This window comes from Leptosomus discolor, chromosome Z, assembly GCF_034619465.1.
Source record: "Leptosomus discolor isolate bLepDis1 chromosome Z, bLepDis1.hap2, whole genome shotgun sequence".
NCBI classification, from domain to species: domain Eukaryota; kingdom Metazoa; phylum Chordata; class Aves; order Leptosomiformes; family Leptosomidae; genus Leptosomus; species Leptosomus discolor.
Genome location: NC_141419.1, coordinates 34,863,408 through 35,007,586, shown reverse-complemented (window position 1 = coordinate 35,007,586; position 144,179 = coordinate 34,863,408). Strand labels below are relative to the sequence as shown.

Here is a 144,179-nt window from a genome sequence, read left to right as displayed (position 1 = left end):
CCTTTGTTTCAAAGCCAAGACTTAGACAGCCTCAATTGATTTTACATAATTGCTATGTGTGCTTTATAAGCCTCTGTGTAGTGATTGTGTTCTTCAGTTATGAAAGCCTCACATGTGAAAAGAACTTTCTACTTTTAAAGTCTTAAAAAGCATCTAAAAAAAGTTATTATACGGCTAAAAAAAAAAAAGTCACAGGTATATTTAATCTACCTCTTTTTTGATATTTAAAAATAATTTCCTAACTTAATATTCCTTAATTTCCTTATATAACTTTTTAATATTCCTAATGTTAGTATTTTATATTAATAAGCAGCATGATTATAACTACAGTATTTTTGAAAGATTTAATTTTGTATCTTTTTGTATAGGATATATTGGGCCCTGAGATCTCTACAATGAAAATAAGAAAAACCTTCTTACTTAAGAGCCGGAGTACCTTTTCCATACATCATGGTAGTAAGCTGCTAGGACATGATTTGAAACTTGTCGTTAGTAGAAGAAATCAAAAAGATATCTACTGAAGTTACAATTAAACTGATGTAAAACTAATATGAAGTCAATAGGAGTTCATTTGTGTCATCCCCTTCCCCCCCTGCTTCGACTTGCTTTTACCATGATTATTCCCAGAAAGATCTGACAGAGTTGGCTAGAAACCACCCATACAGGTAAGCAATTGTTGGGTCAAAACTCACCTGTATAGCTTTGGAAGTGGAATGAGAAATCCTAAGCAAGAACCAGATTTGCAGTAGGAATATGAGTTATCAGAAATAAAAAATAAGCTGGCACAGCAATTCATCATACAGCATTTCCAAATTGAGTGTGACACTCAGGTATTTTCCCCGCATTGTAATGCCAGTGGAGGATTTTGATGGATTTCCAACTCCTTTATTTCCCAACTGTTTAGTTTAACCTAAACAAACAAACAACTAACACAAAGCAAGATCTCTCTTTGTTTGCAAATTTCAGAGAGGCTTCTGTGGATGTTGTCAGAGGTTGGTGTTTGTAATGAAAAGTGGAGTTTAACCACATTGTAGATTTATCCATACATGTGCTCTGGGGGACTAGGACTCAGAATCCAAATTCCAACATAGAATAAAAAGTTTGCAGCTAATTATGAAGAGTCCCTGTTTTCCTGTTGGTAGAATCTGCTCTCCTTTTAAGGTAATTAGTAAGATTGACATTATCCCCTGTCCTGCAGCTTATATCCCAATTTCAAGTTTAGCTGTCGCGAGCTGATCACCTTAGCTTGCCATTTGTCTCTACTTTGTCATGTTTATAATCCAATTCTCATGTGTTTGTTGATAGAAGTATTGTACTAGTGTACATATGCCACTCTTTAGCATCACTGTGATGCTAAAGTGAGAATTAACAGCTAAAATATTTAACTACGATTTTTAAAAAGATGATGTGATTAGCCTAGCTTCCACTGAATGCTGTCAAGATTGTCTTGCAAAGGAGTAACTTTAAGTCTTGTGTACCATTTAATTAAATAATTGCATTTAAAAAGGAATATGTATTGTGACAAATCTGAGGTAGTTTCTGTAAGATCTTTCGAATTTAGGACGGAAAAAGGATGATAACATCCTAGTACACGAAATTGGATAAATAACAAACACTCTGGGAACTAATTTCCTGCTTTGGTACAGAAACGTGTTAACCAGAGGATATACAAATGCAAACTCAGTTACAGTAAATATCGGAAGAAACCAAGCTTACAGTGAAAACCACATCCCTGCATGTGGTGTGTGACATTATTTACTTTTCATCTAAAATTAGAAGTATGTTTTGTGGCTGTATTACACGTGTGTGCTTTTTTGTATATGTGTAGATTGTTGCAGCTACTGACAGAACTAGATCCACCTTTTGGGACTGATTCATTAAACACGTTTCACGTCTCTTCTAAGAAGACAACTAGGCAAAGAAAAAAAAAATCCTTTCTCTAAGGAGTGAGAATATTTGACCTGGGAACAGTGTAGTCCAATAAAATGTACCAGTACTTAACTAATTTATTGTAATTCTGAGAAAAAAAAATGGCCACAAATATTTTCAGGTTGTTACACAATTTCTAAGAAAACAGGAGGAACAAAACCATTTCTCTCCCTAATTTTTTTTTTTTTTTTTTTGTCAGAGAGGTGTGTGGTCTGTTCTGCTTTTCTTTCCATAAACTCATTAAACAGTGAAAAGCACCTTTCAGTCTCACAGCATTTCATCTTTCTTGATTTCCTGTAACTTTAGGCTAATGCTCCAAAGCTTGCTCTGATCATCGGTGGATCCAGGCCACCGGTAATCTATATAATTAAGAATGTAGATAAAATCCTTATTTACACCATTTATATGTAACATCACCTGGTTGCTGCTGCCAAACTGTCCCAAGAAAAGAAAGACATTCTGACCTTTAAAGAAAATCTCTGAGTTTAATACCTTTTTAAAGTTCAAAAATAAAATGGTCTATTTTTGTTTGTTCCATTTACTAGATAGCAGAGTAATTAAAAAAACTTGGTTCTGTCACTTTGTGTAAGGAAGAACATGAGAACTGAGAGTATCAAGGTTTCTTATTCCTAAGAAAAATTAGTACATGTTTTAACATTTTAGTGCATTTTTTAACATCTTGCTGAGGTTTGTCAAATACATACACTCTGACATATTACTTTGGTAGAGAGAATGTTAAGTTTTATGCACAATTTTGCTTATACTAAACACTCAAAAAATTCTACAAACTATACATTGCCTGGACGATAACCCAATGTTGCATTCTGGGGTGGTGATAGTAATAGTAATAACCTAAAATTCACCTGGATGATAAGTGGATTCTGGAGAAAGCAGAGGGGTAAAACTGAGTTGAAGGCAGAAGACAGTGGTTGCAGGTAGAGTTAATCCTTACAATTTTTCCATGAAAAATAAGTTGCATATAGCTAAAGCTATAAATTTGGCTTGAAAAATTAAAATACTGCTACTCCTTCTTGTTTAGTTAACTTGCCAAACTCCACTGACACAGAAGTTTTGCAGGCCATGGGAGACAGTATTTAGTCTTTCACAACCAACATAAATTCACAATTGTTTTGCTCAGGATAATGTTTGCGTAAAACTACTCCTTTTCTATCATTGCCAAGAAAGATTTAAAATTTCAGCTCAAAACTGAGTAAAATTCTCACGTCTCAGAATTTCACCTTGAATTTTCTATAGCATAGGCAAGTATGAAAACTTTTACCAGACCAGAAGGTAAAAAAAGGAGAAAGAATGAAGGGAGAAGCAGCAGAGACAGGAGAGACTATCAAACTACATACAAGCTAAAACTCAGAACACTAATGAAGATAAAGGAAGGTTTGATGAGATGGAGACTTAGCTACTGTGGGCTAAGACATGCATTAGAATCAAAACAAATTGTATATATCAAACTATTTAAACAAGCTGAGAAAATATAAGCAAAATTCTTAGAAAAGGCTTCAATAGGAAATTTTATTTTCTTGGTTTGCACTCTGAGTATTTTCGCATTATAGGTTAATGATGGTCAAAAGCTCTTACCACTTCTACGAGAACACAGGCAGGTAATTCACATTTTCTTTCAGTGCATAAGCATCCATACTTCTGTGATGTGCCTTTTGAAGAGAAATATTCCCAAAGCCACTGTAAAATTTGTCAGTTTCTGGGAGCTGGGGCTCGAACTGCTAACCTGATTTCCTTGTATGACAAAGTGACCCACTTAGTGAATGAGAGAAAGGCTGTGGATGTTGTTTACCTGGACTTTAGAAAGCCTTTGAGACCTTTTCCCACAGCATTCTCCTGGAGAAACTGGCTGCTTATGGCTTGGACGATTTAATCTTCACTGGGTAAAAAACTTGCTGGATGGCCGGGCCCAAAGTGTTGTGGTGAATGGAGTCAAATCCAGTTGGCAGCCTGTCACAAACGGTGTCCCCCAGGGCTCAGTACTGGGGCCAGTTCTGTTTGATATCTCTATCAACTGTCTAGACGAGGGGCCCGAGTGCTCCCTCAGTAAGTTTGCAGATGACACTAAATTGAGTGTGAGTGATGGTCTGCCCGAGGGCAGGAAGGCTCTGCAGAGGGATCTGGACAGGCTGGATCGATGGGCTGAGGCCAATGCTATGAGGTTCAACAAGGCCAAGTGCCGGGTCCTGCACTTGGGTCACAACAACCCCACGCAGCGCTACAGGCTTGGGGGTGAGTGGCTGGAAAGCTGCCCGGCAGAAAAGGCCCTGGGGTTGCTGGTCGACAGCTGGGTGAACATGAGCCAGCAGCATGCCCAGGTGGCCAAGAAGGCCAACAGCATCCTGGCCTGTATCAGAAATGGTGTGGCCAGCAGGAGTAGGGGAGTGATCTGGTGCCCCTGTACTGGGCACTGGTGAGGCTGCACCTCGAATCCTGTGTGTAGTGTTGAGCCCCTCACTACAAGAAAGACACTGAGGTGATGCAGCATGTCCAGAAAAGAGCAACGAAGCTTGTGGAGGGCCTGAAGAGTAGTTCCTGTGAGGAGCAACTGAGGGAATCGGGATTGTTTAGACTGCAGAAAAGGAGTCTGAGGGGAGACCTTATCGCTCTCTCCAACTGCCTGAAAAGATGTTGTAGCCAGGTAGGCCTCAGTATCTTCTCCCAGGTAACAAACGATAAGAGAGAGGAAATGACCTCAAGTTGCTCCAGGAGAGGTTTAGGTTGTATATTAGAAAAAATGTCATCACTGAAAGGTTTGTCAAGTATCGGAACAGGCTGCCCAGGGAAGTGATTGACTGACCATCCCTGGAGATATTTAAGACATGGCACATAGACGTGGCACTTAGGGACACAGTTTAGTGGTGGGTTTGTCAGTGCTACGCTTACCTTTGGGCTTGATGAACTTAAAGGTCTTTTTCATCTAAACAATTCTATGAAATGCATTTTTAAAACCAGTTTTCTTCCATTTTACTCTAATCAGTTAATCACTGTAGTTGGGGCCATAAAAGGGCTCTTGATCTTCTTTCTAACACTGAAACTTCTCACTTTCTCTTTCATGGCCCTTTAATAAATCTGCTTTTCTTCTGTCTTGTTTTAAATCACTCCACTGCACTGCAAGTGTAAGTGGTAAAGCTGGCAGCTAGAATATACTGTACACTACATTTTGTTCTTCTCTCACAAGTAATCCTATGCACCAATGCAACTGTAGTATCAGGATGAGTCTACCCTTTGTGATTCCTTACATGTTGTGGTCTGTTTTTTACAAGACTTACTTCCCTTTTTCAGTCTTTCATCAATACCAGCTCTTTCAGCCTTCAGTTTGTCAGCAAAATCCATGAAGCTGATTTCTTGTCAGAAATCAAATGAAAAAAAATAATAAAGAAGATACTTGTAATAATTGTGTAATATATGTGCAATACCTGTCTAATATCTTCCCAGCCTTGTAAATTCTCAGAAACAGAAACTTACACATTCATTCATTTGTAAAGTATCCTGCATTGCCAAGGAGATTTAATTAATAGTGGGAGAGAATACTTGTATTTCTGCAAAAAGTGGAGAAAAATGTGTTTCTACTCAGAGTCATTCTTAGAAAAACTACAGAATATCTGTTTTCTGAGGAGAAATTGAGAATCAAGTGCTGTAATTTGCAATGAAGAGGAAGAACAATCGTAAAACCAGATCAGGTTCATCTATCTGGAAAAGTCATGCAAGTTCGTATTAATTCAAAGGGGACTGTTAAAATGTCAGTAGGTAAACAAATTTATTGATACATTTAATACTCACAGTTCAGAAATGTTCAGTGTTTGGAGACTTGCATTTTCAGTTCACCTAATACAATCTAAAATATTTTATCACAGATATTTGTTTTTGGATGGAAGGAATGTAAGTAGCTCTGAAAGATGAAGTACACAAGTTGTTTTGGCAATATTAGTCTCACAATTTATTTTCCCGTGTCTTCTTTTTGTGACAGCATGTAAAACAAAATAATATGAACATTTTATTAGATCAGACTATAGTGTATTTTCTGGTTTTAGTGTGGCTACGGCTGTACAAATAATGCATTAAAATGCAAACCAACAACAAATTACTCATTTTTGGGGGGGGGTTATGAAGATAGAGGAATAGCTATCTGGCCATGCTACCTCTGTGGAAACTGCAAGAGTGAACTTAAAAGTAATGAAGTTTTGATAAGGCATTTAAAATCCATTCCCTTTGTGTGTTATCCAATCCCTAATTTTGTTATGACCTGAAGTGTAGAGTTCGCTAAATAATATATACTGACAACATACGCTTAAGGCTATGTATTTTTGTACAACATTTCATTGTTCAGTTTATACAAAGACCACAAAGAATATTTCTTAAAATAAGTCATGGCAATTTGTTTTGGAAAAAGTTTTAAAATTCCAAACACATGAGAGTGTCATAACTTCACAAATATGTCCAAATAAAAGTTCTCTGAGTTCTTTTTCATTTTCCCCGAGACCTGACCACAGAATAAGAAAACCTGTTTGCTTTGATCTAAAAAGATAGCACCTCTTAGGGCTTTAAACTTTAGAGTTTGGAAACAAGACAATCAAATTAATTTACTCAAATTCAGGCTTAAGCAATATGCTAACAATCAAGAAAATATGTTGACAGTCAAAAAAAAGGTACTAACCTGAGTATTATGTAAAGACATTTATTCAAATAGGTTTCTGCTTGTAGCTGGACAACCAATACGGAAAATTCAGCATCAATGTTTATGGTAGAAAGTGCTTTGCCTGATGGTGAACGTTTGAAGAAGTAGAGGCTATGTAATGCCATGTAGTGGATTAAAAAGGGAGTGTTTATGAAAAGGGATGGTCAGGGTTCAAAAAAGGAAAGGATATTTTGGGTGGGTGACTCCATTACAGTAAGAATCTGTCTGATTTTTGTCCTAATAATTTCAGATATCTCTGTCCATGATTAAAATATAAAAGCACTCAAATATCTCTGGATAAAAATGAAAATATTTTCTTTATAGATTTTTTGCTGCTGTAGGAAGATGAAAAAAGAAAATACTGTCACCTGAGACACAGATACTATCCAAAATCTTAATGAGAATTTTTACCTAGATACCTCAGTCAAATGATAGAAGAAGAAAAAAAAAACAAAACAAAACCCAGCCACTCCCTCCACCCCAACAGCAAGCAAACTTAATTTCAGTTAGAACAATCACATTGCATTGCATCAGGTTTAAAACTAGAGATATGTCATCCACATTATTCCTTGAAATTAAGGTTTTCTTTCAGAAGGCAGGACCATGCCCTGTGTCAGTGAGAGTAAATTATTCACAGAGGCAGGGTCTGTGCATGTTGTTGATGAGTGTAGCTTCCTCACCTAAAGGTGTGCATGGTTCCCATTTCTGCTGGGACCTTGCTGTCCTTTCTCAAGGTTTTCCATTTCATTTGTGAAGTTAGGGAAGGACATGCATATTCCCAACTCTGCTATTCTTACCCAGATACCAAAAATAATCTGTTCAAATCTAAATTCCAGGAAGACTTTTCCTGATTTAAAAGTGTGGAGTTAAAGTTTTATGAGGAAATGTTTGATTTATAACAATATTTCATACTTTTTTAGTATGTATCAGTCCAAGAACACAAATGCACTTAAAGGTACAAATCCAATTAATCTCAGAAGTTCTTACCAAAGGCGATAGTAGGCAGGATGGATTATACTGTAGGAGCACACCCTAAAATTGTAGCATATTTCTGTATACAGAAAGCTGTCTTGACCATAAATCATTTTACAGTGTCCCTATTAACATATTAAAGCTTATTAACCACCAAAATTTTCTGCTGAAACTCTGGCTTCTGAGGAAACTAGCAATGCAATTAATATTCTGCGTATTTCTGGGATAGCATATAAAATGACTCTGTTTGATTGTAGTTAGTATTCTTCTACATCTAGCCTAAAAAAATTCTTTGAGACCATGAATTATACTGCTCCAACTTGAAAATTGTGAGCTTTATTGCCTTAATGCTTTCAGTACTTCTTTTCTGTTTTCCTGGATTTCTTTGTCTGGGTAGCAGTATTAGTTTCTATGTATTTTTATGTGCATTTTTAAATAGTTCTTAGTCTGAGTTTTAGTTCTGAAGTGAATTTTAGCATTATATCAAATCAAAAAAACCATTGTTTCAAGTGCTGAAATACAATTCTTTCATTCTATATGTATATTTATCTTTCTGAATCTCTGTCTATATGTCTCAAGAATAAGGCAAAATCAACTCAATGCAAATATAAACATGATAAACTGTCATCACACCAAAATGGTTTACAGCAGTTTTTAGTACCAAATTCATTAATTCTCTTGAAGAAGTGTTTCTTAAATTTCTCATATTTGCTTTATGCTTTTTGAAGTTAGATAGGCTTTTATGAGTTAGATAACCACATGTACGAATAGCTATGTGCCACTAACTCCCATAGGACACCAACACCCCTGCATTACCTGTGCATTTTAAAAGTTAGTTTGCTCTTGGTTCTGTAGCTGTTTATTATCCGATCCTGCATTCTGCAGCTTTGATAAAGTCTAGTACTCAGTATGGCTGAAACTGAGCTTGCTGTGGAAACTGTCCAGACTAAATTTCATAGATAGCAGCAAATTGAAAGCATTGAGGACTGTGGACTCCTCTTTGCATTACATAACAATCTTATAGAGTCATTCCACTCAGCTCATTGCAAATACTTGCCCTAGTTTATTACGTACTGAAGTGGTTCTTTTCAGACCACAGCACTGTCTTTCTCTTGCTCTTGCCATGCCAGTATATATGTTGATGGAAGACAGGGGCTTTGTGTGCATTGCACTGAAAAGTGTGCTGTTACAGGCATGGAGCATTTTCAGGGGCTTGTGCATCAGTTTTATACAGGGAAAGCAATGAGGACTGAAACTATGGTTCTAATCTGCTGCATGTGGAGGATAAATATGTTTACTCTTGTAAAATCACCAGTGCGTTTTGCTATATATATAATAGAATGGCAATCATTTTCTGCCTTTCTAAAAGTATGCACATTCTAGATATCTGTTGGAGAGATTAATTAGTTTTACTATTTTTCCCTATTGTTTTACTTTCTGACTAAAAAATGGTTTGATGTGTGAGTTCATATGTGTTTTATGGCTTCCTGAAGATGCTTCAGCATCCGTGTAGAACTGGAATTGGTATAATCTCAGACATCAAAACCGCATAAATTTATTAATGTCATCTAGCGTACAGATTTAAAATGCCCTTGATTTTTATCAAATCACATGTTTGTAACTCTCAACTTGTGATCTATAACACATAGAAAAAAAAAGATTATGTAAATTAAACAGTCTTAATTATCAATATTGAAACAGAGGTGTTACTGTAAATTCTTTTGATTCAATGGAAAAGGAAAACTATTTTTTGTTTGTGGTGTAAATCAGACAAACACCCATCACTGCATTTTTGCATAACGGTATAAATATCAAACATATGATCATTATAAGGGTCAAATTTGTCTCTTGTCACTGGATCTAATAGAGTTTGCACATATTTGTACAAATATTTAGGGAAATAAATGATCAATATATTAAGCACAAACTGTTGAAAACACTAAACTTAGTGCAACATCTGCTTATTTGGTCTCATGTTGATTCTGTTCAGCTAGAAATTCCCTCACATGCCCCCAAAAGAAACTGCCAAGGATGTCTTTTTGAGGGGATATTATCTTCTCCAGTGCTTCAACATTCTTGTATGTTCTGACAACAAAGTTTATACTTTGTGTTTCGTTACACATTCCTTTTGTGCCCCATTAGTCTGGTGTTTTCTCTGTCATTAACAGATGGATTTGTCAGAAAGGAAAGTAATTTTTCTTAACATATATAATGACATTTTGATTGCAATACTTTCAATGTCTCTCTTCCCTTTTTTCAAACAGATTTTTCATTCTGTTTCCTGGATATCAGATTTCAAAAAGACCACTGGAATTCTTTTTATTTCAAAGTGCATTTGCATTAGCATTTCTAATTACTGGATAAATTATTAACACTAATTACTGCCACACATATTCATGTGCATACAGGCACATACACACAAAATTAACAATTCAATATAACCTTTGCCATAAATTTGGCTGTTGATAGTTCATGAATCTTACACATTATTTGAAGGCTTAAACTTTGTGTATTTATGTATTTGCATATACATACATAAACATGCAAGGAGACGTAGACATATATATGTTTTATACAGGCATGTATTTTTGTATCAGTCTCCCAGTTATACCAGTCTTTCCTCAGCATGCATTTCATCCGAACACTACCATATGAAGTCAATCAAAAATGCAAGGCCTTACCTTTACAATCAGAGCTTGATTTCTTAGATCTGTTATATTTCACTTCCACAGCACACTCTGCCCTAAGGTCTGTGATCAGCACTACAGTCAGAGTACCAGGCATGACCTCTATATATACACAATTCAGTAATAGCAACAAGTGAATACTTAGATTCTTACTTCAGTTCCACATTTATCAAGTGATATTACTCAGAGAAAGAGATCCTTGAAGCAAACACTTGATCTGCATTGAATTGGGAATGATCTTGATGATACACTTGGGAAAAAAAAAAGGAGCTTATTGTACAACACAGCAGATGAAAATACCCGCAGCCATTGCACGTACCACTCATTCTGTTAACCATGTAATATACATTGTCATTTTGACGTGTAGACTATTTCTCTTCCTCTGTCACCTCCACGTCAATCCAATTCACTCATTCTTGCCAATGATGAAATGGGAAAAAAAAAAAAAAAAAAAAAAAAGAACGAAAAAGAAAAGGAAACACAGAAAGATTGTTATCCTAGATCTGCATTTGCAGAACATTTTAAAGCCAGTTAGATTAACCATTGGGAAGATGTTAGTCTAGATAAGAGAATCCCCACTGGTTTTCTGTCTCCCTTAGACAATGAAATCACATAGTTGTGTCTGTGCCTCTCTGTTTTGGATTGTTCTATTTTAACACATAACAGATTGAGGGCTGCCTACGATTCCTAATTAACTCAAGTTAAACTAATGAGAGAGAGAGGGTGGAGGGAGTGCCAAAAAGAGAAAAGACATCATGAGTTTGAAGAGATTGAATTACAACTTAAAGGGGATGGAGAGAGGAAAAGAAAAAGGAGGGAGGGGGAGGAGATGCAGATACAGTTAGGCTGAAAAGTAGGGGACAAGGGCCTGAGAACAGATTCACCCTTCATTTCCAAGAAAAGGCAAAGATGACTTGCAAAAGCACCAAAGAAATATAAGTGATCCAACATTGTAATGAAGTCAGATTCTTGCTTCTTGTTAGGAAATACTTCAGCACCCACTGGAGAACAGCTCAGATTCCAAAATCCAGCTATTGCTCTGCTATCAACAACTTTTGCTGGCATGTACCCAAAATTTATTGATGTAGTTATTTTTGCCAAGAAAATACCATGTAAACTACTCATGGAAGAAAGTGGTCTGTTCTTTCTAAGCCTCACAAAAAATGCCAGGGAAACTTCAGGTTTTGTTGTACTGTACCAAACAAGTTAAAACGTAATTTTCCTCATGCTACAAGTTAGAAATTGGCACATGTGCACAAAGGGAAGGTAGAACTGAATAATCCTGGTGTAAAAACAATGTGTTATCTTCTCAGCTATGTATAGTGTAATTTCTAGATTTTATGTTCATGCACAAGAGGTTTTTACTAATCACTTTTACTGTAAATTATTTTGTGCGTAGAAATCTTTATATAGAATATATCGCAATACATTTTTTGATAGACATTATTTAGAAGATTTCTTACATAAAACCACAAATCTGAATCTCTAGTGATCTTAAATACTTTCAGTACTATCCTGGTTCTGCTTTCACACTGCTGTTGCAACTAGGTTAGCTGTTGGGCTTGATAGCACAAGCTATAATAAAATGACAGCGACCAACTGTAATGTACAGCAAGTATGAAATAAGAATTGGGTTTCAGGTGTGCACATACTGTGCGTAATGTCATGTTTAGAGGGATACCTTTTTGCCCCAGCCCCAGGAGAAGACTCTGGGCATCAATCCCACATTTCTGCACCTGGGGTCTCCTCTGAGCATGTGCAGAGATGTGGACAGTAGCCTGCTGGAGGCAGAGGGGGACAACGGGAGTGTGTTTGCTGTGGTTGCAGCAGAGGCTGTAGGGAGTGCCAGAAGTGACACCTCGCCTCTTCAACACATGTCCCTGCTCCAGATTCAGACTGGGGAGGTGGAAAGAGGGGTGGTAAAAGCTAGAGAAGCAGTAAGAGAAGTGGAGGCAGAAGGGATGACCTGGTGATGACAGGGAAGAGGGCAGTCTGGTGGGAGTCACTGTGAGTCAGGTTGAAGGAAAGCAGTGTGGAGGAGAAAACATTGTCAGACCAAGGTGGGGGTGGGGAGTGGGAGGGTGGGAAGGAGTCAGACCTTCACATTGGGAAAATGAGAGAAATACTGGGAGAGCTATACGTGGAGAGGTGGGAGAGGCTCAAAACAGAGAAGGGTTGTGTAAGGTGAAGTTTCTGTAAGTAATGTACAACGGAGCTCCCTTGGGGAGAAAGGAGGGTGGCGGGAGAGACAAGGGCTAGGGATGTAGTCTGGCCCCTTCCACCCTTTGCCCAAAAACAGAATCTTTGGTTGAACTCCATGCCTGCATGTGCCTGCACATGCATGTGCACACACATGCATGTACACGCTTGCAGGCCTATGGTGGCCCAGATTGGGGCCAATGAAAGCGCTGCCTGGTTTAACAAAAGCCAAGGGGATGTGACAGGTAAGCGGGAAGGAAATAGACGTTTCATTTTGGCTGACTGTGGTTATTTGAGTCTAACGAGGCCAGCTTGTTGCCAGGCTCTGTGCAGATGAAATGAAGCGATGGGCTGAAGCAGGGCAAAGGAGGCGCCACATCCTGACAGGCTGAGGTGTGACCTGACGAATCTTAACCACCCCGGACATCTTTGGGAGAGCGAGGGGAGGGATGGCGGGCGCACAGGGTGCTGAGTTGCAGCCTGGCCTTGGGTCCAGGGGAGAAGGAGCTGGGGAGGGATGACAGGAAAGGGGGGGTCCTACAACACCTTGTTTCATACTGACCACAAAACCAAGTTCAATTACAAACTCAGCCAATGGAACACAGAACTTTTCAACAAGGTTTTCTTTGATTTTTTTTTTTTTCTTTTTCCGAGGAATTTTTTGACACATCCACTTCACATAGGGAAAAATAACTTTTACAGTTTTCACACCTTCATCTCATTAACCACAGAGGGGATTTTTTTTCAGGGAGGGGAGTATGTGATGTGTGAGAGGAACACAAACATTAGCTTTCAAAATGCATTCAGTGACATAGCCAAATGATAAACAGCCTGACTTCTGGGCCCTCAGAATATGAGCACCTGTATCTTTGCAATCACTAAGTGACTTTGGGCATTCAAAGATGTGAACAAACAGCATTGGCAAAGAGGAATGACTGCGATAGGTCGTAAGATGAACATAGTGTTGACAGTGCATTTCTACAGTTACAGGAATATTCTTTCTGTGGACATGTGTGCATACCTGGGACCATACAAGTCAGAGAATTTACTTACATACAAATGAACCTCGCTCGAAAACTTTTATGAGACGCTGTTGAAGTACACTTAGGGACGTTCTATTTTAACCTGTGCCTAAGTCTAGCTGTTTGACAAAGCAAGGAAAAAAGGAAAATGTGAGTTGTAATTTAAAACTTGTCAAAAAATGGAAGAAACGCTCTGGTTACCGTTAAACGTGGTAACCCATGGGAACTACAGACCAACTGCTACTAGGGTTAAGAAGCAAGCAGAGACAGATCTCGAGGAATACATATGTAGCTGTAAGGCAGCTGTGTTTTGCATCCCCTGCTACTGTCATTTCCTAGAAAAGGAAATAATAAGAGAAAATGATTACTGAAAAGAAAAAAAAAGTATATATACTACAGTTTATTGCCCTTAGTAATGCAACCAAAATATACTTTTGTTCTGGGTGCAGTAGATTTGACTTTCATCTTATAGTGATATTTCAAAAATACAAGAGTAAGTTGAAACAGTGGTTAGGTTTAGGGTGCTGCTTTTCCCTGTGCAAACCTCACACTAGGGATTAGTATTTTACAGAAGTTGTGTTATGGTGCTTGGAGTCAAAGGCAGTCAACTGGGTGCAGGGTGCCAAAAAGGCAACTGTTTTACTATTTTTATACTTTATTATCTAGAACATAATACATCTGTGCTCATGCCAACATTCTTTCTCTTCACATTGGAAAACATACAAGTTAGAAAACCGTGGTCCCAATAATTTTTAATAACACACAGAGATTTTCAAAGACAAAAAGAAGAACAGTTGGTCTCTGATTTTGCCCGTTTTAACTGGCAGACCCTTCTGTAACTGCACCTGTGTGCACTCATAAGTAAATAAGAAAGATCAAATTCACAAAATTGTAAATTAACTTATTTTTCTGAAATGGATCTTCCACAGTATTTAATCACTTTTTTTCCTTATCAAGGAGACTTTTATGCACATTCATAAATCCAGATGAATATGGCATGTCAACTGAAAAATTGTATTCATGAGAAAACAAGAAAAATAGTAAAAGTTATGACAATTTGGCTGAAGTCCCACCACAAACAGGCAAAACCCCATAGAGAACTGACATTAAACTTGTTACATACACACATTATGCTGTATATTTACACAAAGCTAATGTAGAGAGTCCTGTCTCACTAGATTAGACTAGTGTATCACTTTTCTTTTTGACTAAGTGAAGCTGTAACAAACTGCTCTGACCATGGGTCTCCTGGCACAAAGGATGCCATAAATGCAGGTTTACAACTGCTGTGAGACTTGGGAAACTAGCGTGCCATAGGATTAGGCATCAAGTGATCCTCCAGCTCTCAGAAAGGCTGTGTGTTATACTCTGGGCCAAGGTCAGAGAGGGCAGAGGATTGAGCATATAAGGAAGGGATACGGCCTGAACTAGCACCTTTTGCCAGTCTGCTTACTGGTATAGCTTGCTAAAATGGGGGTTAGATTAGTCTGTTGTTTTCCATACTGTAGTTTCTAAATAGTAGTGGGAATGATTGCAGGAAAATAAAAATCGTCTTCTTGGAGAACAATATTATTTTCCAAAATATATAGAAGCAAAACCCAAATATCAACTTACACAAAGTCATTTCATGCCAAAAAGAGAAAAAAAAAAGAAAAACATGCATATCTTCTGGTGTAATCCTGACGTAGAAAAAAAGGAAAGGCTTATATCATACAGTGTAGATAACACGAAACCCACATTCAGATTACTAGTATATGTTGGAATCAAAGGTATTACATCAGCTAAAATCTTTCTATCATGCTTGTCTGTAGCAGTCCTTCATTATAGCTTGAATTCCACTGAATAATACAGAATTATTCATTCCTCCAGTTTATATCAAAGTATTTTTTAAAAATTTGTGTAATTATCTTCAAGTTATTCAAACAAAACTTGTATTTTGAGAAATAGGGTGCAAAGTCAAGCCATTAATAATTGTTTCAGCATAATACTTGTCATAGACTTCTTGGGCAAATCACTTCAGAATTAGTCTTTGCTTTCAAAAGGCAATACATATTCTAACTGTATTAAAAGTTTCTCTGGAAATCTCTTATCAAAAAAAAAATCACAACAAAATTGCATTTTCAACATGTACCCTACTGTGAGATAAGCAAAGTCCCATAGATACTGTGATTACTCAGCAGCCCTGTCTATGCTGGATTTTACATTGTACTAAAAAAAGCATTGTTCTGAAAACTCTGCATGTGGGAACCCAGTCAGTCTCTATGAGAAGACACCTGGCTGAAACTTCACAAAGCATAAAAAAAATCACTATAAGAAGTGTGTACTAGCTGATTCAGTGTATTATAACCACTGAGGCTATGCAGATAACAAATCTAAATTTTCTTTTTAAGATGAAGATGGCATGGAAATTGGTATCTTCAATTTTTGGGTTAATTATTGGATCACAAGGGATTCCATTTTGCTGCCACAGGCCACATTTTGTTTCTTACCTCTGCATGCTAACAGGAATTTCCTAAAGCTGATGCTTTAGGAAAATTACAAGTTTTCTAGTGCTCTTTGTGTGAGAGGAAATAAACTGCCATACTCATGGGAAGGAGGCTTTTGAGTCAGTCATCCAGAGAGTTCTTTAGAAGTCAACACAGTAGGAGCAGACCCAAGAGAACAGGAGGGTATAACTTGAAAATAATCCCTCCTCAGCATCTTGAATTTTTGTCACTGAGGTTGTCAAGCACAGGCATTAGTGCCCAGACAGATGTGAACAGACCAGGGTGGTCACCCATCTTAGCAGACACTTCTAGCACTTCTGTATGTCCTGCATAAGTTATGTCAGCACTTGTCTGTAACTGTGACTACCCTACCCACTCGTATATGCATCAGTACAGGAATTATGTGTTTGGCAACCTGTTCCCAGGTTTTAGGCTGTTAATTACATGTGAGCCCTTTCTACATTTTTCTTTTTCTAGCCTTTGAGAATGGAAAGGTGTAAAATAGTTATCAGCACTCAACATAGACTTATGCCTGAAGCTAATGTCGTACCAGCTTTACATCAGCACAGCTCAATGAGCGTAGTCACGTTACCCTTAAGCTATTCCAGCAGAGGAACAAGATCAGGCCTTTGTAAGGAGAGGTGATTTCACTCTAGGTGTGGTTTATTTGCTATTTGGGTTGCATATGCTTCACAGTTCGCAAATATTTTAACACCTTTTGTGTCTCCATTAGTTCTAGTGTGGATTCCCAAGAAACATAAATGTGGTGTATTATCATGCTCACAAAAGCCAAATATCTCCTGATAGATGGTAATGCACTCTGCAGAGCTGAAGAAGCATGTTAACATATGGAGAAATTGTCATATTACCCATCACCTTTCAACTCAATTATCTGCAAATCAGTGGAGGAGGAAAGACTGTTTGGCACTTGTCCGTCAATTCTGGTCTTCATTGTGCTGTAAAATGCACTAGCATGTGCCAAGTCAAGTTAACAAGACTTCAAACAAGTCCATCCTCTAAGTGAGGTCTGGCATGACTGAATCTATAAGTGTGTCATTTATTATGGGTTTGTTTCAGGCATACCTATGTCCATGGGATCGAAACAGTGTATGTCATTTTGGAGGAGGTGCAACAATTGTTTAACAGAGTATACTATTGTTATTAAACTTTTTTTTTAGCAGAAAACAGCCTCTTGAAGTGTACTACATGTCTGTTGCACCACAGTGATAAAATACACATTTTATCAGATATATGCAGCATAAAAAGTACAGTTTGTTTAACTTGATATATATTGAAAATTAAGGTAAGCAGCAAATATCTACCACCTTAAAGGGAGTATTTAGCATGCTCGTTTAGCTGAGAAATAGTACAAATGTTTAGCATATGCTCCACATTAACTGTAAGTCAGATTTTCATTAAAAGTGATAAAAATATTTAAATGTTCAATTTTCTGTAAAACACTTGATATCTCAATCTGGGAAAGAGTTGTCTAGGAAAATTCTAGGCAGAGCATTGCTAAATTTGTTGCCAAGCAGAAAATCTTTAGCTCCAAAACTCACAGTCATGTTCCTGTAAAAAAAAACAACTAGAAAAGCGTCCACGAAAACAGAAGTAATAGATGAGTCTTTGCCAGTCATTGGAAAATCAGTACAGTAGACAATTTTATGGCAAATGCTTTAATCCTTGTGCTACTTTTTATGACATGTGCCCTTGCAGCTGAAAAAAACAGCACCACAACAGTCAGGAAAATGTCTGAGTTTTATGAAGTGTCAGATATTGAAGGAGTAGAGGATGAAACCCCTGGAGCACAACACTGTTCAGACTGCAGCAGTATGCGAGTCCACAGGTTGGCTCTGAAGCAGGTGATTCACTGGATGCCCAGAATGGGACAATCAGAACTGCTGGGGGCAGGTGGGATCTGTCTGCCCTTCTACCTGGAAGTGTTTGTATTGATTACTGTCTTGAAGTACAATCTTGGAGTTTGTTGTTTCTGACTTTTTTCTTGTTAAGAAAAAAGGAGTTAACTGTGAGGGGATCTATTTGCACCTCATCTTAGAGATCTTGGTTGAATTGGAGCTGACTGAGCTGTGTAAAGAGCTTGTCACATGAAGATTTATCTTCTATTACTTCATACAAATGAATCCTGCTTTTTTTCAAGGGCTGCCTTCTTAATTCTTGCTGGCTTTGAGGACAACAGTCTGTCTGAACAAAAAAACTCTTCTGCTGCTGTTTTCTTCTGTGTACGACTATCTGTAATAAACCTGACCAACAGCTTTTACTGGGCAAAGAGGTTTAATTTAGCTGACTATTTAGTCACTCTTTTGGGTGGGTTTTTATTACCTTTAAGAACTCTCATGTTTCATCATGTTTTAGAATTTTCCAAAGACAGCTGCTTTATCAGAAAAGTGTCACTTGAGTATAACTGCTCAAATCAGCTATTTTCTATATTAAAAGTACTTCTGCATTGAAAGTTTTGCTGCTCATGGGGGACATGTGGACTGAATTACTATTGATTAAGTCCCAAAGATTTTTTAAGACTCTGTTCTCAGCTGACTGACATTGCTCTCTGATTGACATTTTAACATGTTTTTCTTTATAATTAAACATGGTTCTCAAAATTACTATAGATATTCCACAATATTGCTTCATTAATGTTTGAGGTATCAACAGCAGATTTTGATACATAGTGTCTTAATCCTCAGTGCTTCTTGTATCATGATTACTTTCAAATGGCATTAATAAACTGCTTCAAAATTAGACTAATGATTTATTACAATGAATTATTTTGCAGCCTATCTTTAATATATATGCGTTTATTCCTGAAAACCTGATAAATTAATACAGTGTCTACTAAAACAGTACAGAACAGACTATTGCAAAATCTTTAGTGAAAGTCTTTTGCTTCTTCCCCATTCACTATTTCCATTGGTAAAAACTTGTTGAATTCAAGACCTAACTTTCATGGCTGAATTCCCTCAAATCTACCTAAGTTACTTGAAGGATTGCAGTAGTAAGTAGTCTCATATTGCCAATTCATTGCTGTTCATAGTGTACTTTGACATTTGAAATGCTATGCATGTGGTTAGGATTTGTCAGGACAGTATTTGTAAACAGTCTCTCTTGGAATAAAGGAAAACAGTAATTTAGGGCTCAGTTCTTACTTAGTTTACATACATGTTTAGCAAATCCAGACTAATGATAGAATAATTTCAATTTATAGGATGTGTAATCAGGATAAGCCCTTAGGCTTTGTGGTAATGAAAGTAGATGTGCCTGATTTTTTATGCTACATGACCAAAAGTGCTTTAGTTGGATTTCCAAGCATTAATAATCAGTTTTTTAGGGTTTTTTTAGCATTATCTGGGAAACTCCTTGCAGTTTAATTTTCTGTTAGCAGTTATTGATAGCACTTTTCAGATGGTGTCTGAAGTGACATAATCACTATTTATTCACAAATCACAAAGGGCTATGCTCAATAGTTGCAACAGTTTTTCTCCTGAGGTTACATCTATCTTTCCTACAATCCTTCTATTTTCCTACTTCAGGTATTGTCAGTTTCATTAACACACCAGATAATCTAACAATAGGTCAAGCAAAGAAAGCTCAGTGATTATTTCTGGTTATCTTTTGCTGTCTCCAACAGAAAGAAAAGGACAGTGGAATTTGTAGGAGCAAAAGGAGCGTGTAGTGTTTTTACTCCTCTCACTGTTTCTGTTCCATTTATGTGTTGTAAACTGGGTCTTAATCATCTTCAAATAACTGGTATGAGAAAAGGACCAGTATCAAAAGGCGGGAGACTTTAAGGTGTTAAGTTCTGAGCTAATTGTATTTACCAAAGAAAGGGTCAGACTTCAATTACATTTGTGCTGTTCCTGCTGTTACTGGTGCAGCAAAGACTGGTTAGCCTGTGTGTGCACTTCTGGTATTGGTAACTGACCAATGAGTTTTGAAATTGTCACCAGGCATGAAAAAAAAAGAAAATCAAAATAGGAAAAGAAGAAAATTCTATTTTTTTTTTAAATTGTTAATATGGAATAGAAATAAAAACGCATGGCAAAGTAGAAATTAACTATATTTTAGCAAATCAGTTGACATTTACACAACTTGACCAGAAACAAGTTCTTCTTTCTTACACCCAATAGCAGGGCTGAGAGGTTTGTTTTCAGTTGTGTAGAATACTATTTATAATGAAGACCTACTGCAGAAAAATTAAGAATACTTGATTACTATGGGGCTTAATACTCTACTTAAAAATGGAACTATTCCAATTTTTGTACAGTAAATATTGCTTAAGCAAGGCTTGCACATACTTTCTTTAACCAGTAAGAGATTGGGGAAGGTTTGATAAGATTTGGCCAGTGTTTAATTAGGAAAATTAATTTTATATTAAAATGTAGTAAAAACATTAAAAAAAAAAGTCTACTTTAACTGACTGTGCTTGCTTATTTTTCTGCTCAAGCTGTACAACAGAAATTTGGGCTATTTCCTAGAAAGCACACTTTTCTCCAAGTTCAGATATATCCTAAAATTATTTCTCACTTTAGTGGGGAGCGTGCACCACCAGAGTTCTGTTCTTTTCTTTTTTCCCACTGTAACACTCACATCTAATAAGCAATTCCAGAATGTAACTGTCTCATCAGAAAGACTAACTTTATTCTCATATTTTGCTGTCTCACACCTTCCTTCATCACAATTTGTTATTATACACATTTGGGACTATTTTTATATTAATAATAAAAATGTCTATTTATTAAAATTTTTACTTTATTCTGTGAAATTTGTATATTTCAATGAGATTTCAAAGTACCGCATTTTCTGTTCCACCATGGTTGTTGAAATTAGTGACTTTCGTGTATATTGAAAATTTTTTTCTCTATTAAGTTTTGTTGAGACCTGCTGTCTTAATAGGGAATTACATTTTCCTCCTTCCTTCAAAGATTTTCTACTGTTTCACACAGAAAAAGAAATTAATAGGTAGAACACTTAGAATAAAAATGTATTCACTGGACTGTTAAATCTTGAAAAAGCTCTGAACCAAGGAACTTGTTAAACGCTACTCACTCTTCACTTCCTTCTTCTATCTAAATTACTTTGAGTTCTTTACAAGAGTGAATGAAAGTAATCTGCTTGTTCTCATCATTGCTGCTTAGTTGTAGATTACCACAGACAGAATTTGACATATTATGTACTGACTAACTTGGGTCTTGTGCGTTAAGTTTTATTAGGTAGGTTTTGATTTACAGGCTCTAATGCCTTATCTCATTAGATTTCATTGTCAGCATTTCTTTTCTATTTTTTTCGCTAATGTTTTATTTTTTCAACATTGTTAAACTGATGCTTATTAATTCAAGCAAGTCAGTGTAGCAAGTGGACGTGAACTTTTCTAATATGAACAATCCAATGTCTGTTAATTCTGGTTATAAGAGGAGTGGTTTCTGAATGAGCACTGGATTAATAAAACATTTCAGATTAATTTGAAAAACACTGCAACCAGAGGCCGAGGGTCGATCATTCTCGATCAAAAAACCAAGTGGACTGCTAAAACCAAACTCTTGCATGTATTTTGAAGTATGTATTTGCATACGAAACAAAAGTTTGGGTTTCATATAACCAAGCAGCTTCTATTGATGCATCATTGCAATTAAATGGGTAGTAAATGTTGGTTATATTGAGTGGAAGACTTCAAAATGTCCAGAAACCATTTCATTGAAGAAGACATCTAAAGAATAAAGGCCGAGTACCAATGCTATATCAAAGTCAAAATCTTAAAAAAAAAAGAGAAAAAGAAAAGAAGAGAGAGAAAAAAAAATATAACAAAGAGAAAAAAAATAAAAGGGAAAAAAGAAAAAAAGAAAAAAAAAGAAAAAGAAAAAGAAAAAGGAAAAGAAAAAGAAAAAGAAAAAGAAAAAGAAAAAGAAAAAGAAAAAGAGAAAAAAAAGAAAAAGAAAAAGAAGAAAAAGAAAAAGAAAAAGAAAAAGAAAAAGAAAAAGAAAAAGAAAAAGAAAAAGAAAAAGAAAAAGAAAAAGAAAAAGAAAAAGAAAAAGAAAAAGAGAAAAAAAAGAAAAAGAAAAAGAAGAAAAAAGAAAAAGAAAAAGAAAAAGAAAAAGAAAAAGAAAAAGAAAAAGAAAAAAAGAAAAAGAAAGAAAGGATTCTGCAGACAGCCTTATTTTCAACTAAACTGTATTTAGTAAACTGCCTTTGTACTAAGGCATGTAATACATTATAAACCATGGACTTTTAATCTCATTAAAAAGTATGAGTAAAATTCATTTAGCCTTAAAGTCCAGGTTTTCTGAATACATGTAAATGGGAAGGTGGTATTGGGTTACCTGACATACAGTGATATAGAGGATAAGGACTTGCTTCCTATTTCCGATTTCTACTCACCCAGTCATTGCTGTAACCTGAAGAATAAAATTTTTTCAGTTCTTCTAACTCCATGATTCTGGTCCCAGGAGAGATACATTTGAGTGGGTGTCCCAGTCCTCCCCACCCTAAGTGTGTGGCTACTGAAACCCTTCATTCTGGGGTACTAAAACCTCTCATCTCCACTACATGCAGGTACCTCTCTTCACAACTCCCTGCCTCAAACATAGAAACACATGCTGCTTAAGGAAGACACTTCATAAAGTTGTGAAGGTTGTTTGAACTCAGGCTACCATACTTACTTTTTGTTCCGTTAATTTAAAAGATTATTGTTTAACTACCATGCCTTACTCTACTGCTTGCAGCAATGCTTGTGAATATTGTTGGCTCCTGGAATTCACTTAACACAGAGAGGGGGGAAGGGCGACTGTTACACTGTTGCCAAAAGTTCCTACACAACTTGTTCAACAGAGCAGCATAACTCTTATATTTGTGCCTATGTTTTTAATTTTGTTTAAAACTGCCATTTTTTCATCATGACAAGATCCTTACCTTCATAAGGAGTCATGGCAGAAAAGACCATGAAGGAGGCAATGAAGAGACATCACTTTCAAGGAAAGGTTCCATCTGGATTCTGAATTCATGGGCACCAGATTGAGCATGCTCTAAAACCAGCCTGACTGGAATTTTCATCAGCTTCATTTTGCTCAATCCTTTTAAGGACATTTTTGTATTTCTGGGCTGTCGGAATACTCTTTTCTAGAAATTCAGAATGGAGATTAACCAGGTGGCAGCTACTGAAAATGCTTTCCAGCCTTTCTGTAAAAGTGTCAGGTTTACTATATGTACCTTGATATTCATTGCTTATTCATAGTTGCTTACTGTGGTTGTCTTTATCATATCTGTATGAGAAATGTCTAGAACCCTATTCAAGACTACACAGACACAGCACAACTGTAGATTACTTTTGTGTGTTGATACGTAGCTTAAACACTGCCTATATTTGGGAGCGATATCTGGAAATCATGCTTTTAGCCAGATCTTTACATAAATAATACATCAGTGAAGTGATACTGATGTAGGGGTGGTGTGATGATTTTGACTGCAATTTAAGCTCAGGTGTTAATATAAATAAGAATGAACTTTGTTCTTTAACTGCTAAGAGTAAAATTGTATTGGAGTTTCATTTGAGCAAACGTCTGAGTTTCTTAATCTTCTCATAAAGCAATTTCATGTTCACAGACTGTTAATGAGTTACTTGCCTTGCTGGACTGTCTTCTGCATCTGCTTTTTGTTATATCATTAAGAGCTATAAAATTTTGCACTGATTTCAACTCACAGAGTGGTACATTTCCAGACTTAAACTCAGTATAAGGCTTGTCTGTGTGTTTTTATTTTACGTAATTAGTAATGACATTATTCAAACCTTTTAAAATTAAAAATTCATTAAAAATTGATAGCACCACTGTGTCACTCCATTTTACTAAGCATAGCAGTGTATTAATTTTAAAAGTAGTATAACATAGTGAATCAGAAACCTTAGAGGAGATCTGTGGCAGAGCAAAGTAAATAGGAAACTGAGATAATGAGATACACAGAAGTCAATAGAAACTAGTACTCCTGAAACACAGGCTTTTTGAAGACATTGCCAGAGATTTAAAATAATCTGTGCTTAAATGCTAAAGTTAAATATCTACTACTGCTTAACTTGCAGCCATGTAACCTTGGGGTCTAGTCTGTGACCATCACAAAAATTGAGTGACTTTGGAGACTTTGATGGAATGATTTCAAAGGTCAAAACCTGGCTGCTGCAATATATCTTCCCTGAGAATATGGGACTTCTCCAGGAATGATGCAAAGTAGGATATAAGAAATCTTTTGTACTTTCTTACATAGTGGCTAGGTGTGAACAGAACGTAAGGGCAAGAAGTACTTCATTTCAGTGCTCTACATTGCACTGAGACGAAGACAAATTACAGTATGACTAGACATATTTCAACTAGTTAGAGGATAACATCCTGGAAAGCATCCACTGAGATGCATTAGGGCAAACTTCAGTGAAGGCTAGGTGACCCAATATACTGTGACCCTTTTACCAACATGACTGCTAAATTAGGTAGAAATCATTTGCTTACATTTCCAGCATGCATTCCCAGTACAGTACAGTAACATATAAAGATGCAGAATAAGGAGTCAAGAAGTCACAGTTGACAAGGGGCAGTTTGAATACACAGGGAGAGTATGTCATGCCTTTAGAAGCATTTGAGTTGCGTTTCTTGTTTAGGGGGTTGAACCTAGCCTGAAGCAGAATTGCTGCTGAAGAGTTCTCCTCACAGCACCACCCTGGCCTAATAAGGATTTTTTTTGGCAAAAGGAAGAATGTCAATCAAAATGCTGTTTTACCAAGGCAAAAGAAAGAAGAAAATCCTGCCGGGAGCCCTAACTCCTGGCTTGCTGGAGTGCTCAGACTTCCATGGTCTGTAGCTCCAAAACCTTTGTAAAAGCTGAGGCAATATATGAGGGTGTTTAAAAATCTGAAAACTCGGGTCCTCGCGGCTTCAATTCAAGACTTCAGCCAGGAGGCTAAGTATTTCTGTTTAACTAATGTGGTGTGGAGAGAGTTTTGAAGATTTCCACTCCTTTCTCTATTTTCTCCACCATCTACCATTGGTATTCCACAGTTTATTCTGACTGAAGACAGAATGGAGAAATTCACACTATATTTCTGAATTATACAAACCACAAAACCCCAGACTTCCTTTTCCTCACCACTGTGCTATGTCATGACATCGTAAGTCATCTATTCCAAGGAAGCCTTGGCCCCTGGGATTGAATGATACAGGGTGGGTTTTGACCACACTGCTTAAGACTAGCGTTTGAAGTGCAGAGGGGCTTGAGCCACATTGTGGGTGGCTCTCACATGCCCTTAAGGTGCCTTTTTCTGTGTAGGTAGTTTCAGTCCAAACTTCTTGAAATAACGTGAAGCTGTTTTCCTGTTCTCCAAGAGTATCTGTGGCACAGATAGTTCCCAAGAAGGAATGAAGCCTGCTAGGATTGTGCTGAAAGTACAGTTTCTTCACAATTTTACAAAGCTTTTCCCTGAAGGATATATTCAAGGTGCCACCTGGATTTTGTGTCACAAGCAGCTCAGTAGTTTGCTTTGGAAGAGAAAATGAAAACAAACTAACGAATACAGCAGCCCGCGATCTCCCAGTAAATGAGAGAGCCCTTTGGCCATGTGGTTGTACCTGAAGGTATTGCGCCTGGACCACTGATGTTCCCAGACTGAACTTACTTTAATGTGAGTTTTCAACATGGGTTTTTCATATTACACAGAAGTACTTTTTTCCAAATATTAAACCCTTGCCTCAGAATTATTTAACCTTAAGGACTGGACTTTTTTATTAAAAGGTTAAATTTGGTTTCTCATTGCCCATAATCTTTTAAAGAACTGATTGCCATTTGCTCATTTAACTTTCAATGGGAAGCAAAAATTAGCACCTAATTGAACAGGCTGAAGAATGATCACAATGCAACTGCAAGGACTGTTAAACAGCCAAAATTACCACTTACTTCCCCAACCCTTTTCACTGCATGTGCCTGCACATGCAATGATGGGAGCCACCAGCAGCGGAAGGTGTACATGCTCTGGTAATTGCAACTCCTAGATCTATGCAGGAAAGGGTGTCACTGAAGTGGCAACCTGTGAGTGTCACGTCTCAGGTAGGTCAGTGTGCTGGATGTACTACATATCTCACTCAAGGCATTGCTTTTCATGTTCATTTTTGAGTGGAGGAACTTCAAGAAGATATCTGAAAGAAAGTAACAGAGGTTCTGGTTTGTTGTGGTGATCCAATTGTTTTGAAGCTGAGACTGGGAGTACAAGCACAAATTCATCTTCAGCTTCTGTAAACATGTTATTTTAGTATTTTGGGGTAGCAAACAAACACAGGCCTAGAGCTGTTGAGTTGGCTTTTCCCTGCAGGACAGTAGTCACTGCAATGATTACTAAAGGTTGTCACTTAGGGAGTAGATTTGCACTGATTTTAAGACAGATTATCAGGTCAGCTTGTAGTACAACAAGTGCAGGTAATATAAAGATTGATCTAGCATTACTACCTAGATATAGAATAGAAAAATAGTGTCCACAATAGAAGTCTTTGGAGTGGCACTTATCGTTGAGGGACACAGAGCAAATGTTACGTCAATAAGTTCTTGTCCCATCTTTACCAGGCAAATGACGAATTTTTTGTTATGTCCAGGATCATTACCTACTACTTAAAAATACAAACAAGAATTAACATTTCTTAGAAGTATTTTTTTGTCTTTTGAGGGTACGAAAATGAAGAATTCAAACGGCTTTTCTTAACTTTTTTTAAACTAACAAGGTGAAATTTGGAAAAAACAGAATGCTACAAATTTGTTCTCATCATGGGAAGATGAGTTAATAGAGTCTACTAACCTCAGGAAACTTAGTAATATGCAAATTGCGACAGATGCAAGAAACAAAAGGGAATATAGCTTTGTTGTGTAGAAAAGCTAGGTGAAAAGTCACAGGGCAATGTAATCATGCCTTTTCACACAGAGTAAATAGAAGAAACAATAAAGCTCAGTTGTGAGGGCAGATAGCTGAAACAATGAAAGCCAGCACACTCCAAACACATGGAGAGGTGTGAGCGGAAACTAAGTAATGTGGCCTAAACATTGATACAAAAATGTTATAGCTAAGGCACTGCTTAAGGGAGCTTTGGGGCAAAGACATTGCCATCTCAGTTAGATTAGTCTTGTTAGTGTATCTTTCGAAGGAAGAGCTAAGCAAGAGATTCAAGATAAAGTCCTGACCAAAAGAGGCAAAGGATTGTGAGCAGAATGTTTACTTAAACAGCTTTCCACCTACTGGAAAGCATGAATAAAATAAAAAATAATTACAGAAACATGAGGATCAGCTAACTGTTCAGACTGAAAGGAGGCAAATTTCCAGCGAAAAGAAATATGAAGTGAGTTTAACAATCAAGATTCTCGGCAGTCAGTACAAGGAAGCTAAAGATATAGCAACTGTGCATCAATATGTAACGTTGTCTCTCAGGAACAGCACAGAGTGCTCTGACACGATCTCAGAGTCTATAAAGTGTTTTGCATGCTTATCTTCAACTCTATCAGTGTTACCGTCAGCAGTAAATATTTTGGGACACTGTGTTTTGGCCTTGTGTTTTCCATATCCATAAAATTGTGAATGTTAGACAAAATTCAGGAAAGGAAATGTTTATTTTATTTCTACCACAGAAGATGCGTTCTAGAAATGCAGTTAAATACAAATATGACTGATTTTGCCTGGTGCGTTACAACAATGTTTTTACATATAAATGTTCTTTAAACTTGCTAAATCAGACTAGTAGTTGATTGCACTTGCATAATGTAGATGACAAACACTGCCAAGGTCGAATGAAAAGTATTTTTTATCTACCATATCAAAGAGCAATATGGATGACAAGTGATCCAAAATATGTAATGCAGATTTTTATCAATAATTTCAACAGAAGTGGCAAACAGAAATGTTCTTCACACTGAACTAATACTCCCTCTTTACAGCGCAGAATTATCTAATGAACTTTATTCTTTATTATTACTAATTCAATATAACGGGACTTCCCCACTTTATACAAGAAAAAATTTTCAGTATCACTACAGTATCATGGGGATTTTCTCATGATCCGTTTTTTTTTCCTGCATCAGCACAAGAAGCACATAGGCTGTGAGGCTAGCAAGGAAGCTAAAACACTGATGGAAAAATAATGTAGCTGTGCTATCCAAAGAACAGGTCACCGTTACCTTAGCTGAGAGCAAAAGTAAAGGAATATTGACTATGTACTGTTTTCACCTAAAGCTGGAAAGGAGATGTCAAAGAAAAACATCAAAGTTCATGGGACACAAATTGGCATTAAAACAGTGGCGAGCCAAATTTAAAAAAAAAAAAAAAATCAAAAAGGCAAAAAAAGAGATCAATTGCTCCTCCTTGTGGTGTACCAAGAAAGTAATCAATCTTTGACACGTCTTTTTTTTCCTACATTGAGACAATGAAGGTAACTCTGTTTGAATATACTCTAGAAATTAGACAAGGAAAAAAGCCCCAAATGCATCTCGTCAGAGATGTGTTTCTTGTCTTGTGTCTGGTAGAGGATGCTGAAGAAGATTACTTCAAAAATGACATTAAACAGGGTTCTATAATTTATTGGCTATTTGCATGGCAATTGGGCTACAAGAGGTGTGTTTTTTGAACTGTACAAATGCATCAAAATCTCTTTCTTTTTCCTGCTTTTAAATATCTTCTTGTAGTAGACCTTCTGCTAAAGGGTGTTTCCACTGTGCTGACAGCCACGGGCAACTGCAGAGCATTTAAGGTCACACGTGGGCTGCATATGCATCCACAGGATCTCCAAGGACCAAGTACTATTATATCCTGCTCTACTTAGAGACTATATTCACTACAGTCATGCTTCTGCTAATGTTTCACCTTCCAAGCTCTGGACAAAACCAAGATGCAACAAGATGTCTCCAGACAACTTGTTTCCTTCCAGTGGAGTGCAGAACCTGAGCAATATTTGGCAAACGAAGTATGTGTTTCCTTGAAGTTGTGTGGGAGAATCCTTTAGTTGGAAGTTGTTTTGTAAGCTAAATATGAAAGATCTGTAAATTTGTCAGAAAAAAAAAACAACCCCAAACAAAAAAGTCAACCAAGTAATCATCCAAAGCCCCCACTCAAACCATAAAAAGAATGAAGAAACCCCAGCTGCTCTAAAGAGGGTTTTAGAGGCTTTGAAGCTCAACTTTTATGTATCCTGATGTTGGGAGCAGCAGGGAAGACTACAGCAATTCTATCTGTATGTTTCTATTCTCCATTTTCTTATCGCACTCAAGACTGTACCATTTCCTTTGGTCTCAAACTTTTCTTTAATAAGATTATCTCAATTTGAGATCACGTGTGTACACAAACATAGATTTTAAAATCTGTAGTATATTTTTAGTTTGAGTAAGCTCCTTATTGTCTGGGGTTTTTGGCAGTACAGGTATAAGCCGGGTGAAATCCATACCTCTAACATAATTCATTAATATTTTCTGAAATTAATTTCCACGTTTATAGAAACTTTATTGCATGAAAGTGGGTTTTGTGGGCTAAGAAACCAATAAAGAATTCAGGAAGCAGATCAAGCAAATTGTTGTTCTTTTGTCATTGTTAAATACTGCTACTTGGAAAAGTAACTCAAAAATGCTGAACTACATTCTATATTTCAGAACGTTCTTTCTGTTTTTCTGAACCATTATCTTATTTATAAAATACTGTAAAATACATTCAGAAGGCTTTTTCTAGTAAAAGTGAATAATACATCTTCATTTTCAGAAAATGCTTGCATAGCCTCTATATTCTCTTTATTCTGGAATGCTTGCTTTGAAAGTCATCTTTTCTGTCATTTCTTATTCCCCGACCAGAAAATCTGAGGGAAAACTAATTTCCACACACAGTACCCATTGAGAGCATGGCACAGCACACATAGAATATGGACAAGGGCTCAAGCTTACGTGAATTATCAACCAGTCTATGTATGCAAAGTGGGAATGAAATGGCCTACTATTAAGAAACTTTCACATAATATTTGATGCTTGTAGCCACATCTTTGTTGTCAAACCACAGCCAGAGGTTGCCAGTTTTTGCCACTGGGGACCGTGAGATACAGGGAATTACTTGTTCTATGGAGGGGAAAACATAAATCCTTTCAAGTAAAGAGGTTCATACCCTTTTGTACCCTCTGGTTGTTATTATCCCAAAAGCTTGGCTTAGCACTGGTCACAGACTGTGACAGTGATTATTTACGTACACTGATGTAACTTTGTACATCCTTCCTGCAGCTGCCCAGAACTTCCATGCCATCAGGCTTCTCAGGGACTGTGATGAAGGCAAAGCCCCTCACATCTTGCCTAGGCATGACCTTCAACTTGTGATGACCTGACATCATTCCCAGAAGGCTCATGGTATGGTTTGGTACTCCAGTAGGCCTGGAAATGTAGCTTTTACCCTAGCAAACACAAGGGGAGCTTTCAGTAGAAACGCTGTGACGTTTAGAAGTGCCTTAATTGATAGTGGGCTCTTTATTTTGCCAGATTGCTGTCTTGCTTTGTAATGACAGAGGCAGGAATGCACTCTCTGTAGCATTTATTTCCATCTTTACTCATGTGCAGCCCTTTGTGTGATCTGGGTCGTGTGAGGAAAACTGGGGTTTGTTAGCTCCTCTGTTTACACTAGGAAAATGTTTATACATTAAAGAATCAAACACTTAAATACATTTAAAACTCTGCATTCAGAGTTCATCACACAACATTTTTGGAAGAAATTGGATGTGATTTCACATTTTGAATGTATAATCTTAAGTCCACTGATAACAAGCCAACAAGATAAAAAAAGAACTTTATGCCTTTTATGAAAATCTTCAAGATGAAAGAAAAAAAACTAGAGTCACATTTTTCATACTTTTTACAAAATACATAATTTTAAAACTAATTAATTTTACTATTTCTATTCTTCAAAAGGAGATGTGTTCCAGTGCAACAAATATAGAAAAAAATACAGAAATGAACTAAATAAAAGTAAGTTGAAATAAAAGTAAGTAAACTGAATAAAAATTATAGGAACTTGGAGTAGATTCCATATGCAAAAACCCTACAGTAAAAAGTCTTCATGGAGGAGAAGCCAATGATTTAATCTTCTAGATTAAAAATTCTTCTGGCATTGGAAGGCACCCTGTGCACTTCAGAAAGCAAAGGAATCAAGGATATCTGGGAGATACATTTAGAGAGATGTATCTGGAATTATGAACCCTAGAAAGTTATAGAGCCTTTATCACCAGGATTCCTATTTATTTTAATCTCTGAATTAAAGCAATGACTGTTTCTTTGTAACTAATAATTATTCCACTGACAAAATGTGCACCACACTAACTATAACTTGAGATTTGCTCAGTCTGCATTTCACAGGGCTCTTCAGAGGTCTCATCAATGTGTATCCTCCAGAGTCTCATTTCATATTCTTATTCAGTGCTGTCAATTCCATTGATTTTATTGTGACCATAGTTTGCAATGAACTTTCCTGACAGCCTGATAGCTATAAAAACATGGTGTCATCAGAGAATATTAAGGTATTTTAATGGTATCAACAAAGCAGAGAAAGTTTACAAAGTGAACTTTTAAAAGTGTACAAAAATAGAAGACCGAAATCTGTAGTAAAAATGGTCTGCAGTACTTTTTTTGCTGTTTAAATGATTCAGATTTTTGAGGAGGTCTGTCTCAGGGGTTTTCAATGGTTGCACATGACAATACTGGTTTAAGTTGCGTCTGGTGGAATTTCAATTGCAATCAGAGAAATGCAGAAAAACTTCAGTTTGAAAACATCTCTGAAGGCTGAGCCCACCCATTTACCCACCGAAGTGCCTGCTAAGGTAGACAGACCCTGTCTGGCTGAGCTCAGAATATCTCCAAGGATTACGACTGCACAGCATCTGTGGGGACATGGTCACTGACTGCCTCATGGTGAAATTTTGTCTTGAAATCTAGTCGGAATTTTCTGTGTTCCTATTGCTTCTCATCCTCTTCCTGTGCACTTGTAAGAAGGGTCTGGCTCCACTTTCTCTGTGACATCCCATCAGATAGCTGCAGGCAGCACGAGGATCTCTCCCTAGCCTTCTCTTAGTCTCTCCTCATGGGCTAGGTTCTCCAACCTTTATCTACCTTGCTGGCCCTGCTCTGGGATAAGTGGTAACCTGCTTCATGAAAAGCATGTACCATCATATGGTACACAAGAGGCCAGAAGTCAAAGTTCCAACCAGCCATGCCTACTGCTGCGATAGGGAATGGCTACAGGCATGAAAGACCGCGTCAGCTGAACTCACCACTCAAGAATTTCATCTCCTGGTTGCTGTTTAATTATTTATTAGTGTTTATGATTAGCTAAGACATGGCTGGATGAGGCTGCTGGCCCTTTGCTAGGCTTTCTGCCCTCTGAATGACACCTGGTGCAATATGAAGTGGGAAAGCAATGATACTGGGTTCTGACAAGTAAATTTTATTTGAAACTGTCTCTTTTTCCAAAAATGGATTTATTTGATGTGCAAACCTTGTTGGTGGTAAGCCAGAAGATAAGTGGTGTGTGCAAATCAACTACAGAATCTCACAGCAAATGACTGAGTTTTCATTTGCTTTGGAAAGAGGTTCTCTGTGTTTACCCTAGATTGAAAGAGAACGAGGACATGAGGACATTACTTATCCAGTGCTAACTCATGAGGTTGAACACTATCCCAGATTCTTTTGGATGCAGACATTCAGTGGACATAACTTGGTTTTTGAACATGGTCTGGATGTAAAAGAAAAAAGTTATAAGATCTTTTTGCAGTCTGATCAAAGTTTGCTGCTATTGATTCAGCAGTGATTGTTCCTGGAAGCTTCTTTATTTATTAACATCTGCACAAATGAAAACTAATGAGAGATTCAACCTAGAAGATCCCAGATTCCTCCTGTGGAGACGTACATTTGCTATACAGTCAGAGTAGCTCCACTCAGAGGGCTCTCTTGATGGTCAGTAGCGATCTAAATGGTTCTGAATATAAGTGATGATGGCGGTACTCCAGACCTAAGGGAATGAACCATTAGATTTGCAATGGCTTTCCTCCAACTGAACAGCCTGAACAGCATGTTTTGCCTCTGGTTTAAGGAATGTCATCCTTGGCAGATTTTTCCCCAAAGTGATGGATCAAGGTGGGATGATGTGTCATTCTTGGGTTTTGTTTTGGTTTGGTTTGGTTTGGTTTGGTTTGATTTTGATTTTGTTTTAAAGGAAAGGTTTTCGTGCTTAGTGGAATACATGTGCACAGACACTGCATGCTTGTGCCTAGTTTCAGACTCAAGAGGTTAAAACGTGAAGGTACACACTATCAGTTCTTTCGCAACGAAGTACAGAAAACCGACATGAGAGGGAGCCATAGGCTTTCTGAATATGATATTACTGCAGCTAGACTCGCACATCCAAACAGGAACCGTCCATGGTTTAACCGGGCATCAAGCACACCTTAAGATGTACCTTATAGTTTGAAAGGTAGATTTTTTGTTTGTTTGTTTGGTTTAGACTCTCAATTCTGCCATAAAGGTAAACTACAAGCACAAATTTCACTTGTGCCCAGTTTTAAAATCATCCCAATTTCAGTGTCAAGAGCTTAAAATGTCTTTTCAGGCAGAACTGCGTTCAGACCGAGGGAGGTTCAGATGCTATAGTTTAGGCCATTTTCCTGCCTCCGCTATTTCTTGGCATAGGGACTTCAGCTCACATATGCTGTGCATAGCTCTGTTGATGTAAAGAATCCCTGCATCTTTGTACCTCTTTGGCATATCCTGTTTTTGCATATGCCTTGTGCCTGTAAACTGACTTATTAAGCATTTAGACTAAGGATTCTTGAAAAATCAATATTCTTTTAAATATAGAATGGAAAAAAACTAATCAAAATAAACACAGAAATACATTAGTCTGTATTTTCATTCTTGCTATGAGGGAAGGAAAGTTTAATATGGTTCGCATGTCCAGAATAATTTTTGTAAAGTAGTATGTTGGTTAGACATTCATTCAATGGCGATGAAGGCTGAACATGGCTCTTATAGCTGAGGTGACACTTAGCTTGAATATATTTAGTAAAGGGAGAAAAAATTCCCCACCTGTGGTAGCTCAGTTGCTGTTTTCCCTCAGAAAGGTGGCGATCACATTTTCTAAAGAAAACCAGCAAGGTTTTACCCCTTTACTGCAATGTTTCTGGCATACCCAGTAAGATTTCTGTTTTCAGGCCATATATATGCGTTGCCTTTACTCTGATCTTTAACTAGGCAGAAATGATACTGCACTGATCATGCTGCACTTCCCAAGGGCTGAAGGTTCTCATCTAGGTGTCATGAAAATAACAAATCAGAAACTGAGGAAAAGGGATAGAAAAAAACTAGTGGATGCAAGCAAAACTTACTCGTTTCTTCTCAGAAAAGAATATAGAAGAAATGCAGCACACAGGACAGATGATAAACGTGCAGCTAATGTGACTGCTGTGAGGAGAACCTTCTGTTTTGGTAGCAGTTTAAATGTCCTTTAGAACTCTTTTTGCAAAACGCATTGTTATTTTGTATACAGCTGTCTGAATTATGGTTTGCATGCTCTGTAATTTATTGCTCTCTTCTATGGTTTCTCTGGCATCACCAGCTCCTCCCTTTTTCTCCTCCCCTAAAATTTAGGAGCAGATGAGTGTTTGAAAGTTTTTCAGTCTAGCCTCAAACAGCTGCAGAAGGTCTGAAGGAACTGGCTGTAAATATCAAGGTACAACCCGTTTCCATCAATGTGATAAGTCAATATACATTCTCACTCAAATCCTGAAAAAGAATTATTTCCTAACAGAGTTTACCTCCATAAAAGAAGCAGAACAGATCAGGAGTGACGCATTTTCACTTCTTAAAAATTAATAATAGTAGTTTGCAAAGAGAATACAGACTGTACTTAAAATACTGAATTACTTCAGAGATTAGACTTGGTAAGACTAAACTGTTCATGTAAAGAATTGTGTATTTATGTACTATCTGTTCAATTTTTTGTTTTTAATAACTTGTTTCTCTTTGAATAAACTGTTGATCATAGTTCTTCAATGCTATATAATTATATAATTTTACTTGTAGCACGATAGTATACTAATTAAGAAATATTTATACAGAAATCATTCATTCAGTTAGAAAAAATGAGGTTTGAGGAACTTGTGTTTTTTACATGCTTGTTACAAATTAATTCTGTAATGGCATGTTATTTTAAAAGTTTCATGTATTTTTTACTGAACTGTCATATAATTATAGCAAAAAACTGTGCATCTGGCATATGCTGCATATGTTTTTGGTAAGCAAAATAATATGATAGTAATGAATAGCAATTTCAGCAGCACTGAAACGAATAATATTTCATTTAACTTTAAAAAAAGGAGAAAAATCAAAGCACATTTAGTGCAACTTTGGGGGGGGGGCAATTGTCTATAGGAATAGACATGTTCTTCTGATGTATACTTGAGAGTCAACCACAAAAGATTCAGGCAAATTGTTCATTATTTAATGAATATTGTGTCTTGTCAGCCACATCATTAGATGTGTGGGCAGCTGAAGATACTTACAAATGTGCTACTGACCAGGAATCTCCTTCTATCTTTGTGGTGCCTGTATAATCATGCAGTTTTTCACCTAACAAAAGTGAAAGAAGCAAATAATATCTGTAATTCCAGCAATTGCTTTAAATGTGCAATGCACCTGTACTTAATGGTAGCTTCTGCTACATTTTGTCTTCTAAAGACCTAAAGTTTATATTCACGTGCAAAACTGTTCTTCCCTTATAACAGATTTCTTTTCCTGTAGTCTAAAATAACAAAAAAAAATCATAAAAGGAGCTAGATTTTTATTTAAGACTGAATGAAGGACAGAGATAGCATTTTTAGCTTCATAGCAATATATAAAGCAAAGGGGGCTCCAGGGGCTTCATGCAGTGCATCAGACACCCTCCTAAAGAAGATGACTTTTATTGAATATAAGCAGAATTATAATCAATACTGGCAATAGCTTCTCATAGAAGCATATGTCCTTCTTAGTTGGTCTGTGTGTGCCATGACACACAGAACCTGTCAGACACAGCAGGTAGCTTTGATCTTGCTAGCTTCTTCACCAGTTGTTTAGCAAACGTAATCTGTAACTGCGCTTTGGAAAAAGATACTACCAAAACGACGGGGAGTTCCTCACAGTTCTTCAAGTCAGCATAAGGTCATGCAGATCTTCAGCTGTAGCAGTACTGCAGAACTTTTCCCTGTTTTTCATCATCTTCCTGACAATCAACTGAGATGCATCTTCACTTGTCTTCAAAACAAGGAAAAGTTTCGTGAACAAAATATTCAGGAACACTGTATCTTCTATGACCAGTTGAGAAGGTTTGTTCTTAATTCTTTGAGAACCCCTTGATTTCAAATAACAAAAATACAATTTGTCACTTTTTCTTTGTCTTTCAGCTTTATCAGGGAGTTGTAGGGTTAGGGTATCAAAAAATTTACAATCTCCTATTTAAAGTGCACTTTTTATATTTCCTTCCTATACTAAATTCTGAAGAATAAACAAATAATCTGCATGATGTGCATTTGGGTTATTACTGATACTCTGAAGTATGTGAAGGCCAAAATAGTCAAAGTGGTGAAGCTATGCTGACAAATGAGCACATTGTTTCCACTGTGAATGACATATTTGGGACAGGTATGCTTATATTTCAGAAATGTACGATTTTCTTTACTACTATGTCAGTTATTGGGGCCTTCAATTTCTTCTCCTATCTTTCCTGCTCTCACTATTAGAAAGTACGAGAAAACATAGTGGGAGCACTTTAATGTTTTGATATGTTTCAGTATATTCAAATAGAGAAAAAATATCAAACAGAAAAAAAGACAAGAAGTTGTGATAATATATCCTAACCAGCACTATTCTTTTACAGCTAGCACTGATGACAATTAATTCTTTTATACACTTTTTTACCTTTAAAAATAGATCAAAACTCATTTTAAGAAAAAGGCAGACAAAACAGTAAATGGGTTGAGGGAACAGCAATCTTGGGACTATGGAGAGATTGTAAAACAGAAAAAGGTTTCGGGTCAAGAAAAGCTATTTTTCTAAGGACACGGACATTTTTGTTGTCAGTATTTAAAAGTCTGCTTAATCAGGAGCTTTCTCTTTGAAAACCTAAGTATCTTCTAATTTTATTTTTTTTTGTTGAGTCTGTGTACTTGCTGAAGGATGTCCAAAGCTTCAAGTGGAGAGCTTCTCAACATACTGAATGCATCTTTTCTCTTGTTAAGAAATCAATAATCACCTTAAGCAAATTCAGAGGGACATATAATATCAAATATGAAATTTGCCCTTCTTTGTATACTAGTTTGTGCAACATGCAGTATAATAGCCACAGTGGCAAAAATTAACATGTTTTATCTGCAGTCTGGAAGAAGAGTGTAGTTCTGAATATTTGGGTCTGATTATACAGCTTAGATTTGGACTAAATAGAGCTTTCACTTAGCAACTCTGCTGACACAAACCAAGTTGACAGTAACACAGATTCTATTCCTGGAGTCTGTAGACATTTTCCTGCAAAGTAGTGCTTACCTAATTCAAAAAAGCTCAACTTTTGTGTATGACTGTGCAAAGAGGGAAAACAAAAGGCATGCTAGGAAATAAGGTATATCTGGAACCACAGAGCTGGGTAGTCCTGAGCTAGAAGAAATAACACCACAGAACAAAAAAAATATGTTTCATAAAAAATGGATCTGGATTCTTTTTTAACTACCCTACATCAGTTTATCTCTTGTTTCTGAGCCCAGTAGGTACAAATTTTGTGAGACTGTGAGCTAAAATACAAAGCTAATTCTTTCTTGAATTTCAGACTCTATAGGGCCAGTATTCAGTCTGTACCCATTTACACAGAACATGAGCAAAAAGACATGGATGGTACACACAATGCATGAAATGCACTAACCTACTTGCAGTCCTCCTAGTGACATATATTTGTAGCTCCCACTCACAGCAATAACAATTTCAGCTGAATTTTAGAACAGAACACATGCAATCTGAAAGTTACACATAACTGGAAAGCTTTTGAAAAGCTGACAGAGCGATTGATTGAGTCCCTGCATCCCTATTACCCTGTTAGATATCAAAACTCCTGATTTTACTGTGCAACAACTGTCATATTTAATAAAAATTAAATATATTCTAGGAGACATTAATTCACTATTTGGTTGACATGGTGAAATGGAAATATTCAAGCCCCACTTAGGTGGTCTAGATCCTTCTTTCACTGATATCAAAGGCATAATTCCCATCTATACTGATGAGGGTACAACTGCTCATGTGAACGGTTGTTTCTGTGAGATTTTTTCTTACTTTGCAGATAAGAAAGTTCAGGGAGGGTAGAGAGTAGTGTGCATTTCCATTACCTTAACTATTAAAGATCTAACTCTGCACTGTTCTACATCTGATTTTAACTTACTCAATTTAAAAGAAATGGTCTCAACGTATATTGTGAATTTAAAGACTTACAATCTATTGTGTGTTTCAGCTTTTGAAAGATATTACAAAGCAGAAGGCAATTAACTTATGGAAAACCACACCAAATGCCTGGCAAAATTTGCCATGAAAATGGACTGCAGTGTTACTGTGTTTTACTGTTAGCAACTGCTCTTTTAAACATTGCATGCAGTTTGACTCTTTAATAAGTTGGTAATATTATGTGTCATGGTATTGATAGCATAGGGTGTAAAGAAATTATGAAATCAAAACAGTAAGTCCATTTTAGAGCTACTTGATGGAAAATGCAGAAGTTTATTGTAATGGCAGTATAATTCATTCTGAACATCTGTTTTAATCTTTTCTTGACTTTTCAATATATTTTTTATTACTAATTCATGAAATTACTGTGATTACAAAATGTGAAGAAGGCATTACAGTCCCTTGTAATATTATATAGAAAGATATATTTAATAAATTTAGTTCCTACAGTCCTGTCATCATATCTTTTAAAATATAAGCTGCCAGGTTTTCATAATATATCAATGTCTATTTTTAAACAAGAAGAACTCATCCAATGCAATCCTCTAAGATCATGTATGATTTTACATCACAAGGAATATTAAAAATAGGATCTTTTTTCATTTATATTAACATAAATCAAACATAATTACTATCAGTTGGTCTCTCTGTAGTATAAAATATGTTTAAAACATAAACTTCCCTCTTAACATATATCTCATTGCACTGTTTCTTTGTACTCTAGTACGTTGTTTAATATAGCCATTAAAATGACATTTTAAAGGGAAAAAATAAAATTGAAACTATTGTTTAAGAACTAATTCCATACTTTATTTCAATAGAGCTAGTTTGTGTCTTCACTGAAAGATGATATTTGATGCCATTTTAATTAATCGTCAAATTCATAAATATCTTTATACCTGGTGCAGTGTATAAAGCACATGTTTAAGAGTTCTTCTGTCTTTCTGCATCATGATGAATTTACCCAAATTATTTGCACATGAAACATGCAAACAGGATTTGCATACAAGTAATTTATTAATTTTTCTTTTGACTTTTTTGAAATGTCACCAACTGCTCGACTATTTTGGTAATCGTTAGAACTGCAAGTGTAATTTTAATGCAGATGCAATATAGGAATCCATATAAAAACCTTACTGTATGAGATAGTTCTCAGATACATAGAACAGTGTATCACCTACCAAGACTGTGCTTTCTGTCTAAAAAGCTACCTACAGGTTAAATATCAAAGTTATTTACTTTAGTTATATCAACAAATTCAAAATTGAAGTCATAAAGTTAGCACATAAAGTCGTTTAAAAAGAGAATTTTCTCCTCTTTCTCCGTATTTGCACTGCATAGCTAATATAAATGTCTAAAAAATTTTAAATATTTTTATTTTTCTATGTTTATAAAGGTGTTGGTCCTTGTTTACATTCATGAAACTGATTTCTGCCTTATTAGGCCAAAGGCAGGCACTATGGCAAGTAAATCTTCTTTACAGAATAATTGTAATGATACATCTATGGTAAAATGTAATGTTTAATTTCACAGTTTTGATACAGCTACAACTGGATTGCTGTGATGTTGAATCTAATTTTCTTTCCCCAAACCCAGAAAACTATATAGTAGGAAATTGGTAAACGGTCTGTAAAGTTGTCTATACAAAAATATTTTACACATAGATGAGAGACGATCTCTTTAATTTGAGAACTTCATTGGATCTAAGATTTAAATATGCAGCAAAACAATGCTTCTGAAGCATACACACATTTTTTTTCTTATAGTCAGTGGAGAAATATTGGCAATTTAAAAGACTCCGGAGGGAGAGACAGTCCAGCTAAGTGAGCTTCTGTGTCTGTGTGGAACCCACCTACAGTTACAAAACTCTAATTCCCTCTTTTTGTGTTTATTCTGTAGCTAGTTACAAAGATAACAGTCAACATGAATAAAAGAGTTAGACTACGGTCGAGTATTCCAGCTGGACCAGAACAACAAATCCAATCCATTCCCACACCCATTTGCAATTTCCTTCTCTTCTGGCAACAGACAAATTGGAATTGTAAAGTAGAACATTTATTTAGTCTTATTTGCAGATAATTTCAATGAAATTATACGTTTTAAAATTGGACACTTGGTGGTAAAGATAGAAACGATCCCAGTACAGACTATGTATGCAAAGAAACATTCAGATTTTTGTGGTGCTTTACCATTTTTCATATTCTCTGAATTTTAGACAGGAAAAGATCACATTTCTTGAGGCAGCTTCTGTGCTACAGTTCTGCAGTAGTTGTGCCAGCTGTTTTCTAGCTTCAGTGCATATGTTTTATGAACATATTTCTGTCTCAGTAGCATTAAACTTTTGCACATCCAGATGAAAACATTGGATAGAGGGAGCTATCCAGATTTGAAGACAGATCTTCAACGTCTTACACAGACTCTTTCATTTATGAAGTACTTGGGCATTTATCATATGTGACTTTTGTCGTTCTTCATCCTAAGTGGTGAGCCAAGGTTTTTCAAATCTTACTATAAACAAAATGGGAATTCTGGAAGATATAGTACATTCAGATTTCATAATGGCATGTTTTTAGACACTGAAGACTTAGGTTGTCCTACTTCTGGTTATGAGATAAATTTCAGTAGTGTAAGAATCTGCCTGATTACTTACTCTTTCTTGCACCTGCATCTGCATATTTCCTATAGTTGCAACCATGCTTTTTAAAGTAGGTTTTGAAGTTACTATTCTGTGATTCTGCTATTACTTAAGGAGGCATAATAATAATAGTCTGTATTCCAAACAAGCTTAAGGAAAAGAAAACAATTCTTAACTTTAAATTTGTCTTTTTGTAAGCAAATTACTCTGTGCAATTTGACATACCAGTTACTTTAGAATTCTGAAAATGCTCAAGCATGAAGAGGAAGAGAAGAAACAAAAGAATGAGTTTTATTGAAATTTTTTAAAATTTATTTTGCAATTAACATCTATAATTTAAGAAACGGAAAGGAATTTAATTAAATTTCCATTGGAAATTTCATTTGCCAATCACAACATTTTGCCTACCAAGGACATGTATGACTGGCAGATCACCTCAATCTGAATGCCTCATTCTGTTGTTCTGTTTTTTCCTCAGTACTACTGAAGACACTATAATAGATGGATATTTTATTTCCAGGGATACCTGTGTTTTCTTCATTCAGTCACCCATGGATGTAAGTTAGAATTCACTGGACATTGTATTTAGTCATTATAGGCTTTTGGGTATTACCAGTATTGAATATTCAGAATCTCTGCTTTTCCATTGTAGTGGTACTGTTCATCTTCTTAATCATAGAATCATGGAACAGTTTCAGTTGGAAGATACCTTCAGGATCATCGACCTCAACCTTTGTCCTATCTCTATCAACACCACTAAACCATGCCTCTAAATACAGCATCTACCTGTTGTCTCTAAGTACAGCATCTCTTAAACACCTCCAGGGATGGTGACTCCACCACCTCCCTGGGAAGCCTGTTCCAATTTCCAAATTACACAAGTAATGAAATTCTTCCTAATATCCAGTCTGAATCTCAAAGTCAAGAAATAATAGCTCTAATACCGTAGGCATATATTCTATGAATATAATTTGCAATTAATCTAAAACAAAATCATAGTGATGTACCCTTAAAAATTATAAGACTGGCAAATTATGTCTAGTTGGCACTTCTCAAAATCTCAGTTTCAGATATGCCACAGTTATTCTTGCTTACTTGCCTATGCTGGGGTATATTGAAGTTTTCCTATGTTAAAAGAAGGGAACTAGCAAAATTCCACTTTCTGCTGCTTAGAAAAAAATTTTCATTAGATAAATTCAAGTGCCTCATCACATAGATTCACCCATCCTTCCCAGCTGCTATTTTAGTTATTAAGCCTGGATTTTTTTTAGAAGCCATGCTGAAAAAAGAAATTATTCAGGGGTTAATTTTATGCCTCACTGTGGTATACATATGTTCTAAAAGTGTGAGTACTTTCTAGAGAATAAAACGGGTTTTTTTCCTGAACTAGCAGATGATATTAGATCCTATCAAAGGATTAGAAAATTAGACAGGCAAACCCCCAGACTTATTATGTTTATTTTTAGAACACTGTGGATGAACCCAGGCCTTTTAAACCCTGGAAGATTTGTCTGTGACCACTGCTCAGTAAAGAAGGATCTAACTGAAAAAGTAATGGTCTTTGAACACGGCAACAAAAGAAGATGCTTGGGATACAGCTTTGTCCATGATGAAATGTTTATCTTAACGATGTTGCTACACTGAATGAATATCAACAGTTCACAAGGCCAGAATTAAGGTCTCTCCCCAAGTTTTGGACTAGCAATGAAACCTATGCAGTTTAAAATTTCAGTTTCAGCGAGAACATAAATTTCAGTACATTTTGGCCCATTTTTTTACACAGACGTATATATCTTTGCAAATCTCTGACTCTGTGAGAAATGAGAGGCTTTTAACCTTTGTATAAAATGACCTTTTTTTCCTAAGCAAAACTGTTTTAGTTGCATTTCTAGTTTGGATTTATAATTTAAGGACAATTTGATAAATGTAGCATCAAAGAGAATGCTGTGTTTTGTCCTGACATTTTTCCAGTTTATTTTTACACAGTGCATGGGAGCTCACTTTCTGCAGCATAAATTGTAGTCCATAACCAGAAAAGTAAAAATAATCTGATTTCTAAATGTAGTTTTTAAATGATTACACAAAAGATTGTCAAGTGTTCTTTTTAGAACTTGCCTGTGGCCCGTCCATAGCCTTTGGCAAAATAAGATCATGTAAACAGAAGAAAAATGAGGAATGAAATGCATATCCTGCATATGACACTGTAAATGTGGTCAAATGGTTATGCATTACGACATTAGTAGGTAAATACCAAAGGATACAGCAAAAAAAGAGCTTCATTTGATGAAGCTTTGTATCTAGGAGAGGCAATCAAAGGTACTTAAAAGGACAGAGAGATAATAAAAAATGCAATTGTCACAGCAAGAGGCCTCTAATTTCTCTGGCATTACCAGCGTATTATAGAACCAAGGTATGCTATCTCTTGAAACACAAAGAATGCTCTGTTTGTCATGTGGGGGACTTGTTTTCCTTGCAGAGCATGGCATTAATGTCCTCACATGCTTATGGGACCAGAGAACAAGTTTAATTATTTGCCAGTTACCTCTAGCCAACTTCAATTTACCGAGTTAAGTTTTGTGTGTTTCAATGAGTTAAAGACCTTTCATAGTGCCAAAGCTGCAGATGTGGCTTTTACCAAAGGGATACTGAAATGGAGGAACACAGGAATAAAATGGCTGGTGGATATGAAATGCAGTCATTAGTATGAACCTGATAAATAAGGAGAAGGGAAACAGTTGAGACACTGAAATAATGAGATTGAGACAGAGGAGGTAATGGTGGGATCAGAGGGCTCCAACGTGCTCAGTTTGCACTCATTGCACAGGTGAAGGCTGGGAGGATGTATCTCTGGTATTGCCCTTGAATACAAGAAAAAAATTACTGCAAGCGCAAGCATATACTAATCTCTTGGGATGCAATAATCCTGCCTGCACTGAAGCCACAGAGCTCTCTGAGACTGCCCTGTGGTCTAGACACTGTGTTTGCTTTGGGATTGAGGTCATACTCCAGTCTCATCCTATGGCCATACTGTTTACTCCTCTGTAACACTCTGCTGCTAGCGGAGAGGGAGCTGGCGCATGCAAACTTGAGCTCTGCCCCAAATGCAGTGCGGGTGCAACCAGCTGCTCTGTTTGTTAAATCTGAGCCTGACACCAGGGACACTGTAGAAATAGATGGAGTCTATAGAAATAGATGGAGTCTATAGAAATAGATGGAGTCCGCATCATCAGGAGCATCACTGCTTGTGGACACGAAGTGAGACAAAAATTCTCACTCACTTCAGGATTGTATTTGTAATAAAGAAAATATAATGCATGCAGGATTTGGACAAAATAATCTGTCTGATAATAAATTTCAGTTACTCTCCTGCATCTACAGCTACCATTATGAGAGTAGATAAAGAAACAGTAGTGCATGTATGTAGCATTATACAACACTATGGAGAAACGTAGCTTGTGAAATGATTCTTTTTGCTATGACTTCGATTTGATGGGAAGCAATTGATTGAGCTCTTGAAATGAAATACAGGAGCTATGGTTTCTCATTTAATAGCAATTTAGTGTTTCAATATTTATTTTGTATCGTAACTGAGTACCAATTTCATAATTTATCTATTTTTCTACCCTAAAAATACATATTTACTAACATATTCAGCTTAGAAAATCCCACAAGGAGCACGAAAGGTCTAACATAGAAAAGAAATGTTTTCATGTGAGCAGAAGTAAAGAAGACTAGGACTAGGCTACGTAGAGGATATCTTAGTAAGAACAACTAGCACTGTTATTCTTTCTTATGATGTGGAATTTGTGTCGTATGATTGAATGAAAGAAAATACAATTAAATAATTTTGAAATATTTGTCTTAACCTGCTCATTTAATTTGTAAAAAAAAAAAAAGGTACCAAATTAACAAGTTCACCAAAAGAAAAAAAAACAAAACACCCCAACATTGAAACTTTAATTACCAGAATAATATTGTTCATTACTGATAGAAGTATATACAATATATTAAGGCACATATTTCAGAAAATTAGCTAATGAAGTAAAAATCATAATTACCAGATATAGATGAAAAAAATTTCTATTTATGTCATTTAAAAAAAAAAGTGAAGAAATGAAAAACAGAGGAAAAAAAATCTACGTAAAATGACAAAAAAAAAAAAAAAAAGAGAAAAAAAGGAGGTACTGTAAAGAGGAGAAATATTTTCTGCAAGGCTCTGAATGTAAAGTTCCCTCAGGGATGACAGTTTTAGCAGCAGCTGAAACTGCTTTACTTTAACTCAGATTTACTTAAGTGCAGGGAAGATTAATGTTTTTGAATTTCCCCTTAAGAGTTAAATTTTAGAATGAATACTCTGAGGGCTTTCTCTGTCATTGGTATTTCCATCCAGAGATAATCTATGCCATTTCCAAGAGTCACACACACCACACAGTACTGTGCTGTGCAAACAGGGGAGCCAGTGTCACTTTTCTGTTCACAACTTCATTTCTTCTGATTATTCACAGGTAAAAAGAGCAGTCCTGCCAGTTCTCACTCGTTGCAGAGGTAGGGAGTGGCGGTAGATGGATTGTGCTCCAACACAATGTAGGTATGTAATGCTAGGTCCCCTCAGAGATTCAGCCTAAAGCAGATTTCAAACCTATTTATTCCTGTTTACAGTAAAGTGTTTTCCAGTCTTTCAGAGAAAAGAAATTTTAAAACCTCACTTTTATTTTAACAGGATGAAAAAAATCATATTTATTAAAAGTAAACAACTCCATTAAGTCAATCTTAACTTTTGACAATGAACAATAAATCAGCGTATTCATTTTTGATGACCCAGCAAACAACATGTGGGATGCATGTAAAGCCTTAGCTGAAAAACTCCAAAGCAAGGAAAACTTTCTCCTAAATTACCAGGAAATTGACCAGAAAAAAACTTGGGCCCAGACAATTTATTAAAAATGTGCACTGTCTAAATTTATGGTCATTAAAATCTTTAAGTAGGTAAATCAGAAAACCAGGTTCATAACTGGACAGATTAGACTGCGTGGTAATTTTCTATGTTCTTTAAAAAGTCTTTAACCAGCAACAACAAGAAAAACATCTATCTGCAATCGGCTTTATCTGATTTCTGTTCACTAAAGCGGAACCAAAAAAATTAACGGATGGGGAGCAGCTATGAACAAAGTCCATGCTACCAAAAGTTATTGCTTCATAGCTAGTTGACTGTATTTGCTACGAAAAGTTCATTGTTTCCATCAGTCTTGAATTCTACTGGGAATGTAAGAGAAAATGTGCTCCAGAGTCCATCCTCAGCCAGGGACCAGCACTTCTGAGTGCACATTCATTTGACAGGGACTGGGAAGTGGAGAGGTCTTCCTGTGCACCCAGACACACCTTTGGCTTTACTCTAGACTGCCACCATCAATAGAATCACAGAACAGCCCAGGTTGGGAGGGACCTCAGAAGATCACCTGGTCCAACCTTTCATGGGAAAGGGAGCCTAGATGAGATCAGCTAGCATCCTGTCCCACCATGTTTTGAAAACCTCCAGTGATGAAGCCTCAATCATACCACTGGGGAGCTTGTTCCAGTGATTGATTGTTCTCATAAAAAAATTCTTTCCTATGTTGAGAAGAAATCTTTTCTGGTCGAACTTGTACTTTTTGCTCCTTATCTTCTCCATGTGGCTCCTTTTGAAGACAGAACCTCTGACCTCTTAGTAGCTGCCCTTTAAGTAGTGGAATACTGTGCTAAGCCCCCCCTGAGCTTCCTCTTCTCCAATGAGAACAGATTTAATCCCTCCAGGCTTTCCTCATAGGGCAGGTTCTCCAGCCCCTTGATCATCTCCGTGGCCGTCCTTTGACCCTCTCCAGTCTTTCTTGAATTGCAGGGACCAGAACTGGATACAGTACTGCAGGTGCAGCCTGACAAGTGCCGAGTAGAGTGGGATGATCACTGCTCTGTCTCTGCTAGTACTGCCCCTAAGGATGCAGCTCAGGATACAATTTGCCTTGGTTGCTGCAGTCGTGCACTGCTGACTTGTCTTCAGCTTGTTGTCCACCAGTGCCTCCAGGTCTTTCTCATCAAGGCCGCTCCCCAGCCACAGAGATCTGAGCCTGTACTGGACTCTTTGGTTATATCATCCCAAGTGCAGGACTTCCACTTTGCTAAACTTCACTCAGCTCTTGCTAGCCCACTCTCGCAGCTTGTCCAGGTCTCTCTGAAAGATCGCTTTCTGTTCTGATGTGTCCACCTTGCCACCCTGTTCAGTGACATCAGCAAACTTGGTGAGGGTGCTTTCAGTCCTGTCATCCAGATTATTTATAAAGATGTTCTAGCAAGTCAAAAGCTGAAGGAGAAGATGAGGGGAAGCCAGGACTGAAAAGGACATCTCATTTCTTTTCTTGCACAAGGGTCAGGCCAAGTAGGGCCAGATCTGACAGAAACCTGTTTGACTAAAAAACATCCAAGTGAAGACACGTGTTTCTACTAATGCTGAGCATTTCAGTTAAGGTGATTTTTAGTTTAGATACAGTGACATCCGTTTCTCTGGGAGATGAACAGTTCTGCCACCAGACAAAGGCATATATTCTGTGGAACACAAGAAGGGACAAAAACTCTGTCAGAAATTTGCTTTTAATGTTTTAAAAAATCATAAATTAAAGCCTTCACTGTCTGCAAAACCCGTGTCTGATTTTTAGCAGGAAAAATCATAGACTTTTTCAGATAGACTCAGTTTGTCAACACTGATAGTATTAGTTACATCATAGATAATCCTTTTTTCCCCCCTCTCCTTTTGCAGAAAGGTGTAAGCACAATGATAAGGAGACTTTATGTAGCACAAGATTAAAAAACTGAACCCTCTCTAAATTAAAACCCATCTCCCTCGTGTATTCTCTCAGTCCAGCTGACTTTGCATCTTGCTGCCACTATCTTGCATTCCTACTTTGAAGCCTCTCTTTTTTTTTTTTATTATGGTATCTTTTCCATCACACTATATATGGACTAACATTAAAGCACATAAGAAGAGATGAAACTCCGAAACTACACAGCTGAAACAAGCAATAGTCAGAGAACTGTGAAACTAGGACTGGACCATAAGTAGACCCTTAATGGTTCCTTTAAAGCAAAATATTCTTTTATGTTAATTTCATAATACTTTTTACATCTATTCTAATGTGAATAGTAGAAACAAATTTGTCTGATGAGATTCAGATTTCCATGTTAGATAAAAATTAATTCAGTGGCAGATTTCACATGAGGGAGAAAGCACCTGAGACTGAGATGGGTTAATATGAGAGCTGCAGATACCTTTAAAAACATGAAAGAACTGAGAACTGCTTTTATCTTATATATAACCTGTCTTATGCTGAAGACAGTCATATCCGCAAAGCATCTCTGTGTTGTAATGATACAGAGTATGTCAAATTTCTACTGGAACAGTGATATAAAAAAAGATATATAAAGTAACACCAGAGTTTTGTTACTGTCTAAGATAATGAGAAAGCCACTACTAAGTTGGTAAGGACAAGCTAACCATCCTAGGAATTAGTGTGTTGCAGGTCAGGTGTCCTGAAGAGCTACGGAGCAGCCGCTGAACACACCCCAGATCAGAAAAGCTGTGCCTCTCAGGCTAGAACAGGGCAGAAAGATGCTGGTAAGATCCAAACTTAATGTTTCATTTCTTTCAGCTTTTTTTTCCTAGTAACGAGCTAAATCACAAATGCTATGCTGTGGTAATGAAGAACATGGGTTCTCTGTACACAAATAGTTAATAAACCACGTAACCAAAAAGTGAATTTGAATATTACCTGTCTAGTTAGTTACAGACTTTAAATTTTATGACTAAGCTGACGTAAAATGCAAATATATTTGGGAACTGACGCTTTTCTGGTTCAGTACATTTTTCTCTGTACAACCACTGTCATAATCCAAAATATAAATAATAAAAATGTTTTGCAAATTTTTTCTAGCAATCATCCTTTCTGGAAAGACAGAGGAATTTGTTTTGGTTTCTTTTGTCAAATGTTATGTAATGGAGGCTTTGTTCTTGTAACTGTCAGAGCTGTTCCTTCTGCCTTTCATACTGGTTTTAGATAGGATCCAGATATCTGAAGACTAGTAAAAACAGTATTTGTAAAAATGGAAGATGACTCATGCTATTTGCCTCAGGAAACCAAACATTTCGAGGAGAACACAGGGAACACCTTGAATATCTACTCACTTTGGGCTATTGTCTGTGGAAATACTGTTCCAGGGTAATAAAACTCGATTTTGATACTTACTTATTTTTCTGCCTACCCCTTGCAGAATCAGTAAGGAGCAATGCAGTTTTGTTCTCAGATCTCCTACCTACATCTTGTCTTTTATTTACACCTCTTCTTGCTCCCACACTGGCAAACAAGAGATGCACACATTGGAAATGCACAGGTTTTGCCTTCATGATTTTCAAACTATGAAGTTTAAAAGGCATGAAAAAACCAGTCAGGTCCATTTTATTCTATGAAAATTCAACAGCTAATATAAACTCATAACATCCTTTTGTGTTTCTGCAAAGCTGCCCTGAATTAGAAAGGTAGGGTTCCTTCCTGAACAAGGAAAGAACATTTTTCTCAGGAAATCTACTATAGTAAACCGGGTAAATTGTGTGCAGCTGCTTCTCATTTTAACAAGTAGTTTGTAGATTTTTATCACAAAATCTGCATGAAACAACATATTAAACAAATGTTCAGGAAGATTAAATTGCCTATGCCTTTACATTTCAGCTGTGATGAAACGGCAGAACCATTTTGGTTTTATTAGTGGAAAGTATTGAAGAAAATGACAGAGAGATGCTTAGTTCCAATTTGTAACTTAACACCGTAAATATCTGTTGCTACTCAGCAGTCAATGTCTTTGCTGTCTAGTTATGTATGAAATATGAATGAGGTCAATCCGTAGACCAGTGATCTCAGAGTTTTTCTGAAGGGTATCGTGATTGTTTTTGCAGAAATGTACCAAGATTGATCCTCTTCTTATATAATTTACCATGAGTCTTTAAGAAAATATTAATTACACTTGCAAGAATAATTTTAGCAGGAATGTCTAAGGTACTCACAGCTGTAGAACCCATATATCTCAGATTAAAGTGAAGCTTGTTACTTATGATACTTACGATGCCATGCAAAAGATTTTTGGATGAAAATTTATTCAATTTTTTCGTTCATTTTGCAATAATTTCAGAGACATTTCTAACCCTCTAAGTATAAGCAATACAGAAAAGAACTGATAGAAAAGCTGAGGATTTATCAAATTATAATATGATAAGTACCAGTAAAGAAATCTTTTTTGCTGCTGGGCATTAATAACAGAATTCTAAGTATTTAATTGGTATTCTTGGGAAGTTTCAGATTATTGTAGAATAGGGGGTTGAAAATTGTCACAGGCCTGCTTCTTTGCCAGTGTTTTGTAATTTTAACTCACTGTCTTCCCTTGTAGATATTAGACAACTGACATACTTACATTCTGAGACTTTTATCCTACAGTTTACTGCTGATTTTTTTAGTTCGAGTTTGTTTTTTTTTTTTCTCCTCCAGGACTAATTTTTTTTTATTACAGTGGCTGTAGTGAATCTTTACAGGGCATTCAAACACAATTCAATAAGAAATTGATATGATCATATCTTACTCAAAAAGAATTCACTATTTTATAAACTAGATTAAATATTTCTATTTGATTGTTTGCAGATCAAAAGATTAGACACGTTAAATATATATATATATATGTAAAAAGTTTTCCTAAACAGTACTTGACTTCTACAGCAAAAATTCATCCCTGGTGAGAGAAAAGCATTTTAAAATGAAATTTCTGTATACTGTAATATTTCTAAACAATTATTATTTATTCTTTCAGTATACTGGTCTTTAACTTGATTGCATTCTTTTTCAATTCTTTTTGTTTGTTCTTTTGTTTCCATGTATCAGAGAACAGTAAAATAAAATTACCAGGGATTTATAATGCTGCTCTGTTGTATTATGAGCATCGTTTTGAAGGCAAACCAGAATAAAATTTGCACATGATAGAAAGAGTCAGAATTTTTTGGAAATAAAATGGACTTTTTTTTCTTTTTTATCATCTGAGGATGATATAAATACCCTTTTTTCAGCTTTGGTATTTAAGTCCTGATTTGATCTTGCTTAAAATAAATTTTTTGTGTGTGTGTGTGTAAAAATGCACTAAAATTCATTAGCCTCTTCCAAACCAGGAAGCAGTTTGGGAGCTGATAGGGGAAAAAGACTGGTCTTTGTAGTTTAAAAATAAAAATAAAGCAGGAAAGTATAAGCACTACTGAAAAATAACCCAAACAACTAGTCACCTGTTCTCTAAGGCATTAGGGACTAAAATTTGCTGTGCTTAATAGAATTTTAATTTTTCAGTTCTTGCTGTAGGATCTAGATATCTCATTTGTCTCAGTGAGAGACATGTTTTTGTATTTTTAGCTTTAGGAGTACAATTAAAAATCTGGCCCAAGGGGATGAGAAACAAATTGTCGGTTCACTAATGCCAGTACATCCTTTACTTGAATTAAGCAGGAACGGAAGAAGGCAATGACCACTTGGGAAGATTACAAGAATGCTGTCAGAGTATGCAGGGGTGAAACAAGGAAAGTCAAGGCCTCCTTGGAGTTAGAAATGACAAGGGACATCAAGATCAACAGGAATGGTTTCTTCAAGTATATTGGAGGCAAAAGGAAAACTAGAGAAAATGTGGGCCTGCTATTGAACGAGGCAGTGTCACGGTGATGGAGGATTCAGAGAAGTTGGAGTTACTAAATGCCGTCTTTGCTTAAGTCTTTACTACTCAGGCCAGGCCTCAGGAGTGCCAGACTTCGGAGGTAATGGAGAAAGTCTGGAGGAAGGAAGACTTTCCCTTGGTCGAGGAAGATCAAGTTAGAGATCAATTAAATAAATTGGGTATTTACAAGTCCATGGGTCCTGATGGGATGCACCCATGAGTGTTGAGGCAGCTGGCAGAAGTCATTGCTAAACCATTATCCTTCGTCTTTGAAAGGTCCTGGAAGAGAGGCAAGGTGCCTGAGGACTGGAGGAAAGCCAATGTCACTTCAGTCTTCAAAAAGGGCAAGAAGCATGACCCAGGAAACTATAGGCTAGTTAATTTCACCTCCATCCCTGGAAAGATGTTGGAGCAGATTGTTCTGGGGGTCATCTCAAAACATGTGGAGAAAAAGAAGGTTATCAGAAGTAGTCAACATAGTTTCACCAAGGTGAAGTCATGGCTTACTAATCTAATAGCCTTCTACGAGGGCATGACTTGATGGGTAAAAGAAGGGAGAGCAATGGATGTTATCTGCCTTGATTTCAGCAAGGCTTGTGAGACCTCCTCCTTCAGCATCCTCATAGGCAAGCTTAGGAAGTGTGGGTTAGATGAATGGTCAGTGGGGTGGATTGGAAATTGGCTGAAAGAGCTCAGGGGGTTGTGGACAGTGGCACAGATTCTAGCTGGAGGTCTGTAACAAGTGGTGTTCCCCAGGCGTCAATACTAGGTCCAGTCCTGTTCAATATATTCATCAATGACCTGGATGAAGGGACAGAGTGCACCCTCAGCAAGTTTGTTGATGACATAGAACTGGGAGGAGTGGCTGACACACCAGAAGACTGTGCTGCCATCCAGCGAGACCTGGACAGGCTGGAGAGCTGGGCAGAGAGGAACCTTATAAAGTTCAGCAAGGGCAAGTGTAGGGTCCTGCACCTGGGGAGGAATAACCCCATGCACCAGTACAGGTTGGGGGCTGACCTGCTGGAGAGCAGCTCTGTGGAGAAGGACCTGGGAGTTCTGGTGGACAACAGGTTACCCATGAGCCAGCAATGTGCCCTTGTGGCCAAGAAGGCCAATGGCACCCTGGGGTGTATTAAGAAGACTGTGGTCAGCAGGTCAAGGGAAGTTCTCCTCCCACTCTACTCTGCCCTGCTGAGGCTGCATCTGGAGTGCTGGGTCTAGTTCTGGGTTCCCCAGTTCAAGAACAACAGGGAACTACTGAAGAGAATCCAGCAAAAGGCTACAAAGGTAATTAGGGGGCTAGAGCACGTCTCTTATGAAGAGAGGCTGGGGAACTTGGGGCTTTTTAGCCTAAGAAGACTGAGGGGAGATCTTATCAATGTCTAAAAATAATTATTGGGTGGGTGTCAGGAGGATGGGGACAATCGTTTTTCAGTGGTGCCCCGTGACAGCACATGTGGTAATGGACACAAACTTGAACATAGGAGGTTCCATCTAAACATGAGAAGGAACTTCTTTCCTTTGAGGGTGACAGAGCACTGGAACAGGCTGCCCAGAGAGGCTGTGGAGTCTCCTTCCCTGGAGACATTCAAAACCTGCCTGGATGAGTTCCTCTGTGACCTACTGTAGATGAACCTGCTTTAGCAGGGGGGTTGGACTAAACAACCTCCAGAGATCCCTTCAACCCCTACCATTCTTTGATTCTCTGATTCTTATCCAAATCAAAATGACATTATTTTCTTATTTTCATTTGTGGTTTTTATGGTATATTGGTTAATTTAATAAAGTTTAATGTATTTAAGAGCAGCTATTTTAAGTGCTGTTTTGTGAATAATTTTAATTAAATTTAATTCCCAGTCAGTAAGTAAAAATCAATTGCCTAGCAAAGAAATTAATCTTTTTCTGTCAATTGCAGAATTAAAAACATATAAAAGCTAGCAACTTGAACAAATGTATACGAAACCATGAAATTGCTTCAGCAAACTTACATAGACATAAGATTAAGTGATGGAAGGAGCTAAATTATAAGTTTCAGAGTCGGACATTCAGAAAGGTCAGAAAAATAATATAAATCATGTCAAACCTTCACAGACACAATCTTTTCACGTGATGATTTTGTTTAAATAGTTAACAAAGCTAACCAATAAATTTAACAAAGTGCATATTTCTTTTTGGACAGTTTATTTTATTTTACACTACTATATGGAAAGTATTTAATTGTTTTACACTGGACAGATTGATAGCTGCAACACAGTTCAAAAGTCTCCTTTGACATAATAGAACTCTGGCTTGTTCCATGACTTCCATTCTTTAAAGCCAACTTAAAACTGTGCTTAAGTGTCTCATCACCAAATACTTCAAAATTCTAACTACAGCAGAAAAGCAATTGGTGTCTATATGCATATCCTGCACACAGTTTGTATATAGTTTTTACAAATATCTAGGTTTTTTTTCTCTTCCTGTAGTGGTCTGACACTGGTCGAGTCCTGTCTAATGGTTGGACTTATCGTCAATGGTTCTGCATCCCAGAGTGGAGTGTTCATCACTAAACACTCACAATCACCCTCTTCTTTACCCACTCTAGCCCTTTTTTCTCTTGAGCATCATCACCATAATGCATCTACGTTTCAGCGACATCTATGTTCTCATTTCTTTTCTCTTACATTCCCTTCCAATGGTCTCACTGCAGAAAAGTGGACTAACAGCTCAATTGAAACAGGCCATAAATACATTAATGGCACTCGGAAACAGACATTGTGTTCCCAGCAGTACATATTTACAATACACTTATCAATGTGTTTGCATAAAAGCACCATCATGGTATGCTTCATCTGCAGAGAGTGCTCTTTTTGGATAGGTAATTCCAACCTAGAAGAAGCACATAATGAACAGACATGCAGTTAAGAATAATTAAAGGTTGTCGATGTTACCTTCTGAATGCCAGGTCAGTGCCAGAATAAAACTTTTTCAACTTAACATACAGGCAGTAATATTAGGAACTTGACTCGGTTGACTCTAGCAAATAAACCACTCATAGCCTATGCTTGGCAGCTGAAAAGGCCCCAACCCTAAGAGTGCACTTTTTGTATCTAAATTTTCAGTGTGCGTTTTCTTCCAGGAACTTGGTATTATCATCTTCAACTACCATTCATTAAAGACAACAAGTGGTTGTCTTCAACAATAACCATCATCTTCCCCTTCATTTGTTCTTTGATTGATTAGAACTATGATTTCAAAGCTTATATTTTTAAGCTTTTCTTCATATCTATGATTTCTTCAATTTTGTTTTTATTTAAAAAAAAAGCTGAAAAGTTAAAACACTTACTATGGTAAAAGCACTTTAAAACAAACACTGAATAGTACTTTGAAGAGGTACAGAGTGAAGTTAATTCTGGAAGCTTGTGCTTCACAGAGGAACATTAACCTTTGGAGCAACCTCGCTGCATATGTTGCTTGTAGAGACATGTTACATGTCCCATTTTAGACAGCAAAAGTTTAGTGAGATGCATCCTATCCACTTGCAAGCAGATCTCTACCTGTTTTACTTGGACTTCTTCATTCAGTCACAGACTCTTTCAGGTTATAATGTTGGTAGGATTTTTTTTTAAAAAAGTTTAAAAGCACTTCTTAAAAGGGGTAAGTTTTCTGATATTTAGCGAATTATGGGCTTTTAATTCTTGCAACTAATTTTCCACTCCAGAAATACAGCAGAAAGTGCTTTCCTCCTTCAAGCTTTTTCTCCAGTGTCCCTCTCTAAACTGGACCTTGTTCCAGTGTTGGTATTTCTTACTGTGCCTTTGTTCTTCGTTAAACTTAAAAAATCAAAACCAAACAAAAAAAAAATGCAACCAATGGTATAACTAATAATTACCAATATAAATATTTTGCAATTTGTGTTCTTTACTTAACAGTGAAGAATTTCTGTACATTAACTTGGTATGATGGTTGTTGTGTTAATGTCTGTGCAGAGGAGATAATGACTCCAGGCAATGTTGAGGCTATTCACTTTGAGAACCAACACCAGCAATATGGTAAATGCAGTTTTGCACTCTGGTTTTCGTTGCATCAGTGAAGTATGTATTTGGGTCACTTTCAGCAGAGAAAACTCAATTCAAACAGTTACTTATTTCAGTTACTTACTCTGATGTAAATGCAGATGAGTCAATATTTCACTTGTAACCTACTACTAAACAGGAAATCCGTGTATCCCGAATCATTAGATATATGCACACAATGAGGTGCTGGACTGTGTCCAAAGAAAGAAAATGAAGCTGGTGAAAGGTCCAGAGCACAAGTGTTATGAGGAACAGCTGAGGGAAGTGGGGTTGTTTAGTCTGGAGAAGAGGAGGTTGAGGGGAGACCTTACTGCTCTCTACAACTACCTGAAAGGAGGTTGTAGCCAGGTGGGTGTTGGTCTCTTCTCCCAGGTAACAAATGATGGGACAAGAGGAAACAGCCTCAAGCTGTGCCAGGGGAGGTGTAGATTGGATATTAGGAAAAATTTCATTACTGAAAGGTTTGTTGAGCGTTGGAACAGGCTGCCCAGGGAAGTGGTTGAGTCACCATCCCTGCAGATATTTAAAAGCCGTGTAGATGTGGCATTTAGGGATATGGTTTAGTGGTGGACTCGATAGTGCTAGGCTAACCTTTGGGCTTGATGATCTTAAAGATCTTTTCCAACATAAATGATTCTAGAATTCTAATGTATCTTTACTTGTAACAGGCATCAAGTGCCATCAAGATGCACAAAAAGATCTGTATGTAAACAGTAAAATCATAGAATCATTCTGTGATTCTGTGATTCTGTGAATCATTAGGTTGGAATAGACCTCTAAGATCATCAAGTCCAACAGTCGACATAATACCACCATGCCCACTAAATCATGTCTAGAAGAGCTAAATCAAATGGATATACAGATGTAGAACATGTGAATCCTTTCATACACAGAAAGGTGTGAGCATGTAATTCACTAGTTAGCAAAACTGTGTGATTCTTTAACGTAAATGTGCTTAGGGTCTACAGATATATGACTACAGATCTTTGTATCTAATTTCCATTGAGATTTGCTCTATGGAAAAAAGATGCACTTACAGACATCACATACATCTAGAGGAAATCTCAAACCCATTAAGAATAGTTAGGAAAAGGAGGGCAATTTTTTAATATCTTATTTAAAACCATGTGGGATGATACATTGTAATATATTACCTTGATTTCCATTTTAAACTTCTGCATGAGTTCCTCTGGATGGTGTCTCTGCCTTGTCAGAGCATGTTGCAACGTCTTCTGGTGAGTTCCAGCAATTATATGGTTACATATAATAAAGATATAGCCCAGGAAATCTTGTAAATTAGAAATAGTCATTTTTTCAAAGAGAAGTTCACAACTGCCTTCCTTTCCCTCCCTAAACTACCAAAACCATGTTTTGTGTTGCAGAATCATGGAAAAAGCAAGCCAAATATTTGAAACAGGTTTTCTACTAGTCTTCTCAGAAGTGCACAGTGTGTTAAATTCATGCAATGGATGTTTTGAAGTTTTATTCTGAAGGGTTTACTTCTGAATTCTACATTTGCTGTTGCATTCAGTGCATGGCTGTCAAATATGGGGGAGGTTTCTGTGTGTGTCTACCTTGGAAACCTGCTGAGATATTTAGACATAATATACAAAAGACACCTGATTTTCAGAATGACAAAGATACCAAAGAAAAGATGAACAGTGGGGTATTAATGTGGAAACCATATGTTTACAAGCCATGACCCAACATTAAAATTCATATATTAATTTATTAAAATGCACCTAACTGAAGATGTTTCATGGGATACTTTATGGCACGGAAAAGCATGCATCTAAATGCCTTTTACTGCTGTGCTGTGTTTTCCTATATTCAAAAGTGAGTTGGCTGATGACAATTAGCCTTCTCTGAATTAACAAGAGGATTTCTCACCTGGCAAGGCTACATAAAGACAATCCCTTTTAATCCAGTTGGGGATTTCCCCTCTCCAGACACAATCAAATACAATTTTCTCTGTTTCAACATCTTCTAAGTCAGACTTTGCTTTCCCAAGATTTCTGAAAAGCTTCATTGAGAGCTGTGTCCTGCCATTAAAAAAAAAAAAAGAAAAAAAAGTTTTGTAAGGAAATGGTTACTTAAACCACAAGAAAGATACAATTACCCAGAATATGAGGAAGAAACATCCTATAAAAATGTAGGAAGAAACAGATGTTGATGTTGTAACACAGGCTTGCCAAATACGCTTACTTCAGCATATTTTATAAAACACTATATAAAACTTGCACAAGCCAGTTCAGCTGAAATATTTTCCAGCTTTTTGTAGCTGGTGTTTCTAAGTTCCCTGATTTCTTTCTTAATATAAATGTAGACTCTACTTTGACTTTTTCCCCCATAACTCTGCATGGAAATTATAATAGCATTCTTTAAAATGTATTTTCTCTCTGTGAAAATGGCTCATTATTTTTCTGTATTATTTCTATCTTTGCTTTCCTAACTATCCGATATACCTTTTGTCATCCATGGGTTCATTTCCATAAAATACTTCATAGGACAGAATGTCAGCCTGAGCGTTATTAAAGGCTTCTTTCCGATCAGCCCTTTCATCCTCGTTCTTCCTGATAAGCTGATTGATGTACTGTTGTGCCTCAGGAACATCACAATATATGGTGTGAACCTAACGCGGATCAAAAATTAGATATTTCCTGTAAAGCTGGCATATCTGTTTTTAATTCATGTAGTTCATAACAACTGGAAGGATAGAAAAACATGGGTTTTTTTCCATGATGCTATGCTTATGCTTCATCAATTTATCTTTTAAAGTAATGCCAGTGAAGGACTGTGCAGGTTGGCCTGATCAGTTTTCCGCAGGCTGACTTTCAGTGGGTATTTATGGTTCTTTAATTCCATGTGCTATTCTGAAAATCTCACCTGTAGCCTCTAAAAAAATGTATATAAAATAACTTTTCCATTTTTTTAAGACAATATAATTAGTAAATAAACCTGCACTTTTTTACTCATTGAACTTTTTAGAAACCCCAGTAAACCATTTTTCATCTTTGCAGTAACCAAGTTCTTACCTTCTTGACAAGAGTTTCCAAGAATAACAGCACTGTGATTTGAGGTTTCATTGCCTTGTTGTATCTTCTTTCACTTTGTAGGAGCTCAGTGACTTCCCTCTTGCGTTTCTGCAAAGATTCCTCTATCTTTTGCAACATGGTGTGTGCTTGCCAAATTGACCATTCAGGCTTCTCTTCTTCATTAGCTACCTGGGGGGGGAACAAAGATTACTCTTCTACACTAAGTCAGGGCCTAGATTTTAATTTTTTTCAAATGAAGTTGCCAAAGTTTTAATGAGAAAGGTAAAGTAAAAATGGAGAAAAGCAAAAGAAATATCGAATGAGAAAGGCTTCTTAGTTCCAATATTCAGAATACAGTTTTTCTAATTCTAAGAAGATCTTTAAAAGATTTTGTAGCAAGGTTTATATTATCCAATATTATAATGAGAACAGTAGCACACTATAAGCGATTCCAGGAGAATAAGAATTTGTTTCATTACCGTGGTGTTTTAACCATTCATTACCAATTCATCATCCTCAAGCTATGTATATATTTGCACACAGTTTTTACTATCAGTTTGTCCCATGGTTTACTTCAGCCTTTGCTAGATTCAGCCTGATTGCCTTTGAAATACCTTCACTGAATGACCAGTGACATTTTTGTTCTCACTTGTTCTCTTTTTAATTCTAAAACCTCTGACACATCTGCTTTTTCTCCTTCTGTCTTTTCAGACTTTTGCTGAAGAATTTTTATCTGGAAATTCATGAAGTCATGCACTTTTTTCACGTATAGACTGATGTTATGGAGTTCCTGCAAAGCTGAATTGAAAACAATAGGAAAAACATGTAAGAACAACTTATGCATTTCTAATCCGCATATCCTAGAATATTGTCTAGGCAGGCCAAATTATTGCCCTTTAGAAATCAAGAATTTATGATGGACTAATACATCTAATAGTCAAGTATTCCATTTATTTATTAAAAGTCAAAGAATTTAAAAGGGATCATGCTTTGTTTTGTTTTAAAGTTCTAAAGGGAAAGCTGCAAGTGCTGAAATAAACCTACTCAAAGCCAACACTGACTGTAACAAGCCAGTTATGCTAAGGAGTTTGCAGTCATGACAGACATTGTTTGTAGCTTCAACACTCCTTTTTTATTCCATCTATGACACAGTATTGCAATGGAAAACCTTATATTGACTTCAACTGGTATGCACCTCAGTGTTAACAAACAGGAAAGAAAATAGATCAAGAAAATCTGTGTCTGAAATACAAAACTCACTCAGTGTGTGCTGGGTATAAAGATAATCTAGGTTTTTGCACATATTTTCTAGAATCCAGACCTGCAAGACAAGAAAAGAAGAGAGCAGGAAATCAATGTTAGTAGTTTTCATTATATCTCTTTGGGGAGAATAATCAGTAATAGTCAATGTTGTTGCCACTTACAGGCACAGCCTGCACAAATGAGCTGTTGTGCAGTAATAGAAATAATCCAGAGACTGCTCAGTGTCTAGCATTTTCACAACAGCCTGTACCAAGATGTCCTACACTTATGTTTTCTTTAGCATTTATTCACACTACTGGAATGAAAGAAGAGACAAAAAAATATAGAGACTCTTGAAACAGTTCAAGAACAAAGGCTTTTGGAAGCACAGTCCTAAGGCAGCCCTGAAGAAAAGGTTGTGTGCATCAAATCTTACCAGCACTATTTTGGCCTAATAGAAAATATTCCTTCTTCCTACAGGCCTTAGGACATTGTATCCTCACCACTTGTTACTATTTATTATAATATTTTTGCTACATTGCATTGATTTATAACAATTAGTTCAAAGGATGTGTTAAACACATGATTTTTCACAGTTTATCAACCAGTAATAGTGTACTATTGCAGTAGACAGTGTTGAAAGTGTTTGAAAAAAGAAAACCTGTTTTAAACAGTAGTGCTATGCAAAATTTAATCAAAAGGCGGTGCTACGTCAGTTGAGAAAAATAACTCCTGAGGTCTTCATTCAGAAATCCTACAGAAATCTGCATTCAGTTTCATAAATGCAAAAGAGAATCTGGCTCTGAGACTCTCTCCATGCCCCCTACCCCACCACAAGGTTAGCTAAGATCTCCCTGAATACATGTATTGGGGTAGTGCAATGAAAATTGGCTGTTATAAAGCAATGTTGAAGATTTGCAAAATTACAGGAAGACCTGCATATGTTATGTGGAATAGAACACTATGCAGAAAACAACAATTTTCAGACCATGCTCTCAGACGCTATCTATAAAAACCCAACAAATTTCTTTCTTTTCCCACCTCTGCAGCCACCTCAGATCTTTAGCAAACTGCAGTTGCATTATTACAGAAAAATTTGGAAAACCTGAAGAATTTTAAGCATATCCCTTTTTCCTGGGATCTACCAAGTGAGGTAGTTTTGCTACTAGGTCAACCAGTTGCATTGCAGTTTTGTAGTAGATTAGATGAAGTGAAGTTTTTGTTGACTTTTAATGATAATTTCTAAATAAAAAATAACAAATATGCTCTACTGTGATTTTAAAACTCTTCAAAAGACATGAAATTTGAAATGAGAGAGAGAAATTGCAATCTAATAATTGGTAATGGAGGGATTAATAATGTATGACAAAAATAAATATGCCATCTTTATTGGTGTTTAAAGGCTGAAAAACTGTTTGGGTTCTCTGAAAAAGAAAGGAAAACAGGTGCATAGCAGTTCGATTCTAGCTGAGTTAGATGTACATATCTAAAGGTAGACAGTGTGGTTTCCATGTCCCTTAGACTCCTGGAAACAGTACACACTGGAAATGGTAATGAGAACACTGCCTAACACCAAAAAGAAAACCCAAACTAGCTTTGTTTACCTTTTCTTCTTCCCATTTCTCTGTTTGTTGCTTCATTTGGTGAAGAAGATCATCTTTCTCCTGCATCAGTTGTCTGTTTCTTTCCCTCAGGCTCTGAAGGCAGTAGAATAAGACAACAAGGATTACATTTCCTACACCAGTGCTCCATTTTTCAAAATGAAAGCAGCAATGAAAGAGGCCTATAGTTTGGGATTTTTGTTTCACACATGTTGAAAAATCATAACATTTGGACCAGGCTGCTAAGTCCTGGGTTCTTCCACAAAAATAATACAAATTGAACAATTTTCGATGACCACATGTGACCAGAGGTGGCCTGATTCTAAAGACCCTCCCTAAAGGCATGAACATGCTGAACCTTTTCCTTGGTAGCAATACAGAAGGAGGAACAGGATAAATGTCCTTTCATCACCACAAAACCGATACACATCCTATATATTCTGTGAAGATCTTTACACTTTTCACAAAACCAAAGCTATCCAAGTGTGTAAGCATAGAGAGTATGGGAAAACCCCACACTGAGTTTTAATTACGGCCATGAACATAGGCCAATCTATGAAAACTTTTAGAAACATACTGTGTAAGGCTTTATTCATCTCCAGAAGGAGACAGACATAGTTTTGTATTAATTTCACAAACTATGTGTCTTCATTTGACTGTCTGTCCCTAAGAAGAAAACATTACTTATGCAGCCTGTTCCTGTAACCTGTGGACATACCCATCATTCTTACCCTCATGTAAAAATTGTACTTCTTGGTTACCTTAATTGTATCTTGCCAGCGTGTGTTGCTCTTGATCATCAGCTCTCGGTAAGCTTCTAACTGGGATTTCAGACTCCTCATTTTCTCACTATAACGTTTCTTTATAGTAGTTATAGTCTGCTCCTGTGTTACAAAAGTTTATTGAGAAAACGAATAGTAAGGGAAAACATGAAAGCCAAGCATGATAAAGAGAACAGTTTCCACAATAGGTAATGCTTGGTTCTCTTTCTTCAGTGCTTTTTATTGTCTGCAAACAGTTCTTATTGATCACAGGTTTTTACTTTCATCTGCTGCAGATTTCAAGCAAAACTCACTACTATAGTAATTTATCCTTTCTCTGTTTTTCTGCAGAACTGAAAACCAAAGCCTTTCTGAGAGCAGACCAAAATGAATTCATTCTAAGCATAGCTAAGCATTTTGAAAGAAATTAAACTTTGCTCAGCAAACAAAAGCTTGGAAGTCTAAGATACAATATAAGTAGCACAAAAAATAACTCTCAGCAACAGGAAACACCTAAAAAGGCAATAAAATTATATGAGAAATACAAACAAATAAGAAGCTTTCAGAAACTTTAAAAAGAACAGATATTCCAGTGCTTCTAGGAATGATTTTTATTTCAGAGATTTTAAATAATAACACATTACAACAGCCAAAATGAAAGAGATTCTGTGAAGAAAGATCATTACAGTCACTGTGTTCGCCTCTGTGCCCAGCAGGTAATTCTCTCTTACTATGCATCTGTGTTCTTCCCATTTCTTTCTTTCTCTTCCCCTAGTGATCTACAGAGTCAATTGAAAGTGTAAATGTGACTGTGCAAGGGTTACATTCCTACTAAAGCACAGAAATAGATTTACACAGGTATTGCAGTGGTTGTGCAAATGCGATAACCTGAGAATAAGACAAAGTCCTGTTCCCCACCAAAGGATACCAAGCCTTTGTACTCTACGTACAGCAAAATCTCTCAAGTTTGCTTGACAGTCTGAAGTGTTTGTTCACTTCCCCTTGGAGGTTCCAGAGGAATTTCTGAATCTGTTCTCTCTATGCATGCAGAAAAAACTTTAATTGTATGGAAAACATCTATCTGCATAGGAACTAAGTGCCTGTCTCTCTCTGTATCAGAAAAGGAGAACCATGTGGCAAATAAGCGGAAAGATGAAGCAGTGGCTGCAAAAAAAGGTTTCAGAACAGTGTAACCAAAGAGGATGTGGGTAATTTAATATTTTGGGAGAATTGCTGACTAAAGGAATACAGAAATGCTTCCAGTAAGAAAAGTGAGGCACTGTGGGGTTATAGTCACAGGACTGGCACCTCTGGATCGTCATTGTAACTTTGTAGGAGTTTACAGGTGGAGGGATTCTGCTATTCTGTAAAATTTATTGACAAAACATTGCAAGGCTAAAGCAAAGCAAAGTGCAAAGTAGAGGAGAAAGTACCAACAGCAGGACATAAAACTTTCCAGTTTAGCAATGAGGGAAGGCAGTCCAGCTTGGCACAGTCCTTTCAATAAGATCATTCTTGAGAGGCACAACCTACATAAATTCAAATGTTCTGACCATAATGTCAGTCATTAGAGGAAGGTGGCACTAAGAGAAAATTTAGATACAAATAAAGTTTAGAAAAATCCCTACAACTGTGCCAGACAAAAAGTAAAACCAGATTTCACAAAGTTGTAAGATCAAATACACTTAAAGATATATTGACATTATTTCTGGAGACTTAGAATGGGTACCTGAATGCAGATGTAAATGTGAATGAAGTAGATTTTATCCCTCTGTGTCATTTTGACTAATGGTGTGACACAACAACGGTGCTAATGCTCCAGAATAATTACCTGGTTTTCTTTCCTTATATTGTCTAGTTGTCTGATTATCGTCATGTGTTTGTTTTTCATTTGATGCATGTCTTTTACAATCTGCAGAGGATGAAGGAAATGATCAACTCAGAGCACTAGCAACTCCAGTTATAATGAACTATCTAATAATTTTGAGGTACCTGTCTTAAAATGACAGATACACTACAGAGAAAAGTTTGATCTTGAAAACAGATAAATAGCCAAGAGGATTGCAGGCCAAAGCTTTCAGGCTTCAACAGTTAGAAAACACGTATTTTTATTCAATAACGTAACACATATGACTTGAAATGGATTTTCTTTTCTGGTCCTAGCACTGCATCTTCACCTCTTCCTTTTTACTGTAGTGATCTGAACTGAATATGGAAGACATCATCATTACAATTATTCTAAAGTTCTTGAAAAAGAAAAACAGCATTGTGAAGCTTATTACTGAGAAAAATAGTAAAAAAAAAAAGGCAGGCAGTGGAGAAGATTGCATTTTTGCATTTAAGAGTGAAATAACACAAACTGGTGCCAGAATACACTCAATTTTATTTTGTATTCCATTCACATAATTTGAAAACCTGCAAAATTGATATAACTTTAAGATGTACTTAAAGAGGCTTTTTTCATGAATAACAAAAACCAGATATCTACCAAAAGGACTGGCAAAGCAACCTTTTTCTTCTTTGAAAATGAATCATTTAAGCTTAAAATTGCAGCAGGATCCTTAGTGACTCTGGTTTAAAAATTTTGTTTCTAATCCAATTCATTACAGTCACAAAAAGAAAATTCCACTATTTCCTATGCCAGTTGTCCACTTTTCTTTTGACATACTTGTCTGGTAAATGCAATGTCAAATTACATACACTGACATATGAGCGTCTTAAATGAGGTTAACATACTTCTGGCTGAATTACAGCAATAATGAACATGATTATATGTAAATTATAAAAACCTAGAGCTTTTCCAGAGTGTTCCTTGGTTTCAATTCTTAATTTAAGCTTAATACGATGCAGATTCTGCTGATGGCTCAGACGAAATAAAACTGAAAAAGAAAAGATCTCAGATTTTTTTTTGTGGTGGCTGTTGCATTATTTTTAAATACTTGCCATTGTTAGCATTGATCTACAATGACAGATCGAATCTTTCTTAGTATTTACAAGCAGTTAATTTGGGAGTGAAAAATCTCTACCATGTGACACTATCACAGTTCAAATGATATGAAAGTGGCAAAGCAGCAATCCAGTATTGAAATATACTGTCCTATTTACCCCCCATCAAAAACAATATTACAGAAGTAGAGGAATTTTAAAGGGACACAATTAAAAGGTGAAGACACAAGAAAAACCTCTGCTAGAAGACTGAAAAGATCCAGATGGGTTTATCCCTCTTACTACCCACAGAGCTCTGAGATGTCTTAGTTAGATTGCTTCAGATATTTGAACTTGTTTCTTACAGCTAGCCTATACTGCAAAAGTCACCATGAAACTTTTTTGATGCATAATGAAAGAACAAGAGCTTATTTAGTGGAATAAACAAACCAATGAAACCAATAAACCAGGATACCTATATGTATACATGCATACATATACACACAGATACTGCATAACATAAAATAAACTGGCTAAGTAAAAAATCCAAAATTCTACCAGAAATATTGCAATAACAAGAAAACCTCACACTCCAAGTCAAAATCCACTTCCACCAATTGAGAAACATGACAAGAAATATATGGGAAGCAAGTGTTTTCTCCATTTACAGTTACGAGGGAATTTTTCCCTACTAGGAACCGGCAGATTTAAGCAACTTGATACCTGATCTTAACTTAAGATGGCATTTCCATTTTAAGTTTTATATTTTTATGTCACTATTCAAAATTTAAGTGCAGGCTTCCAAATGTTAAGAAACCTACTAAGCAATAAGATTGTGTGAATTGAGTTTATATGATGAAAACAGTTATCACAATTAATTTAGTATATCCTAGTTATCCTAGTAAAAGAGACACTTAATTCAATTGGCAATTTTTTGTATTATAAACTATTCATTCATGATGAGTCTTTTTTTAGGTGGGACAGGGTGTTGTTTTTTTTTTTTTACCTTATTGATGTATAATGTAGCTAACTTGTATGGAATATATGGCACTTCTTTGGTTGTACATGCCTCCAGCTCAGTTGCTTTGTGATCAGCATCAGAAGAAACTCCAGATGTGTTGAGATGATCTACCGTATAACAAAAATTACTTAATCAACTTGAAGTATAAAACTAAAATGCACAGCAACTCCAGATGTACATATTACATTTTAAAATTTTTATTAGAGACATCAAGTATAGTTTTTAAACCTATCTTTTTTCCTGATAACAAAGAAAATGAACTTTTGGGAGAAGAATTCTAGCAACTCTGACTCGTTGGCTTTGATCTATGGACACCACCACACATAGTTATGTGGTTTGACAATACTTGTCCATGACTACTCTGATGTTAATTACTTACATATACTTGTTTCATTAAAGCTAAAAATGAAAACATAGGCTAAAAACAAAATCGTGCAGAAATATGCTGCCTCTTAAGAACACTGTTTTTTACCACAGCTAAGAGGGGAACTTAAAGCCTCCTTCAAAACTACCTTTTACAATTTTTGTGATAGACCCTGTTTACAGCAGATGTCAAGAGGATGGGGCCAGACTCTTTTCAGTGGTGCCCAGTGACAGGACAAGGGGCAACAGGCACAAAATGGAACACAGGAAATTCCGCCTGAACATGAGGAAAAACTTTTTCACTGTGAGGGTGACAGAGCACTGAAACAGGCTGCCCAGAGAGGTTGTGGAGTCTCCTTCCTTGGAGATATTCAAAACCTGCCTGGACATGATCCTGTGCATCCTGCTGTAGGTGAACCTGCTTTCATCTAGACTAGATGATCTCCAGAGGTCCCTTCCAACTCCTACCATTCTGTTATTCAAGGTGTGTATAATATAAAAATTTTAAATTTCTTTTCATCTTATTTTTTGTTGATTAAAACATATAATTCCTTTTTTTTTTTTTTTTAAATCAGATCTCTCTGGCTTTACTCGGTAGGTGACTTCCTATTGGAAAATTATTATGAGTGTCATAATGTTTAACCAAATATCATAATTAACTAACAGGTGTTTAAGGTCAAAAGAGACTGATCTGATTACTTAGAATGGTGACTTGTACAAATCCAAGCTACACAACTTCATTCAGTCAGAGCACACATGAAAGAAAAAATCAAACCAGCCCTCCCTGTTTATGTAATGTATTATGTGTTCCAAAAAAGAAAGAATAATATTTGCTATATAAGGATACCTTTTTCTAGATCTTTATTTTCACTCCATCCAATCAGGGAATTCAGAAATGACCACTTGTTTATATTCATTCCAAGCTTATGCATCCATGAGTTTCCCTCTCCATCTGTTAACAAAATTCAGGTGCTAAAATCAGGTGAAAATTGTTGCAATTCTCTGAATTTTCTTCATTCACTAATTCATTGGATTTAAATGTGTTATGCCCTAATTTTGTTGGGACCAAAAGAGTTTTAAATGAGTAAAAGAGATAAAAAAGAATGAGAGATTGGGAAGTCACTGAGAAAGCTACAAGCATAAGAAGGATGTGATACTTATTTGAGACTCGAAAAGTTCCATCTGATCCTGAAAATAGAAATACATTGAATGCAAAGGCTGTACTCCAGACTTGTTTCCCATGGTCTGTCAAAATATTTTCAAAATATAATTTTGAAAAATTACAAAACAAATAAGCATGCGTGTAGGGGCGGGTGTGGACCACATTGTTAGATGAGACTCAGGTTTATTAATGAGTACTCTGGATGTGTGCAACACTCTGCTGAGAGAAAATCAAGCCACAGCACCCAACAGGAACAACTCCTTGAAGTGTTCAGGTGTGAAAGGGAGAACAGTGTTTGAAAGAAGTCTTCCAACTCTTTGAATTGGTCGAAACATCAGAAATTAATTCTGTGATATTAAAGCTATATCAGCACTGATGGTGCAATATAGACTATAACACTTATGCAGTTGTGCCGCTGTGAGACTACAATACGGTAATGGGGTACCAATTTGTTGTTTTGTGGAAAATGATGAAGTACACTCTCATTCTGAACACCTGAGGCACAAAGTACTGCTTACCCTCTTTGGGTGTGTCTTCAATCGTAACACTTTTAATCAGACATGACTGATGTTCTTGTGTCTCCTCTGCATAATCAATAACACTGCCTGGTAGAGGAACAGATGAGTGAATGGCGGCCTGTGGTTTAGTTTCAGGCTCAATTCTTAGTGAATCTTCAGGGACTTGAGAGCCTGAAGGGAAAACTCTTCGAACCCATGTTTCTGGAAAAACAAGCAAAGTAATTGTTGTTAATAAAATACTAGGAGGAGGTATTCAGTTGAGAGGCTTGAGAACAGATATCGTGAAACAAGACCGGATTTGTAAGATCACACCCAAAAATGAATTTGAGATAAAAATATTACAAACTGTCAGCCAATTTAGAAGTAACTCTGAATGAGATTTTTAGAAATTGATTAGAGCAAACCAATGCTTTTGGGTCTTTCTGCCTCATTTGAAATCTAACCTAATCTAATGATTTGGTGATTTAATCTTGGTTTTACTGTCAGATTTAGCTGAGTTGGCAAATGCATCAAGGCCCATTAACTAAAGTTTCCAGAATTCACCATCTATGCTGAATAAAACCAGCCAGGTCTCATGCATCTTCCACTCAAAACCACATCTCAGACACATTCCTTCATGTATCACTCTTGTCCTGCTTTTGCTTCTGGCTCTCTTTAAAATGTCTGCTGTCTTGTTACGATCAATTTCCACTATGTCTCCATGAAAAAATTTTTCCTTTTGTGGAATTTCAAATAACCCACGAAGATCTACTAACGGAAAGCCTTTTTTTTTTTTTTTTTTTTTCTCCTCCTTGCCAGCCCTCCACAGAAAAAGACACTGCTTTTCCAGCTTTTCATGGTGTGTGAAACAGGTACACATAAACTCCCATATAAGGAAGAAAATAAATGCTTGATTAGGAACCTGAAACACAGAAGATATGGTTTTCAGGAAGCAATCAGAGCACATGCACAGGAATTAAAATCTATGTAGCTGTAAGTTCAGCAACCGAACTGATGTTATTACAGAGTTTCCAGCTATCTAGCTATGGCTCTCACCATTGCTACTTGTGCACTGCTTGTCAATATTTCACTAAAAAGCCTAAAGCCTTTAAAAACTTCTTTACGCCCGTTGAAAAGGCCTTAAAATTACACTTCCAGAAGTAACAGAGGTCATCAAGAATTATGATGTTGGCAAAGTAATTACTGAAAGTATTGGTTTGGTTGAAATTGTGTATATCTAATGAAGCTAACAGAACATTTTCATATGGCAGATCAAGAAATGCAGCTTGAGCAGGGATTGTGCTTTCTAAGGGTAACGGATACTCACCTGACTTTCTTCTCATCTAGAATAGATAATTACATTCAGGGCAAAGCTCAATACTTTGTTCTTTCGTAATGCTCTCTTTAAAGTATTCCTGAGTTCCTTTCCCATAAAAAAAAATCATAAGGAATTTAATTATGTTCTTTCTTGCCTGGGTGCTTTTCTTTTCAGAGTGGAATCTATTATGGATGACTACAGAACTCTGAAATACAGCACACCAGAGCAGTTGTTAAAAATAACACACACTAGTCCATCTTGCAAAGAGCTTCTCAGATTGCCATTTTACCCTCATGCCTCAGTGCATGCTGTAATGACTGCAGCTCTGCATTTTATACAGAAGATGTAGCTTAAACTCAGATTCACCTGTAGCCTGCACAGCAGGTTGCAATTGCCAAGAGACTTCTAATTTTATATTTAATATTTAATCAGGGTAAATAAGTAATTATTCCCCTCTTTGTATTTCCTTTCTTCGTTATGCATAAATAGTACCTTTTTGACAGGAAAGGTTTATCACTGTTGACCAGCATTCCTAGGGAGAAAACTTTTGTCTCATAGGGCTTCATTACAAGATTTTATCACTTCCCCTAGACAGACTAAGTTCAGCAGTGAATTTCTTGCCCTCTGTTATTTTGTCTCCTTAATTACCTTTGCACTTCTAGAGAATCATATAGGATTTTCAAAAATAATGAAAAAGAAACAACCTTTGCTGTATTCTGTTAGAGATTTTTATTTTTAACGTTCTGCTGATTTGGGGCCACAAAAAACCTCAAGATAATTGTATAACATTTCAGTTTAATGTATTTAATAAGAATAATTGCACTACCAATAAGATCAAGTTGGTTTCACTAATCCTTCCCTCCCACAATCACCACAGTTCGTAACTTTTTTTTATGTTTCTCCAATCAATTTTCTCAGTAGCACTAGCCAAAGAGACAGCACAAGAACACGTACCTGTGTAGCTACCAGATTCTGTTGTAGTTTAACCCTGGCCAGCAGCTAAAAGACCTACACAGCTACTCGCTCACTGCCCCCCAGTAAGATGGGTGAGAGAATTGAAAGTGTAAAAGTGAGAAAACTCATTGGGTTGAGACAAAGACAGTTTAACAGGAAAGACAAATGCCGTAACTCTAAAACTCCCTGCTTTCTCCTTTTTTCTCTGAGCTTTTGTTGATGTGCACAATGTCACACAGCAAAGGATATATCTTTGGTCAGTTGGGGTCAGCTGTCCCATCTGTGACCCTAAAACCTACCTGCTGGTGGAGCAGTGTGAGAAATAGAGAGGGCCTTGACACTGTGTAAGCACTGCTCAGCAATTATTAAAACATTGTGTGTTGTCGTCGGGGTTTTTGTCACAAATCCATAGCACTATACAGGCTGATAAGAAGAAAATTAACTCTATCCCAGCCCAAACCAGTACAGCTTAAAAGTAATCTGAAATGTAGGTCATATTAGGCTGGGAGTTGAGCAAAAAATTATTGAAGCTGGAAGGATAACAATGATTTGCAACCAAGTTAAATACGTAATAAACACTTAAACTTATCTATGCAATAAGAAAGTTGAAGCGTAAAAACTCTGTCCAGAAAACAGACTTATGTAAACTCTAGTGCTGACTAGAAAGGTTTGATGAAGGCTACATGCAAACACAGTGTTGTTTGATGGTACTCACTGCGAGAGAGAGACTGTGAAGTACTCTCAATCACACACAGAAGCACTGTCGGAAAAGTGAAGGAAGAGCCAGAGAAATATTTATAAATGCATTTTAAGATAAGATTAAAGATGAGAGCAGTTTTGAGTATAGCATTTACTAGTAAGAGGCTTATGTCTGTAAAGAAAAAGCTGTCACATGTTTGATTCTACTGGCCTGCAATCTAATGGAAGTAATTCCCAGAAAACTCTCGTGATCAAAACTCAGTCTAAATGAAAGCACTTTCACAATTCAAGAAGTTATTTAGTACAATTCTTTCAGACTGTAAGATCTTCATTAGATGAGTGTCTTCCTTTGTACTGGGAAAGAGCCTCATTGTATAAAATAAATACAAAACTACATAGTTTTATTGACAGTGGACTCCACCCCAGTCTTTCCTTTGTAAACAGGGGATTCCACAAAACGCTTCTGGAAAGAAATATCTTTGCCTGATCTTGCAGAGCAGGACCTTTGATAGTGGGTGCTTCTAGTGGACAGTGAGAAAATACCTGCTTCATCTGTATAGTAAGAGTGCAGACAGTAATCAATAGTACAATATCAGAAGTATTTTGTAGTTTTATTTAACCTGCAGTCTTTATAGTATTTTAGACAGCATAACTAGATTAGGGGTTTGGAGTGGCAGACTGGATCTTTCTACAGAACTATGTTTTACCATGCATTCCTTCCCTGAGATACTGTCTATTTCTGCCTAACATTATTTAAGAGGTAAAAGGAAAGACTTATAATTTGAGAAATGGAGGCAAATAGATTCCTTGGGGTACAATCTGTTTAGATTTGGTTTTTATTAAAAAAGTTTAATAGAATCCCCCATGGCAGGGTGGGTTGGACTAGATGATCTTCACAGGTGCCCTTCCAACCCAAACCATTCTATGATTAATTTCCATTTCACCCTACTTCCAAAAGTGGATCTCAATATGTTATTTCTTTTCAGCTTTAACTCCCTGATCAGGCTCTGTCCATGTCCAAGGGTCGTTCAGATGTGGTGCTTGGAGATACGGTTTAGGGGTATACTTGGTAGAGTAGGGTTGATGGTTGGACTTGATGATCTCAAAGGACTTTTTAAACCTGAATGATTCTATGATTCTATGATTCTTTCTGAATTTTAAAGGGGTATCATTTTTACATAAGTTTTAATTTTCATGTAAAGTTTTAGTTCCTCTGTCAACACAGGAACTTTCATGTCTTCCACCCATGGAAACTCAGTACACAGCACTCCTGTCACTCATTCTCTTGTTAGCTGCTTGTTGCCCTGTGTGTACATACAACTGCTAAACATTTGATGAGAAACATAAAATGTTCCCACATTCATAATCCTCACACTGATGTGTAAACATCGTGCCTTGCGCAGTCTCCACGGAAAACATGACCAATCATCCTCAATGCAGATCATCAATGTATAACCACCTGTCACAGGAAGGAAACTGAACAACCGTCTGTGGCTACGTCTCCACTGAGATAGTTAAGGGACCTAGATGGTAGGCTGTTCTGAGAAACATATCTGCTTGGTTGAGATGAGATCTTAATTTATACTTTAAAACTGATGCCTGGAAAGCACAGAGGGATTTTTAATTTTTTTTAATTAAAAATCACAATTTAAAATAGGAACACTCAGTCTTCTGGTTTATAGCATGCTTGGTTTATAGCTAGGCCACTTGCTGCTGATATTTTATACTTAAAAACTAACAATACAATTCAGATAAAGTTGTAGCTGAAAATGGCTGATCCCCTAGCATGTTACTTCTGTGCTGGTTCATGCGAACTTCAGTAAAACTTACTGCTCTAACATCTAGAGGTATCCAGCATAAATTCTGAAGGTCTGCCTTGTAGTTTTATCACATCCCATGTGTCTCAGCATTTAGCTACTTTTTTGCTATAGTGACTTCTATTTTATGCTTTGCACCAGCACATATTGCTTTGTGACAGGGGGTTATTTCTTTTTATAGAAGTGGCCAATAGCAGTTCTGAAAGATGGAGAGAAAGAGAAGTTATCTTCGTAACACCACTTAAAACAGATACACAAGATGGAAGAGGACCACTTATTTTAGGTGATGCAACTGCAAAGCCTCATAGCTTTTATCTTTTGTTTTTCTCAGTGCTAGAGAATTTTTTCCCTAAAAAAATAAAGACATCAAAGCATGCCAGCATGGAAAAACATGACCTTATTATATCATTATTAAAATATTATTATTATATTGCATTCTAAGGACACATTTTTATCATGCTATAAAAGTATTTACATATTAGATTCAGCATTTTTAAGTGATCAAAACAGAGTAAAACATAAAAAATGTCATTGCACTGCACTCTCAATTTCCTTTTTCCTCGTAACCAATCCCTCCTGAAAACATATGAGAGAAAAGACAAAGCAGATGTGCCATGTTGTGTGTCGTTACATAAAGAGAATGTTTCAGAGGATCTCAGAGCAAATGCAACTGGTCTGGCACTTGTTTTCTTTGCAGTCATGAAATATTCCTTATGTTTTGCATCCTTAGTTGAAAGGTATAAATGCTGCTATTGTAGTTACAAGAATACTCTATCAAAAGGAAAAGACAATTTATGTCAAGCAAGTTCTGCCTGATTACTCTTTTTAAGAGTAAAGGCGTGGTATTTTTAATACAGTATTACAGGCAAGTGTACAGTTTTGCTACAGGATTTTCATTTCGTATTGGCAGCTTTTTTTTTTTTTTTTTTTTTTTTTTGCCAGGAGCAACCATCCAGCAGTATTATTAGAAAGATTAGAGAAAATACACAGATTTAAATCTCAAAACTGTGTGTCCTGCAGAACTTCTGAGATAACAGCAATCAGTCCAAATGAAACACAAAAGAAAAACTGTAGTCCTTTCATTGTACCGATAGTATAACCTGGATAACGCATACATGCACATGAATCCTGTATATTTAAAATCTATTTTTTTCATTATAAGATCAAAATCTTGACGATAACATTGACTAATATTCTGAAGAGAAGACCTTCATGTGTTGTGTCTCTTTCAGCAACCACTTCCTTTTGTGAGATTGAAGGGAAAAAGGTGCAAAAAGATGGAAGACACCTTTTTTGACTGTATTTGAAATGTTTTTATCCAATCAGTGTCCTAAGGCAGTGTAACACAAACTTAGAGTTATTTGCTCTGACTGTATCTGATCGCTTGCAACTATAGTCTGAGGGAAAACAGAAAGAGCTATGCGAAGGGCATAACTTCTGTCCTGAAAAGACCAGTATCTGTTAAGACTCATTACTTCATAAATTATTTTTTCCCCTGAACAATAAATATAAAAACCTAATAATTTAGTATAATTTCATCACAAAGTCCATCTACAATAATTAATATGATTCTATATGTCCACATTAGGATCATACCAAGACATACTGTTATCTTTTGAGAAAATTGCCATCAACTTAAATATTCATGAACGCCTCTTTATATAATCTGTTTATTTTTCAGGAAATTCCTTCCTTTCTAGTTGTGAAAAATTAGCCTATGACAAAAATTCTCATTCTCTGTGGCTAAGATATTTCCATCGCCTATAGAATTGTGCAATATATTTACAGAGTTCAAGAAATTCAGAAGTGGATGGTAATCCAGTCTTTACATTTAACTCCAGGTTTATCTGTGAGTTTAGTGAATGGAAAAGGGGTAAGATGAGATGCCCGGGTCTGATATCATTACAGGCACATCAGAGCAAACGCCTCAAAAAGTTGCTATGCTCAGGATCTCAACAGCAATGGACATTTCACAGGATCAGACCTTGAGGAATGGGAGCTTCATGCCTAGAAATGCTGCATGTCAACATCACTGAAACAAGCTTTAATTTAAAAGCATAGAGGCTTTGGGGTTAGATAGTGTACATAAAGCTAGGGAGATCTATGATTTCCTGGAGGTAAGAGTAGCTGTAATTTGAGGCAACATGCACACTGGCCGTCCTCATGTAGTTACAATTTTTGTATGATCACAATAAGTTCTGGCAGGTCAAATATCATGTGCTGCGGTTGCCCCATAATACAAACATCTGAGTAGCAGTCATGAGAACCTGCCTCAGACCTTGCATTATTGCAACTAGCTTCAGAAAATTTCATAGACAGACCTATGCTGTATCATAGTGAGGAAATTAGCTCATGGGTAAGCAGCACAGCATGGGAAGTTTTAGCATGAGAAGCAATGCAGAAAGAGGTGCTACGGGTCTCAGATTTCCTACATGTGTGCTATTGCACTGAAGCATAACGTGATATTTAATTTCCTGATCTCCAGTGGAACAAGAACATAGTGCTTGCCTTAACTTTTTGAGTAACATTTTGGAGTAGACATCTCTTTGGTGTCGACAATAGTTTCTGTTCTAGGTCCACTGTGAACTCTGTTACGTGTTTCATGTCCCAGTATCCCCACACAAGATTCTGATTTTGATAAACTGACACTCTCCTTGTAGATTTTCTGGTAAAAATCTTGCCAGAAGAGTCAGTTCTAATTTTACAGTTTCTTTCCTGATTTCATTCTGGATCAAATATCAAAAAGTAATCAGAATAGCAAGAATCACTGTTCCAACAGCCTAATGTGATTGTATCTAAATGACATAACCCTCTCCCTGCCAAGTATAACAGTAGCAAAATAACTTTCTTTGGTCCCTGATTTTGGATCATTGGGAGGTTTTACTTAAATGTTCTAAAGAATTAAAAGTTTGGCAGTCAATACCCTGAGTAACTTCGATTCTCATTGACATCAGTAGGAGCTGAATTAATGTAGTTGTCTCCTGGCATCTCATCTCTGAGATTCTTATGTAGCTGACCTTGTTGAATCCTGCAAAGTTCATGGGCATTTATTTCTTGAGTTCTGAAACTGCTAATCACAAAGCAAGAAAGACTGTATTTTGAATTTGTTACTTCTACTGAATGCAGTATCAATTTGAGATATAAAACCCCCTCTTATTTCTCCCTTTTCTCATCTTTGGGAGAGAAAAAGAAATGTGATGCAAGAATTGCTTGGCAAAGCCCTGTGAAAATGTCTCTGTTCTAGTTTTCAAACAGTAGTATGGCTTCTTAACAGAGATATGACAACTTCCTCTTTAAATTATTCTGAACCCTATAGAGCAGTCACTTTTCCACAGCTGGACTCACTGAATTATTAGGTCTCAAACTAGCCTTGGGGAAAGGTGGAGCTGTATGTTTAACAGGTGTGGTATTTATGGTTTTAAGGCTATTTCAATGTTATTACTGATGTTCATATAGGTGGCAGGTATATTCATGTTCTGTCCCAAAACTACCTAGGGACCCACCTAGGTTGGCTAGTTGCAGCGTGTTGAACATTTAGTCACTTAAGTAGATACTTTTTCATACAGTGTCATAATTTTCCACTCAAAAGCCACAGTGACTGCTAACACACAATTGTCTGACCGCAACAGACAAAGGTTTAGCTGGCACATGCAAATAATTGGGCTAGGGACTATTGTAGCATATGCTAAAGCCCTGGAAGGAAAGACAAGTTACCCTATTAATCTTCCAGTCTCAAAGATCCTGGGTATATCACAATGACAATGTGCCAGTCAGTGTCATTCTAAGGTCATGTCTGAAACTAGATATTGGTATGACACTCCTGGAGTCTACTCTTCCGAACGGTCTTTTTCCCTCTCACCCACACATTGAAAGATAAAAAGAGAATGGTTGAGAATTTGCTTGGACTCCCGAATTCAGACTAGGACAGAATAGATTACCTTTATAAAAAAGATAGACTGGTAGCAGTAATGTTCCAGAAGTCAGATATGTGCTGCTGGGTCAGACACACTACCTCTCATCTAAGGGACAAGAGTCCTCAAACCTGTAGTCCAATTTTTGTGGCTTATCAAAGGTTTCCAACCTATTCTACGGTGGTGCTTCCAGCTCCACATGTGTTATACTTGGAATTAGAGCAAAAAAGGCACTACAGTTTAGCTGCTGAAAGGAATGTTTCAAACCATCAGCCAAGTGGGACAGCTTAACATCTTTTTCTCAGGATGTGCTTCAATGGGTTATATATTATTGCTTAAAAAATTTGATGGATAATTAATAAAACCCCACACCTCCATTATAGTGGTGCCATATGCCTTTTAATAGTTTTCTAACCATTTGTTGTGTGCAAATGTTTGCAAATAAGAAAGGCAATTGATACTTGTTTTACTTTGGCTTTCAGCAGCAGGAGAAACAGAATTCTTCTTCCTCTTCCAGAACCAGGACTGTGATGACAGTGGAATACTTTCTTCAGAACAAGAATACTGGTGTAACTAAAAGTGCAAAAAAAAATGCACACACCCCCCCCACCCCCCCCCCCAAAACCAGGAACAGAAACAAACCCCACACCAAATCACTTATTCTGAATAAGTAATTCTTATTCCAGTGGTTTGCAGAGATTTTTGTTAAAAAACCAAACCAACCAATCAACCAACCAAACAAATTCAGTTAACATGCACAGTACAGGTAGCAATGCATCTAAGATATTTTAGGAAAGATCATCAGGCACTCCTATTTATCTTATGATATAGTAAAAGGAGAAAGTCACACTCTCTAGTATTTAAATTAGATTCTTTAAAGAAAATCTCCATAGAGATAGATTAAAATCAGTCATTTTATTCTGATAGAGCATGTGCACGTTCTGCATGTGGTCAAGAAAAAAATTAGTGTTGTAACCTCACATAGCACCTTTGTATCTTTGGACCAGTTTTAATATAATGTCTCAGTATTCAGTCCGCAGTGTGGGATGTTTTACACAGTGTATTGCCAGCTACAGCATTTATTAATTTAATGCCTTTCAGATAAAAAAATCACTATAGAAATTTTTAGTATATTAGGGGTTAAGAGTCATCTCACAGATGTACAGTTTTGCTCCTCTGGAGATTCCCTGCACAGAAAATTCTAATGAATCTTGGGACTTTAATGCTAATTGCAATATCAACATTGTACGCCAAGTGTCATATCAAATACAAGGAAACAGCTAAAACAATCCTGTGCTCTCAAAATCAGAGTGAGCTTTCCATGGCTTCTGGTTACACCTTAAGGGGCCAATCCAGACCAGCTCTGATAATTGGGTTCTGAGAGTCTCTGTGAATCGTCAGATATGTAATTCATTCAAATTGCAAGATTTGCAAGTGTATTACATGGCTGGGGACTGCTGGTATACAAGGCATAGCTTATTCTACTGAGAGGTGCTCCAGACATCAAAGGAAGGATGCTGTAAAGGGTGGAGAAATCAGCCAGGTTTGTATATCTTTCCTTGACTCTGCAAATGCAGTATTTAAATCAATAATGCACAAGTTAAATAGTCATGCATCTCACTATATGAGTATGATAAACCCCACACAGATTAATTTCTCTCTGCAATAAACAGACATTTCAAGGCTATGACAGGAAAAAAATGGAAAAGCAAGAATATCTTTGTGTCTGTTTCTTGTCAATAGTATTTAGCAGTCATTGTGTGTTTTATTGTATGACTCATTGTATGTCAAGGCATGGAACGCTGCAGTTCTCATCAAAAGAGTGGAGTGACTTTTAGCTTTCACAGCAATTCCTCAAACCTGCCAGGGCAGGAATTTGTTGACATTTGTGACTTGTGAGGAGCAGTTGGGGCAAACTAACTTAGTGCTTAGCTGGGGCACCAGTCCTGTGTTGTGAGTAACACCTCTAATTTTACCCACTCATTTTTAGGGAGGTAGCAATACGACAGAAGAATATATTTAATATTTAAAACAAATGTTCTTTTAATAACTGTATATCTAGATGAGCTATCTGAGAGTAGGCCTCTTTATTGCTAACTGTTACAGGACACTTCTACCAATGCACAGACTCTCTGCTATTCAATATTATACTTAATGCAAGTGCATTATAAAAACACCAATGGGCCGAATGGAACATGTCCTACCCTTTGTGCTCTGATGCAAGACAAGGAAGGGCAGTGAAAGAAAGGTCTTTCAGAGTTTGGTGGGCATGTCTTTAAAGCATGGTACAACAGAAGAGCCATAGTGAAAGACTGATTCTTTGTCTTAGGTAGATGTACAGAATGTTTCCCCCTTTATTATGTCTTTAATAGTCAGACAAGCTTTCCTTAAGGTAATCAGCCCCCTGAGCTGGAAGATGGGGATGGACATCAGAATAAATCCCCCATCATTCAGGAGGAAGCAGTTAATGACCTGTTACGCCACCTGGACATTCACAAGTCTATGGGGCTGGATGGGATCCACCCGAGACTACTGAGGGAGCAGGTAAAGAAGCTGGCCAAACCCATCTCCATAATTTCTCAGAAGTCCTAGTCAACAGGGGAGGTCCCAGACCCCAAAACTGGAGGCTTGCCAATGTGACACCCATCTACAAGAAGGGCTAGAAGGAGGATCTGAGGAACTACAGGTCCGTCAGCCTGACCTTGGTGCTGTGGAAGATTATGGAGAGGTTCATCTTGAGGCACTCACATGATGTGTACAGGACAACCAGGGGCTCAGGCCCAGCACGCATGGGTTCATGAAGGGCAGGTCCTGCTTAACCAACCTGATCTCCTTCTATGACCAGATGATCCACCTAGTTGATGAGTGGAGGCTGTGGATGTCATCTACCTGGAATTTAGTAAAGCCTTTACACCATCTCCCACAGCATTCTCCTAAGAAAGCTGTCAACTCATGGCCTAGACAGGTGCACTCTAAGATAGGTTAAAAACTGTCTGGACGGCTGAGCACAGAGAGTGGTGGTGAATGGAGTTAAATCCAGCTGGTGGCCAGTCACGAGTGGTGTCCCCCAGGGCTCAGTATTGGGGCCAGTCTTGTTTAACGATGATCTGGATGAGGGGATTGAGTGCTCCGTCAGTAAGTTTGCAGTTGACACCAAATTGGGTGGGAGTATTGATCTGCTTGAGGATAGGAAGGCTCTGCAGAAGGATCCGGACAGGCTGGATCGATGGGCTGAGACCAATGCTATGAGGTTCAACAAGGCCAAGTACTGGGTCCTGCACTTGGGTCACAACAACCCCACGCAGCGCTACAGGCTTGGGGGTGAGTGGCTGGAAACCTGCCTGGCAGAAAAGGCCCTGGGGGTGCTGGTCGACAGCCGGGTGAACATGAGCCAGCAGTGTGCTCAGGTGGCCAAGAAGGCCAACAGCATCCTGGCCTGTATTAGAAACTGTGGGGCCAGCAGGAGCAGGGAAGTGATTGTGCCCCTGTACTGGGCACTGGTAAGGCTGCACCTCGAGTACTGTGTGCAGTTTTGGGCTCCACACTACCAGAAAGTCATTGAGGTGCTAGAGTGTGTCCAGAGAAGGGCAACAAACCTGGTGAAGGGTCTAGAGCACAAGTCTTATGAGGAGCGGCTGAGGGAACTGCGATTGTTTTGTCTGGAGGAGGCTGAGGGGAGACCTTATCTCTACAACTACCTTAAAGGAGGTTTTATTGAGGTGGGGGGCATCTCTTCTCCCAAGTAACTAGAGATGGGACAAGAGAAAACAGCCTCAAGTTGTTCCAGGGGTGATTTAGATTAGACATTAGGAAAAATTTCTTTACTGGAAGAGTGGTCAAACATTGGAAGAAGCTGCCCAGGGAACTGGTGGAGTCACCATCCCTGAAGGTGTTCGAAAATATGCTGAAGTAGCACTTCTAGACATCGTTTAGTGGGCATGGTGGTGTCAGGTTGATGGTTGGACTTGATAATCTTAGAGATCTCCTCCAAGCTTATGATTCTATGTGGAAAATGAAGTATGAAACTTGATGTGGGTAAAGAATAACTGTTCTCCCAATTCACTGAACAAATGGGCACTAATAATCAAGGCCACATTGTTTCTCTTTAGTGCATTCCAAAAAGTGGAAATTGTAATTTTTATTGCTGCTACTGATCACCCATACAAGCATCCAAATAACAGAATGTAGTTGCAATATTCAGCATAGCTGAGTGGTTGGAAATGAGCCTTTTGAGACCTCCTGTTTGTGGACGGAATAGTAGCTGCCTCTCCTATTACCTGCAGGCTGGATAGTCTTAGTAGTCTGGTCCTTCTTTCTCATTGAGCACTGCATCACACTGATATCAGCTTGTTCTATGATATTTAAGCCCGTATTTATAGCAATGTTTTCAACTACATGAATTCAGCCTTTGTATTGCTAATATGAAGATTCACCCTGTGAGAAAGATATCTTTCATAACTCTATCTTATCCTCTGAAAGTTACTTAACAATGAACTCTGACAGCATTTTACAGGTAGAGGTTTCTTTACACTGTCACAAGCTACAAAGCAGACTTTTTCCAGATGAAAATGCATTATGCAAACATTTTCTTGTTATTCATTCTGGTCAAACCACATTTTTTTCTCTAACATTCTCAGGTTACGCTGCCTTAAGCAACAGCGTTGCCCAATGGCATTGCCTAACAGAGTTGACAATGGTGTTGTTTAACTTGTTATTCTTAACTTCAAGTGTGAGGAAAGTTACACAGTCAGTCAGTTGACATGTCTTTTAAACACTAAAATTCCTTCATTATCCTAATATAGTACATTGGCATGAAGATCGTATACAGAAGTTATCAATTAATAAGCTACCAATGGAAGAAAACTTTGAGGTCAACAGTTAATATTACAGCTTGTTATCACAGACAGCAAGGATTTTTATTCCTGTATTTTGTCAATGTTATCACTATTATGAAGGCACATACTTCATACTATAAGCCGCAGAGATACTGGAGCAAAGACGAGAATCTAGACTTAAGTTTCCTTGGAAAATGATGTGCGCTTATGTGTTTTATGGACATAGCTGTTCCCTTCATAAAGGTTAGACTTGGTATTCTGTGGTATTCCTGATCTTTGCTCATTCATTAGTCAGCTGTCTGAGAATACAAACAGACCACAATGTCCCACTAATGGAGTATTATTCATATCTCTAAATCAGCCATGGCAATATTCCTTTAATTTTAATCTTTAGTAATGTATTTAAATTTTAAGCATAAATCTTGACAACTATATTTGACATCTGAGAAAAAATTACTTTGACTAATATGTGTGGGAAGGTTTCAAATATTTCATTAATATTAGGTAGGTGCAGACTGTTCTTTCATGATACATGGAGAGGATCTGCAAGTTGCACAGAAAAAGCCACAAATCTTCCTCATCTTTCCCTCACAGAGCTTTTCAGCAGCCTGCTCCATAAGGTGAGGCAAGGCAAACCATCCTGCTTTTATTATAGGCTTTGCACAACTCTTCATTTACTCTTTAATTACACACCCTTGAAAAGCACTCCCAGAATCTGGCTTTCTGCTTTCACTTATCTAAACCTCTTAATGCATATGCAATAAAAGTCTCAAACTAAAAATAACTGTATATTATATAGCTGAATATTTTAATTTTTAAGGCCCAACCTTGGTTACCTGCTAGATCCAAATATGGCTACCTCAGGGTGTGTATCAAAAAAAATGAAGTTTGAACACTTGCAATAGTGTCTTGTAAGAGATATTCGATATAACAAAAATTACTTTAGGGGTACAGTTGCAATTTAATGACAATTCTAAGATGTCAGAGTTAGGATATGTGTTATTTTTTGTGGAAAACCTAGTATGAAAACCACAAAATTTGGCAATAAAAAAATTTTATTTTTTGTTGTGGTATTAAGTTCTCTTCTTTGAGACAGAATCCCCTGGTAAAATTATTTGCCTTGCAAATTATTTTTTCTTTAGCAAATAAGAGTTAAGATTTCAGGGAAAAAATAAGCAGCATGAATGGGAGAATTTTAGCAAAGTTATAAGCTTTCAAAAATATTCTTAAATAAAATACGTCATAGAAAAGAAATTAAAACTACCCATTTACTACCTACTACCCACTACCCACTTTTTATCTCTTATCTATTATCTTGTTAAATGTCTTTTCAGTTATCTTGTTTTTTGCTTAAAGTCCAACTGAAATTCCCTCTGCTTAAATTTTTCATTGCTTCTTGTCCTATGGCCAAGTTGAAGAGTTTTGAAGACTTCTGAAGACTTCTGAACTCATTCTGAGAAAGATCTTAAAGGTTCTTACATTATTAGACCACCAAACCCACTTTTCAGTCTTTCAGTGAAGTCACTTTCATCAGCCCTTTGATCATCCCCTTGTACAATATTGTTAATTTTCTAACATTGTATTTCTTGAAATGACATGGCTAAAGGGAGACATAGTACATAAACATGAGCATACATGGTCACTTGCTGTGGCTAAAAGCATACATGGTCACTTGTTGTGGCTGAAATAGTACTCAATGGCTTTTTGAGCTGTGGAAACTCAGTCCTGTTTTTCTAAAAATTCACAAAATATTTGTAAATCCTGGAATGACTTTACTTAGAAGACCTTCTTTTATCACACTTTTCTAAATGTTTATGAAGATATGTACACAACTTTCAAACTAGTCACTAGCATTTGAACATATGTTATCCTAGTTTAGCAACACAACTTTTGAAAAATAAGTCACTGTACTCAAAACTATACTCATTCACTTGTGTGTATTTCTCCCATGTAAACAACTTTGGTCTTTTAATACGTCCTTCATATCAGTGGGTTCCTTTTTTTCTTGACATTTTTAAAGCTGAGAAGCTTAAAAATAGACAGTTATCCTCTTCACAGGTTTAACTCAGCTTTACTCTAATAGTAGTCTGGCTCTACTCTACCACTCTCAACAACTGTGTACCATAACACAACTTACATGAACAGTTTGGTTTTTACTAAATAAACCTTATGTCCTAAAAAATTACCTTCATCCATTGTAATCAGTCTTTTCTCAGGGCCAGTGTTTCCACAGAGGTGAGAGTTAGCTTCTGGTATTTTCTGACAGACTCCCACACTGTGTACATAAATATTTAATCTGTAAAAAGGCAAGAGCTTCGCTAGGCAACAGGATACCTGCAGAAAGTAGAGTGGGAGGTATGGATCAGGTTTCTTCTCACTGTTTCCTGTAACTAGTAATGTCTGTTTTGCCAGGAGACCAAAACCTACTAGATGAAACTCAAAGCTGTAGAAGACTTAACTGAAGAAAACATAGGCTGATACCTGAAAGCACAAATACTCACAAGATTAGAAGGGTTTCATTAGAATGTTTCACAAATGTCCAAACTTCCTTGTTGCAACTTAAAGAACGTGAAAAATTATACTCTTGCTACATTTCCAGTAGTGGTGAAACTGGTAAACATGTAAGCGGTGTTTTATGCAATTTCAGCCCTAATTTCACATAAACAGAGTTATTAAATACTTTCAGATGAAACTGTTGTTACATTACAGCAAAGTTCACCCTGCTTTGGAGGATTGCTTCACAGAAGTGCATTGCTGTCTCTCTTCTCTGCTGATTAAAGTTAAAAAACCACATTTGTATTTACCAATACCATTATGCTGAGGCTGGTCTCAGCCTATGAGACAGGCAGCTTGTCTTGAACTGTAGGTCAAATATGCTGTTCTCTTAGAATAAGTCCAGGTACACACCTTGTGATATGTTCTTAAATTAATATGAACAATACAGCATCAGGAAATGGGAGGAGAAAGTACTATGCAGCAGCTGCAAAAGCAAATACAGAATAAACTGTTTGCAGGCTGGTGTGATCCAGCTTAGGCAGGTGAGACAAGAAGCTCAGGATTTCTACTTCACTGCTATTGTTCTGCACCCCACCCATACGTCAAAAAGGATTAAAAACAGGAGCTTGCCTTTAGATTGTAGTCCAAAAGGAAGGCTTTTGGTATCACTTATTCAACAAGCAGTTTCATTGGGGGTTTATAGGAGGCAGCTTCATTGGAAATCTTCCAAATAACCCACAACTCATTAATTTGTATGACTAGTCTCTCTAGGGTTCTAGTTTGAATATAACTTCACTGGGATGTGAAGAATATAGTAGGATATAGGACCTAGATAAAAGGCTTCTCTGAAAGAGTACTTTCCTTATACAAAAAGAACTTCTTTGTGATTTTTCTTTTTATGAAAACAAAAATATAAAGGTATAATTTTGCCTTTTTTGTCCCTCTTTTGCCTCTTGCTACAGGAGAAAAAAAAGAAGAAAGAATGGAAAAGGAGAAAAAACCAAGATAAAAACAACTAACTGAACAATTGAGAATGTCTGATTTAAAAAAATTGCAATCTTGTAAAAATAAAAATACTTTTGAAAATTCATGTTTCCAAACCATTTTTACAGCAATAAAATGTTATATGACATAGAATTAGCACTACAGGTAGTGCTAAAAAATTAAACTGGCAAAACAGAAAAAGACTTGACTCCAAGTTGTATTTAACTATGGTACTTCAGGTTTCTACTTCCATTTATTAATACTCACTGCAATGTCACTTAATATTTTAAGGAGCATGTAGTAGCCCCTGTCCTCAACTAGAACCTGTCTGTGCTAGCTATTAAACAAACACAATAAACCAGATTGGTTATGCCACAGGTACCTTAAAAACATTCCTTTCATTATTTTTGTTCTAGCAGATGTTCATCCTAATCTTATCTTAGGCACAAACTTTACCTGACAAACCTGTTCTAAATTTTTACTTAAAACACCCTTCATAAAATCCCTTTAGTAATCAATTACATGCCTTTTTCTTAAATCACCATCATCTTAGGACTCACTATTCCATTCTTGTCTCTGGTATTTTGCTATCAGTAATATTTCATTAATAATTATGAGAAGGTAAATTTCTAGGGCTAGGAATCTCATGTTGCTCTTTGAATATTCCCAATCACTTTGATTCTCTTGAAAAACTTGTAGCAGCTCCAGGGATAAATAATTTATTGTAGTATAGAATTGAGACACATTTAAAATGTCACATCTGCACCTTTCCCCTTTGAGGAAACTCAGATGCAAATCAAGCTCTGACTTATGTACCTTTAGGCAGTTCTATAATGGGACAAATTACAACAAATACAAACATGCCTTAAAGTTTCTTCTCTTTGAAACAGAAAGAAACTTAAACCCTTTAAAATTTCTCATGAATAACTATGACTTGCACCATGTCATCCATTGTGCTCTATGTGGTATTTCTTCCAAAGCAGCAACAGCTTTGAAGCAACCCAGTCTAGAGTAAAACTGAAAAACAAAGAGTTTTCTGAGTTTTTAGCTGGAAACACAACAAGTAATTGTTATTCAACATCTGAATACAGACGTCTGTAACAAATCTCCTGGATGCAAATTCTTTTCCTGAAAGTCAACAACAAGCTTACATTTAAACTGAGGAGAAATTACATAAAATGGAGGAGGCCAGAAAAGTACGTCTTCAAATGGAATGCTGCAGTTTAGATTGTTCTCTATCTGTACCTTGCTTTTGTGAAGGTTTGAGGGAAAAGTACATTAAGAGATTCATTTTGTCTGAGATGAAACTACTCTAATGTTTTAAAGAAGTAAATCAGTTTTGCAGTCACTGACTAATTGTGAATTAGTTCTGTCTGTTCTGCACAGAAATTTCACTCCTAATTTTGGCAGGTAAGCTACTCAGCAAAATAGTAACACCCAGGCTCTCCTGCACAACTTTCCCTAACCACAGCAACCCACCATTAATAATGGGAACAGTCAGGGTCATGTATTACAAGAGAAAATGGAATGTCTAGTTTCCTGCATTTTTTCTGACTGTTCTTATCACACCCTGAATGTAGACAATGAGCAAAACATAATTTCTTATTATTCATTTTGTATGTCATTTCTGTTTCTGTGTGGTAGTGGTAGTCAAGTCAGGGCTATGCCACTCCAAACAAGTCCCGGCTTTACTGAAATGATTCTGAAGCTTCAGAATATGATACTTGCTTCTCATTGTAGACAGGGAGTAAGATATGATTTATTGTTTTAACCTGAATGCTTATTGTCAATAGATCCACTCACTGATATTCTTTTCAACATACAGAAACAACCAAAGCAATGCAGTTTGCTAAGGAGATACTTGGAAATGTTTAATACATTAATTTTCTTTAAAGAATACAGAGAATCCAGAAATGGCAGCAGATGTATAAGCTACTTTGGAGAAGCAAATCAATTTCAGAATGCCAACGACGCTTTAAAAACACAGATAGCTATATTTAACCTCCATATTGCAACACCACAGGTGCTTCATCTGCTTATTAACATTTTACCAGTTAGTGTTGTCTCTCTGAAGTTACAACAACATAATTTTGTAGCAGGGTTCAGTCTCTTTTGGGACACAGAGAACTGCTCATCCTGCTTCTTGTTCTCACTGGAAGACACTTCCCAGTTCTACTCCTAGGATCAGTTGTGACATGCCACCTGCTCTCCTGTTTAGGTTATTTTTTTTTTTTTTTTTGTGTGTGTGTTTTGTTTTCACAAGAATTTTCTCCATTAAGGGCACTGAGTTTTGCATAGTCATATATTTTTCAATTGTTTAAAATAAAGCTCTGTCATTTATGTTTCCTTCTCTTGAATGCCACTTCTGTTGTCATATACACCCTCTGATTAGCATTATAGACTGTATAGGACAGTGAAAATCTTGTGTGTTCCCACTTCTTTGCCTTATTCCGTTAGCACTTCCCACTGCGTATGCACTGAGTTATATTTTCTCCAGTGACACAATTTTTGTCACAACTTCATCATCATACAGATCTGTTTTGCTTTACTGCGATTTGGAAAAGGATTTGTGTAACCAGGGTTTCCATGTTTTTTTCCTAGAGGCTTCCTAGAAGGTCCAGATTTTCCTCATATAAATTACTTTGGCACACAACCATAGCAGAGTCAGGGCTTATACCTCGAAGACAGTCTAACAAGTTGAAAAATCTGGAAGGGTTTCTCAATCTGCCTCCCTAAGATGTACTCCTGGTAACATTAAAATGAGTGACAAAACTTGAGATCATTTAAGCTGAATGGGACTTCCAGTTACTAAAATGATGGCATCTTGACATGATTTCACACATAGCTATTCTGCCTGTTTCTAGTACAGCATGGGCTATTTTTATTTCTTTATGCAGTTCACTAACATTTTGTGTCTTCTGGATAGCCAAGCTTTGGTTCACAATAAGACTCGGAAAATCCCTTTACAATTCTAGAAATCTCTGGAGCTGCAGAAAGGTATCTACTGCAACTAAGAGAATATTAAGTATTAGAGCTAATTATAAAAGCAGGTGCATGTTTGATTAAAGTACGGAGTTCCTGTTGCCAGAGAGTCAATGCCAATTCAGTATTTCATGAGGCGCTGACACAATATTGGCTAATCCATGATGAAAGAGAGAGATAAGTGATAAATATTTTGTGTGGTGCAAAACCAAATACAATTAATATGAGTCAGAAAATTCCTCAAAATATTTATGAACTATTTCAAACCAGTATCAAGACACAAATGCGTATTGTCTGATTTTTTCCCTATTTGCAAGCTTTCAAAGAGGTCTGCAGCTGAAACATGATCTGAATGAGAAATGACACATTAATGAAGATAAATCCTTTAACAGAGAAGCCGTAAAACATATTACACAGTTTTGATTATGCGTCTTATGAATATATATATATATTATTTTTTTTAAGCATAAAACCGAAAAAGAAGTTCTATGTCTAGATCTGAAGCCCTATGCCAGCCCATAGCATAGGATCATGGGTACCCATGATCAAAACCCAACTCTAAATTGACATACCTAGAATCATGCAGATTAGGTCCAAATGAATAGATAGTGTAGCTTTTTTCACTGAAATTGTAATCTAATCTGTTGTAATGTCATAGGAAGAGATGAAGGTCTGAGGAAGCACTATAATTCAGTATGCAGAAAAATTTTTTTTCTGAATAATGTAACTGAGACATGCTTCCTAAAACAAGAATTTGTACAGTAATGAGTAAATATGTGTTAGTGGAAGAAGTACTGTGTTTGCTATGGAATGTCTTGTTCAAAGTATTAGTGCCTTCAGTAGGACTGCTGTAACTCACACAGTGGTGACAATACAGGCTCTTAGATCTATATCATCCATATCATTGTCTCTAGTACTTGAAAGTTGAGTACACCTGGTTAACCTACAGGTCCTGGCTGTCTAAGGAAATGGAGTAATGTGTTTCTTCTCAGTTTTGCAGGATGTGGGTAAAAGCTACTGCAGATAAATGAAGTCACAAGGTGCAAAAGATGACAGAGGCAGACTCCAGGTGGCTCTAGCTTGCTATCAGCTGGCTCAAAATGGATGATTGTCCTGGTGTTTAATGACTTACTGTCTGAGGTAGTATACTCAGGAGCTCCTGCAGGATAATGTTATTTCATAACAATGCAATTTGTTAGCCTCAATTTCCACTTAATGTTTATCTCATAAGTGCTCTGAAGGTCACTTGTAAAGTGGAGTTCTTTAGCTGAGTGTGGGTTGAATCATCATCTCCCAAATATCCCCAAACTTAAGACTTCTTTTAGGCATCCCAGGTAGAACAAACACAGAGCCACAGCAGGGAAGGCATCAGCCTCTGAAATAGATGTAAGAGATGCTGATCATTCTCCCAGCCTCCAACAAAACTCCTTACTCATTTTGCTATATCTTGTGTAGGATGAACTGCTTGGAGAAACTCCATCTGCCCACTCAAGCTGTTATCACCAGCCTCAAGAGACATACTCAGCAAGGCCAAACGTGGCAGTTTACCAAAAGTGACTATTTTTCTTTTCTATTTTTGCTGAACATTTCCATTTCTCTCAACAGCAACTGTATTCTATACTATGTTGACTATTGCACCAAAATAGTGATACTAGCAGTATGTGAGATATGTCACATTTTATATAAAAGTAATGAAAAATGTTCTTGTCTCATTTGTACTATGACAGTAGTTGCCTGGTTTTGCCACATCTGAATAAACAATACCAGGTCAACAAAAAACAATACACAAACTTTATGAAACAAATTACGAGGTTACACTTAAAAATTTAACAATAAACACTAAAGCTCTCTACAATTAAATTGTACTTTTAATGTATAAGTGTTTTCCATGGTAAAGCTCTCTGCCTCCGATGATGACTCACTCCAGCTTCAGGAAGAGGATGAATCAACATCTCCCCACCCGTTAAGAAGGAGAAAAAGAATATGCAAACAGCTCCTGCAATGAGTTGTAGCACAATGCCTTCATGTTAGATCACTCTGAAAGTAGAAACACAGGCCTGAAAGACAGTACGATAAAAAAGACAAAAAAAAAAAGAGGTGAAAAACCACTATGACGAAAATGGGATAATAGTCCAATTATTGAGAAAGTGCATTAGAAAAAAAGAGTTGACATAGAAAAGTGTCTTAATAAATACTTGTGACACACTGATTTCTAGCCTTATAGCAATGCAGTAAATGCTGCTGTGTTATACTGAGAAATTGCCAAAAACTTATAAAGATACTGTGAGCCTGCGTAACCCAGCTTTCTACATTATTTCAGTACTTCAAAAGACTCAGCTATGTGCACTGGGGATATACACAGATTTTCAGCTTTTCAGTATAAAAAGATTGTAATTAGCCATGCTCATTAATAGACAAAGCAAACAGTCCCAGAAAAACAATATAAACAGAGATTTTTAGCCAACATTTGACACCACTGAAATTACACTGGCAGAATTGTACTACAGAAGGTCAGCAGGGGAGGAGCAATCTGAAATTCATACAGCGTAATTAAATAAAAAAACCACAAATACAACCCCACGACTTGCTCACAATGTTGCTGTCAGCTGGTAGGCCTCCTCAATTACACAGTTTACTGAAAATATCTGAAATACCTTTGCCAAATAACACGTGAAATGTGCAGGAAAAAAGGAAAGAACAACGTGCAGGGGAAAATTGCTGTCAAAGACTTGGGGGAGCTGATGGCTCCCTGGGGGGGGGGTCCCATGGGGGTTGGCAAGGCAGGGCCTGACAGTTCCTTCTGTCTCACTGCCCCAGCCAGCAGCAGGACAGCCAGGGCTGGGGGGAAGGGGGGGGGGGAGCACTGGGGGCAGCCCCAGCCCCAGGCATTGGGCACCCCCCTGGGGATGGACATGGCGATGGGATGGAACAGGACAGCAGCCCACAGGCTGGGCCCAGCCCAGATCCCACAGCCAGTCCTCGTCTGGCTGCAAGGCAGCAGTGCGGTGGCTCAGGCAGGGACCAAATGCTGGGGCTGCAGCTGAAGGCATGTCCCAGGGCTCTGGGGTGGCCTGGCCACTGCCTCCCACAGCACTGCTAGGGGCTCTCCCCTTGGCCCAGTGAGATGGCGACCCACTTGACTCTGTCTATCCACCCAAACCCTGTTGGGAGACGCATTTAGGGATCCAACACTTTCTAAAGAGCTATTTTAAACAGAGGAAGGCATAAGCAATGCTGGATTATGTATGCAATGATGTGCTACATTTGAGGAATTTGAGAGTGTCCCCTCTAATGCTACCCAGCAGTCTGTTCCCCTTCACCCTAATTTTATTAATTGGTACACTTGGGTTTCAAGGGCAGACTGCATTTCATGTATGTTCATGAGAAGCACATCAGCCATACTTCCTCATTCTAGAGGTACCAGTGTGTTGTAGCAGGTCCAGATCAGCAGAAAGCAGAACAGTAGCCAGCTGGGAGGCCAATCTGCTAGTTGCAAATGCTTCTGGTTCAGGAAGTGGTATTTTTTCATTGTGCTCTTGGCCAATCTGAGATGTTAGAGATATGCTGTGTGGTGCTGTGCCAGATGGGCTCTGAAAAATGTGTTTGGCTAGCTCAGTGAAGAAGTGCTTGCAGAAACCCACTTCTAGCAGGCTGGTGAACTCCCTCATCTTGTGCATCTGTCACTTTGAACTTCAGAGTTTAATCTGAGTGTTTCAACCTCTTTCAAATTACGTGGGTGCCCGCTATCACCCATCTATTAAACCTGACAGTTTTCAGGTGGTTTGGTGTCTTTTTTAAATAGTAAAAATAGGGTATCAGTATCAAGTTTTAGACATGTTTTATTCCTGGACAATTTCTGCCATGGGTTCATGTGCAGAATAAGTGGAGCTAATAGCCACCAGAGCTCAGTGAAGCTGCAATGAGTCTTCTCCACTCTTTTTTTCCTCTCAAAGTTTCACTGAGCAAACATATATCTTTATATATTCACTTTGAAGTGGAATCAGATATGTCAAAATATGGAGGGAGTAACTCAAGTGTAGGTTTTTAACATCTTAATCTTACTGTCCGAAAAGATTTATGGCAGTTTACTTCAGTGAGGGATGTGGCCATGGCAGGGGAGGAGAGATACTAAGGCATGCTCATTCGTTGTCTTTTCCCTTCTGAAATCTGCTCCTGCTTTCTCCAGCACATAGTTTTGCAATGAATCTTTTTTTGTGTGGTTTTGTCTTTTGGATGGCACCCAAATTTAGCTGCTGCGAAGACCAGATGGTTGCTGGGGCTGTGGAAACACTCTGGTTGCTAGGTGGGGTCTCCCGCACAATGCTATATAAGCATGGAGAGCCCTCTGCTCTCTTACTCCTGACTGTGCTACCCTGAAAAGTAGTATTTGTGAGGACAAAGGTAGGTTTTTGTAGCTCTTTGTTGCTTCCTATAGACCTGACAAACTTTAAGAATTGTATACTAAATTTGTCAAGTGACCTGGTGCAATTTTCTGTGAGTTGGATTTTCTGGCAAGGGAAAAGATGGGTGTTAGCAGGAGAAATTCTTTCAGTTTTGAAATGTTTCATATACACAGAAGGGCTTGGACAATTCCTGCTTTTATTTTATGTGTGTAAGGAATTAAAAAAAAAAAAATCTTAAAAGATTAAAAGCACACTTATTTGGAGTTGACTGTTTCCTGTGCTTTCTCTTTGCCTTTGTAGTAGGCTGCTGTAGAAATCTGCAGTTCCTGGAAAATTAATGTGCTTTGTATGGAAATATAAAGCTTCAGTAATAGTTTGCTGCTTTTGGATTGTAGAGGGTTCTTTCATCATGTTAGTGATGAAAATGAGGCAAAGCAATCTTTTAGAAATGTAAGCTCAAAACTCTGGTTTTTTAACTAAGAACCAAGGCAGACCTGTAAGTAAGGGCTCTGTCATCTGGGGTTTTGTTCTGCTAAAACTTTCCACTGAATTTTCCAGGGATGAGACTGTATTTCTCTCTGATGTTCTCATTCAGCTTCTCTAGACTTTCCACTGTAAAATATATTATTGTGTTAGATCTACTACTTGTTTTTCTGATAGGGTGTAATGACCTTAATTTACATCAAGATCCTGGTAACTAGCACTGGAGAGGAACTAGAGATGATATATCTGATATAGTTCACAATACGATTAAATAAGCATGGAGGAATGTTTTTTGGCACAGACTATAGCGTAAAAGTCTATTTTGTGTCTTTAAATATTTTCAATAAATATTGAGTATTTTCTCAAAACTTTTAAAGTTTTGCATATGTCCAGTTCCAGGGGGCTTCTTCTGGGGACTGGGAGCCAGACAGAAAGCCACACTGCAGCAATTCTTGTGAAGCAACAGTTAAGGCTTTTGGTCTGGATTTCTGTTTGATTTTTCATTCCAGTTGCAATGTTGACCATTATAATTGGGAATGATAAAATGCATAAAAATGGCAGTATTTTCCAAAGTGAGAAATTTTAAGTTTTCGATCCTCTTTCCTTTTAAAAGGGACATCTACACATTCCAATTTGAGAATTAGGACACACGGCCTGGACAGTATTTCATTAAGCAGAATAACTCTCAAATTGGTATTTGGTATGGAGTAACCAGAAAGAAATGTCACACTTTTCTACGGTACTCTCTGTTTGCACTGTTCTGTAGGTACATACATTTTTTCCTCTCCCTGTTCATAGACTTTGTCCTGAGCTCAAAAGTAGAGGAAAATATATGACAGGAAGCAATCAATTCTTCCAGTCCTTTTCATACTAAATTAAAATAAGATTTTAACTGAATTTATCCCTCCTGTATCTATGTATTGTTTATATGAGCTGTTTGCATTTTAAAGTGGCATGTGTCAAAGCATTGGGAAAGACCTCAACTCTGTCAGGGGGCTGGCTGTCTTCCTAGCTTCCAGTCTTCTTTTTTTCTTATTAGCCACAGTTTGTTATAAAGCAGGCAAACAGTTTTATATGTAAGGCAGTTTCTTAACTTTGTGAGCCAATTCAAGCAGAGTGAGGTCTTTAGCTCCTCTCAAGAGCCATTGCCTACTTTGACTGCTATTAAAATTGTGTTATTTGTTTACTAGATGGAAACAGATGGATCTACATGCCGAAGTGTCTTTATTTAAAAAGGAGGGGGGAAAAAAGACATAGTTTTTAAGCCACAGAATTCTTTTAGTGTATCTCTAATTTAAATTAGAATAGACACAAAGGTTTAGAGGCTTAATAAACCAAATTTAGCATAGGCTAGCAGCCTTCTGCTCTAGTCATCCCCAAGAGCAGTAACACCTCTAGAACTGGATGTGAGGGGTGGGGGTGGGAACAGACAGAAGAAATGGAGATATTAGCAGTTCTCCCTGAAGCCAGCTGTCCCTGAGAAGGGACTCTGTCAACCAAACATAGTTTTTGTCCCAGCTTTTCTCAGATCTGCTTTGAGACTGAGTCTTGTTTCTTAGTTTTAAGCAATTATATACTCTTGTGACTCTATTAATCAACAGACATATCTGTACATGTCACTGTTGGTGACTCAGTGCACCTAATATGGAGACTTTAAAATGTTTTCATCCTGCTACATACACCCTTTATGTATGCTGTTATAAAATGCGGCAGAACTTTAGATACTATAGCACTTCATCTGGCCTCATATACATCTTCTGTCAATACAAGAAGGGTACAGTTGTTTTTGATAGCAACATAAGTATGCTTTTCTGTTCCTCAAGAAATGCCATGTGCATAAAAGCTGGTCCTTCAAAATTACACAATATTTTGACCATTATTTACCCAGATGAGACCTACTCTAAGTGACATGGTTTTGGAGTCAGTTTCAGCTTTTCTAGCACCACAGCCAGAGCTGAATATTGTGTGCTCAGGGCTGAGGGAAGAGCTCGAAAGCAAGAATTTTCTGGGGAAGCAGGATTGTAGGTGGCTTATGCCTTGCAGAGGGGTGGGAAGTGTGGAGCTGGGGTGGAGGGCAGGAGGAGGGCTGTGGGAGGTAGCTGTTGCTTTGTCAGTGGTAGCTGTTGCTTTGTTGGCAGCTGAACGTGGAAGTAAATTTTACAATTTTGCTATGAGGGAAAGAAGGAGCTAGGCTGCAGCTGCACAGCTTGGTCCTAGGTGTGGCCACTTTAAAAGACTGTTCTTTGCCCCTCCTGTGGGACAGAGGGTGTAAGTAAGGCAAGTGTGTTTGCAGCATAAGCAACATAATTTTTTATACTTGTGTATATGATTTACATCATATCATCTGCACCCTAAGACCACACATAGCATCTTGTCACTTCACACTAGGTTCAAAGACACTCCATTTTGCCCAGCAATATTACCTTTAGTTTATTGTTTATATGTATGCCTTAAAACCAAGTATTCCCTAGAGTTTGCTGTGTATGTGTGTTTGGGAAAAAAAAAAACCACATCTATTTTGAGGAGATCAAAAATGCTTTAATTGATAAAACATTAATTTCTTCTCTCTATTCTCTCACTGTTTCTATTAGCAAAAGAATATTCCTCACACCAAAGTTACGAAGCAACCCATTCTTTATTTTCGGGTGCTCAATGTCTATTCACATGACCATTGGTGTTTTTTCTTATTTTGCATGGCACCCTATGGAAAAGCTGGACTGATTTTTGGTTTGATCGGTAAAAAGCAAAAATTACTTTTTTTCCCTTCTTAAATGAGTAATTGTCTACTCTTTTATAGAAATTGGAGGAAATTTCCTTGTAAGAAATAAGGAACAACATAGATGAAACTGTCTGATTTTACTCATCTTCCTTAGGAAGGGGTTAGTCAAAGAAATTACATGAGAGTGTATTTAACAAGGCAGTATCTTTTGTCTTCATGTAACACACAAGAGGTCCAACCTCAGTCAATGATCAGACAAGAATACTTGATTACCACTGAATTTGAACAGAATCAAATATTCAGGTAGCTAAATGGGCATAGCTGATACCTAAAGTTATGGGGAAATACAGATTCTAGTTGGTTTCTGGTAACTTCCCTTTGTAAGTCAACACTAATTGCTATAGATAAGGCTTAGGTATTTCCACAGCAACTAAACAAATAGTCCAACTACTTTGCTGTTCTATTTCTAATCTAAAACTCCTGCAAGTAGCTAAGGGTACAGGGGTAAGCAAGCAGTTGTGGAGCATTTTATCACCTGCCAAACATAAAAGTTACCTGCTTCCAACAGCACAGGCCCACTACTACTTGGGAGGCTAACCCCTGCATATCATAGTTCAGGAGAAAGCATTTCGAGGGGGAAACCTTGAGTTGCAGTGGTACAGAAAACGATGAAAAATGGTTTGTAACTTGATTCATCTCTTCCCAGAAGCTCTGTCAACATGGCTATGGTATCAGAATTTCTGAAACAGGCATGGTTCATGGAAAATCAGGAGCAGGAATGTATTGTAAGTATTATCACCTTTTGAGAGCATCATGATTATTTTCAAGTAGTTTTAGAAGTGATTTAAAGGCATAGGCCACAAAACATCTTTCAAATACTCAAAGGGAGGAAAAACAATGGTAAAATTGCAGCAGATTAGATCTGGAAGCAAAATTTATTGTGGCATATAACCTAATGTATCCTAATAACATAGTAAGTCTGCTATCAGATGAAAAATTACTCTTATTTGCACATATCAGTCTACTTATCAATTCCTAGGCAGAACTAGTTACTGTAATGAAATTGTAATGCCCAGTGGCCAATCACCGATTCACTCAAGCTTCCTCTTTAAAGTAGTAATCTGATGCACAGGCATGCGAATGTGTAAGAACATGTTCAGATGACGTACATGGGAAAAACAGGGACTTGTAGGCTGAGGTACAGGAAGCCATGAGTTGGACCCCAGGAATGTAAAGGAGGAACTAAAGTCACTAGTATATGTCCTAGTTTTTATATCATAAGTCATGCTTATGGTGGAAACAGTCATGGTAAGTAATATAACATCTCAGACAATCAGTACTGATACTGATTAGAAGGGAGGTTTATGGTCGTGAGAAGTCAAGAGTTACTGCACTAGGATGTTGTGAAGAGTGATAATGAAGTTGATTACCTTTGCCGACAGTTATTTCAGTAACTTAAAGTGGTACACTGTGAAGGCCCAGGAGATCTTGAAAGAACTTTCATCTTGAAAAAAAATGAACATGGGGAAATTCCAGTAAATAAAGTTTTCTGCTCTAGACCTTTGCGGATTTTGCGATTTTGACTCCACAACATTTTGTGCATAAACCTTTGGCTTCATCATCCTATCCATCTTGCACTCCCAGGGTCCTGAGTCATTCTTGTTGTGGTGGTTACAAATGGGTTTTTATTGCTAGTAGACAAGTTTGTCATGGAAACCAGTATACAAAACTAACCTGTTGCTTCTGGGAAACAGGCAGCAAACAAGACCCATTCCTCTGCTGGCTTATCACACAAGTCACAGCGATTTTTTCAAAAATATGCAAGACACTGCTTTCAGAATGCAGTCTCTCTGCTTTCTTACAACTCCTAGTGATATAACTGTGTAGGCAGTTGAATTTTTAATTATCAGACATTAGAAGTATACAAAATTCCATGCAGAATGTTGTACGTAAAACATATATCCATAAGACCTTGCCATTTCTCCTGTGCTATTTAACTTCTGTGGCAAAGGACTGAAAAAAAATTAAAATAATGAGCTGCTGAAACAGGAGAAAGAGAAAGGTGATTCTGAAAAAGTTTAGCTAACCTACCGGAGTATTTTTTAGTTAAAAAAAAATCTCACCATATATCATATCAATGGCAATTTTACATAAATATTTCATCCAAGAATCTTGGGGCATTTTACAGCTTATGTAAAAGAAGTAGATGTCAGTTAGGTAGTCCTGTTAGGTTATAGGCTCTACCAGTAACTTGATTTGTCATGTTGCTGATTTAGGGCAAACCACATAATCTGTCACAGTGGAACTCATCATCTCTAGTTATTCCCAGAGCCCTTTAGATGTTAATTAGGGAGTGCCCATCTGGGAGTGGATTCACTAAAGGCAGCCAGTAGACAATGCCTGTGAAGAGTATGGCTTGTGTCTCAAGTTTCAGAGAAGCTGGGTAACAGTTCCCCAGTTCCTTGTAGGATTAGGTTTGAACCCTTCTCCAAAGTCCTGCATGCAAGAAGTGCTTGTAGCCTTAGGTATGAGTCAGCTGAGGAGTCACTTAATGTGATGCACATTCAATTTGCATAAGATAAGCAAAGAAATTAGTAACACTTTACTGACAGTGCCTGTAGGATTTAACTGTGGCTTTAGAGCCTTTAAAATTTTGATATAATTGCCTACAAGTGACAGTTAAGAAGTATTTTCATGTGTCCGACTTACTGTGAGAAACAGATCTTCAAGTACCTAACATATATGAAGTACTTTCTATTTAATATAAGAGGTGTGAAAAGAATAGATCCAATGCATCCCTATTACTACATCTCTTTAGGTCTCTGTAGTTACAAAACTGTGTTTGTTCCTTGATAGTTCTATAGTAAGCAATCCCAAATACATGCATTTTTAGGCTTCTAAAACTGCTTCTTTGCAAAAATATTCTGTGGAATGAGCAATTTTAAAAGATTTTCTATTTCCTCTGCAGAAAAGTTCAAAAGGTGGCCCTGGAGTACACTCATATCCTACCTTTGATCCATCAGTTGATGTTGTTGCTTTGGACAAAGCTATTACTGTAAAGGGTAAGAGGAGTAAATATTTAACGTGCTACATTAGGACTCTTCCTTAGGAAATTTTGAGAATAGCACTGAATAAAATATCAGAGCAAAAGGCAGTGGCAAGCAGGAGAGGTGCCTCTGCTTTTATAATCTTGGCAATACATTAAATTATGCCACTTGGTAAAGAATCTCAACTCTTTGATATTCTGATGTTATATTATAATTTCAAACCTTAATACTACATTAAAGTCTTGAATATGTTGAAGGAAGGGTTGTAAAACTTTAATTTCTAGGGAATAAAAAAATATTATAACATACCATACTAATAGTTTTTGATTTGATTTCCATAAAATCCCTGCAAGAGGCAGTGAATATGCTGATAAAGTGCTGTATGCTTCTATTGTGCTTCTCTCTTCTAATAAAATTCATGTTTGACACTTTGCCTGTACTTTGAAATGTTTTTCAATTTGACTTACTGAGATTAAATGGCTACGCTGTCTAATTATTTTTTTTCAGTTTTTCTTGTAGTATAAGTTCTGCACTCAGAACACTTTAAGACTTTCTATATGAAATTGTAGAAACATAGGTTAATCTGTTCTATAGGAATCTGTTTATTTGGTTTCTTCCCTACACCACTAATTGTAAGTTGGTAGATGATTACAGTTTTTCCTTTGGTTAAATTTCAGTGCATCAAGAAATCAAAATATGACATAAAGATAATAATAATAATTAATAAATAATAATAATTATTATTATTATTAATAATAATAATAATAATGCTGCGCTAGAGACGGCTATAGTATTTCCAATATATTAGACATTTTTTTGTTTGGTGACTTATAGGAGTGGACGAAGCCACCATCATTGACATCCTGACTAAAAGAACAAATGCTCAGCGTCAGCAGATCAAAGCTGCCTATCAGCAGGCTAAAGGAAAGGTAAAATATATTCAAGCTAAGCTTAAATTTACACCTGGAATATCAATGTTGCTTCTGGCTCAGGTGGTACATACAGATTTAGCCTCATAGAACAAAAAGTTACAGTATTCTGACTTCTGCAGTTAGTGAAATCGATGTCAGAATCATAATACCCTGCAACTACATTGCCAGTGCTAAGCCTTCGAATACTGTAGCCCCTAGTTTGAAATAAAAATAAAAATTTTGAAGTTCCGACTTTCCAGCTTTTTGATTGCCCTAGAGATCCTTTAAATCACTAAATCACTGGGAATGCAGAGATTTCACTGCCACCTGGGAGACAGGCTGCTGCGAGAAAGGGAGGGATGGAGAAGGGGACTTGGAGGTATCTCTCCGAATTTTTTAAGTCCAGATAGAATACTACATAGGATAGCAAAATTGTAGGGCCATAACGCTATTCCACAAGTATACCAACACTGGTATAGGGATGGGGGAACAAGGATCAGTGTTTTTCTACCTCTGAGTGGTAAAACTGTTAGCCCCTGCAACTGAGAAGCTTGGAAATTACTGTGTGTTTCTGGAAAAGGTTTTAATTGCACTTTTCTCGATAACAAATTTTCTCCTGCAACAAATTGAACCTGTAACTCTAAATTGAAATTACAATTGCACAGTTGGCATACCAGAGTTACTGAGCATTTGCTCCTGGGAAAGTGATTGAGTGTGACTTTCAAAGGCCAACTTAGAAAGTAAGTCTAATAGCTCATTTTAGCCTAGATTTCCTGTTTCTGTTCAGGAAACCTCACTTGTGATTTTCACAGCTGTCTTGCACCTCAGAGTAAGCTCCAGTCTTGCAGTTGTATTTTTTAAAGACCAAAATTAAAATAAAATTTCAAAGACACAGGGAAAGTAATGCTGTTAGATTATTAGACACCCTTGTTCCTGGCATACTGTCAAAAGCAGAACAGAATGAACTATGGATGTGCTTGCTACTGAAATAATCTCTTTGGTTTAGGTATCCTAACAAAGCAGGTTGACCTTCTCACTCTTACAGCCACAACCTGGACACATACTTTGTGCAGAACAGGGCTGTAACTTTTAGTGTAACAAAGTAGAGTACTGAGCATTTCCAGATAGCAGGCAGAACAAATCAGATTTTTTTTTAAACTTAAATTAATGTCAAATTAGAATATAGCCCAAATCCTAACTTCAGGACTTGCAGTTTTGTGTAGGGCGATATTATGCTATGTCCACAGAGTTTCAACTGCAAATTCTGTATCCATTATGCAGTAAATGGATTAATTAAATGTTATCCAGATAAGCAACTCAGTCATAATTCTTAAGAGAAATAACCTTCTCTTAAAAAACCTGTAGCCTATTTTGAGTCTTCTGATACTGTAACTGGGTGAATATGGCTGAACTGCAGTGTGTGAAAGCACTCTTGAATGCTTACTGAAAAACTCTGACACTTTGATTATGTTAAATAAAGGTGACAAATAAAAAATTTCAAGTAGGGCTTCATAATTATTTGCTGGTAGCTAAAGGAATGATGTAGATTAAGACTCATCAGAGATCAGACTAATTTTTGGACAGTAGCTGAACAGCAGCTTTTTAGCATTCACTAGCTTGGTGTGTTTCTTATTCTTCCTGTCACAGAGTCTGGAAGAAGCCTTGAAAAATGTTCTGAAAAGCCACCTGGAAGATGTTGTGGTGGCTCTGCTCAAAACTCCAGCTCAGTTTGATGCTGAAGAACTAAGAGCCTCTATGAAGGTAAGGTAAAAACTTCTGACAAAAAACTTTCCTAAATACCATAAATAATTATCAGGACCTGTAAATGACACTGGACTTGGATTTCAAAGCTTGTCTTTGAAGCTATTGTCTTCATTTTAACCCTGTTCTATAAAATAAATCTATACTTATAATCCAGGTTCTGAGAACAAGACCCAGTAATCTCTGCTGAATTTTAGGGTTGAAGGATATTCTTTTGCGAGAAGCAAATCTCTGCCTTCTAAAAACTGTTTGCCGATGCCGTGGTATAAAGCCATAGTGTTTTCATATATCTTTACCTAAGAGAAAACAAAAAGGGAAGGGGATATTTTTCCACATAAATTTTAGATTCCTGTACACTGCTTGATCCCTTTAGCACTACTTTTGGGTACCAGTGATATTAAAAGTGACAAAAAATTAATTCCAAAAGAGTTGAAATAACAATATTGTATGGAAGCACAATGTTTTTCATTTTTCTTTCTTGTTCCACGTGGGGCCTTCAGAGCCAAGTCCATGACATTTATCTTATTTCTGTTCTTCTAAATTTTAAGTTTGCTGTATCAAATAACAATCCTAAAAATTCAATCACTTTTATCAGGGGCTTGGAACTGATGAAGATACCTTAATCGAGATTCTGGCGTCAAGAAACAATAGAGAGATAAGAGAAATCAGCAGATACTACAAAGAAGGTAATTCAGAGCAAGAAGTATTAATGGTATAAGTCTGTAGCAGACATGTTACATGTTTCAATATGAGAAGCTGAGATGACGTTGTAGGAGGCAAGTGAAGCTTCACATAAGATTGAAAGAGTTGCAGGGGAGGGAGGTCATGTTGACTTTTCCTGACCTACATAGATCCCAATGCAGAAGGAAAAGGCACATCATTGCCACCAGAACTACGGATGTCTCATGGAATGGGCCATGCCTTTAGATGCTTTCAAGGATGCAAGCAAAATCCATCTGCTTTTCTTCTCTTGTAACTAAGCCTTGGCTGACTTGTTAAGACCTCACTAGGCTTGGAAAATAATGTTTATTGAGTTAGCAACAGAGATAACATTAGCACTAAGTGCAACCGGTGAACTAAAGTGGGAAAATCTTTGAAGAGATAACTAAAATGTAATGTGGCATTTCTTATATCTGTAGAGTTTACTGCAGTCAACCAACATTGTCTAATTAAATAATGGTTTCTGAGATTACGGACTAACTTTTCCAAGAGGTTTCCATTCAAATAGTCTCAGTTAGAACCTCAAATCAATAGTTTGTGGTTTTTTGGAAGAGTTTTGTGATTGAGTTATGTGATGATAGGAACAACCAGAAATAAGAATGAAAGCCAAACAGCTCAGAAAAATTTTCAGGCTTTTTTTTTTTTACTTCACAAGCTAGAGCCCAAGACAATGTTTCCACAAGACCATAGAGAAGGACTTTTTCAGCAGACTTTGAGTATAGTCTTCGATTTCACATCTCAGGGATTAGAGGACATGTTACAAATATACCTCTTCTCTTGAAGCTAATGAGAGAAAGTAAGAAAACTGCGTTTATATTGGGCATATTTAAGTGGGAAATTAAGAAAAGGATGAAAAATCATAGTCTCCTAGAATGGTTTGGGTTGGAAGGGACCTTTAAAGTCATCTACTCAACCTAGTTTAAGTTTGATAACTTAAAACCAAACTACAAATCCTTTTTATTTCAGTGCTGAAGAGAGATCTGATGCAAGACATTATCTCTGATACATCTGGAGACTTTCAGAAGGCTTTGGTTGCTCTAGCCAAGGTATGCTGTGCTTAAGCATTTTGAGTTATGTTACCTGTAATAAAAAATTAATGTTGTCAAGACTATTTTAGAGAAACACATACATTAAGTAGGATTTAGGTAATATTTATTTCCTTACATTATTTTTTATTTATATATCTTAGACCACATAAATTGTTCTTAAACAAGCTATAATGAGGTTTTATCTCAAAAGCATTTTAAAAAACAATGATATTTATTATTGTTTATCAGTTATGCTTTCAAGACTCCTTTTTGGTGATAACTGTCTGTAAGCACCTGAAAAAACAGTAGGCATGATGTCATGTCAATTGACTAGAAATAGAAGAAGAAGAAATGCTTACAATTAGAGAAATAAACTTTTTGTCGCACTGTTAAGATATGTTTCTAGTAGTTAAATAACGGGACAGGGGCAGGGAGCTAACAAGTGGACAAAGTGTTTTGTGAATTTCTGTGCAAAAGCAGATGAGTTTAAACACTGAAGCTGCCCAATTAAAAAAACACTTTAAAATGTGTAAAGACCTGAATCTTTTACTGTTGAGTACATGTATATGAAGCTTGTACATGCACGCAGGATTATTTTTTGATATGTCCATGTGCATGGTTTTGATTTTCAGTTTTTAGTTTCAAGTCGGTTTAAAAAGTGTGTATTGAATGGTCATCAGGGAGCAAATCACAGCTTCTAAGCCTGCAACTTCACAGTAAGAAACAATATTTCCTGTGGATTTTAGTGCAGGTCTTCTGAAGTAAGTTACTGATGGTCTTAGAAGCGTGAGCTGTGAATGATTACAAATACACCAGCTTTATTTACAGAATGATTGACATAACTGTATGTATCTGCAATTATGTATCAAATTATGTGTGATAACGTTAGTGTGGAACTCTAAAATGCCGAGTTTTGATGTGATTGTGACTACCAGTGAAATTTTATTTATTTATTTATCTAGGGTGACCGATGTGAAAATTCTCATGTGAATGATGAGCTTGCTGACAATGATGCCAGGGTAAGATCATACTTGGCACTCTGCAGAGCTTCTTCATCTGACTTGAGTTTACACTCTGGCTGGGAATGTTCTACCTGAATCTTCTGCATTGCAGACCTAAAAAAGATTTGTATGTTACATAACAATATTTTCTGAGGAGATGCTATTTTATGAAGTTCACGTAAGCTTCGTTATCTGAAGGAAATTAAATGTGCACCCTAATGTCTAGCTTCAGAAACTTTTCTGCAAGATCTCTTCTAGTTCATGTAAAGCACGCAGACCATTTGGAGTAGAGGTTGACAATTGGAGAAATTAGACACAATCTTCCTTCTGTTTATAACACAGAGGGAAGACTTGAGGGACAAGGATGTACTCATATATATGCAGAACCAGCTACCATACATCGACCAGTGTGAACTCTGCAGTGTGTTAGCTGTAGCTATTGCTTTACAGTGATGAACCTTTCAAAACTATTGGGTAAACCTCACAACCATTTTCTGAATAATTCTAAAATAAACAACTGATCTTTCCCTTATTACTTTCACCATTAGTGTGATAATTTTCGTTAAAATCTTGGTAAACCTTAGCTGTCTTTCCTGATTCTTCGCCTGTAAAATGTGACATCACTGTTACAATTTAAATGTAGATTGGCTTTAAATTGATTTGTTAAAAATCCAACCAAGAAAAAGCCATTGAGCAATAATGCTTTTCTTCCTGCTACATAAGGAGTTTAGTTTTGGCACCAGCCCTAACTATGAAAGATCAGTAAATGAATACTCTGTCTAAGCTCAAAAATTCAATAGTATTTCTCTTGCTGCAGACAGAGTGTTATTCAATCTTCTTTGCTGCTGTGTGGAGGCCTTAAATTATTACTTCTAGAGAGGTCCGAGGAGGTAAGGAAAATGAAGGAGACTGATTTGGTTCTTACTTTCCATTAAAGTCACTTTTGGAAAGACAAGGAGTACTTGCTGCATAGGCTTCTCCTTCATATTTGTCCAGTTAATAGCAGAGATAATTCCGTTGGTCTGAAGAAAGTCTACCAGTCCTAAACTCGCATGCAGACTGTAAACATAACATGGCATATGAAAAATATCTTCATTCAAGTATGTGATCTTGGAGATCTAGATGGTGATTGTAAAATGTCTGAAAATATGTTTTCTAGCTGCACAGTGTTGTCTAAGTACTATTATGACATAAGTGCAGTTTTACTTGCTAGAGGTAGAGTTTGCTGTTTTGTAGAGTTTTGTTATGAATTGTGTCAAGGGCTACAGTTCATTACTGATAAGCAATGGCCTAACTTTGTCTGGTAGCCTCTGAAGTACAGCATTTCTGTTTGAGTTTTACTATACTCATGTTAACTCTACTACTTTCTTTTCTTTTTGACAGGCCTTGTATGAAGCAGGAGAGAAAAAGAAAGGAACAGATATTAATGTGTTTGTTACTGTTCTTACTACAAGAAGCTACCCACATCTCCGAAGGGGTATGTTGGATGAAACTTTGTGATTCCTTTGAATGGTATTTTGAACATGGCCTACTCTTGAACTCAGAGAAGATAGAGATATGACTCTGACTGCTACAAAGGTCTTTGTGATTGGACACATGCTTGCTGACTAAGGGTGCAGTTGGCAAGTTGGCTGTTCTTTCCATACTAGCCTGGTAGCCTCCATATCATTTAGGTAATTGACAAAAATGTTACCATGAAGTCTCACATGACTAGTGATCGTAAGGCCAAGGGATCAGGGTGGCAGATGTTCTGAGTGCTCCTCAGCAAGTTTGGCCTGGGTAGATGGGTATCATCTAATGTCACAGGCTCCAGTGGAGTCATTGGACCACCTCTATCCCTACCAATGGGAACATGATGTCTACCATCCTAACAAAGTCCCATTTCTTATTCTGACTACACCAGTCCATGCAATAACACCGCTCTTTACATTGTGCTGGCTGAAGAAAATGAGAAAGATGGCCCAGAATCAGTCATTTGTGTGCACTGCTGCACCAGCGAGGGCAGAATAAGGCAGAGGCAATGCAGGAATAATACTATATTTTCATCACTATTCACTGAATTTTCTTCCCTTATTCAGTCTTTCAGAAGTACACCAAATACAGCAAGCATGACATGAACAAGGTACTGGATTTGGAGCTGAAAGGTGATATTGAGAACTGCCTGACTGCCCTTGGTAAGTGGTTCTACTATATATACTGACCGTATGAAAACACACATTTTACTTCTGTAATACTTGCTGCGATAGCAAACCATTCTGGGCTTACCCTGCTTCACTGAGAATCTCGCTCATTAATACTTTAGAAAATCTAGTCCAAACATAGTGATTTAGTTGAGTGATTTAAAATCAATTAAAGCTGATGAATGAGTAGAAGTACCTTTCCTGATATGTAGGAAGGCCTTTTAAGGAGAACATCAAGATAGGAAGACCTTTACGGGAAGTCAATATGTCAAAAAGAGCTGTCAGCGCAAGCACAATTTGTATCAAAAATCCAATAGTTTTAAGCCTGTCTTCAAAAAAGCCAAAACCAACCCTATTCTTCTTTAAATTTTGTTTTTTTGAAGACATTTATAATGCATGATTATTAAAAATATAACAAATTTCTGTCTTTGTTTTTTTCAAGAAAATATTCTTATAAGGTTCGTGATAAAGATGTGTATTAAGACCTTCAACATTACTGTTGCTCATAAACAACCAGGTGAGGGAGTGGGCTCTGATTAGTGTACCAGGGTTGGACCTGGGAGCCAGATACCCATCTTGTTCTAAGCTTTTTTATCACAGTCAGGTGTACTTCAGATAAAAGAATAAGTCCCATCAGATCTCTCTTAATATCAGAAGTGAAGGGCAAGTATTTGGTATAACTTGGTTTACAAAACATCAGTTCATAACTTACAGCTTTGCTGTAGAAGACACAGATGCTTCCACATTTTTCTTCTTGGGAACTGCAACGTCATTCTTCATTTTGTGGCACTGAACTAGGGATCACAGTCTTGTCTTCACAGTGACTGTTCTCCCCTGTCTATTTCTGAATAGACAGGAAAGGAACTGCTACTTCTCCCATATTTTGAAGACAGGTGAAGAAGAGAATAATTGGATGTGCTGGTAGGAACACTGAGACTGTTTTATAAAGGTTTTCTTTCTGGACTTTTGCCTTTTGTTACTTGTTACGTACGTAACAGATGTGACCTTATCTCATTGTTTTGTTACAGTGAAGTGTGCCACAAGCAGACCAGCTTTCTTTGCTGAAAAGCTCCACTTGGCGATGAAGGTAACCTAAAGGACAACTTTGTAAACATGGGGTACTTTGTAAGCTGTAAAATAACAAGCTAGCTAGAGCCTCTAAGCCCTTTGTATGATAGAAAAGGACTGCAGAAGGAAATTCAGTGTATTTCTCTCCTTCTGTTCCTTCCTGTGGTGGGTTGACCCTGGCCAAAATGCCAGGTGCCCACCAAAGCCGCTCTATCACTCCCCTTCCTTAACTGGACGGGAGAGAGGAGAGGAAAAAATAACAGGCTTGTGGGGTTGAGATAAGGACAGGGAGATCACTCAGCATTTACTGTCACGGGCAAAACAGACTCAACTGAAAGGAAATGTAATTTATTACCAATTAACTCAGAGAAGAGTAACGAGAAATAAAACCAAATCTTAAAACACCTTCCCCCCACCCCTCCCTCCTTTCCCAGGCTTAACTTTGATCCAGATTTTCCTCCCTCCTCCCCGTGAGCGGCACAGCGGGAAAACAGAGAATGGGGGTTGGGGTCAGTTCATCACACTGTCGTTTTCTGCCGCTTCTTCCTCCTCAGGGGGAGGACTCCTCACACGTTTCCCCTGCTCCAATGTGGGGTCCCCCTCATGGGAGAAAGACCTCCATGACTTCTCCAGCGTGAGTCTTCCCATGGGTTCAGTCCTTCATGAACTGCTCCAACGTGGGTCTCCTTCATGGGGTGCAGTCCTTCAGGAACAGACTGCTCCAGCGTGAACCCCCCTCAGCGGGTCTCTGGCAGCAAACCAGCTCCAGCGTGGGCTTCTCTCTCTCCATGGGCCACAGGTCCTGCCAGGAGCCTGCTCTGGTGCAGGCTTCCCACGGGGTCAGAGCTGCCTTCAAGTATCCACCTGCTCCGGCGTGGGGGCCCTCCACGGGATGTAGGCAGTCATCTGCTCCACCGCCCACGGGCTGCAGGGGGACAGCCTGCCTCACCATGGTCTTCACCACAGGCCACAGGGGAATCGCTGCTCCGGCGCCTGGAGCATCTCCTCCCCCTCCTTCTTCACTGACCTTGGTGTCTGCAGGATGTTTCTCTCACATATTCTCACTCCTCTCACTCGCTGCAATTACTGCTGCGCAACAACTTTTTCTCTCTCTTAAATACATTATCACAGAGGCGAAAAACGCTGTCGCTGATTGGCTTGGACTGGGCCAGTGGCGGGTCCGTCTTAAAGCCAGTTGGCATTGGCTGTATCAGACATAGGGGAAACTTCTAGCAGCTTCGTACAGAAGCCACACCTGTAACACCCCACCCCCCCGCCCCCCGCTACCAAAACCTTGCCACGCAGACCTGTTACACTTCCTTAGAAACCTCTGAGTGTCTCTGCATAGGAGGAGCTGTCTGTTTGCTATAGTGTGTTGAGGAAGGCACCTGTCCATCCACACATGTATCTTTTACTCTAGACAGTGACAGAAAGCTAACTGGAACTTTTCTTACTTATGAAACCACAAAAACATTAGTGAAAAGTAAATAGGAAAGCAATTGGAGATCTGGACTAGAACTTTGTAGAAGCTTAATCTTTGACAAGACATCCATGGTCCACCTGGCAAATTTGGAACCTGAGTTGAGTGAGGCAGCTGGAGATCCTGAAGCAGTCTAGTATGCAGGTGTTTTCATAACTCCTGTGACTTCATTAGGAGCAACATGTGAAAATTTGAGTGAAATGTTATGAAAATACAGTTCATTGCACTATTAAATTATTAAAAAAAGGCAGTGAAGCTTCAGTTGTCTCTGGTGTCTAGCAAGCACAGTGAAGGACTGACTTCTTCTTAGGAAACAGCTAAAATAAATGTGTAAAATTAAAAAAAAAAAAAAATCCAAGGGTGGAGGTAGCCTGTCAGAAGTGAATTGTGCTCATAGGGAACCGAAGGGGGATATGAGAGGACCCCTTTGCGAGAGATGTTAAGGCAGTAGGATGTAGAATCTGTTCACCCAAAAAGAAGTCTGATGGATTAACACAGAACTTTGATTTAAGATGTTTCAATGACTTAAATGTCCTCTTTTTTTCCTCTTTTTTCTTTTTTCTTCTTTTTTTTTTTTTTTTTGACAGGGCTTTGGGACACGGCACAAAGAGCTGATCAGAATCATGGTTTCACGCCATGAAGTGGATATGAATGAGATCAAAGGCTATTACAAGAGGCTGTATGGCATCTCTCTCTGCCAAGCCATTATGGTAGGTTTTCTCTCAGGTGACACATGAAATGCAAAACAACTGAATGATTTTGGAAGTCTAGTAAGGGTTTGTTAACTCTTATGCACCTCGATCACCAGTTCATCCTGAGTAGCTCATTGTAGCTGAGTAAGTCATGTTCCAAATGATCCACGTGCTAGTAGAACTAACTCAATTTCTAGGGCAACGTTTTTGTCATGAAAGCTACGGCAATTTGTTAGTAGTGGTACATGTCTCAGGGTATCGTCTTACAGTAGAAGCCAAGAACTGAATGGAGACTACAGTATCCCCAAGTTCCTGTACTTGGGCAGACATAAGGTACATTGGCAGGAAAGTGAATATGATTGCACTCGCAGCTCTGTGGGAGATAGTCAACGCAACTGGCTATTGCTTTTTAGCATTTGAGGTACTCCTGCAAGTACCGTGTTAACCTGACTTCTATTTGGCCTGCTTTCAAAGTGACTTAAGTAAATAAGTAAAACTAACAGAAATATCGTCTTAAATGGGACAGACCACCCAACGTATTTTTCCGAAAAGTTTGAACTGGTGAGGGACTTGAAGAAAGCTAAACTTGCAGAGCAGCTTTGTGGATGCTGGTAGACAACACTAAAAAAAAATAAAGCCTTGACTGGAGTGGAAACATACTGCCTACATGTATCAAAATGCTTTTTTGATTTTTATTGGTGTTTGCTACTTTTTCAGTTAGGTGCCAAAGATCACTTTTACTCTTCCCTCATGAGTGTGTGTGACGTTCCTTATGAGTGTGTGATCTGTAATTTGGTATGCCATTACATCACCTCATCATGTTCCAAACTGGTGATTGCATCCAAACATCTTGAGGTGTAGCTTGGCTACACAAAACAATTCATATGTTTCTGAAAAGTAGATTCAAATTCAGGAAAACATAGCACGTAATAATTACGCTGCATACTTAATGCATATTATCCATTTTTTCTAAGCTGAATAAGTGATCATATGGTGAATTGAGTATCACTGTACCATTAGCCTGTGTTTGAGATAATCCTAGATACATTGTGTATAGTGTTTTAATATTAATTAACATTGGACATTACTGGTCAAGGAAGGCATTTTCACTTTATCTAGAGAAGAAAAGCTTAAGGTCCTGGGCGGATAGAAGTCTGTGCTTCTCTTCTTTATCTATGCCATGAAACTTCACAGGATTTTTATTGGGTTTGTCTCCCTCTGCTCCACTCTGGAAATGCATATGTTTATTTCTAAGTCATGCAAGTAACTTCAGTGAGGGTACGCAGTTCAGGCTCAGTCTGTGGCTAACATATATGTGTTATCAAGTGATTAATTTATTTGGGTGAAAGACTGATGTTTGATACATGTATATTGAATACTTACTAAAATTTATTTCACTTGAGGCCATTATCTTAACAATTGTGGGTTTTTTTGTACTTAAATTGACAGGATGAACTCAAAGGGGATTATGAAAACATCCTGGTGGCCTTATGTGGAAGTGATAACTAAGTTTCATGTTCATGCAATGCACTGAAGCCCTGTTACTGAAGGTCTTTATCTTTGCCTCAGCTGTCTACATAAAATACAGGCTTTATACAGTGAGGTTTCTCTGGAATGGTACTTAGTCCACACGTGTTATGTCAAAAACCTGTAATCTGGAATGTATTTTTTCAGTATCTTTATTCTGAATGGCCTTAATATCTCTTGTTGCCGTTATTTATCCAAAGCCAAAGAATGCTCCCAAGTTTCTATTTGCTTAAGTATGAAAAAGGTAAAGTTTTAATCTATTCTGAGCAAATAAACTTTTAAAAATAAAATTAACCTCTGTGAAACTTTGAATGTCCTTTATTGCTTTTATGCATATAATTTCAAGTTGTCTGCTTACAGTGCATGAGAGAAAAATCAGTAAATAACTTAAATAATCAAAAATAGTGTGGCAATGTCAGACAGTATAGCTGAGCCTACACTTTTCCATTTCACTTCAACTAGAGTTTATGTAAGCCAGACATAAGAAAAATAACTAGAGAGAACTTGTTAAAAAAAATTAACAATATAAAAAAGCTAATGATATCTCTGTCTTGTTCTTTTGCATTTAAATTCTAGAGTAAATAAACCTCTTACGTTTTGTACATAGGGAAAAAAAAAAAAAAGAAAAAAAAATGGAAAAAATCTTCATAGCCCATGTAGGACTTTTTTTTTTTAATTATTATTTTTTTTTCTGATGAGTTGTGTAAATTTTCAGTATTATCTCCAAAGTAAAAAACCTACTGTCACTACCTCTATTTTGGACAGAATATATGCTTGGCATTGTCCCAATTGTGCCAGACGCTGTACAAATGAGTTAATTAGAGCCCTCAGGTGCACTGGTGGAATTAAGCATTACTTGTTGGTTCTTCATTACATGCAAACACTGCTGGTCTTTGTTACAGTGACCTCCAATCACTCATTTGAACAACAGCATGCTAAACTATTGGGAAATCTAAGGTCATCTTGGCTAACGTGTTAAACATTGCAGGCCCTCTTCATATTGGGATGATGTAGGGTAACAGAACCAGATGTTTGGAAAAGAAGTCTTACTCTAGAAGATGCATTGTCATTGACAGAGCTGGAGGGAAGATTCCCATGTAACTTCCACAGGGCCAAGTTTTGATCTACCTCAGTTATTTTTCAGGATCTACAGTTCCCACCCTACCATAGTTTACTTTGTTGCTAATCCTTATTATCCTCATAGGATATGTGGAGGAGAGACATTCTAACCAAAGAAGTTTATGGGACATATACATGATAGTAGTCAATTAAAAAAAAAAATAAACAAACAAGCAGGCATATGCACAGAGATCTTGTGCTAAAGGTTCTTTTTGATCAAATTACAAGCTTTAGAGAAAACAAAACCAAACCACATTGTATGTTTTTGACTTTGGCACTAGCAAAAGATGCATTTTCTTAAGAGACAGAATGCAATTCCCAAATCCTTTAGTCCATACTATGATGAGTTGGAAAAGTTAATTGTGATAATAAAAGTTGATTGGAATGAAAATCTAACTTTACTGAATATGAAATGAAGATGGTAAGTTGATTCTTTACCAGGACACACTTGCTTCCTTTCTCACGAAAGAAAATGCATAGAAGGGAATGATTAGTTGCAGCTGTGGTTTCCTTTTGAACTTGTGGTGATAACCATCTATGTTCTGATCATATGCATATGCATCAAAATATAAATATATGTGCATATAAAGCATACATGCTTTCTTATCCTCTTTGGCATGAGTAACAACCTATTAAAAGTGAAGAAACTTCAAGGAATGGATTTTGTGATACTACCTGTGTTGCTGGCTGGACTCTTGGAGAAACAAAAAAAGTAGAGCAAACCTGTACATAGTGGATAGGTCATAGACAATTAACTTGTAACCAATGTATTATTAGGCCTAATGGTGAAACTGTTTCAACATTTCAGTCATTGTGAAATTGAGAGGTGTTGTAGCTATGCAAAGGGAAAGAATCTGATTTCATCAGCACAGGAAAGAATTTTTTTTTCAAGAGTTATGTGTGGTGGTACAATTTCTCCTGCCCTGGGCTGCTCACTACTTGGTGCAATCCCCCCTCCCTAGGCCACGTACCAACCTAGCATAAGTCAGTTATGGATTGCATAGTGTACCAGAGTGTTAAGGCACCCCCTTGATGTACTTGGGTCCTGTTTCCCCTATCGTTTGGGAACAATAGTTGCAATCTATCACCTCCTGACAGCGTAGTACATCAGTACCTTGGTCATAAGCAGCATACCAGAGCATTAAGGCACCCCCTTAATGTATCTGGCTCTTGTTTCCCTTATCACCTGGGAACGGTAATGACAATTAGTGACCTCCCAACAGCCTAGTACGTCTGTACCTGGGTCATGGCCCAAATGGGGTGATATCAGAACTGCAAAATCTGGTAAGTTGTGGGCCTGCACAACTAGTGGAAAGTACCAGAATATTTCACCATCTCAGTTGGGCTGAAATTGAAAAGCGCCTGAGGAATGTTAACTCTCTCGGACCCTATAAATAGTGACCCTAAGCAAGACTGTTGGAGCTCTCCTGGATTGCAGTGGGCAGTGACCAGCATTTCCCCTGAGTTGGGATGCCTCTCAAACGTAGACACCTCGAGGTTTAAAGACCACCTGGGAACAAAACTGACTACTGGCCAGGGACAGAAGGCAACCTGGGAGTGAAATCATTAGCCCGGCTCAAGTACATCTACACTAGTGCACGCAGCATGGGCAACAAACAGGAGGAGCTGGAAGCCATTGTGCAGCATGACAGCTATGACATAGTCGCCATCACAGAAACATGGTGGGATGACTCCCATGACTGGACTGCTGCAATGGATGGCTGTAAGCTCTTCAGAAGGGATAGGCAAGGAAGGAGAGGCTGTGGGGTGGCTTTGTATGTTAGGGAGTGTTTTGATTGTGTAGAGACTAATAATTGTGAGGACAAGGCCGAGTGCTTATGGGTAAGTATGAGGAGAAAGGCCAACAAGGCAGCCATCCTGTTGGGAGTCTGTTATAGACCACCCAACCAGGATGAAGAGGCTGATGAAGTATTCTGCAGACAGATGGCAGAAGCCTCAAAATCACCAGCCCTTGTTCTCATGGGTGACTTCAACTTACCAGACATCTGCTGGAAATACAACACAGCAAAGAAGCAGTCCAGGAGGTTCCTGGAGTGTGTGGAGGATAACTTCCTGACTCATCTGGTAAGGGAGCCCACCAGGGGAGCTGCCTCTCTAGACCTCCTGTTTACTAACAGAAAAGGACTGGTGGGTGATGTGGTGGTTGGAGGCCATCTTGTGCTTAGTGGCCGTGAAACGATAAAGTTTTCAGTTTTTGGCAAAGTAAGCAGGAGGGTCAGCAAAACCACTACTACGGACTTCCGAAGGGCAGACTTTGACCTGTTTAGGAGACTGGTTGAGAAAATTACTTGGGAGTCAGTCATAAAGGGCAAAGGGGTGCAGGAAGGCCGGACATTTTTCAAGAAGGAAGTCTTAAAGGTACAGGAGCAGGCTGTCCCTGTGTGCTGTAAGATGAACTGGCAGGGAAAATGACTGGCCTGGCTGAACAGGGAGCTTTTGCTGGGACTTAGGGGAAAGAGGAGAGTCTACCACCTTTGGAAGAAGGGGCAGGATACTCAAGGTGAGTACAGGGATTTAGTTAGATTGTGTAGGAAGAACATTAGGAAAGCAAAAATTCAGCTAGAATTCAGTCCTGCCACTGTTGCAAGACATAATAAAAAGTGTTTTTACAAATACATTACCAGCAAAAAAAAAGAGCCAGGGATAATCTCCATCCTTTACTGGATGCAAGGAGGAATATTGGAACCGAGGGTGAGGAAAAGGCTGAGGTACTTAATGCCTTCTTTTCCTCGGTCTTTAATAGTCAGACAAGCTGTCCTCAAGGTATTCAGCTTCCTGAGCTGGAGGACAGGGATGGAGACCAGAAGGATTCAGTCATAATCCAGGAAGTAGTAGTTAATGACCAGCTATGCCAACCGGAAACTCACAAGTCTATGGGGCCAGATGAGATCCACCCGGGAATACTTAGGGAGCTGGTGGAGGAACTTGCCAGGCCACTCTCCATCATTTACCTGCAATCCCGGTTAACAGGAGAGGTCCTGGAAGACTGGAGGCTTGCCAATGTGACACCCATCTACAGGAAGGGCCCTAAGGAGGACCTGAGGAACTACAGGCCCGTCAGCCTGACCTTGGTATTGGGGAAGATTACAGAGTGGTTCATTTTCAGGGTGCTCACATGGCATGTGCAGGACAACCAGGAGCTCAGACCCAGCCAGGGGTTCATGAAGTGCAGGTCCTGATTAATCAACCTGATCTCCTTCTATGACCAGGTGACCCACCCAGTCAATGTGGATGTCATCTACCTGAACTTCAGTAAAGCCTTCACACCATCTCCCACAGCATTCTCCTAGGAAATCTGCTGGCTCATGTCCTAGACAGGTGCACTCTAATCTGTGTAAGAGTCTGAGTGGATGGCTGAGCACAGAGAGTTGTGGTGAATGGAGTTAAATCCAGCTGGTGGTCGGTCACAAGCAGTGTCCCCCAGGGCTGAGTATTGGGGCTGGTCTTGTTTAACATCTTTATCAACAACCTGGATGAGGGGATTGAGTGCTCCTTCAGTAAATTTGCAGATGATACTAAATTGGGTGGGAGTGTTGATCTGCTTGAGGATAGGAAGGCTCTGCAGAGGGATCCGGACAGGCTGGATCGATGGGCTGAGGCCAATGCTATGAGGTTCAACAAGGCCAAGTGCCGGGTCCTGCACTTGGGTCACAACAACCCCACGCAGTGCTACAGGCTTGGGGATGAGTGGCTGGAAAGCTGCCCGGCAGAAGAGGACCTGGGGGTGCTGGTCGACAGCCGGGTGAACATGAGCCAGCAGCATGCCCAGGTCGTCAAGAAGGCCAACAGCATCCTGGCCTGTATCAGCAACAGTGTGGCCAGCAGGAGTAGGGAAATGATCATACCCCTGTACTCAGCACTGTTGAGACCACATCTTGAGTACTGTGTCCAGTTTTGGGCACCACAGTATAAGAAAAACATTGAGGTGCTGGAGTGTGTCCACAGAAGGGCAACGAAGCTGGTGAAGGGTCTAGAAAACACGTCTTATGAGGAGTGGTTGAGGGAACTGGGGTTGCTTAGCCTAGAGAAGAGAAGGCTAAGAGGAGACCTTATTGCTCTCTCCAACTACCAGAAAGGGAAGTTGTAGCGAAGCTGGTGTTGGTCTCTTCTCCCAAGTAACTAATGACAAGACAAGAGGTAATGGCCTCAAGCTGTGCCAGGGGAGATTTAGATTGGATATTAGGAAAAATTTCTTTACTGAAAGAGTGGCCAAGCATTGGAACAGGCTGCCCAGGGAAGTGGTGGAGTCACCATGCCTGGAGGTGTTCAAAAGATGTATAGATGTGGTGCTTAGGGACATGCTTTAGTAGTGGGCTTGGTAGTGTTAGGTTGATGTTTGGAATTGATGATCTTAAAGGTCTTTTCCAACCAAAATGATTCTATTATTCTGTGATTCTTGGGGCTCAATTATTACCAGTTGAAGAGGGGAATTCTAACTATAGGCTAGGCACTTCCACCCACTTCTCTACCTATCTATGTGTTTGAATATACACACTTGCCTTCACGACTGTGGATGTCTATACATTTCACTGGATCCAAATATTTCTTTCTGTCTGTGTGTATATGTATTTATACATATATATACACACTTCAATTTAGGATACCTTTTAGTAAGTTAGTGTGAATCTTGTCATTCTCAAATCTGTTATTAAGTTGCTGTTTTAATTATAATATATTCTACTAAATCACCTTGTTAATCTTTAAATTGGTTAATGAGTAACTGCTGCTAGAACTCAACCTTTTGATGTACCTCACATCATTAATGAATTTTGAATTGCTGCTAAATCATAACCTGTCAAAATATTTTATCTGCGACAAATTGGCATAGTCAGCAGGATCCTAAATTAGGATTCTGTGACAAGTGATTTAAGTGGTTTAGAACACTCATCCGCGACAGTGTGTTCACTAGAGAAGGCAAAAATCCATTAAAATAAGATATAACAGGTTTTTAAAAATTACTTTCAATTAAAGCTGAAGGAATAGCTGTAAATTTAAATTTATTTGAAGTGGTGACTTTCTTTTAGGCTGAGTTCAAGAGGGTTTCAGCAGCAACATTTCTTTGTGAGAGCCCAGCCTAACTATTAAACTTCAAAATATGAACAAGTGAGCATATAAAATTTTCATTTAGAAAGAGGAGATAGTATGAAGTTAAGCATGTTATTAATAGAAAAATGGTTGTTACCTGATTACGGGTTTTGCAAGACTGTGCAACAGAAAGAAATGATTACAGTACATTGCTACATTCTAAAGAGCTCTCCTAATTTTAAAAGATTTCATTATAATTTTATGTGTCTCCTTGCTAGAGGCAAAAGTAGCTGCATTTTTATTACATTCTGGTTTTGTCTATTTCTACAAATGCAAATATTGCTTGTTCTGAAGAGGAAGGATTGGTGGAGGTCTGTGTAGTGATGCATCAACGAGGAGTCACAGGTTTGCTGCCACTTCAAGCCAGCTAAATCCCACTAGGCATTCAGTTCTGTCTGAGAGGTGCACATTTCTGTACAGTGAGAGTGCTACTTCCACATGCTTTTAAAAAACCTGAAGTCTTTAAAATAAAAAGTTCAGCTTATATGGCCATTTCACAAGTGTCTTCAGTGTGATGCATTTACATGACTCCTTATTTCCATGGGAAATTTGCAGCCAACTATTGTAGTCCAGAAATTTTTTCAAGTGCTGCAAAAAATAAGGCTTAGGTTAATACTTGTGGAACAGAGCGATTGCACCAACCATTTCACTGCTGGAAGGCTCCCTCATGGTCTGAGTGTAAGGGAAGTGGAATTTTTATAAAATAAAAAAAAAAAAAGGTTTACAGTTACAGCAACACCCACGTGGCAAGGTGATTTCCTAGCACTGAGTACTTGTCCTAAAGAGCGATGCTACGCAATCAAGGCATGGGGAGAGAGAGAGAAAACTAAATGGACCAAATAAGGCAGTGTTTTCTATGCAAATTAATAAGAGCATCAATCAAGCAATATAAGTGAAGCTCTAAGTATAAGTAACTCTAGTCAGAATATTGTCAAGAGAAGCTGGGTTACCACAGAAGCCAAATAAACAAAGGTCATTTGGATCTTGTTTGCTCTTATCTTTCTGCCTATCAAAGGACAAAATGTCACATAAAATCACTGCAAATGAGTTTGAAATGTAAGTCCCTAAGGACCCCATTCAATAGCATGCTTCTCCCTGTGCTGAGCTTCAAGCATGGGATGAGTCCACAGATTTCTACCAAGGAGTCATGTTTATACATTTTCTGCAGCTGTTTTCCTAATCAATATTAGAAATTAAGAAGTAGCACAATGAAAAATAAGAAGGGGGAAATAAAAAGGTATTTTCAAGTCTTTCTAAATTTACCTCAAAACCAAACAAAAAGTCCACCACACCAAAATCAGACTGTAAAGAACCACTTAGTACTCACTCAGGTTGTCTGGAGGAAGGCTTGCTTGGGCACAGTCAGTGTGCTGTAATTTTCACCATCACTTTGGTGAAATACAATTTTATAATCCCTCTTCTGAGATGGGGAAAGTAATTCGTAACAGCCTACAAAAATAAAAAGCCTTTAATTAAGGGTAAACAAGGGACAGAAGGAAAGTAGCCCGTCATGTTTGGAAGACAGTCAAATGTGCTTAGACTTGCAGTAGGGTGGGGATGAGGAATGGTAGCCCATGCATGTAGTGGGGAATGGCCATCCAGTCATTTAAAGCTTATCAAGGGGAGGTGAAGGATGAAAACAAGAGGAAAGGAAATTATCAGTAAATATGTTACAGAAAAGGCCATAGTGAAATTCATGAGAAGGCTTCCTCACTTTGACAATGTAAGTTGTTGGGAGGGGAGGGGACTAAGGGGTCACAAAAAAAGGCAAGAAGAAGATTGCAATGTGATTTTTTTTGATCAGTGTACACTTGTAGCCTATAAGCAGGAAAGTACTGTGAGGACAAGCTTCAAAGCAACCCTGTAAATGAAAGAATGACCATTCATCTTCAGTGATGGAAGACAAGAAAAGCTTTCTTAAGGGATAGTGATTTTTTAATCATTTAGAAAGTATTGGAAAACAATTCCTTCAAATAGCAATAATTCTTTCACTACTGTTTAATAAAATGCACTGGAAATTTATATTTGTCAAATTTAGCTTATTATCACTTTCTGATCAGCCATCTCTCACTCCAGTTGGACAGGTTCTCCTGTTTCCCTTTCACTGTGAATGCTCTTCTTGCCCTTTTGGCTTTACCCTGACAAAACAAATGATAAATTTGCAGAAGGTGAGAAAAAGGCATCTGGAGTTTCTGAATGGTGTTTCAAAAAAAATGAGCTCTGGTGCCATCTTGTGAGTAAGCTGGGAACAAAGACAAGGAAATGTACCAGAAATTAAGTTGCAAAGAAACAAAGCTCTTATCCAGCCACTGTTTTCCAGGCTGTTGATTGATAAGAACTAAAATAGCTCAGCTTATTATGGAAAATGGGGCTTTTTCTTTTTTTTTTTTCCCTCCCCAGTATCTTTTTTTTTTCAAGCTCTGATTTCACAATGAAAGAGCAGGGGGAAAATGAACTAGGACTAGCTGATGTATTCTTAAAGGGAGATACAAAGAGATTTCTCAGAACACTGAGATAAACAATATCAAAAATAAACCAAAAAAATCAAACCAACAGCAAAACTCCCCCAAAACATACAAAACATATATCATTTAATATCTTCATTAATGATATTGACAGTGGCACTGAGTGCACCCTCAGCAAGTTTGCCGATGACACCAAGCTGGGTGGTGCAGTCAAGATGCCAGAGGGACAGGATGCCGTCCAGAGGGACCTGGACAGGCTGGTGAGGTGGGCCCAGGTGAACCTCATGAGGTTCAACAAAGCCAAGTGCAGGGTCCTGCACTTGGGCCGGAGCAACTGCTGGTATCAATACAGGCTGGGAGAAGACATGCTAGAGAGCAGCCCTGTGGAAAAAGACTTGGGGGTGCTGGTGGACGGAAAGCTGGACATTAGCCACCAATGTGCAATTGCAGCCCAGAAGGCCAATCGCATCCTGGCCTGCATCAAGAGAAGCATGGCCAGCAGGTCAAGAGAGGCTATTCTGCCCCTCTACTCTGCCCTGGTGAGATCCCACCTGGAGTACTGCATCCAGCTCTGGAGCCCCCAACACAATCAGGACGTGGACCTGTTGGAGAAAGTCAAGAGGAGGGCCATGAATATAATCAGGGGGCTGGAGCACCTCTCCTATGAAGACAGGCTGAGAGAGTTGGGTTGTTCAGCCTGGAGAAGGTTCCGGGGGGAACTTATAGCGACCTTACAACACCTGAAAGGGGCCTATAAGAAGGCAGGGGAAGAACTGTTTACAAGAGTTTGTAGCAATTGGATGAGGGGTAATGGATTTAAGCTAGAAAAGGGTAGATTTAGGTTGGACATTAGGAAAAAGTTCTTTAATATGAGGTTGGTGGATCACTGGAACGAGTTGCCCAGAGAGGTAGTGGAAGTCCCATCCCTGCAGACATTCAAGGTCAGGCTTGATGGGGCTCTGAGCAACCTGATCTAGTTAGAGATGTCCCTGCTTATTGTAGAGGGGCTGGACTAGATGATCTTTAGCGGTCCTTTCCAACCCAGTACATTCTATGATTCTATGATGCTACGTGTTTGGTGCTTACACCAAACCCTGCACTTGAAGGAGAGACTCACAACCCTGCAGCCTGTCCTTCTGTCTGTTATGTGATACACAGGAGGCTCTGAGCAGAGGTGCTGATGAGATTATTATCCAGCAGATTTGGGCAGGTAAGGGTGAACTTCCAACAGATACCATAACAGAAGGTGTTACGGCAAGGAGGTACAGCTAAGCAGCTCTGTATGTTTACCTAGCATAAATATAAAAAGAAAACAATTTGTATTTGGAAATCTAACTGGTTTTCCATCTCTCTTCCAGAGGTGACCTGTGCAGAATGTTTTCAATTCGTTTTTGCATTTATTATATGCTTCTTTTTCTTAAAATCATTGCAATAAGGTACACCAAAAGGTCTTTGAAAATCTGGCCTTTAATTTTTCAGTGTCTTGTTTTGCAATGTATTGAAGTATTCCTTCATTCAGCTGGACCAAACATAGAAAGGCTAAACAAACTGCTTGTAAGGAATTCAAATATTACAAAAGTGTTGGCAACTTATCATCGCAAGAGAAGGTGACAATCACCATATTTACTGTTGTTTTCTCTATGTTATTCTTTACAACCCAATGGATCAGGATGTTTCTGGTTTTGTCTGAATAAAGAAGGGCAGAAATTAACTCTTGAATGTTCTTTGATCATACTATGCAGGCCTTTCATTAAATTGTTCAGTGTGATACTAATGTAGGTTTCCTGAACAGTTGCAGTTAATTAGTAGTCTAATATGCGTTTATATATCTCTATCAATAATAACTTACATCTGCAACTAAATTTACTATACCTATTTCAAACTCCACTTAGATATTCCTTCCTATTCACATTAAATGATGGTGGGTCACTATAAAAAATTGCCATTTGATTTTTCCAAATAGCTGATGAGTGTAAATTGATGAATGAACAGAAAGTTTGGACTCTTACTGCTCAGTTTTATCTCTTTTGAAATTCAACACTTTCTTTTTCTTCCACCACTTCTTGCCATATTCTAACCAATGCTAGAACTTGGCTGCTAAGCTACTGACAAACATACAAACCTTTTGGCTACATCAAACTTCAAGAAGTCTAATGGAATTGTAAAGATTCTTCTGCTATTTTTGCAATTTTCCATTCCACTCTTTGTGGAATCATGTGTGTTTTATTATGAGGATGATTAGGAGTGTTTTGATGTTTTTTTCTGGGTGTTTCACATGTCAGGTAGTATGAAGTTATTGACAAATAATTACTTTTGATTTCTGAATGGATGATTTTATTTCCAGCTTGTTTATTCCAAATAATAAGTGGATGTGAACAAATAACATAAATTGTTTATTTTTCCTGCAAACACTATTTTCTTCTTCAGAAAATATCGGAGTTGTGTGTAGAATTTTTGTTATATTATCTGAAATTATCAGTACGTGGCATTGTTTGGAATGTATCAAGTTAGCCTCTATTTGATTGAGGTCAGTGCTTCTGGAATGTCTACAAAACATGATACTTGGTATTATGGAATTCCTCCTCTGTAGGAGGAATTGTCTTTACTGCCTAAAAACACTAGATGTAGCTGTTGACACTTGCAGGAGTAAGGCACTTCCCCCCTCCAGAATGTAGGTATTTTGGGTTTTTTGTGTGTGTGGTGTTTTGGATTTTTTTTTTTTTTTAAACTAATATTCAAATTGTGGCTTTGCTTAAAGTATTAGGGAAACCTTTTCACAGTCCCTGAATTTGTCAGTCCCTGTTCCATTACATGTGATACAAAAAGGTGAAGTATAAAATTTAAACATGACATAAGTATTCATGAATTAATTATAAACAAACGATGTCTGAAAATAAATTAGGATATACACTTACAGCAACTGGCCTGACATTGTAACTACAGTGATGTAGTGCAGGTTTCTCTCGCAGCATCAATGCATTTTACATAGCTAGGATATAGCGGTAATCCGATCAGCTGCAATTGCCACAATACCAGATGGATCCCTAAAAATAGAAGTCCTCTAGTAATCTGTTTAGATTATTGAATTCAGTGACCACTTGGCAATATACCAGGGAATGCTTGCAGAACTGAATTAAAATATATAATGAGGTTTTATTTTCAGTGACATCTAGAAATCTTCCACATTCTATTCTACTATTTTAATGGGAAATGCATTTATAAGCAAACATGATTTGCTAAAATTTGCAACTTTTAAAACTTTATTTTCCATCTACCAGTACCACAGTAAAATCTGAAATAGTGTTGACAGCGTCATTCTGCAAAATTTTACTGGAATAGTTTAATTAAGAAAATACAATGTAGAAATTAATTTCTTTATCAACAAAAATAAGGTATAAGTGTAAGAATATACAAAATTTTAATATCAATATCCTCTGCAATGGTTAAGAGAGGTATGTTTGCAGGCACATGTATTTGTATTTAGATGCTTTTCTAATGTATAATTGTAAAATGTGCCTTTAGGGAGAGAGAGACAGAAAGGAAGAATATGGTGGTGGACAGCATCGAGCATTTTCCTGGTTGTCATGTTTCATTCATGCCCTGTGAATAAAAAAGAACTGAAGCCAGGGGTCTGATGCTGCTTTTCATTTCTAGCTGATAAATGCAAGCAAAATGTTAATATAATAAAGTGGCTGTTATAGAAGAGTGTTAATGACTGACTGTTGACAAGCACATGTATGAGTACATCTATTAATGTTATCTTATTGGGAGAGATGCACAAAGATTTGGGTGTAGTTTACTGTCAGTGATAGTGTTTTATTTGTTATTAACATGAATTGTGTTATGCATACAAACTACTGGCAGGACAGTGTCATCTACACTACTATCTGAATGAAAATAAACATCCTGCAGATACAAATAACCTGTCACATAAGAGTGTCATCCACTCCCTTGTGCTTTTGTCCTTTGAGCCTGTCTCCCGTTCTCAGTTGTGTTTCTGTGACTTTGTATAGTTTTTAGTGGAATTCCTGTAGTATAAATATCAACATCTGTAGATCCATATGTGGTACTCCACCTCCATGGTGCCCAGCTGATCTGCATAGAAGCACTGATAGCTTGTTCAGACATTACATGTCAAATGTCTCATCCAGGCAGCAGTGCAAGTAGATCATCAGTATAAGAAACAGTCTAATGGTCAGAGTGACAATGTTATAGGTATCTAAACAAAACAAGGAGTTGGCTCCAGGAGTTTTGCCATAAGGTACTTCATAATTCAAAGTAAAATCAATCCCTGAAGCATTAAATTAATAATGAATCACACTGGTTGCTTAGGCATCTTTCCCTGCTCAGCCAGGAGAAATGAACACTAGCCACCAAACCAGGAGAAAAACAGCAGCAGTTTTATCCTTTCTGAAGTTTTCGTGGTTTGTTTGGGCTTCTCCAGAAGTGGGATCTTGCTTCTTTTTCTGCCTCCTAGTTTCATTCCTTGACTTTTGTTTCCATATACCAAGTCCCATGCCGCAGCTTATTTAACACAGTTTTGCTTTCACTGTGCCAGCCTCATAATACAGGTTTCTTCCTCCCCTCCCCTCCCCTCCCCTCCCCTCCCCTCCCCTCCCCTCCCCTCCCCTCCCCTCCCCTCCCCTCCCCTCCCCTCCCCTCCCCTCCCCTCCCCTCCCCTCTTTCCTTTCTCTTCCACTTTCTTTCCTTTCCCCTCTTATTTCTGGCTTTTTTTCCCAATTCCATATCCTAGGGATACAGGAGTAGAAGTCAAGGCCTGAAGATGTAGCAGAAATCTAGTACAAATTCAGATCTCATATGAAGATCCTGACAATCATGGCTGTACCCACCGTGCTTTGGTTTCTAACATAACACCTGTCCCCTTTTTCCTTTTCTTCCATTTACTGGTATCTCTAGAACAATCGCTTCTCTTTTGGAAATAATTCCACCATATATGTTCAGATCCTCAATCTCTGTCTGTAGTCTTTCTCTATTACTTAATCTTCTATGCTGACGACTCTCTTATGGCCTCAGTCTCATAAATCTTTAGTCCCATCTCTGCAGTTAACTTGCACCTCTGGCTTCACTCAGTCAGCTAAAAGGCTAGTAATTTGTTTTGCCTTTTGTACTGCACAGTTTTCTTGCTGATCTTCCTGTTATGTCTTTGACATTGACTGGTGCTTTTAATCGTTGCCAGTTTGACCTCTCTGATGCTGTTCACTAGGACTTTCATCAGAAGTGATGTATTTTCTCTCTCCCCTTCTCTCCCTTCCTAATTCGATATAGTTTTGATTATTTTCCTCCTCACCTTCCACCTAGACTTGCTTTTCTCCTGCCCCACTGCAAGGCTGGCACTTGTACAGCAAACTTTTGTTTCCCCCTCTGCATCTGCTTTTACTGTTTTCACTCTGGTTCTGTGAAAAGCGACACATATAGCCAGCCAACTCTTTCCACTACTAAGTCATACTTTTCCCCTCATGTCTGCTTCTTCAGTCCTAGCCGTTACAGGAGATTGTTCCTGCCTTATTTCATATTTTATATTGAACGAGGTGCAGGTCCATGAAGGCACACTGTATGCACACTTATAGTACAAATGAAACAGACAAATGAAAGATGGACAGACAGGAATTATTTGTCATCAATGACTAGCATCTACCAGGTGATCATTAATCAATAAGGAAAACACTGTACTTGGATATTTATCCTCATATTACCACAACTTTTTTCTATATAATTCTGTTTTTCTGTATCTGTATACCTTTTCTTCCTAGGCAGGCGTAGGATGAATGAGCCATCACTTCACAAACTACAAGAGCTGATGTAAGAATATTTACTTTATTATGAATGGTAGTTCTGCATCTCTGTTTCAAAACTTCTCCTTTCTCTTAATGGTAAATAAATTGTGAGCTGTACATTGAGGCTAAGCTTTTCAGCTGATGTTGAGTCATATGAACCCAATATGGGATTTTTTTTTTAAGGTAGAATTTTGCGTATCCTCAAAGCCTTAAATTATGCACACAAATTGGAGAAATCTCCAGATATTTCTACTTGCAGAACTGCAGTTAAATTCTGTGCAATTTTGTAGGCTGGGTGAAAATTGTCTTCCAAATGCACTGAATTTGTCAAACGTGGATCTATTAAATCTGTCTGGATCCATTCTGGGTTGTATGTGTGCCACAAATATGCTTTTATTTTCTTTTCAGACAAAGAAATGAGCAGTTTCTGTAGGTTTTTACCAGCCAAGAAGTCTCTTTGTGCACACTCTTTAAGGAAACAGTTAAGCTAACAAAGTTGCTATGCTGGAGGTGAAAATCTGGTTTGCTATATCTAATTGGTAATTGTATGAAGTAGGGATTAAATACTAGTATGTAAAAGAAACAAGTATATCTGCACTGTTGACTTAGTGAGAATCAGTCTTGTTCAAATCAGACGTATTTCACAGAACATTTGCATTTGTGTATAACTTCTGGTATTTTTTTGTCATATTCTTTGTCCTGTACATGGAAGATATGAAGTTGCAGAAATCCTAGTTGTGACTGGTTGGTTGGTTTGTTTGTTTTTTTAAAAAAGGAAACAGAACTTGGTACTATGTAGGAACCTATTTGTTAATCTCATTAGTTCCACATGTTTTGGGGTTACTTTTTTCTCCCCATCTACCTTGTTTTGCTACTTGTATTAACAGGGATGGAGGGCTATTAACCTCCTGTATGGCAATGGTAGCTAATCATATGATTTTCATGGTCAAAATCATATTCAGGATAACTGCTGTCATTGGAAAATCTAGGTCTTACAAAGCAAGAGCAGCAACACAAAACTCGTAAACAGGCTATAGAAAGGGTGTACAAAGAGTACCTCAGAAATGTCTGTCAAGCAAAAGTTGTGAAGCAGGGTAGAAAAAGCAATTTTTTTGTTTCTGTTTCCCACATTGTTCCTAATCTGTGCTTCATAACAGGGGTCTGCTTTCCTTGAGCCATGAACTCTGTGCTGACCCTGACAGAGATACAAGAAAACAGTTTTACTTTGTATGTTTATGATACGGAGGGTACACAAGAACTCTGTGTACATACCATTTTTGTATAATCAACAGGAAGATTTAAAGTGTTAGGTGGCTGATTTGCACATTTTCGTCTGATATTTGGAAATGCAAACAAACAAAACTACTACAGTTTAAAAGTTCCAGCAATGACTCAGTTATCTGATATAAAGCGGAAAAAAAAACCCAAAAAACAAACAAACAAAAAAACCCCAGACCAATGTCATCCGTTTTACACTAAATGAACTTTTATTTTAACCAACCCATCCAAACTTCTTTCTTTTTTAATTTTTTTTTTTCCCTTGGAGTATCTCCAATATGGACTCTGAAATGCATTGCCAGATGTTATAAAGATGATTCTGAAACTGAGTTGCTTGTTACCACACAAAGGTGTTCACTTGCAAGAGAAATGCAAATACAATGCATTACTATAATTCCTGATTGGTTTAAACTGTCTGCTCTCACTCTGACTACCGATTCCTGTAACCTTTTCAGCCTGCTGTCTATGGTTACAATGAATCAAGGGATCCAGTTCAAAATAGGTGTTGCACTGCATTTCATGCACCTAGAAATGGGAAGTCTGTTCTGCGTGTGTAAACAAGTTACTAAACATCAGCGAATACGGCTGAAGGTCTGCTCTGCCCCCTGCTATTTTTCTAGTCCTTGGACTGGAGAAGGTAACCCTTTCCTTCATGGCATCTGCAAGGTACATTAGGATTCCTGGATGCATATATAGCACTCACAGTCAATGCTTTGGACTGCTGGTTGAAAGAAGTAGGATGCAGGTAGTGTGATCTCTACAGCTGCCATGGCTTAACAGAAGGACAGCTGCATCCAAGCATCAGAGCTTTCAATAGTCTTTTGAGGATATCGTAGAGAGTGCCAAAGTGATTTGGTCTAAAAGTTACATGGGCCTGACCTACTGTGGTGAGCCTGACCCTTGATGATGAAAAGCTTGTCGGATACAGATCATGCTTTCAATCAGGAGAACCAAATGGAAATGTGAGAACAGTCCAGGTTCAAAAAGCAGTCCTAAATTACAAACCTAGACTAACCTTTTCAATAACAGGGAAAGGAGCTATCCTTGTTATAGTCTCTAACACCCTGTTGCCACATACAACCATTTTGGTTAGACCAAATAATCTTCAGGTAGGTGAAGTACCTTTTAGAACCTGGAAATTTTTAAATGCCTCACAAGACAAAAAAATTAAGATGAGCACAACACTGTTGGTGTTCAACATGGACTCACCTGCCCATACACATGTACTTCATGCAGATCACAATGACGAGAAAGCTGAGATGTTTTAAGTAAAAAAAAATTAATCTTTCTCTTTATATGTGATTTTTCACAAATACTAGTATTCTTTGTCAGAACTGAAAGCACCGTGTTCTGTTAAATGAGTATTATCAAGAATAAATTTTCACAGTACAGTTTATAGTGTTCCTACATTGCAATATGCAAGTCCAATAAACAAGCTGAAAGATGAGAACAGCTGTACTGTATTGAGTTGTCTTAACACTGTATCTAAGTATGTACTCACATGCAGTAATTTCAATGACTGTACATTAAAGATTGCATCCCCAAAATGACTGTTAATCATAATTTAATACAGGAAGAAAACATTCAGAAAGATATATCTGAAAGAGCACATTTGGTCAGACTTCCTTAAAGGTCCCCAGAAGATATGTCTGCCAGCCCATTGGCTCCAGTTAGTCTTCATAGTATGTACTTTAAAACCTCTCACAGTTTTAATGATAAAGCAGTTTAGCGTGTCGCTTGCTGTGTGAGGTAAAAAGTGTAATTGATTTAATTTTACTGGAAATGTTCATGAAAGCATGAAAACACACTCAAATCCAGAAAACAAAAGAGTGACATCACATGCTCTTTAGCACTGCTACAGGCTGACAGCTGAGGCCAATGCCACAGGTAAGTGCAGTTGCTGAGAAGAGGTCAGAATGGCTGTTGATATGCCTTTTACCTCCATATTTCACCTACCTTTTCAAACAGACTTCTCTTTCCACTGAGAGTTTTGGAGCACACACTGAAGCCATTTGAAGCTATTTCCAAGATAGGGGCTGTGTGTCCATGCTTGTTTCTGGACTCATGGGAAATCCTCCTTGAATCCTCCTGCACTCTTACAGTTCCCAGCTGTTACTTTTGAATACACACTCCTTCCAGGTAATCATCTTCTAGAAATCATGCAAGAGTTAAAAAGCTAATTTCTGTTGCACACATACACTCCAGAGACAACAGCTGTCTTATCATTTTTTAAATGGAGCTGTATGTTTTGCTGCTGAAGAAATACGACTACTCCCATAACTCATTTGGCAGGTGCTAATGAATAAGGAAGATGCTTCAAATTAATTTTCATTTAATTGTCCCTCTAGCTAAGAACCTTATTTCTGTAGTCTTTTAGCAGCAGAAACAACAAATGAACAAAACCATGATATTGAATATGGTTACTTACGAAATGTATGTGATGAAATCTGATTTCTCTTTTCAGAAAAAAAAAGTAACTAAAAAATGGCCTAATGGAGACAAGAACTGCCAGAAGGGATCTGTGTCATTTTACAAGTTTCCTGCATTCTTGAAGGCAGGTTTAAGTTGAATGGATGCCAATAAAACCCATAAGAAATGTGTAGCTAACATTACTGCTGCCTTTATGAGAAAGGTACTCTGCTTTGTCTGGCTGCTCTTCTATTTACTCAATGCTCCCTCATTGCACATCCCCCCCCTCCCTCCCACGCCCCCCTCCCCCCCCCCCCCAAAAAAAAAAAGATAGGTGATAAGATGTTTCAAAACACTCGTAAGCAAGTTTTTGAGGTCATCCAGCTCTTTTTTCAAATTTTGCATTGATGTGAGAAAGTCAACATAATTACTTCTAATATGCGTGCAACATACTGGTGAATAAACACACACTCCTGCAAGTTAAAGGATATTTAATGATTAAGCAACCACTGGAAGGAAAATAAATTAAAAAAAAATACTGAACTCTAACTTTCCCCACCATCTCAAATTCCACTTGCTCTTTCAAACCAGCTGTTTTTTCTCATCCAATGATGAGCCATAATGGCAATTAATATGCAACAGGCAAGTACCAGAGAAATCTCCACTGTGGTGTCTGCAGGAGTAGACCAGCCAACTCTGGTTTTAAAGCTGAAATTCCCAGTTCTGTTCCCACTTCCTCTGAGCTCACTGACATCCACAGAATCGCATTTGCATAACTCTGCTGCTACTAAAAAAAGCACTAGGCTCCACACTCTAATCTGTGCTGGGTTTTAGTTTGTTTGGTTATTACCCTTCTGTAGTGTGCTTAGGGGAACACTGTACTGTGCTGTACTGAGTTATGCCTGGACAGCTACCTTCACAGAGATAAAATTGAGAGTACTCATAAGCAAATACCAGAGTTTGTAGAAGCTGTTAATACAACAGCATAATACAATAGCAGGTAACAGGTAAGCCTGTCACTACTACATTATTTTCAGACACAGTAACAGAAATGTTTGCAAACCAAGGGAGTAGAAGGTTGCAATGTGACAGCTTTGGGTGAGGTGGTGGTAGTGAGTTGTGGGTTTTTTCAGGTGCCACGTAGAAAGTCCTTGTTAACATCTTTTTAGAGCAAGGCTTTTTTCAGTTTGTAATTACAGTGACATAAAATAAGCAAAGACAGTGGTAGTCAGTCAGCACCCAAAAATCTATTAAAACACCCTGAACATCTTTGATCTGCATTCTTGACATTGGCAAAATGTTAGGAGTCTGCATAAAGTGACAAGACAACAAAAAATCCCAGCAACAAAGAATTACTGTGTTATTCTTCTGTATCAAATCAGAGTCCTGGCTGCAGTAAGGGATGGTCTAATCAGCAAGGGAAAAAAAAGGTCTGAGGTCACTCTCAGTGAATGACAACCTGGCAGAAAAGACATTTCAGCATCTTCGTACAATTTCCTGCAACTGATTGTAATGCCTGTTGATTGTAGTGGTAGTTTTGGCCGTTTTATATTATGGGAATTGTCAAAATCTGTATTGTATGAGGACTCATAGGTTTACAAAAACACCCATTAGGAATTGCAGCTAATTCAATCTATAGCCTTCCTAAATACTAGATGAAGCAATCTTTTACCACACTTTCCCTGCATTTCTGCGTTTCTTTGTCTTTCACTATGCTATTACAGTAATTATTTGCTTTGCACTGTTTCATTCTGAAGGCCATTGTGTGGGTTCTGGGCTTGTCCCTGGTAGGAGTAAAGCCTGTTATAACCTAAAAGCAGACTCTCCTGATATTATGTAAATCACACACAGCAAAAGTTATGCAAGAATCACACTTTTAACCTCCAGATGACACATAATTACAAAAGGAGCATTTGAAAATTGCTGCTGTTTGTATGGCCACTTCCAGGATGCTGCTTTGTCAGATGAAATTTTACATTATTTTATAGCTGAGACGAAATACTAAAAAGCAATCTAAAAAAGGGTTTTTTTTCACCTTCCTCATGTTCTGCTCCTCTGTATCACTATTTTCCTCTGCTTCTCTCCCTGCTAGAACAACAGTAAGGTTATCTTATACCTTCACTTCTCTCTAGCTTACAATATACAGTTCTAACTCTACCAGTTTGTGTTCCTAAGTATGATGGTGCAAACATATATTTTTTCTCAATAATGTTGAAAAGTAGCCTAGCTTTAAGACCATAGGAATTCCCAGCCTGCCCCTGAATGTACATTTTTACCTGTTGAATATCTGCAGATGTGGTTTCTAAGTGTGTTTTTAACTTTTGACCATCACTTTGCTCAAACAGTCTGTCTTGTAAAAGGTTAAAATGTATACCATGGTAGAAAGAAACAAAGTGAAATTGAAGATCATTCAGCCATAAGGGGTATATCTGTTAGATATAAGTCAGGAAGAAAAATACATCAATGAAAAAGTTTTGGCTACGAATCCTAGAAAAGTTGTATAATCCCAACTAATCCTCCAAAATGATCAGTAAGATGTAAGATATCATGTAAGAAGGCTCTTAGGTATACGTCATTCATGTATTTTAATGGGGCTTGCTAGAACTCATAAGAAAATTTGCTGACCCCTTCTGTGCTAATTGCTTCTGCTTTCATTTAAACAATCTGCAGTTGCAGAGAGTTGATATGGCCACAGCATGTCTCTAATAAATGAAAATTGTGCAGCTGTTAAGAAAAAACGCTGTCTGCAAAACTGGAAGATTTCAGTATATTTCATTACAATTCTTCAAGACTGAGTCTATCTTTGTAAAAGGGGTACTTAAAATGGAACTGGTTTTCATAGTTTCAAATTCTTTTCACAATTCCCCAAAAATGTTTTTTCTTGTCTTCCCCCTGCCCTGCTGCCTTTATTGTTCTTCACAGAACTAGTACATTTGTGGGGAAAAAAGAAAACCAGAACCAAACTCCAGCAGTTTCTGTTCTCTTTTTTAATATTCCTACCTTAGGGTTTGTTTCCTGAAGTTACATTTGGTAAAGGAAAATTATAAAGCATCATGCTTTTCTACTGCATTTTCAGTAGAGAAAAAAGGGAAAGTGGTTGGAAATTCTCAAAAATACAAAAATCAAAATTAAAAAAAAAAGTTTCTCTAAAGAAACATTTTAACATCCTAGCTGAAAATGAGGTTATCCTAAAATAAAAGTGGTTTGTGAACACTTAGTATGGATATTTTTCAACAGAAACATTTCCAACTGCTGTTAGTAATACAGCATTTCAACAGTGAAGGAATTCCTTATCATGCAGTAACAAGCAAGGCAATGTTCATATTTCATCCTAAAGAGTAGTCATTAGTGTTTGTTTAATGTATTCTTTTCCACAACAATCATTACAAAAGGTACTATTCAGAACATTTATTTTAAAATATAGTACTAATAACAGTAATAGTAATGCTAATTGTAATAATGCCAGTCCTGCGTCGACTGTAAAGCCAATCAACAGAACTAATGACATAACACATACCTTTAAGAGCAAGAATATCTCAGCACTACAAAATTTTCCTAGTTGCTACTTTGATACCGCATGGTTGAGTCTATTGCAATAATACCCACTGACAAAAGGAGGGTTGTCAATCCAGAAAAGAGGTATATATGAAGGAAGAATTAATTATTCTCAAAGCCTGAGGTTGAAATTGTAAACTGCAGCTTGATCTTTTAAATTTTACAGTTTGAAGCAATGAATTGCGTCATCATTATCTGCTCCCGCTCTCCTACCAGACTGCATAAGTTTTCCTGGTTTTGTTACAACCTCTTACACCAGCCAGGCTCCTCTATGGAGATCCTGAGAGGTCTGTTTTAGTTTTTCTATGTTTGTTCGTCTTCAACTATTAACTTTGTGATAAAGAGTTAGAAGCTTTCCAGCAATGTCCTTTTGTCACCACTTATATTTGTCATTCTGCCGTATATAATACTGGCACAATTTTAAGAATCCAGCTACCTTCTCTATTTTAACATTAAAAACATCAAAAAACCCCAAACTCTAAACAAAACTAAACTCAAAATGGACTCCTTTGTCTTCTCCTCAGCTTCTCCCTCTCTCCCCCATTCTGTGATGACTGATAACACCTGTACTCTGCAAGCTGTGGCATTTCTTGTACAACAGCAGCATATAATCATAGCTGACAGCTGAACTCTCAAACAAAATTCTTTTCTGTTCAAGCCTAGAAAGAACTGGAAAAACATAGGGAAAAACATGCAGCTAACACAGAGCCTGAAGAAATATTTATGCTTTCTCACTATTAAAAACCACTGTAAGAGACTCTTATAAAGGAAAGAACCCTAAATAATATTTTCCAAAGCTTTTTTGTTTCAAAAAGTGTCTAAAAGAAAGAGGAAGTTCTTTCTTTTTTTCTCTCTCTCTTTTTTTTTTTTTTTACCTTTTCCTTTTTTTGTGACAGTGTACGTTGTGATCTGATTTGAAAGTTGTCAAGGGCAAGAACAGAAGGAAAAAGAACTTTTGATTTCAGGTCTACACCAAAGCTCACTGACTAGGTTAGAAGACGACTCAGGAGCCTAAGAGGAAATCAGAGAAAGAGAAAATTGGACACAACCAACATGTAAAACCCCACACAGACTTCTAAAACATCAAGAAAATCTGAAATAGAATTTGATTCCACAGTGTTTTCTCCTGCTGCTCTTACTGTTGGACCCAGTGATACCGAGAAAACCAAAATTACAATGCTGCCCTCACCCCTAAATCAAATGCCAGGACTGCCTGATTTAGAAAAATTCTAAATCTGCTTTCTTACCACACCTACTTAAAGTAATAAAAAAAAAGAAAAAGAAAAAAAGGAAAAAAAAAAAGAGAAAAAAGGAGAAAAGTACAAAGGTATATGATTGAAGGTCTCAAACTGTAAAAGGGAGAGTTCCCCATCAGAAAATATTAGAAAATCTTTGTCACTTTCTATGTAGTAGCATCCTACTGGGACAAGCCTGGGAGAATCTAAAGCCTTTTGTTCAGGTCAACTTACTTGAATAAATAAATTTTTAAACTATATCTACAAAAATCTCATAATGGCATATAATGGCTTAATCCTGGCTACAGAAGGACTCTCTCTTAAAAGAGATGCTGTTCTACCTCTGATCGATGAAACTTAGGGATATCAGGGACTTGCTTAAGTTTCAACACAAATTGGGTTAAAATAACTCTAGCTTTGTGATTTTGGGAAAAACTTTCTAAATTCTTGTACGCCAACTAAAATAGAGAGTCTTCTAGTGTATTTTTTTTCAGTCTGACACTTTCTTGGAGTATCTTTTGAACTGCCTTGACATCTACAGAAAAACGCTCTGATTCGTTTTTCACCAGGAACATACTTTTGCCTGTATGTATGCTCGTGGTTTTTTATCTTTATTCAGGGGCACCAGATACTGGATATTAACATTTGCTATTCCAAGGAGATGAAAACACACATTTTAGCAATAAGACACAGATAAACAAGAAAAACTGTGGGACTAGGTTTGTAAACATATGAGAATTAGGGCAAGCCTTAAGTACTGTAATACTACATACAATTATGCCAGTACTTGAGAGTGGGCTTTAGCTTTTCTCTGCTGAAGGAATCAGAGGATAGCAATGAAGGACATAAGATTTTAGTAAATAATTCCAGTAAAAGTGATAGAGCATAATTCCCATCCACTTTCCCATTTGGTGAGAAAAGATTAATAGAACAGTTTCTGTTCATCCCTGCTTTAGGGCTGGTATTGTGATTAGGTAACACTGCTCGTTCTCCAAAATGATGACAGACCCCAGTAATCTTTATGGTTGATGTTTTTTTCCAAGATTCACTTAAAAGGTTTGCATAGAACTAATTCAAACAGCTATGAAGAATCTGGACAGAGCATCTGTCTCATGACTTGGCTTTGCTGCCCTGTCCTCTAAGAAAAGTTCCTTTCTTACTCTTGTGTTATGAAGATGAGGTAGGTGCTTTTCTCAGACTCTTCCTCTCCGCCTGTCTGAATATCACACAATCACAGCATGTCCTTTCAGTCCTTAATATTCCTCTGTTTTACAAATAGAAGATTCCACTGAGAAGCAGCACAGATTTTTGTTCATTTAATCAAAAATTATTTGCCTTAATTTAATTATAACATATTTTAGGTTTGTAAGAATTTAGGGACATAGTATCAACTTGGGAAGTGTCATTCTTAAAGTGAAAAGACATGAGGAGCTGTAACCAGATCCTATGTATGTGAGGCCGAATTAATTCTTCGTATTCAGTAGTGGGAATCCTTAGGGAGGACTAGGAATGGAGCTTTTATTCAGGAGGGTTGCAACAACTCCAGATAAACATGAATTCCATTTCATAGTGAGCATCTCCAGGTAGCCAGTATAACACAGCTAAAGTGTTTTATGTGCCCTAAAATTGATTTAATTGCCTTTCCTCCCTTTTTCATGAGGATCAAAACAAGAGTTTTGATTAAATAAAACAAAAAAGAAAATTCTGTTAACAGCTTTCTAAGTTTCACAGCCAGATCAGGAAACAGAGACTGTATTCAAGAAAATTTACTTAGAACCAAGCAATAGTCTAGATTGCAAGGGAACTCTGGAGGTATCTGGTCTAACTCTGCTTAATACAAATCCAGTTAATTTTCCTTGCTCATGGCGGTGTCCAATTGACTTTTATATCTGCAAGGAAGGTGATTTCACACCCTCTTCGAGCAACCTCTTCCACTACTTGACCATACTCATGATGAAAAACATTTCCCTAGGATCTAGCCAGCATTTTCTAACAAAGTTTCCAGCTTTGTTTTCCTTATGTCCTTTTCATTAGGTAGCTGTGGACAGACATCAACTATCTTCTCGGCCTTTTTTTTTTTTCCTGAAGCCAAACAAACCTATCTCTCCCATACTCCATGCATGTCCTGTGCTCCAGTATCCTAACCAGCTTGGTGGCTTCTGCTGGTCTCACTCCAATGCATCAATAGCATCCAATGCATCCAATCCACACTCCATGTCTGCTACTGGGAAGCCCAAATCATGATACAACCCTCCAAATATGGTCTCCCAATTGCCAAGTAGGCAGGAAGAATCACTTTACTTGACTTTTTTGCTATACTTTTCCTACCACTTGAAGCAATGTATGCAATTATCCTGCAGACTTGTAAACCCAATTATTTGCCAGCTTTTAAGAGTGTGTCTTTTTAACATACACTTTTCCCTTTCTGGCTAAGATTTTGGAAAAGCCAGTGTTCAATAATACAGGATATTTGTCAGTTAGGGTTTGCTTTTCACTAGTCACACTTCGATACTGTTAGTGTTTACTGTTAACTGGAAGAACAAATATAGACACATAGTAGTAGTTTAACATGCTGAGATTCTGGTAATGATGCCATGACTTCACTCTGAAATGTATTCTATTATAATGCTTCAGGAACTGATATTTCTCTTTTATCCAAGCCCCCTTTTTTTACTAGCAACGTATTTGTAACTAAACTTGAACAGTTTAACTAGAGATTTACTAGAGAAGTACTGGCATTTTATTTTTTTTATCACTGAAAAGGTGGCATATAAATATTTTATGTTCTTTTTTGTATCTCTTGTGTATATTAATATCTTCTGTTTTCACAGCAGAGAGGAAACATACTGTTTCCTCTTAAATGGTGAAACAGAACAACATGTAGAGGACTATTTAATCTTCCTTAGGACGACATTAATTCCCTCTGTCCAGTTCCACACTCATAACAATTTTTACCTGAAACTTTTAATTCCCCACTACTTAAGATTGAGCTTCCTATTCATTGATTAAGGTTTTTCGGTCTTATGCTGCTAATATACATATTTGTTAATGGATGACGCCCTCACAGAGCTCTTCTATCAAATGAAATAGTTTAAAACTTGTATAGCTTTCCTGTGAGTGTGTTGCTTTTCCTCATTTGGAAATACAGTTGTGGAAACACAATCAAAACAAAGCATGTTCGCTGTGAAAGTACAGGTCATTTATATAGAACACTTTCCTTGATATTTGAAACAGAAATGGAGAGAGATCTCAAGCATACTTTTTTCAGCTAATCATTTTAATTTATCTTACAGGAAGTATTATTGTGTCAGGCCGCTACAAAGAAGATATATTCTGGCACTTGAAACTTTAGTGAAGCTAAGATGTTAGGTCTGTCACTAGACAGAAACGTTTTTATGTCTTCCTTCTTGTATCAGTGAGGATGTCATCTTGGAACATAACATTTTCTGTAATATATATGTATTTATATTTATTATATTTGTTAATTTTTCAGGCTAAAGTTTCTCGATTTAAAATTAATTTTAGAGAAATTTCTATTTAATGAGGTGTTGGGAAATACTTGTCATGTAAATATACCTATCTGGAATCCTAAAACAGATTAAATGAAGATGCTTTTGCTGAAGGTTAGCCATTGTAAAGGTGATTTGAACAGTGGAGTAGCTGTTACTGACCATTTAGTTCTGCGAAAACAAGGCCTTGAACTACGTGCACAAAAGTGATTTTGACCTTGGCAGAAGGCTCAGTCCTTAAATATCTGATATTTTACCTGTGCTAAGAGATTTATGGGGGAATCAGACAGGTTTGAAATGAACACGTTCACTACAGCTGCAATCTTTTAGAGTGATTCCCCTTTATTTTTTGAGTAATGTTACTTTTTTACTTATCTTTTTGGGTTTTTTTCTCTATAGATTTTTACATTTTCTCTGTTTCCCATGTATCTGTTTTTGCTGCTATCCAGTGACCATCTGCCACATTAAAGGTGCGATTATGATTTTCTGGCAACTCTGGATGGAGATAACCCTTCATTTACAGCACAGATACAGAAAGCACACCCAATGCTGCAGGTGCTGCAGGCAGTCTCTTCAAACACAGCTCCACTGTCCTTATAAAGGGTGCCCTAGCATTAGACTCCAGAGTTTTGTTTGTCAGGTTACCCAGCCCAGCAAAATGTATGGCCTTGAAACCTGGGGAGTGTTTAATATGAAGTTTCTGGTGGTGCCACTCCTCAGAGATCCTCAGAATTTTACAAATAGTGTTTTTCAAAGCCTACGGCTAAATCCTTAACCTGGATCTTTTCTATTTCAGTAAGGTGTTAGAATTACAAGCTCAAATATTACTGGAACTGTTATGGGGAAGATGAGGAAGGTATTCTTGGGTTAAGAGAAAAAAAGCTGAGTCAGATTGACAAGTGATAAATTCAGCCATGCTGAACTGGACTTTGGCATTGTTTTGAGATTGTTTATATTTTCCTTTTTCTGAACCCTATATTCTTACTCCTGTCTTCAAGCTGGATTTGCTTGTTCCCATTTCCCCAAGCATGAAAGGGCTATGACTCTGACATGGCCCAAGTCTAGTTCAAACTCATGCTCTGTCTGCAAAACTGAGACAGTCGGGAAAAAAAAAAAAAACAAAACCAGGCATTTTGACATGGATCCTTTCTAATTTCAAATTACGAGGCATAGGATCCTCTTGGGTGGAAAACAAGTTGTGAACAATTCACACAGAGGAAAAAAAAGGGCTTTCTATTTTTCACATAATTGCACAAATCTTTCAAATGTATTCAACAGTATTGATGTTTTCTCTTTTTCCTCACAAAATGAATCTTCTTCCCTTTCCCTTTTTTATTTTATTGATACCAAAATATTATTGATTTTCTGTGATTTTTGAATTATCCAAACATAACAAAAAGTCATTATGAAGCTGCAGACCACCTGTATGACTGCATAGCTTTCTAAATATAAAAAGAAAACACATGGATAAAGTTCCTTGATTTGATTTTTTGACATTTTGCTATTTTTATAAAGTTGAGAAAACTGCTTTTTGTTAAACTCTACCAATTCTTCTGTACAAAAAAAGAAATTCCAAGAGATCTTGGGTAGATAACTAGATAACATATTATTTTTAGAAATGAATAATACTTGCAGATAAGCTCTTTAGAAACAAGAAAAAGGGTTATAATTTTTTATGTGTTTCAAAACTAGCTGATTAGTACATTATTTTCCTTTTGTCTTTTGTTGCACTTATTTGTTAGAGGATATCTTCTGCTACAGCTCATTTGTAATGAATTAGATTAAATGATAACAGATGATTCAGAAAGTGTTAGGGATACTGTAGATGAAACGATAAAGGACACCCAGCCTGCTCATTTTGTCTGGGAAGGTTAGACTATAAATAACTGTCTTTTGCCCTCCAATACACACATTCAACTCCCATTGAAGTCAGCAGCACAGAAATCAATGGGAACTCTGTGTGTATGCATCAGAGCAGATTTTTTGTTCAACCAAATGCTTTGTACTTAGTATAGGAAGATCTAGAGCTTATAAGAAATCTGAAATGTTCAGAATAGTGATATAATCTATAAATCCACCTAGTCCTGCTGTGTATATTTGACTGTACTGGGGCATTCTTAACACATGTATACAATACACACCTGAACAGATTTAAAATAGCCATATCTATAAATACATACAGCGTATTTCACCTGTATTATACACGTTGTACTTTATAGCATAAAATAGATGAGTTTCTACTATTTATTTCTGCTATGATTATTTTTCATATTTTTGAAATCTTTACTTAGAGAGCATTATTCCTCTCACTTGGACTGTGTTCTTAGTCCTTCAGACTTTGATGGCTAGTTTTGCTTGCACAGTGACATAAGATTCAGTCTCATTTATATATGTCAGGATGTCTGGAAAATAACCTTGAGAGATAAAACACCAGAAAACATATTGAAAAATTCTTACTATATTTGTGTCTGTCTTCTTCACATCAGTCTGAAGAACACAGAAAGAGTTTTGTATGGCTCATTTTGGCAAGGAATGAATTGTCCTAGAATAAACTCATGCCAAAAGAGACGATTTTGAACACGTAGATAATTTAAACTGGAATAAATTGCTAGGCAATTTGGGAATCTTTGTGTTTTCCTTTATGGACTGTTTGTAATTATAAATGCTGTCTGTGAATGTATTCCTAAATCTGTTTTCCACCAAAGCCACAAGCTGCTCTTTGTCTTCATTTTATCTTTTCACCCTATTTTACTGCCTGACTGATGGGCCTCCTGGCCAGGCTACCAGTAAACTATTATTACACAGAAGTGACTCTCTCTCAAGATGCAAATGTCTATCCAGAACGGAAGCTGTCTCCCACCATGAAAAGCTGGTTTGCCCAGACAGAAGTCCGCAATGTCCTATTGTACCTGATAAAAAATGGTATATCCTCCCAAAGGAGGAGGAGAAAAACAATTAGTGTCTTAATGTGGTGGAAGAGATGCATAGGAAGTTTTGATAGGGGAGAGGAAAAGATGGAAAAATCTTTAGAAGCAGAAGAGCATCGATTAGCAGCACCCGTGACCAAGACCAGGGAAGATGAAGCTTCATGCCCCTGCAGACTTCCACAGGAATTAGGAAATACTGTGGTTAAGGAAGAATTCTGCTCCTCCGTGTCTCAATAAAAGCACAAGTAATGCCCACCAGTGTACTCAGCTACCTGTTTCCATGAATGTCCCCCTTCACTCCCAAGAATTTACACTTTTGTTGATATTTTGAGGGAGGAAGTGTTATTTCCAGTACAAGAATAGACTTAAAAGTCAAGGCTAGATTCTGAATCAAATCAGCAGCATGAATTCAGGAGTGAAATTTAGAAGAGGTATTTGGCAAAGGATGCACCATTCAAAATCAAAACACAGGAAAAGAACTGATATTGTTAAATCTACAGAAATGTCATATATGTAGCGCTCTGGTAGCTGAGTCCTCCTACAGATACCTTGGGACAGGCCAAGCTCTGTCCCCAGAATAGCACTAAGTAAATGTTCTGCAAAAGTGACTGGGCTTGGAAAGAAAAGTTTTATAACAGTCTTAGGATTACTGCTGCCTCGGTGTTTCTTGGGTTATATACAAACAAGTGGAAGAAATAAATAAAGGAAAACATTGAATAAAAATCCAGATGGACAGCGCATGAAAAGAATGGTGAGTCTAACATCTACAGTTGGAAAGGCTGGTAAAGGAGAACAAAGGGAGGCTCCTTGTGACCAGGAAAAACTTCCTTTTCTGTGTTAGCTTCCAGTTTTGCAGACTATTGGACAAAGTGAGAATCACTCAGGAAATTTTCTAAAGCAGAAATCCATCCCTACCTTAGTCTGCATGGAGCATTACTATCTATCTTTTTAAAGTCAGCCTGTAACATATTCAAGGTGCACAAAAGAAATACCATAGTGGCAAAGTTTACAGGGGCAAGGAGTATGGGGAGTGGTTGTCTGCTGATATAGTTGGGAATAACTGTTCATAAGTTCTTGTGCCAAAAGTCTTGACTGTTTGTTTTCCAGCATTATTTGTGGGCATGAAAGCTTTTACATTTCCTTACATTTCTTGCCTCACTTGTACGACAGCTGAAACATTACTACAAAAAAGAACACTACAAATGCTTATCATAACAATCTAATTCCCTTGGTTTGGACTGAAACACTTCCTTTTTTTTCAGGCTACAGCCAAATCTTTAGGACATCGCCACCTGAGAATCTCTCCTGGGATGTAAGACCAGGATATTTGTGTATATGAGATGCTACTTTGAAATGGTGCACAGACCAGTGAAGGATTTAGCACTAATACTTAGCCTGTTAGAAAACACAGATGATGTTTATTCCTTTCTTCACAGCCTTATTTACGGTACACTGGGACTTTTGAGTGAAGGAATGGCAAACAGTTAATAAAACATTTGATGGGTATTAATTACTTTCCACTTAATTACCTGCCATGTGGATCTTGTTGAGCTATTGATTACTGGCAAACATACATCCCACTGGGGATAGTGTGATTTAACTTCATCCAATGAGTCAATTAGCCCAAGTAACACTGGGAGAGCTGGTGCTCTGCCTCAGTAGCTGGGGTTTCTTGCCAAGAATGGTAGATAAGCCATTTATTTGTTCATTAAAACACAGTACTACTGTCAACAGGAGGCATTTACCAGGTGTTGAGATTGGTAAAATGTCACTGTTTCATCAAATATTAGCAGCACTTTGTAGCTGCAAAGTGGCTGAAAAGACCCTCTCTGATTTGAGAGCACAGATGAATGGATGAGGTCAAGATGTTAACGCCTGTTTGCTTCTCATTTGTGAGAACTTTGGTTGCAAATTTGCATCAGCTCTCCCAAGTGCAAAACATCTTTCACTGTCATTAATTCAGAGGCTGTGGGACAACAGGCCCTCAACTGTGGCATGTGACATTCAATTAATATCACCAAGAGTGGAACACATGGCATGATCCCCAACTTACCAAAACTAAATACTTCTCTGTTCTTCAGAGAGGATGATCTTCCTAGCCGAAAAGAATAGTCTGCTGTCTTCCCATGAATTAATCTGAGAATGAAAAGATCTCTTTTATTTTTTCTTTCCCGCCTTGTGATTTAAATTACAGATACAATAAACCATTATTTGCATAGATAGTTCCCCTTATATGTAGCTGAATGTATAAAAACACTCTCTTGGCAGAAAACAAGGTTCTATTAAACAAACAAACAAACAAACCCAAAACCAAACCAACAAAACAAGAGAATATACGTGGAGAATTAAGTTTGTTCAAGGAATTCTTAGAGCATGCCTTACATAGATTTGGTTAAAGAAAAAGATTTGATATTGTAACTAGAAGGTGTCTAGACAAATTACTTTTATTTTAAATATGAAGGTTTGATTAAAATACAATTTGGAGAAAGTGATATGTGATATACTTGAAAGACAGGATAAATTATCTTAGTGGTGTGTTAAAAAGTCATTCTAAAAGGAGAATCTTCTAGGAAAACTAAACAATAAACGAACAAATACTGACCACAAGTACTTGATTACATGATATTAGATATACACAAATGTATAAGCCAAAAAATTGTCATGGACACACATCCTTTAGTTCCTTTTAGTGCTTTAAAGTTAAGTACACTTTATGAAGACATGGCACACTATGCAAACATAGTGATTCACTGAAATTATAGTCACATTTGCAACCAGGAAAATAGCTGTGTAAGAGTGGAAACAGCAAGGGAAATTTCTGAAGGCTGTTGAGGTCTTCTTTTACACTTGAGTTTTCACTTTACAGCCTTGTGAATCAAATTTTTAAAAATATTGATTTTTTTTTTAAATGTGTTTCCCATGTTTCTAGAACTTTGTAAGGTTGTAGTAGGTTTCTATAAAACTAGCTTTGTAAGTTACATTATGCTTTTGTAAGTTACCTTAGATGCATATGCTGATGTATAACCTTATTTATGTCAGCAGAATAATTTTGGATTGTTACAAGAAGATGAGAAGTATTATGCTCTAAATCATTGCTAAAAAGAAACATACTTTATGGCACTATTCAACAGTGTACTGGGTCAGGTTGGGACGGAGTTAACTTTCCTCGTGGGAGCC

General features: G+C 37.5%; 2 protein-coding genes across 3 annotated transcripts; one reads left to right on the top strand and one right to left on the bottom strand.

The window, feature by feature from the left end:
- Positions 1 to 54,773: 54,773 nt before the first annotated feature.
- Positions 54,774 to 92,252, bottom strand: LOC147413269 (uncharacterized). Its single transcript, XM_086480085.1, has 14 exons — positions 92,006 to 92,252; positions 68,610 to 68,810; positions 67,777 to 67,881; positions 66,552 to 66,673; positions 64,452 to 64,532; positions 62,621 to 62,743; positions 61,863 to 61,955; positions 60,277 to 60,337; positions 59,666 to 59,814; positions 59,017 to 59,205; positions 58,447 to 58,613; positions 57,872 to 58,023; positions 57,136 to 57,213; positions 54,774 to 54,794 (listed from the first exon to the last, which is right to left on the bottom strand). The coding sequence occupies exons 1-13, from the start codon at positions 92,250 to 92,252 to the stop codon at positions 57,149 to 57,151; spliced, it is 1,755 nt and encodes a 584-aa protein (XP_086336211.1). The 3' UTR covers positions 54,774 to 54,794; positions 57,136 to 57,148.
- Positions 92,253 to 92,935: 683 nt separating this feature from the next.
- ANXA1 (annexin A1) lies at positions 92,936 to 111,903 on the top strand. 2 transcript variants are annotated; one of them, XM_086479314.1, is made up of 13 exons: positions 92,936 to 92,985; positions 96,899 to 96,974; positions 99,158 to 99,251; positions 100,071 to 100,165; positions 101,795 to 101,908; positions 102,504 to 102,594; positions 103,595 to 103,674; positions 104,619 to 104,675; positions 106,041 to 106,134; positions 106,736 to 106,831; positions 107,866 to 107,924; positions 109,973 to 110,095; positions 111,527 to 111,903. In XM_086479314.1, exons 2-13 carry the CDS (start codon positions 96,909 to 96,911, stop codon positions 111,584 to 111,586), a joined length of 1,029 nt encoding a protein of 342 aa, XP_086335440.1. In that variant the 5' UTR covers positions 92,936 to 92,985; positions 96,899 to 96,908; the 3' UTR covers positions 111,587 to 111,903. The 2 variants fall into 2 exon arrangements, with proteins under 2 accessions (XP_086335440.1, XP_086335439.1); XM_086479313.1 differs by having other exon boundaries at positions 96,896 to 96,974.
- The last annotated feature ends 32,276 nt before the right edge of the window (positions 111,904 to 144,179 follow it).

Coding starts and splice junctions, on each gene's coding strand:
- LOC147413269 (XM_086480085.1), bottom strand. CDS start 92,252: ATGAGGGAGTTCACCAGCCTGCTAGAAGTGGGTTTCTGCAAGCACTTC. Junction 66,674..67,776: donor AAATAAAGATCTAGAAAAAG/GTATCCTTATAT, acceptor GTTATACGGTAG/ATCATCTCAACACATCTGGA. Junction 61,956..62,620: donor GCTGGCAAGATACAATTAAG/GTAACCAAGAAG, acceptor TACTGCCTTCAG/AGCCTGAGGGAAAGAAACAG.
- ANXA1 (XM_086479314.1), top strand. CDS start 96,909: ATGGCTATGGTATCAGAATTTCTGAAACAGGCATGGTTCATGGAAAAT. Junction 102,595..103,594: donor CAGCAGATACTACAAAGAAG/GTAATTCAGAGC, acceptor TTTTTATTTCAG/TGCTGAAGAGAGATCTGATG. Junction 106,135..106,735: donor CTACCCACATCTCCGAAGGG/GTATGTTGGATG, acceptor TCCCTTATTCAG/TCTTTCAGAAGTACACCAAA.